Source organism: Rattus norvegicus, chromosome 4, assembly GCF_036323735.1.
Source record: "Rattus norvegicus strain BN/NHsdMcwi chromosome 4, GRCr8, whole genome shotgun sequence".
Classification (NCBI taxonomy): domain Eukaryota; kingdom Metazoa; phylum Chordata; class Mammalia; order Rodentia; family Muridae; genus Rattus; species Rattus norvegicus.
In genome coordinates this window covers 132,393,996-132,538,174 of record NC_086022.1, presented here as the reverse complement: position 1 = coordinate 132,538,174, position 144,179 = coordinate 132,393,996, and the positions used below count along the sequence as shown (strand labels likewise).

At 40.4% G+C, this 144,179-nt stretch overlaps 1 protein-coding gene across 1 annotated transcript; it reads left to right on the top strand.

The window, feature by feature from the left end:
- The first annotated feature begins 33,762 nt into the window (after positions 1–33,762).
- Mdfic2 (MyoD family inhibitor domain containing 2) lies at positions 33,763–136,276 on the top strand. Its single transcript, XM_017593088.3, has 4 exons — positions 33,763–33,900; positions 34,459–34,546; positions 123,776–123,997; positions 133,579–136,276. The coding sequence occupies exons 2-4, from the start codon at positions 34,459–34,461 to the stop codon at positions 133,836–133,838; spliced, it is 570 nt and encodes a 189-aa protein (XP_017448577.2). The 5' UTR covers positions 33,763–33,900; the 3' UTR covers positions 133,839–136,276.
- Positions 136,277–144,179: the final 7,903 nt, after the last annotated feature.

Sequence of the window (144,179 nt, the reverse complement as noted above, 5' to 3'; positions counted from 1 at the left end):
CAGCAGGAGATGCAAAGTTTAGAGGCAGAAACTGTATCACGGCTGTATGAGGGACTTGGGCAGCATCCGTGGATTCGGGTATCCTCAGTGGTCCTTTAACCAACCCTCTGGAGAAACTGAGAGAAATAAACATAAAAATTCTTGGTTTAGGTCAACATTAACGAATCAGTACTTTATAAGTCTCTCCATACCCAATACCCATCATGTGATAGAAGGAAACTGCGTTGCTCCACGAGGCAGTTAAGAGTGATGCTCTTATGACTATTTCACTCTTTCTACTTTGTTGGACTGTGTCTTCATGGGCTAAAATCACCATACCCAGTCATAAAACTCAGGCTTGACAGAGCAGTCAAAAGGAAAAAAGGCTTTCCTCTTGTGAAGCTTTGTCTATAGGAAGGCAAAACTCCTTTTGTCTTAGGCTTCTCTGTCATCATTTCGAGCCCTGGCAGATTGCCCACTCCTAAACCTATCAGATAAAAGAAGTCATCTGATGAGGAACTGCTTCGACAAACAAGGTTTATCCTTCTGTCTGAGGAAGAAGTATGTCCTGAGATGAAAGAATTCAGGGCTCTAATTGGGGAAATGAAGGTGTTATTGGCTGACTTTTAAGCAAGAAAAATATTTTTAAAAAATTAACAAATAAACCCAAATCAAACAACCCAAAAATCATCAACAAAACATGAAAAATCAGTGTCTGTCATACAGTTCTTCATATCTAGCAGGGAGAGGAGCAGGTGCTCTGTGTGCGAATCCCTCTGCCTCTACCATGCTCTGTGGATTGATGACACCAGATCAGAAGCAAACTAAAGAAGGCAATGACTTCCATCCCTCTTCCTGCCTTTCAGCACCAAGAAATTATATTCCAGAGCATTAGAAAAATAGTATGGTAATCGTGTTTTAAATAAAAAACAATGATGATAATTTGCATTTTTTGCCTAATACCTATAGAGCCACAGCATACCTATAAGATGGGTGTCCTAGATTTACATGTTACAAAGAAATTCATCGACTCATTCAAGGTCAAAGTGTTTGGATCTCCAAGCCACCCTAGATTTATGATTCCCCATGAACATGCTTAGCCTTTAGCAAGACAATACACAGTGCCAGTATACCAGGCAAAAACGGGGTTGGTGCATCCAGAGAAGAGATCATGCGTGGGCTCCCAAAGGATTGTCACAGGATGTGCTAATCCACCAGACAGAAGTGAGAACAGTGCATGGGAAAATGCCAGATTCCCTGAATGGCATTAAGGGCTCAGCCTGACCCATTTTATTTTTCCTAACAACTGATGCTTCAGTGGGATACTTGTTATTAGGTCTGTTCTTAGGAATCCACTCCAAGTCCAAGTTCATGTGTGCTATTCAGAGGCCAGGACATCCTAAGTATAGCAGTTTCAGACTAATTTCTCTACAACGACTTGTCGGGTGCAACCCAAAGCTTGCCCTTGACACTGGGTCTTCTGATTCCTTTAGTCTACCATCTCCTTGCCATAGACTGCAGGAAGGAGAGGAGAAAGGTTGGGCACGTGGCTACGTGGCAGAGAGCCTACTGAGCATGTGCAAGACTGGATTCCATCTTCTGTGCTCCTGCTCTCTCAGGGAAGAGGATATGGATATCAGAATGTGAGGAAAAGAAGGGGTAAACAATTTACATATCCTGCTCTAACTTGTAACTGAGATTGGCGAGGAAATTACAGGACTATAAGTCTATTACAAGCTTGCAAAAATTAAATTGCATTTTTGCTCCATTCAAAGTTACTTCTACAATAAGCATTTTAACATACATTTAAGACTTTGATCACTAAGTGATAACATATATGAAATAATCTTTATTTAGTAAGAAATACAATATAAAGTGTTAGACAAAATCATTTCCCTTTCATCTCAATTTGTAGAAGCTACATATATTAATATATTTCATAAAAAGCAGATAAGTAACATGACTTAGGTTTAAATGAAAGCAAAGCATTTAACTTCAGTACAGAATGTGCTCTGTGGAAAAACACAACAGATATTATAAAGTGAAAAGAAAATAAATATGACTTCTTTTTATTTCATTTGTGTGAAGAAAAAAATTGGCCAACAATGTCTGATCAATAAACCCCATTAAGAGAATTGTATTTATAAGATCCACTAACAGAATACATTATCATTCTTTAAGTTTGCACACATCTCCTTATCCTAGGAAAAATACAGATATCTTCAACCATTAGTCAGGGTCTAAGATTACATCAAGTGATCCAAAATCTCCATGAAAAAAAAATTCCTGCAAAATGCCTGTCATCATCATTGCAAAAAAAAATAACAAAGTTCACGCATTCAAAATGTTGAACACTTATTTATTCATATGCTTTGCCTGCTGCATGGTCCTTGGGGAAAATGATCAGCTGAATCTGAGCTATCAAGCGGCATGGCCCCGGGGGAAAACCAAGTCCCTAGTGGGGCAGCCACTTTCCAGCTCACTCTCAGGCTTCCACCAAAGAAGACAAAGGTCTCCACTTGTGGTCTTACATCCTGGGACAATCGTCACTACATTCAATATCTAAAAGCAGGGGACAGGAAAGTCCCTGCTTAGACATTATTTCTAAATTATTCTAATTTACTGCACTGGGAGGAAGACTCTTAGTTTCACTGGTGAGGTTCTGTTATCTCTCTGTCTCTCTCTCCGACGCCCCGTTGCCACTCTTCTACATTTTGTTAAAAACACTGCATATGAAAAGTGAGGATTTATTAGGATAAACATGTATACTATTGAATGTAAATAAACTTTATTAAGAATTTAGCACCTCAGCCACCACATTCCTGGCTCTTACATTTTATAAGACTGGTGATGAGTAAATGTTACCTTATGTGCTGGAGAGACGGCCCAGTCAGTAAAGCATGTGCTATACAGAATAAAGACCCAGGGTTAGAGTACCTCACCCCCTTAACTACCAGAAGAGTCACTATGCCACCATGAGGCTGGGAAGATGGAGAAAGAAAGATTGAGAGGACTTCCTGGACAGTTAGACAAGTTAACCATTGAGTTCTGGTTTAAGGAAAGAACTTGTCTCAAAGTATCAAGGAAGAGAGAGATAAAGACATGTGACACTTAACTTTTCACATATCTTTCTGTTTCTATCTCTATCTGTCTCTCTGTCTCTCTCTGTCTCTCTGTCTCTCTCTGTCTCTCTGTCTCTCTATCTCTCTGTCCCTGTCTCTGTCTCTGTCTCTGTCTCTGTCTCTGTCTCTCTCTCTCTCTCTCTCACACACACACACACACACACACACACACACACTTTAAAACAAAAAGTTGTTCTTAAGATGAAGATCCTTACCAATCAAAAGAAAGAGAAAATGTTAGTTTCCTGGCGCTTGACTTTCTCTGCCTCCCACCAGTTTCTCCCACCACACACCCAGATTGACAGGTAGGTATTTGAGTGGGAACTTGGTATAAGAAGGAACTCACAAGGAAGAACATTCTTGTATAACTTCAGAGGAAACCACTAACACACCGACGATTCTTGCCTTGTGATTGCCAGCATAAGGGAATTCTTGTGAAACACTCAACTTCCCAGGAAACTAGCCTCCTCGTAAAACACCATCAAACTGGTCCTTGCTTTCAGAATCTCAGGATCTCCTAACTTCTTTGCTCTCATACACGCGGATGTGATGTTCTTGGTTATTCAGAACACTGCTTGCAATTTTCAGGCTAAAGTCACAATATATATTACTAAACCAAGTTGCAGGTTTGAGAGCCATCCAGGCTCAAGAGTGTATCTGGGTGATGGCCATTATATGATATGGAGATTCTTTTAAATTTAGATTTGACTTTGAATGGGAATCTCTTATAAATTGATATTTCTTTTGTGAAGAGCTTTTAGGTTTGCCAGACATGCTGAGTCGTAAGGCAGCTCGGGGTAGGTATTATACTATAGTGCACAGACTGATATCTTCTAGCTTGTGGTTTCTTTCTTATTTTTCAACATGGATATAGCGCTATAACAGGATAGTGGTAAAAGATGAGAGACAAAAAGCATATTTTAAATGCATCATACGGAGAATTGTACGAAGAACATGCCTATTTTTTTTTAATTAACTTGAGTATTTCTTATATACATTTCGAGTGTTATTCCCTTTCCCGGTTTCCGGGCAAACACCCCCCTCCCCCCTCCCCTTCCTTATGGGTATTCCCCTCCCAACCCTCCCCCCTCCCCTTCCTTATGGCTATTCCCCTCCCAACCCTCCCCCCATTGCCACCCTCCCCCCAACAGTCTAGTTCACTGGGGGTTCAGTCTTAGAAGGACCCAGGGCTTCCCCTTCCACTGGTGCTCTTACTAGGATATTCATTGCTACCTATGAGGTGACAGTCCAGGGTCAGTCCATATATAGTGTTTAGGTAGTGGCTTAGTCCCTGGAAGCTCTGGTTGCTTGGCATTGTTGTGCATATGGGGTCTCGAGCCCCTTCAAGCTCTTCCAGTTCTTTCTCTGATTCCTTCAACGGGGGTTCTATTCTCAGTTCAGTGGTTTGATGCTGGCATTCGCCTCTGTATTTGCTGTATTCTGGCTGTGTCTCTCAGGAACGATCTACATCCGGCTCCTGTCGGTCTGCACTTCTTTGCTTCATCCATCTTGTCTAATTGGGTGGCTGTATATGTATGGGCCACATGTGGGGCAGGCTCTGAATGGGTGTTACTTCAGTCTCTGTTTTAATCTTTGCCTCTCTCTTCCCTGCCAAGGGTATTCTTGTTCCCCCTTTTAAAGAAGGCATGAAACATTCACATTTTGATCATCCGTCTTGAGTTTCATTTGTTCTACGCATCTAGGGTAATTCAAGCATTTGGGCTAATAGCCATTTATCAATGAGTGCATACCATGTATGTCTTTCTGTGATTGGGTTAGCTCACTCAGAATGGTATTTTCTAGTTCCAACCATTTGCCTACGAATTTCATAAAGCCATTGTTTTTGATAGCTGAGTAATATTCCATTGTGTAGATGTACCACATTTTCTGTATCCATTCCTCTGTTGAAGGGCATCTGGGTTCTTTCCAGATTCTGGCTATTATAAATAAGGCTGCAATGAACACAGTGGAGCACGTGTCTTTTTTATATGTTGGGGCATCTTTTGGATATATGCCCAAGAGAGGTATAGCTGGATCCTCAGGCAGTTCAATGTCCAATTTTCTGAGGAACCTCCAGACTGATTTCCAGAATGGTTGTACCAGTCTGCAATCCCACCAACAATGGAGGAGTGTTCCTCTTTCTCTGCATCCTCGCCAGCATCTGCTGTCACCTGAGTTTTTGATCTTAGCCATTCTCACTGGTGTGAGGTGACATCTCAGGATTGTTTGATTTGCATTTCCCTTATGACTAAAGATGTTGAACATTTCTTTAGGTGTTTCTCAGCCATTTGGCATTCCTCAGCTGTGAATTGTTTGTTTAGCTCTGAACCCCATTTTTAATAGGGTTATTTGTCTCCCTGCGGTCTAACTTCTTGAGTTCTTTGTATATTTTGGATATAAGGCCTCTATCTGTTGTAGGATTGGTAAAGATCTTTTCCCAATGTGTTGGTTGCCGTTCTGTCCTAGCCACAGTGTCCTTTGCCTTACAGAAGCTTTGCAGTTTTATGAGATCCCATTTGTTGATTCTTGATCTTGGAATATAAGCCATTGGTGTTTTGTTCAGGAAATTTTTTCCAGTGCCCATGTGTTCCAGATGCTTCCCTAGTTTTTCTTCTATTAGTTTGAGTGTGTCTGGTTTGATGTGGAGGTCCTTGATCCACTTGGACTTAAGCTTTGTACAGGGCAATAAGCATGGATCAATCTGCATTTTTCTACATATTGACCTCCAGTTGAACCAGCACCATTTGCTGAAAATGCTATCTTTTTTCCATTGGATGGTTTTGGCTCCTTTGTCAAAAATCAAGTGACCATAGGTGTGTGGGTTCATTTCTGGGTCTTCAATTATATTCCATTGGTCTATCTGTCTGTCTCTGTACCAATACCATGCAGTTTTTATCACTATTGCTCTGTAATACTGCTTGAGTTCAGGGATAGTGATTCCCCCTGAAGTCCTTTTATTGTTGAGGATAGTTTGAGCTATCCTGGGTTTTTTGTTATTCCAGATGAGTTTGCAAATTGTTCTGTCTAACTCTTTGATGAATTGGATTGGTATTTTGATGGGGATTGCATTGAATCTGTAGATTGCTTTTGGTAAAATGGCCATTTTTACTATATTAATCCTGCCAATCCATGAGCATGGGAGATCTTTCCATCTTCTGAGGTCTTCTTCAACTTCTTTCTTCAGTGTCTTGAAGTTCTTATTGTACAGATCTTTTACTTGCTTGGTTAAAGTCACACCGAGGTACTTTATATTATTTGGGTCTATTATGAAGGGTGTCGTTTCCCTAATTTCTTTCTCGGCTTGTTTCTCTTTTGTGTAGAGGAAGGCTACTGATTTATTTGAGTTAATTTTATACCCAGCCACTTTGCTGAAGTTGTTTATCAGCTTTAGTAGTTCTCTGGTGGAACTTTTGGGATCACTTAAATATACTAGCATATCATCTGCAAATAGTGATATTTTGACTTCTTCTTTTCCGATCTGTATCCCCTTGACCTCCTTTTGTTGTCTGATTGCTCTGGCTAGAACTTCAAGAACTATATTGAATAAGTAGGGAGAGAGTGGGCAGCCTTGTCTAGTCCCTGATTTTAGTGGGATTGCTTCAAGTTTCTCTCCATTTAGTTTAATGTTAGCAACTGGTTTGCTATATATGGCTTTTACTATGTTTAGGTATGGGCCTTGAATTCCTATTCTTTCCAGGACTTTTATCATGAAGGGGTGTTGAATTATGTCAAATGCTTTCTCAGCATCTAATGAAATCATCATGTGGTTTTGTTCTTTCAGTTTGTTTATATAATGGATCACGTTGATGGTTTTCTGTATATTAAACCATCCCTGCATGCCTGGGATGAAGCCTACTTGATCATGGTGGATGATTGTTTTGATGTGCTCTTGGATTCGGTTTGCCAGAATTTTATTGAGTATTTTTGCGTCGATATTCATAAGGGAAATTGGTCTGAAGTTCTCTTTCCTTGTTGGGTCTTTGTGTGGTTTAGGTATAAGAGTAATAGTGGCTTCGTAGAAGGAATTCGGTAGGGCTCCATCTGTTTCAATTTTGTGGAATAGTTTGGATAATATTGGTATGAGGTCTTCTCTGAAGGTTTAGTAGAATTCTGCACTAAACCCGTCTGGACCTGGGCTCTTTTTGCTTGGGAGACCTATAATGACTGCTTCTATTTCCTTAGGAGTTATGGGGTTGTTTAACTGGTTTATCTGTTCCTGATTTAACTTCGGTACCTGGTATCTGTCTAGCAAATTGTCCATTTCCTGCAGATTTTCAAGTTTTGTTGAATATAGGCTTTTGTAGTAAGATCTGATGATTTTTTGAATTTCCTCTGAATCTGTAGTTATGTCTCCCTTTTCATTTCTGATTTTGTTAATTTGGACACACTCTCTGTGTCCTCTCATTAGTCTGGCTAAGGGTTTATCTATCTTGTTGATTTTCTCAAAGAACCAACTTTTGGTTCTGTTGATTCTTTCTATGGTCCTTTTTGTTTCTACTTGGTTGATTTCAGCTCTGAGTTTGATCATTTCCTGCCTTCTACTCCTCCTGGGTGTATTTGCTTCTTTTTGTTCTAGAGCTTTTAGGTGTGCTGTCAAGCTGCTGACATATGCTCTTTCCTGTTTCTTTCTGCAGGCACTCAGCGCTATGAATTTTCCTCTTAGCACAGCTTTCATTGTGTCCCATAAGTTTGGGTATGTTGTACCTTCATTTTCATTAAATTCTAAAAAGTCTTTAATTTCTTTCTTTATTTCTTCCTTGACCAGGTTATCATTGAGTAGAGCATTGTTCAATTTCCACGTATATGTGGGCATTCTTCCCTTATTGTTATTGAAGACCAGTTTTAGGCCGTGGTGGTCTGATAGCACGCATGGGATTATTTCTATCTTTCTGTACCTGTTGAGGCTCGTTTTTTGACCAATTATATGGTCAATTTTGGAGAAAGTACCATGAGGAGCTGAGAAGAAGGTATATCCTTTTGCTTTAGGATAGAATGTTCTATAAATATCCGTTAAGTCCATTTGGCTCATGACTTCTCTTAGTCTGTCTACGTCTCTGTTTAATTTCTGTTTCCATGATCTGTCCATTGATGAGAGTGGGGTGTTGAAATCTCCTACTATTATTGTGTGAGGTGCAATGTGTGTTTTGAGCTTTAGTAAGGTTTCTTTTACGTATGTAGGTACCCTTGTATTTGGGGCATAGATATTTAGGATTGAGAGTTCATCTTGGTGGATTTTTCCTTCGATGAATATGAAGTGTCCAGGGTCCTCGTTGCATATCCAGTTTGTTAATCTATGTCTTTTTATTGGGGAGTTGAGGCCATTGATGTTGAGAGATATTAAGGAATAGTGATTATTGCTTCCTGTTATATTCATATTTGGATGTGAGATTATGTTTGTGTGCTTTTCTTCTCTTTGTTTTGTTGCCAAGACGATTAGTTTCTTGCTTCTTCTATGGTATAGCTTGCCTCTTTATGTTGGGCTTTACCATTAATTATCCTTTGTAGTGCTGGATTTGTAGAGAGATATTGTGTAAATTTGGTTTTGTCATGGAATATCTTGGTTTCTCCATCTACGTTAATTGAGAGTTTTGCAGGATACAGTAAGCTGAGTTGGCATTTGTGTTCTCTTAGGGTCTGTATGACATCAGTCCAGGATCTTCTGGCCTTCATAGTTTCTGGCGAAAAGTCTGGTGTGATTCTGATAGGTCTGCCTTTATATGTTACTTGACCTTTTTCCCTTACTGCTTTTAATATTCTTTCTTTATTTTGTGTGTTTGGTGTTTTGACTATTATGTGACGGGAGGTGTTTCTTTTCTGGTCCAATCTATTTGGAGTTCTGTCGGCTTCTTGTATGTCTATGGGTATCTCTGTTTTTAGGTTAGGGAAATTTTCTTCTATGATTTTGTTGAAGATATTTACTGGTCCTTTGAGCTGGGAGTCTTCACTCTCTTCTATACCTATTATCCTTAGGTTTGATCTTCTCACTGAGTCCTGGATTTCCTGTATGTTTTGGACCAGTAGCTTTTTCAGCTTTACATTATCTTTGACAGTTGAGTCAATGATTTCTATGGAATCTTCTGCTCCTGAGATTCTCTCTTCCATCTCCTGTATTCTGTTGGTGAAGCTTGTATCTACAGCTCCTTGTCTCTTCTTTTGGTTTTCTATATCCAGGGTTGTTTCCATGTGTTCTTTCTTGATTGCTTCTATTTCCATTTTTAATTCCTTCAACTGTTTGATTGTGTTTTCCTGGAATTCTTTCCGGGATTTTTGTGACTCCTCTCTATGGGCTTCTACTTGTTTATTTATTATTTCCTGGAATTCTTTCAGGGATTTTTGTGACTCCTCTCTATGGGCTTCTACTTGTTTAATTATGTTTTCCTGGAATTCTTTCAGGCATTTGTGTGATTCCTCTCTGTAGGCTTCTACTTGTTCTCTAAGGGAGTTCTTCACGTCTTTCTTGAAGTCCTCCAGCATCATGATCAAATATGATTTTGAAACTAGATCTTGCTTTTCTGGTGTGTTTGGATATTCCATGTTTGTTTTGGTGGGAGAATTGGGCTCCAATGATGCCATGTAGTCTTGGTTTCTGTTGCTTGGTTCCTGTGCTTGCCTCTCGCCATCAGATTATCTCTAGTGTTACTTTGTTCTGCTATTTCTGACAGTGGCTAGACTGCCCTATAAGCCTGTGTGTCAGGAGTGCTGTAGACCTGTTTTCCTGTTTTTTTTTCAGCCTGTTATGGCGACAGAGTGTTCTGCTTTCGGGCGTGTAGTTTTTCCTCTCTACAGGTCTTCAGCTGTTCCTGTGGGCCTGTGTCTTGAGTTCACCAGACAGGTCACTTGCAGCAAAAAAGTTGGTCTTACCTGTGGTCCCGAGGCTCAAGTTCACTCGTGGGGTGCTGCCCTCGAGCTCTCTGTGGTGGCAGCAACCAGGAAGATCTGCGCCGCCGTTTCCGGGAGCTTCAGTGCACCAGGGTTCCAGATGGCGTTTGGTGTTTTCCTCTGGCGTCCGAGATGTGTGTGCAGAGTGCAGTCTCTTCTGGTTTCCCAGGCGTGTCTGCCTCTCTGAGGGCTTAGCTCTCCCTCCCACGGGATTTGGGTGCAGAGAACTGTTTATCTGGTCTGTTTCCTTCAGGTTCTGGCGGTGTCTCAGACGCAGCGGTCCTGCTGCTCCTGGGCCCTCCCTCACGGGAACCCAGAGGCCTTATACATTTTCCTCTTGGGCCAGGGATGTGGGCAGGGGTGGGTAGTGTTTGTGGTCTCTTCCGCTCTGCAGCCTCAGGAGTGCCCACCTGACCAGGCGGTGGGGTCTCTCTCCCACGGTGTCTGGGAGCAGAGAGCTGCTGCGGGCCGGGATCCGCGGGTGTGGGACTCCCGGTAAACACAGGAGGTGCTCGGTCCTAGAGGAATTCTGCCTCTGTGTGTCCCGAGATCACCAGGCAGGTCTCTTGCAGCAGAAAAGTTGGTCTTACCTGTGGTTCCGAGGCTCAAGTTTGCTAGCAGGGTGCTGCCCAAGCAGACATGCCTATTTTTAAGAAATGAATAACTTTGCCTTTTGCCAATGCCACAACGAAATTCTGTTTTTGCTGACCCAATGACTGGATCTTCTGCATTTCTTAGTTATGGTGCACACACAAAATATTGATTAAAGTTTCTCCAGATAATGGTGGGATCGAGTTCAAGACACCTATCATGTATCAGCGCCACTCACAAATAAAGCACAAACTGTGGCTGGGTAAAGTGGCTATGTGTTCTTCTTTCAAGCTACCCAGCCTCAATTTGGTTAATTCTAAATAAATTATTTCACATTTATACACAGTATTAAAATATTTCTTTTTTATTTTTATTTTAAATATGTTAAAATCATGATGATGTACTATTAAAATGAGAAAATAACTAAACACATTTTTTAGGACTTGGGGTATATTCTTGGGAGCTTACCACAACCCCAAACAAAAGCTCAATACCAGATACCAGAGAGAGAGTCAGGAAGCCATCGTCAGTTAGCATAATCCAGAGCCCATCCTAAGGGGAGCAAGCAATTCATTAAGCATCTACGCTTTCCTCTCAGGACCTCAGGAGTCTACTGCAGATGAGATACACCAAACATGGTCAATGGGTCTCTCACTAACCCTCTACAAGGTGCTGACTCATTTGGACAACATCTTTTCTATCATTTTAAGATAAACGGACTGACAAATATGTACCCAATGGTTAGTTCGCAGGTGAGTCACCACAATTAGATTCCAGATCAGTCTCTTGCTGCATTATACTACACTGGCTGTGATGTGCAAAACGACCAATGTGTTCTGAAGAAGGAACAATTATGAGAAGAGGCATTACACTTTCTTTTGGTCTTTTTAATTTTTTTTTCTTTTTCGAGACAGGGTTTTTCTGTGTTGCCCTGGCTATCCTGTAACTCATTCTGTAGACCAGGCTGGCCTTGAACCCAGAGATCCACCTAGCCTCTGTCTCCCAGGGGCTGGGATTAAAGGCCTGTACCACCACCACCTGGTTCATTGAACATTCTTAATCCAGAATAAGTAGGAGAGAATGGCAGCTGAGAATCTATGCTTCCAGAATCCTGGCAGTCTACTTGAAGAGGAGCTACCACAACTTTTAGTGTAAAAAAATGTTTAATGTTTCTGTTACATAGTTTATGCCTCCTTTAAAAGAATGAATACTTTTATTTTGTTTTAATTTAAAAAACTGCCTTTGGATATATCATTGAGCACACTGTGGTGATGCGTATTTTAGTGCAAGTTTATATTATATGTTGAACATATTCTCCTCATCTCCTCTACCGTCCTGTTCTATTCTAAACTTCAAAATGAATATATTGATTATGACACAGAGAATGAGTAAAGAAAGTGGAAAAGTGTTTAAGGGGGAAATGTCACATACAGACCCAGCTATTTAGCTGTGCAGTACACCAGCTCTGAGAGGCTTAACTGAGTCTTGTGGTCTTTATTCCTGGGAAAAAGACAAATGATTCAGCTTACATGCTTACAAAACAGCAGACCCTGACACGGGATGCTTCAAATTATGACATTATAATAATTATTACAGCATTGAACAAGGGACAAAATTTAGCTGGCTATCAGAAAGGAAAGCATCCCTTATCAAGGGCCCATTGTTTTAAATCCCTATCACTGAATCACAGTCTTGAGCTGTCCTCCTAATATTTGTATTTATGCACAGTTGCACATATATACTTCTATCAGAGTTAAGGGAAAAAAAACCTCCTGGCTTTCTATTCTCCAGGGACATTTTCACTGATAATAGTGGTGGACAAATTTCGCTTTTAAAATTATCTAAACTATAATTCTGATTTTTAGCCTGATCCAAATACAGTTAAATTATTGTTTTGATGGTTTGTAATGACACTGACAGAGAGCTCATCCCCCACATAGAAGATGGGTGCTTGGGCAATTACGTAATCTGTCATTACAATTCTCCTATAGCATCTCTGCGTGCCTCTGTTGGAGAGGGGAGAGAATACCTAAGTTACATAAGCCGTAAGTCATCTTAAGCAACCACACAAACCTTTCAATGTGTCAAACAGTGATGAGGGTGGATCCTGCAAGCCACGCCGACGCTGCGTAAGTCACAGTCTAGTGCATGAAGGTAACCAGAGAGGAATGGTGTATGGACACACAACATATCATGACATTAAATTCGGTTTCTTAACGTTTCTTCTCATCCTCCTCTGAGTTACAGTCATCAAGTCCTCTTGGGGAGCACTCCATGGGAAACTAAGAAAGTCCTAGATGTTTATTCAAGGCTGACCAAAGAGGAGACTGAGAAATTCTCTCTGGCAACATGTGCAGGGTAATTTATAAAAGTGGAGGACAAAGATGAGCAGATTAGTTAGAAGAAACTAATCTAAGTGGTACTTAGATTCGAAGTTCTAAATAAAAGTTGGAAGTGAATAAAAAAAAGCCGTAGTTCGTCTTGGCCTTTCTCTCCAAGTCACCTTGTACAAAGACTGTTTTCTTATGTAAACATGAGGGTAAATTTAAGAATTTCAGACATGTGGAAATGTCTACAGCACTATCCAGTGTGGGGCGGGGGGGTGATACAAGTCTCCTCTTATGAATCTCTTTCAAAGTTATATTCCATTTTTCAATGCTTGGTAACAGAGACAGGTTATAAGCAGTGCATCATTTGGTCAGTTTTGTTCATAGAGTACACACACAAACTAAGACATCATTGGTGGGAGTGTAATCATGCAGGATGTCATGCTACCTGTTGTGTTTTGCATAGAAAACCATGATTCTATTTTTTTTTCTTTTCTGTTTTTCGGAGCTGGGGACCGAACCCAGGGCTTTGCACTTGCTAAGCAAGCGCTCTACCACTGAGCTAAATCCCCAACCCCGATTCTATTTTTTTTATAATCCCAGCACTTATTTTTACTTTTTAACAGGAAGAACACCTTTTTCTAGCAATCCTCCTGTCTTTCTGGTAGAACTGTGTATCCTGCCTACCTGCTCTGTAAACAGAAGGATACAATGTATTAGATAATCCAGCCTTTAAAGTAGAGAACTGAGTGATAGTGAGGAAGAAGGGGCCCAGGATGGCGATTAGACAATATCTAAAATGAGAGTTCATGGGATGGTAACCATAGGAACATGGGACCATGAAATCCCATGAAGAAGGAATCTAGAGGCTTGGATTCTGTGAACATGAAGACATAGACTGATGATGATAGGCAAATAAAACAGACGCCAGTTCTTCAGGCTGATTGGCCACATAGAGATTATAATGTTAACAAAAGCAAAACATGAAGGCCCAGTTCTAGTCAAGGACTTTAGTTCATGATCTCAATGGAAACAACTCACCAAGTGCCAGGCACCGAGCCAAGTGCATCCTGTATCATTCAATTCGTACATGGCACTCTCAACAAGGATCCATGAACTTGGTCTGAGGACACTGGGTGGGAAGTCTGATAACCCACAAGGAAAGCGAACAGGGGCTGCTGGTTGGAGTCCTGAAAATGAAGGAGGAGCCTCCGAGTCATTGAGGGAGGGGCTTATACCTAAGAATGGCCTCCTAGCTGTGGGTAGCTGGAGGGACAAGGACTTACTTGAACACTTGAACAGCAGATGAATGCAGCAAGTTAACCTGAGTGAGAGTTTAGTTTTTATGAAAGAAGAGAGAAATTACAAATTACAAATCTGCAATGACGTTGTAGTCATAGTGCCTTATCCTTGAACATTTGGTCTTGTCTTTTTAATACTGTTTAAAGCTACAAAAACTCGTCCTAAAATGCTTACTGGGCTGACTTACGTTGCAGCGAGTGTCCTGCACTTTGAACTTTTGGTGTGGTGGTGGTGGCGGCGGCGGCGGCAGCGGTGGTGTGTGTGTGTGTGTGTGTGTGTGTGTGTGTGAGAGAGAGAGAGAGAGAGAGAGAGAGAGAGAGAGAGAGAGAGAGAGAGAGAGAGCGTCTCCCTCTGAATCTGGAGCTCACCAGGTCTGTTAGACTCTCTGGCCAGGGAGCGTCAGGGATCTTCCCGTCTCCCCGGACTCATGCTCCGCTCACAGGCCACCATACTCAGCTTTTCAAGTGAGAACTGGGGACCTGAACCCATGGCCCTCGTGCTTATGGATCATGTACTGTCTCAACTGAGCCATCGCCCCTACCTCACTCTGAATGGTTTCTATAGCAAAAGAAAAAAAGCAACGCTCTATAAAATTTCACACTTATCTAAACAATGGAGGTTTCGGGTTTCTTGATCATTCATAGGGCCCATTACTACTAAATTCATAAGTGTCAAACTCCCCTATGTCTTTCCACACAGTAACGACATACTGGTTTAATTGTGAACTTACTGTATCAAATCTCATGGGATTCCCCCAAATCCCACTCTAATGCCATTTTGTTCCATTAACTTTGATCATCCCCTGGTATTTGATAAATTTTACATCATGCCATTATCTGAATATGACAGTCTTGGTGAACAGAAGAAAATGGGACTTTATCTCTCTAATGTTACAGTAATGGGAGAAAGGGCAAGAGGGCTCATTAGCTGACAATTCTGAGAAACAAATACAGCCACACTTTCGTCTATCATTTAAATAAACAAGGCGTTTAGGAAAGTTTAAGTAGGCAAATTATCAATTTCCACATGTTAAATGTGCTTCTCCGGCAAGATCTTTGTGTGCAGACATTTGTTGTTGCATTTCTATCCTCAGTGTCTTGGATTTTTCTACCTTATCTTTCCCGAAGTACAGTGAGGTATCGAGAGTGATGTGGGATGCTTAAGTCGAAAATAGAATAAATTGGATTTGTGAGAGTGCTAAAATCTGCGGTCTCGTATCAGGGACCCCCAAGTCTGTCCTGATAAGACAGGGACAGGAAACGCACATCTCTCCCTGGGATGCCACCAGCACGCGATAAGCTTCGACTGACCCAAGTAGGAGGGTGGACAAGAAATCACACATTAGAGAGAAAAAAAGCGAAAGCATACAGAGAAGCGGTGGAAATAAACAGCGCTATAGACGCTCCTTGAGATTTGGGGCGAAATTCACTGGGCATGCCGAAAGAACCCCGCTTTTTACTAATCAACATTTGTCAAAGAAGCTTGGATTTGAGGATCTTAGTTTTCTCGTTTCAACCATCACAATATGCTTGTGCACATTGTTAGCAGAAAGAAAGCAAAATTAATGGCAATTTGCAAAATTTCAACTCACGCTAATTTAAAAGTGATTATGTTCTGTTTTCTCTTCCTGGCACATGAATTATGAATGGTGAATGGTACCTCCTCCTTTTTCATTTACTTCGATCCTTTATATCCTTATGGAAAATATATTTTCTGTATATGGATTTCACAGACGTATGGATTCTGTTTGGGATGTTTCCTGGTGACCCGAGGAAAACATTTCATGATTTAACTACTCAGTATTAATTATTACTCTTTTATGCCTAAATAAAAACGCTACTCTTCTTCCTCCTTGTGACCAACTTTGTTACTTTCAAACAAACAATGCTGACTCAAATAAGCTATCAGAGTACATGATTACCATGCGCAGCACCTAAATTCAGTTTTGGGTAGTATGAAATAAAGGAACACTCCAAATAAAAAATAATTTAATTCTGTAATAACGAATGAGGCTTTCTTTAGTTATTTTCCACCATTCTCTCTTACCCATAAAATATCCCAGGAATAGCAAATGTTAAATATTAAATGGTTGTATTTGTAAAGACAAATATAGATTCATGATGAAGACAGCTTGTCTATGACATGTAATGTTAATAGTTAATTTCACTTTTCATATACATCAGATTCCTGATGTGTTCTCAAAGTTTTGTAACTAATTATAGAAAAAAATCTGTGGGTTATGAAAGCTCTAGATCGACTGTTAGTTCGCTGTGATTTTGATATATGACTTTTAAAATAAAATATATACATTTATACATTGGTATTAAGTACTTCCTTATTCTGGAAGGTTCTTTTGACATTTCTATTATTTCTGATTTAGGCGTGGTGATCAGTTAATATTAATTACAGCATGTATTTGCTTATTTATATTATTCATTCTGTTGCCTGAGACAGAGTCAACATCCCTGCTTTAAAATGGAATCAAGTTTTACAGCTGTTTTGTTTTACATAGACTTACATTTCGTCCTGAATTTTTTGCTCACAAATACCTAGAATCTATCTTCTGCATGTAAATTTATCTTTGATTCTCATAGTGCTGCTTGGAAGAATTTGTATTTTGTCCCTTCTTTATGCACATGGTAATTTCTGACGGATTCTAAACCTATCAGTCTATACCATTGCGAAGTCTTTACTCTAATTCTCACTAAATACATGCTATATTCTGACCAGTTCCTTCTTGCCTGTGTGAGCCCTGGGTACCGTACTTCCTGTCCCGTTCTGGAAGTCTCCCATGGACTATGCGGCTTCCTAACATGTTGGTAGTTTTATTCAGAAGAAGACCTGAACACTTGCTTGCAATGCAGCCACTCGTCCAGTGTTCTGGAATGTGGATTTTTTTCTGTTTTAAATTACTGAACTATGTGTTCTATCCTCACCTCTGGGAGACTGCCAAGCCCTGCTCAGAGTTTTCTAGCTTGGAGAGATCTCTTGAGATAGCAAAGTTAAGATAGGTCTCAACACAATTTACTTCTGGCCTTTGCCAGGCTCTTCTTGGTACTCAATGATTGTTCTTGTCATCTTGGTGGGTTTTAGTGGCTTAAGACGGGATCATAATGGTGACTTGTCTAGTTGTTACCAGAGAGGTTTCCTATGGCAGCAGATGAGAGTGGGTGCAGAGACTCACCACAGACACTATACTGAGAGTCTAATTGGAGGTCTCCCTTGGATCTCAGGGAGCCCAGTGGAAGAGTGGGAGGAAAGGTTGTGGGAGTCAGGAGTTATGGAGGACTCCAGGACAACATGACCTACTGAAGAAACTAAGCAGGGTTGATATGCGCTCACAGAGACTGAAGCAGCAAGCTTGGAGTCTGCCTGGGTCTGCACCAGGTCCCCTCTATATACGCTGTGGTTGTTAGCTTGGTGTTTTCCTGGGATTCCTAACAGTGAGAACAGTCGTGTCTCTGACTCTTATGCCTTATCTTGGGACTTGTTTGAATTGCATAGTCCAGCCTCAATATGAGGGTGTTTGTCTTGACTTACTGTACCTGGTTTTGTCCTGTTTGATTGTTGTTACTTTTCTGAAGGGAAATAGAGGGGGTGTGCATCTGGGGTTGAGGGGATGTGGATGAGAGGTGGGGGGAGAGGAGGGAGAGGAAACTGGTCAGGATATATTGTAAGAGAAGAATCGTTTTCAATAAAAAAGGGGAAAGGGAAGATAGGGTGCTAAATCGGGTTCTTTGTATTTAATGGCAGCCTGAAAACAAGATTTCCATATAACGTACTCACTAGATAGAAATATTAGCATTGCTGTTTTCCGTTGTCCTCATCAAATATGCAAATATGTACAGTTATTCCCAGCAACTGTAGGGATTCATAGGGGTACAAGGGCTGCCCCAGAAAACTGAACAACCTCCCAAGGAAGCAAATGCTTAATGTTCTTGATTCCTGTCTGACGCTGTGCTGGCATAGCATCTGCACATAGCCCATGAGCACCCTGCGGTAATGCAAATTGTGCAATATACATTCTAGGGAAATATCATTATACTTTACTTTTGAGTGATAGGGAAGAGGAAGTTCCTATACATGCTCAGTAATGTTGTTTACAAATATAAATACACATACAAACACACACACACAGACACACAGAAGGAAAGGGAGAGGGAGAGAGGGAGAGAGGGAGAGAATATTTCTGATCAGATCTTGTTTGGATCCATGGTCTAGATCATGGTATGTAGCAGGTGAATAGACAGGCAGTCCCATGAATTTTGGAAAGCTGAAAGCAATTTGCAGCCATGATTCTTTGGTTATGGCATAGCATAAGTGGTCATGAAATCAGACGTACAACTTCTTAGCCATCGAGCTTCATAATGATGGGAAAGCAATATATGTTTTATCGAAACTTCATCTCAATTTCTGCTTCAAATTCTGATGCTTTTGTGGGCTAGCAGGTTTGGCATGATCACCCGTTTAGATTCTGTAATGCAGCCCACAGTCATTAGGGGACCACTCATGGTTTGCAGCTTACTGTACCACAATTATATTTTATATGTGTTTTATTAATTCTTTTAAACCTTACTCCATCAAAACCAAACAAGCCAATCCGTGTCTCCTCCTCCCTCTGCAAATAAGAAGAGCCAAATCCCCACTACAGATAAAACTCAAGAAAATTGCCCAGCTAAGCCATTCATGATGAAGAACTTCTGCAGGACATTATTCTGGCCATCTAAAAGGATAAAGAGCAGCCCAGTGATGCTGTGAAATTGTCACCATTGCTTAAAATCACCGCTATCAGAAAGAAAAGAGCTAGGCTACCGCTGATGAAGAAAAACAACTAGTGATACAGAAGGAGTCCAGACACAGATCCCAGCACTGCCTACTGGCACGGGCACTGCCAATCGTTTCAGCATGGAAAGAGAGCCCACGGGTAACTCCATAGCCATGCAAATGTCTCCTGCAATGCCTCAATAGGTGTTATAATTGTTATGAAGTGGATGCGAAGGATGATGCTACGAATACCGATACCAAAGATACAGAGAGAATCCTTTGAAAAAGAACATCACAGAGTAATTGAAGATGTGAACTGTTTGTCCCACCAAATGGCAGGTGTGAAGGGAAAGAGCTTATTCTAGAGGACTGTGCCACAGTGCACATAGACTGCTTCCTCTTCAGTATGTTTTACGGTGTCAGGTCAAAACGGACGTCTGCTATCCTCCAGAAAGGAAGAGAAAGTCGCATAAAAACAAATTACAGCTTGAGGTACCTACCAGGTTTTCTTAAGCATTACTCTCGTGTTTATAAAAGCTCCTTAACAGATTTACAAAGTAGTGCTTGTCAGTGTGATATTAGGATACAAGCCACACACTTTGCATTCTTTTTGAGAGGAGGCACAGTGGATGGAGTGACTGAAAAGGGCCGCTTCAGAATCTGAAGGATGAAAACCACAAAAGAAGGATCCGCCTCAAAATTTCCTTCCTTAAAGGGGACTATGCCATTATTCTGATAAAATATTTGAATATATTTTCCTGTCTGGCAACATCGATTAGTTAGAGCCTCCATCGAGTTGATTATTCTCTCTTTTGAAATGTAAATGAACACGGGAAAGTTGAGCTTTATTCAATCTTCCAGCAATAACTTTTATCAGCTAATCAGATCCACACCTAGTTGACACGCACAGCTCCTAGGGGTGAGTGATTGGAATGGAAAAAGGAAACCCATGGTGCCTACTGGAATACTTAAGTGCATCTCAGCAGAGAGGGACCACATTAGGACAGGCCTGCTCTTTACAGTACGGGAGCTTCCTCCCACAGCCAGATGTTCAGTACCCTGGGTTCATCTTCAATATTGTATGGGACATCCTACTCGCTGTCTATAGGGTTACATTCTAAAACCCTCAGTGGTTTCCTCATATGTTAAATGGTGTATAGAGACTGCAAACTTGTCAGATCTCCAAAGTTCCTAGACAAGCCTCTGAGCGTGCCTGTCAGGGAGTTTCTAGAGGGGTTCAAGAGAGCATGAGTGGCACCATTTCATGGGCTGGGATCCAGGAGTAGATAAAACGGAGGAGAGCTGAGTGTCAGCATTCTTCACGGCTTTCTGACTGTTGCTAGACTGTGACAGGCTGCCTTACATCCCTGCTGCCCTTGGACAGTGAAGTCAAAACGGCCTTTCCTTCATTAAGTTGCTTTTTTAAATATATTTTTGTCTCATCACCCAGCAGAGTAATTGATATACATACACACTCATGATGAAAGTCAATTTGCAAATGCAACTAAGATGTGAACAAAAAAGTAGTACGCTAGGACAACGAGAATGACTTACTGCAGGTTTTAGTTGTTGTTTTCTTTCTCTCTCAAAAGTATAAAGTATCTCATTCACTTCCTTCCAAAAAAGATACGTAAGAATACAGTGTTTCAGTGTTGCAAACAAGTAAGCTCAGTGGTGCCGGCAACCAGGGAGCAGAGGCTATGAGGGAAGGGTTACTTGAACATAAACTTTGGGATACTATGACACTTGGCCACCCAGTTGTCACCCACAAGTGAGAAGCATGCTCAGATTCACCTGGTAGGGTTTTGATTTGTGACCAAGGGTGGGAAAAGTAAGACGGTGTCTGATCTTATTGTTAATCCTTCATTATCCCTGGAATTGTCTATTGAAGAATTTGAACTGTGGGTCATTGAACCCGCAGGTCAATCAACACGGAGAGCTACACTGAAGACAGGTGGGCTATTGTCAGGGATCTGAGGTACTATGACAGCCCAAGGAGCTTTCTATGTGAACCACTGCTTGCTTGGCCAAGATCAAAGACACATCTCAATTCATCTTCGTCTGTTTTACAGGTTAGCCTAAGATAGCACTGGAACAATGATTATCCCACCGAAATTTCTCACTGACTTGTAAATGCTACTTATGATGTAATGACATGTGTAACTTACTCTGATGCCCAGCATAACTCCCATGTTACTCCTAGCTAACAATCCAGCTTTCGGTAGCCTGCACCACCTCTTCATGGTCTATCACCTTCTGTTTCTTTGACATGTTCATCTTTCTACTCTTCACTAAAATGAGAGAGGAATGGAAAGAGTAGGAGGGATGTTACCTCTATGGCTTCCTTAGATGGTCATGGTACAGGACACCATGCCTACATACACGTTATTGGCCGCTAGTCCTCATCATATGGTTCAATGTCTTAAGGGGGCTAGCGCTATTCTTTTTTTTTTTGTATTTTACATTTTTATTTTATTATTTTTTTAATTTATTTAATACTTAATAATAATTCTTTGGTTTCCGGGCAAACATCCCCCTCCCCCCTCCCCTTCCTTATGGGTGTTCCCCTCCCAACCCTCCCCCCATTGCCGCCCTCCCCCCATAGTCTAGTTCACTGGGGGTTCAGTCTTAGCAGGACCCAGGGCTTCCCCTTCCACTGGTGCTCTTACTAGGATATTCATTGCTACCTATGAGGTCAGAGTCCAGGGTCAGTCCATGTATAGTCTTTAGGTAGTGGCTTAGTCCCTGGAAGCTCTGGTTGCTTGGCATTGTTGTTCATATGGGGTCTCGAGCCCCTTCAAGCTCTTTCAGTTCTTTACTATGTTCTAACACATTCCATGACTGTACTTAGCTTTGGCTCCCTCAATGGAACTTGAGATGAACTCTTTTGACCACGGAGAAACGATGAGAATCAGATAAAAAAATGACTGAGCTTCTCAGGACCAGTTTCAGAATTTTAGGTGCATTTTGTAGACCACTAGTTCTAGTGCCATCCTTTTGGGGTATTGCCAGACAATAATCCCATAGATAGGGACATTTGGAAAAGGGTGAGCTGGGCAATTGGCAGACCTTCAGGTGTGACTGCTGTGAAGCTATGCTGGAGTAGTGGCACAGAGGTGGGGAGGACATCAGTATACCCCACATTCTATCCTATGATAGAGTCTAAGTGCCTCGTACAAGCAGTAACTCCCTAGACTTCATGCTACTTCAGCTATGGAAACAGATCTTTGAGGCTGCTGATCTGACACCCTATGCAGAGCACAGCAAATCTACAGAGATGTGTGTTTGAATATATTTTAATATGTGTAGTGTGCTCCTCTGATCAGGGTTCCATCCCATAAGTGGAAACACCAGAACATATGTATTTTAAGGGCTCTGTTACAGAGACACGCATATTTGGGACCTCGTTAGCCCATTCTCTGTAAAACTCTTAACATACAAGGTGTGTGGGTGTCTGTACAAAAGTATATATGCTCTTCATCCCGGAGCTAAATATACCATCATCCGGGGGGTGGGAAAGAGGGGTGGGTGGCAGTATGGTGCTGGAAAGCTTCCCAAGCAAGGTGAGCCCGTCTATAAGATGGGGCTTCTTCAATCTCCCTATATAAAAAGCAATACACACATTCTAGCACATATGTCTTTCCTATTTTCCCCATGGTGATCTTGCATTGTTCTTCTAAACTGTAAATGTATAAGGGATGGAATTGTGGGAAGCACGGTCACCACATTATGAATTTATTCATGCACCCTGTTTTATGGTGTGCAGCCCGCACTGTGGTGTGTGGCAGCCTGAAGACAGCAATTAGCCAAGGCTCCCAAGTTGGGGAAGGGTGGCAGAGGGAAGGGCCATGGAGACTGTCCTGCTGTGTACATATCCGTTCACAGCAGTCGATCCCTGGGAGAAGTAAGCTGGCAATACAGACATTTCCCTCGTCAGTGTTACATGCTCAGCATCCCAACAGCAGTGTGGAAATGGTGAGGCCGGTTTTTATTAGTGTAACACAGGCACTTTTAGTTCTTCTCTCACGACGACAAAACAGTTTACACCAAACTCAACATTTTTCCAAACTGCAAACTCGATTTGGGAGAAAAACAGCCTCTCTCTCTCTCTCTCTCTCTCTCTCTCTCTCTCTCTCTCTCTCTCTCTCTCTCTCTCTTTCCTCCTTTCATGTCCTATACAGCTTAGAGGAAATTCGTAATTCAAGAAAAAGAATCTCGCACTTTGTTGTTTTTCTCAGAAGAAAAGAAATTCTGCTTTAAATCTAATTCGTAAGAAAGAATGGCTTTCCCTTTAGTCATCACTGCTGTCTCGCATCCCTGTATCCAATTGTTGTGGGTTTTTTAAAATCTTTGCCTGTTAAGTGTTCTCATGTCAATAAGTCTCATTTTCCCTTGTAATCTGTACGACGTCCACAGCTGTATATTCTTTCAGGGCCGTGGCATTACCTATACAAGTCCTGTGTGGTTTCAGCTTTATTAAATTAATAATTTAGAAACATGGTGATATTCTTTTCCAATTAGTCTTGAAGCTCTTCAAAGAATTATTTTATCTCTGATAACATCAAACAAAACTGCTTACATTTTTTTATTTGCTTTATAGTTCTTTAAAGGACAAAAAGAGATCATTTGTGAATAGCTGATCAAATGTTAGAATTTCCTTTTGGATCCAAAAGTCCTGTTAAACTGAGATTGTATTTGAAGTTCAATATATTTAAATATCCTGCTTTGTGGCTGACCCATGAGAGGTGGTCTAGAGAAAAGGCTGATCAAGATAACATGTCCCCTTTTTTCCCTTTCTTCCCTTCTTGGTTTAAAAAAAAAATGAAGGAAAAAAAAGGTACGTTTCACTGATGTCAGTAGAAGATCAAGTATTCTCTAAGAAAAAATTTGGTTATCTGTCCTGTGTGGCTAAGAAAATCTGGAGTTATAAATGCAAAGACAGTCAAGGAGATGAGAAAGAACCTGACAGAGGATGACAGGCAAACAAGAGATGTGACCCCAGACACCTGCAGCTCCAGATGGTAACAGTAGGGTAAGCTGTTCAGACAGGTCACCCTGCCTAAGTAGCCCGTTGCTCCAAGCATCTTCATACCTGTCAATGATACCTATTAGTTTACATAATTAAGTAATTACTGAAATTTTAGCAGAAGACGCTGCAGAGTAACAAGCTTGTAAATCAATACACCCTTATTAATAAGTAATTGTGAAGTGATTTGGAACACCAACTCAGGAAAGCACATTTTCAAAGAGTGTACAATGTTCTGTACTGCTCAATCCTAATTACTCAACTCTTTCAAAGGGCTTACTTAGATTTTATGTTTTTAAAAGTTTTAATGCATCCTAGACTTATACAGAACACACATATAATATTACTGAGTCTCTATAACTGATAATTGAACATCTCAGCTCTTATTTCTAGGGATGACCAAAACTATGCCTTTCCTATTAAAGTTGTCAGCTAAAAAGAACCCTTTGAGGCTCGTAGCATTCTGCACTGCTCAGCCCTTTACCCTGCATAGCTCAGGAAGGTCATTGTCATCCGTAGTCTTCATATGCACAGTGATTCCTGCTAAGTTCTGAAGTAATCTTTCCACACTTCTTCCCTCAGCGTCAGAAACCCTGAATTGGTCGCTATGGCCTCTAGTTGAGTCCACACATTCTATCTTTCTCCATCCCCTATTTTTTGGTTCGTTTGCTGTGATAAAACATTAATTAAATGCAGCTTGTGAGAAGGAAATGATTTGCTTCATCTCATACTTCCAGATAAGAGTCTATCACTGAGGAAAGTCAGGGCAGAAACTCAACGCAGGAACCAAAACGGAGACCTTGGAGGATTTTTGCTTAGTGACTTGTTCTTTGGGCTACTGCTCAGCTATCCTCCATACATAGCTGAGACCCACCAACTAGAGATTATGGCCCATAGAGTGAGCAGGGACATCTTATGTCAGTTAACAATGAAGAAAAGGTCTCACAGAAATATGCGCAGGCCAATGCAATAGAGGCCATGCATCAGGTGCAGGTCAATCTTTCCTGATCTAGATTGTTTTGAATTCCCCCAGGTGTCTTGTCCTTACCGTGCTTTGACTTCACCTTTTTATGTAAACAATTTTATCTATCACTGATACTTCAGTAACAGTTGGTGTGCAGAAAATTTCTGTAGGTTTTATTGAACTGAGGTTGTGGTTCAGTGGCAGAGTATGCACTTTACATGTGTAAGGCTCTAGGTTTAATACCTACCAACACACACACACACACACACACACACACACACACAGAGAGAGAGAGAGAGAGAGAGAGAGAGAGAGAGAGAGAGAGAGAGAGACAGAGACAGAGACAGAGACAGAGACAGAGACAGAAACACAGACACACACAGAGAGAGACAGACAGAGACAGACAGACAGATAGAGACAGAGAGCGGAAAGGAAGGATTACTTTATAAACCTTGAAATCCGTTAAAGCCCTTCTAGGAAATAGTGTAAAGACTATCTTGGGATCTTATTATCCTAATATTTCAGGATTAAGGATAAGATAATAACACAGTAAGTCCCCTTTAAATGTGCATTTGATATTTAAGCCATACTGACACATCTTTTTCTTGAATTCCATTCCTACTCAGATACTTCTTTCTCAGAATTTAATTTGGTCGGATGAAAAGCTTAAATGCTACTATTAAGCAAAAATTTATTCTTATTTAATGTATAATTTATGGTTAAATTGGGAACTCGCCTCTTTGGTATTTATTATAAGAGAGGCTCATTTTCAAAATGACTGATTCTTTGATAAACTAAAGGTAGAGTTGGCATCCCAAAGTTGTGGCACACCTTGCTTGATGTCTCATTTAATTACAAAACCATATCCTCCAGTTGGTTATGCTAGAGTAAATGGTTCTGGGCTTCTATGTTTAATTATAGAATGGCACCAAACATACTAAGAAACAATTTTTTTTTGAAAAACAGAAAATATACGCTATAATTTGAGTCAAGCTCTTAACCTGGTATCATTTTCTTTAATTATAGGGAAGTAAAGCATGAATGGAGGCATAGGACTGCTGGAGAAAGAATAAAGTGACTTGGATACAGATTATGACTTGTCTATAGTTTGGATCTAGGGTTTGGAACTTGAGGAAGACAGGAGACAGATTTTCCACATAAAAGCATGAAATATTCATGCAAATGATAAAACCTTTAGAAAAACATTACAAAATGTAGCATCTTTGAGAGCAGATGTCATGACTAATATGTCATGGGAAGGTTTTCTTGATCCAGTAAAGCACTAGGCTTTGGGGGCTTTAGTTGACATCCAAAGAAGGACACGTCTTTGCCACAGTAAACAGGTCACAGAGCATGCGCTGAACCCACACCAAGAAAATAAGTAAGACAACTTAGCATATGAAGTCTTAGAGCAAAGCTTGAAATAATTGAAATATGATGTCATCAATTCACCTTGCTAGGACAAGTTCAATATTTGTCAAAAGTGTACAACACAGTTCAGATTAGATATCAACAATTTTTTGCATGCAAATAAAAAAAACTGATGTTTTAACATGAAGAAAATGCATCATATTTTTTAAAAGTAAACAAATAACATCAATAAAAGCTGTTAATTGAATTGCAGACCAGAATATTAGAGGCCTTGGACAATGACTTTAAATGAGAAGTCAAATAAAAAAGAAAAAGGAAAAGGTTGTGATAATAAATGACAGTGAAAAAAACACCAAAAAAAGTAGAAACTATACCAAAGACTAGGTAGAAATTCTAAAACAAAACATAAAAAGGAAAAAATGATACTTTTGGTCTTAATGGTAGGTGGGGGTCCTCAGAAAGAAGGTTTATGAGCCTCAGAGGCAAATCAGAGAGTTTAGTCCAAGAAATAAAGAGAAAAGTGTGAAAATATCAGGTAGTCTAACTTGTAAAGAATTAGAATCCCAAAGGACAAACAATAAAATATTATTTGGAAAAATAATTAGCCAAATGCCCTGAATTTGTTGAAATGGATTGCTACCATACAGGAAAACCCAATATCTCAGCTGAGTGCAGCACCATAAAAACATAACGAAAAATAAAAGGCACCCCTGCACTGTGCATGCTAATGCTATAGAAAACAACAATTAAAGAATGCACAGAGAACAACAACAAAAACAAAAACAAAAGGAGCAGGGAGAAAGAGCGAGGAGATTTGAGAGGGAAAAGAATGGGGGCACAATGAAGAGAATGATGTAACAAAGAAACGAGAATGAAGAAATACTGAAAAGGAATAGGAAACCAGAAAAATAAAAATACCTGGCAACCAAGAATTAAGTATCTCAACCAGGCCTGGTGCCAAAGGCCTGTGACCCCAGCTACCTAAGAGGCTGAAGCAGGACACCAGGCATTCTAAGAGAGTGTGGTGTAGACCAGCACCGATAATTTAGTGAGACTCTGTCTCAAAACTGACAAAGAAAGACTGGGACAGTGCTCAGAGCCAAGTGTTTGCTTAGTACTCACAGGGCCCTAAATTCAGTTCCCAGGACTACAAAAAAAAAATCAATTTCCAGAATAAATGTTCTTCATGAAGGAGAGCAAACCAAAGACATCTTTGGGCAAGTAAAATCTAAGGGAATTTCTTGGATCTCAAGAAATTCAGGAGAGAAAAAATTCTTTGGGGTAAAGAAAAATGGCATCAGATGAAAGTTCCTGTCTAGAGAGAAGAGAACCAGAAGTAATAACCATGCAAACATTTCTAAAAAGCTGTTTTTCTTTTAGCTTTCTGTGAGAAAATGGGTTGTATACATATATCCTGTATGTGGTTATGATGTTTGCAAGTATGAGACATCTCAGCATGGTAGAATACAACAGATAAGGTATGAAGGCAAGTACGGATTGGCTACCTGTGTCTTGCACATGATTTGATTTCCACTAAGGGAGCGCAGTAAGTCAAGAATGCATGCTACAAGCCCTAGAGAAACCATGCCCTTCATAGTAAACCTTCAGACAAGTGTCAAGTTCAGTCACTTCTACATCATTGTTGTCATCAACAATGGTTGTAAGGTAAGGAAAATAACCATAGTGCGCAAAAGTAATTTGGTCAAGGTAAGCATCTTTGTTTAGTGGGCTGGCATGAAAAAATGATAAAATGTGGCATTTTATACCCTTAACCTCTTGCTCTGTTTTGCTTCGTGATGTTAACCCTCTCTGTCCCTTAAATGTCTGAAGTAAATAGGGGATTTTATTCATCCATGAGTCATTTTCTCTCCTCTTTGAAACTTTGGACCCTTTAACTGCTTCGTGTAAATTCTCATACCAAGGACACAAAAGACCAAAGAGGATTGTTAAATATTCATTGTTTGGTGGATGTATTGGATATCTGATTGGCTATTGGACATTTTAAAATTATTCCCAATACTAGCATTTTTAATCTGTAGTGGAAAGCATGTTCTCAAAGAAGTATACCTTTCTATATCATCTTGTTTGGGTTTGAGCCCAACCTACAAATCCCTCCAAGGACTCTGACTCATCAGGGAGCTTTAGAGAAACAGAACTGACAGGATGGCTATGTAGTCTTAGAAATAAAAATATATATTATATATCCACATGCATATAATACGTATTCATATGACTTATTGGAGAGGCTTACAGACTGTGGTCTGGATGGTCCAATAATGGCTGTCTCCCAATGGAAATGGAAAAAAAAAATCCGGTAGTTGTTTGGCCTGAGAACGGATGTCACAGTCCATATCCAGTTGGAATGTTGAAGAGGTGCACACTAACACCAGTGAGAGAATGTCTCAGTAGCAGGGTTGATCAACTTGTTAGTGATGGTGAAGGCAAGCTGTCAAAAAGTGAAGGCCTTCTTCTGCGTCCTTTCATGTGAGTTGCCAGCAGAAAGTTTGCCAGCAGAAAATTTAGGATGGGTCTTCTGACCTCCAGTAGTCTGGATTCAAATGGACCTTCCCACCTGAAATGGTCCAAACAAGAGAACCCTCCATAGGTATGCCCAGCTGCTTGGGTTTTAGTTGATTTTAGATGTAGTCAAGTTGACAGCCTAGGTTAGCCATCACAGGCTCTCTTCTCCAGATGGGAGTCCTCAAGTCATATAATTGGACGTTGGTGACACAGCTACACACAGACTGATATTCATGTATTACATGTGCAATGTTGTTGCTTTATTAGCAATACTAAATTATAACGTGGGGGTATATATTAAAGAGTCAAAAAGAGTCACAGGTGATTTTGGTGGTGGTGGTGGTGGTGGTGGTGGTGGTGGTGGGTTTGCTTGTTAAAAATGGCGCTTTGTGCATGCATCCAATTCTATTTTAACCAGAACTGGAGCTTGAAATGTGATCACCTTGCATGCTTTGTTCTTGGCAAAACCTGCCTTCTGATGGACAGCTTGTCCTCAAGGATTCTATTTACAGATCAGATTTTGATCAGGAAGTAGTACTTGGAGGCCTGGTTCTAAACAAAGTAACTGTTATAGGAGAAGGTTCATGTTATCTCCATCTAAAGGGAAAGGAAAAAGTAATTTGGGAAGGAAAGGAAGACTTGGGAAAGAATCCCTGGGATACAATTTAAGTCACGATTCAAAATGGACACAATAACCATCATTTGAACAGAGGACTCTTATTTATTTTTTTTTGTTTGTTTGTTTTACACTCCATATTTTATTCTCCTCCCTTCCATGCTCTGACTGTTCCACATCCCATATTTCCTCCCTGCCCTCACTGTCTCTATGAGGATGTCTCCACCCCACCTACCCAACCCACTCCACCAAAACTCTAAACTCCCTGGGGCCTCCAGTCTCTTGAAAGTTAGGTGTATTTTTCTCTGACTGAACCCTCGGCTGTGTATATGTTTGGGGCCTCATATCAGCTGGTGAATGCTGACTGGTTAGTGATTTAGTGTCTGAGATCTCGGTGGGGGTGGGTTGGGGGATCAGGGTTAATTGAGACTGCTGGTCCTCCTGCAGGGTCACTCTCCTCAGTTTCCTCCAGCTTTTCCCTAATTGAACCAGAGCAGTCAGCAGCTTCTGTTCATTGGTTAGGTGCACATATCTGCATCTGACTTTTTTAGCTGCTTGTTCAGTCTTTAGGAGGGCAGTCATGATAAGTCCCTTTTTGTGAATGCCCTGTAGTCTCAGTAATGGTGTCAGGTCTTAGGGCCTCCTCTTGGGCTGGTTCCCACTTTGGGCCTGTTGCTGAACCTCCTTTTCCTCAGACTCTTCTCCATTTCCATCCCTGCAGTTCTTTCAGACAGGAATAATTATGGGTCAGAGTTTTGACTGTGGGATGGCAACCCCATCTCTCACTTGATGCCCTGTCTTTCTGCTAGAGGTGGGCTCAACAAGTTCCCTCTCCCTATTGTAGGGCATTTTATCTAGCCCCACACTCACTTTGAGTCCTGAGAGTCTCTCACCTCCTAGGCCTCTGGTATATTCTGGAGTGTCTTCCCAACTTCCTTCCTCCTGAGGTCATCTGTTTCCATTCTTTCTGCCAGACCTCAGGGCATCAGTCCTTTTCCCCCTCTCAATATCAGATCATGTTCCTCTTTCCTCCCTACCCAGTCCCCTTTTGCTCGCAGGACCCTCCCTCCCTCCCCACTTGTGGTTGCTTCCTTTTCCTTCCCAAGTGAGATTGAGGCTTCCTCACTTGAGCCCTTCAGCTTGTTGACCTTTTTGAGTTCTGTGGCCTGTATCTTGGATATTCTGTACTTTTTTTATTTTTTCCTTTTTTTGCTGATATCCACTTATTAATGAAAACATACCATGCACGTCCTTTTTGGTCTGAGTTAGAAAATACCATCCTGAGTGAGGTAACTCAGAACAGAGGACTCTTAAAAATATGTTCAGACTCTGGATGTAGCATTGTTGGTACAGTGCTTATGCAATATCCATGAGGACCTGAGTTTGACTCCCAGCACAGCATAAACCAGTGGCAGTGGCAGTGCACACCTCTAATCCTAGCACCAAACAGGAAAATAAAGATGTTCAATTAAGCTTCAGCTACATAGTAACTTGGAGGCCAGACCGGGCCACACAGGCATTGCCAAAAGATATAGATAGATAGATAGATAGATAGATAGATAGATAGATAGATAATAGATAGATACATAGGTAGATAGATGATAGATAGATAGTAGATGATAGATAGATAGATAGATAGATAGATAGATAGATAGATAGATAGATAGATAGATAGACAGACAGATTTGTTTACCTGCCCTGGACTCTGAATAGTTCCCAGGCTCCAATGACATCTGAGGTTGGCCTCTCACTTTTAGCTTCCAGATTGGATTACTGGCTTTCAGTCTATCCCGACTGCTTCAGAAACATGTTTTGTTTTATTCACAGGCATGGATCTGTCAATCTCAGTTTATTCATTCTAAGGTCAAGCCCAGCTCAAGAGGCTAAAATCACAGTCCAAATCAGACTCCATTCCCAGGCAGAGAATTATGTGGTTCATTTGTGGTATCTTTGTAAGTCAGGGTTTAATAAGAAATAGAACTAATAGATTATCTATCTCTCTACCTATGTATCTTCATCTATCTACATAATGTAGCTATTTAGCATATATATACATATATACACACATATATATGCATGTATATATACATATAGTATATATGTACATATATACATATATATCATCCATTGGTTTGTGTTCATACGCACACACACACACACACACACACACACATATATATATAATATACATAAATATATACACATCCCAATGGAAAAGGAAAAAATATATTGTTGTTCAGCCTATTAGACTGGATGTGTCAGGTCAGTAGTCCCAGTGTGGTGCTAAGTGCTAGGGAATTCCAAGAAAGATACTGGCCTTCAGTCTAGATTAGAATCCCAAAGAAATAGGTCCTAGTAGGAGCCAACGAATGCCTAAACAATGGGACAAACCAAATTGCCAGTGAGAATGAGGTCAAACAAAAGCAAAAAAGAAAAAAGCTTTTTTCTTTCAGGTTCTTTTATGTGGGTTGCCACCAGAAGACGTTGCCAGGTTGGCTCTTCCCACCTTAAATGATCTGATCAAAAATCACCTCTTAGGTGTGCCCAGCTGCCTAGGTTTTAGTTGATTCTACAAGTACTCAAGTTGACAACCAAGATTCATCAGCACAGTAGCCACATAGGTTCCCATGATTCTCTGCTTTCCAGAGAATGTGTAACTTACTATAGACCCACATACAACTTATTGGAGACCCAAATCCTCTTTGACAAATTAAATAAATATCTTTTAAACAGAAGAATACTACTATTAATATGGTCTGATATTAAAACAGAACTGAAAATTATCCAGAAAGAACCATATGCATAGTTATCCCACAGTCCATTGCTCCCATGACAGCTGTCCACTGCCTCTGTGTGGATGTTTTACCCTTGGATTCCTTCCCTCACTAAACTGCTCTTGTCACCGCTTTAAATTTTCTGATTATTATTTATTAAACGTTCTTCTGGTCCCAATAACATGAGAAATGGGTGGTTTGATTTTCTTAGGGAAAATGGTTTAAACTATTGAAAGTTAATATAGACAAAATAATGTCACAGATCTATAACTTTGGGACAAAGGAAAACACTATCATCAGTTTTGATAGGATTTTTATTGATCTAATAGTCATTAATTTGTGGTTGAGTTGGTCAAGTATCAAGCAAGAGCTAGAACATACTAACAAAAATGTTGATTCTATGGGAGCTTATACCATTGTTGGGAGGATAGGTCAGGGGTCTCAGAAAGACTAAAATGAAGACCAATCACATCAAGAAATCGAAGCATAATCAGACAAAGGAATAGTCATTTCCAGATGTAAAGATACCAAATTTTCTTCAAGGGAGAAGAGAGAGAAGCTCGTGAAGAAATTTTTTTTGATGAGTGTTAATGACAAAATAGTCACCACAGATTTATTGAAGTAATTGTTTGGCCTTCCTAATGAATCAGGACCTCGGGTAGAAAATCATGTCGAGAAATCTGACCTTTCAAGGTCTTGGGCTGTCTAAGCAATCTGAAATTTATCTTACTCATAATGGGAAGAACCAGAGGTAGCATTTGTGTGAAAATTGCCTGATCAAGGCAGCTTTAAAGATGGAAAGCAGAGTAGTAGAAGAAATAAAGTTTGGAGAGAGAAGAAATGACTGCTGCATAATCAGACAGCGTCTGTGTCAGGCAAACATATCAAAGGAGGCCAACCACTCGAGATACAAACCAAATACTCCCGCAAAGGGAAAGAAGTGTCATCTTTTAAGAAGGGTGAATTATTTATCATGTATACTCAAGGGCTACATGCTTAGGATTTTATATTTCATTAAAAGCAGCGTTGTCCTTACCTAAGAATATAATGACTAATGCTCTTTGGAATGTCATTCCCAATTCTTTTTAGAATATCTGCAAATGATAAAACAAAAAAATTCAATATTTTCTTATTGCTTATGAAACATTAGAAAAGAAAAAGAAGTTTTTCAAAACTGCAGCCAGGGAATGAACATCGAAGGATCTCAGCTTCAGAGGTCTCTCTTTTAATCCAAATAGTTTGTGTCTAATCGCCATGATCTTCTGGCACATTTTAATATTAATACTAAGTCACAAATGGTGGGATGGAAACGATGGAGATGGGAGTCCTTCTGTCCATTTGAAAAGCATCCACTCTTCTAAGCCTGTTTGGTAGAATGTCATTTTAAATAAGCGTTAGCTTGGAGGAGGTTTATTGTTTTAAACCACAGGCTTTATATTACCTAAAAAAAAAAAAAAAAAAAAAAACCAACAACTCTCAGCCGCAAGTTGGATGCTTCTGGCAGCCATACAAATCTAGCACCACCCAGGGAGGGAGCATGTTTGCCTCTCTGCTCACTTCTGCCAGAGTAGAGGAATGCTGGACACCCAGAGACAAGGGAGGCTGCCGCACGCCACGCCACAGCCGAGTCCCACACGTCCGGCTTCCTCCTTTTGAGACACACAGGTAAGAACTCCATAGTGCTGAACTGAAGAGAGCCTGCATAGCATGAAAGCCGCTAAAAGCCAAGTGTCCTGCTCTAAAGGTGTGTGAAAGGCCTCTTGGAGAGCATTAGGGGCTCAGGTCAGCTTAGATAATAAGGTTCTTAACGCTAGTCGATTAATTCCTGAAAAGGTCCTATCTCTCTATATCTTCGTATTTTTTAGCACACTTAACTATATGGCATTAAAAGAAACTAATCAGTAACTAAAATGTTTATTTATTTGTGACAAATCCGAGTCTAGTTAGAAGTCTGTTATTGGCTTTTGTCCAAAGCTCTAAGATCTTACATCAGGCTTTGTCACCAGAGCAATGAAGTACTGTACCATGCAAAGTTCAGTTCTCAGTGCTAGCATTTTAAAATAAAGCAAGTGGATCAAAGGTAAGGCTGCAGTAGACAGTGCTCCCAATACCACAGGCAAGAAAAATTTCCATAATATTGTGAGAGTGCCCAAATATAAAGCTATTATCACAATTTGTGGTCTCCATGCATCTTTTATATCACAAACTCTGCTTTCCCCTCAGATGTCAGAAACTGAGTTGGAAAAGATAAAAGTAAGAACAGCCGAGCATTTTGAAAATGACAAAAATAACATTCCTTGGTTAAAAGAAGGTAAGTCGTCTTCTTCTGGACTTTGTTTCTACTGCATTAAAAATGGTGCTTTTGCTTACAGTCAGAAAATGGCTTTGGCAGGGCTTGGGGAGAGGCAAACCCCTACGGTTCAAATGAGTCCAGCATTCGAACTTTCTGTTGTTATTCACATGTGGCCCAAGCTGGAGAATAAGGATCTCCGGTGTTGGAATTCTGTAGTCTTTGGGTTGCAGCAAACAGATGTCATGATTTTTGAAAGACTTAACATGATATATAGACATTAAAGCAGTGGTTCTCAACCTATGGGTTGCGACCCCATTGTGGGGGTCACATATTAGGTATAATTTGCAACAGTAGCAAAATCACAATAATGAAGTGGCAACAAAAATAATTATTTGGTTGGGGATCACAACATGATGAGCTGGGGAAGGTTGCAGCCTTAGGTAGGTTGAGAATCACTGCTCTGTAGGGTCTGAAGGGTCTAGAGATGCATTTTCCTTAGCTCCAAAAAGATGATGTAATTTGAGGATTAAATAATCATCACAGAAAGGAGGGGGTGTGCTGTCTGCAAGAATGTCTACAAATAGAATCACCATTCAGTGCAGTTAAAGAAGCTACCTTCCCCAGAGGAGGATGCTGCGACCACAGGCCCAGCATGCGTAAGGGCGCTGCTTGAAATACACAAATCAATATGTTCTCCTTTGATGAGTACGAATTAGTGTTACTTCTGAAAATATGCCTAGGCTCATGATTATTTACTAGAAGTCTTGTCTTTATAGCTTTTTTATTTTTATGGACATCGTTATGCCTCTTAAAGGAAACCAATTTGAAATTTTATCTAAATAGGCACGTGCGTCTTTTTCAAGACACACTTCTGTCACAAAGGAACAGCTCTTGTTTTATAAGGTCAAGGGAGAGTCTAAGGAATGCCATGAGAAGGTGATACAAACTCCAGACAATTCCGATGGCGTTAAGCACCTGACGTGTTTATTGGCATTTACCGGTTATTTATGCTGAATCACCCTGACCAACCTATGAAGCAGTTATTATCAATAATTCACCAATGAGAAAACTGATCCTTGAAGAGTCCAAGGAACTTGCCTAAACTTGCAAGATCAGGAGGTGTGAGAGCTGGGACAGGATCCAAGACTATGGAACTTGACAGTACATGGGCTTAACCATCACCTGACCAGGCTAAGGGGAAAAGATGGTTCAGTCTTCCGTCAGCACAAAATCTATGCTCAAAAGAACACTTTCGTACAGTGCTTAAATTAATGGTAACAAGCAATGTTTCCATGCTCTCAAATCCTTAATCCCATCCTACCTCCATCCACATTTTGAAAGCATTCTCTCTAAAATAATAATAATTATTTCTTTTGTCCAATTGGGCAATAGTTAATTAATGGTTATGGCTCCTCCTTTTAAGAGACTTTATTTCAGGGGGCTAAGAAGTGTTTGCCATGCAAGCATCAGAGCCTGAGTTTAGATCTCCGATACCTATATAAGGATTCAGTCATGGCAGCAAATGCCTACAATCTCAGAACTCAGGCGGCAGAAAGGGGTGGATCCCTGAGGGCTGTTTGCCACAGCCAGATGAACTGAACCAGTGAGCTAGCTCCAGGTTCCATGAGAGTCTCAAAAATTAAGGCACAGAGCAATTAAAGAAGACACCCAGTGTCAACTTTTGGCTGTCCCCTCTTTCTCATTCTCTCTCTCGTTCTCTCTCCCTCTCCCTTTCCCTTTCTCCCCATCTCCCCTCTCTTCTCCCTCTTTCTCCTCATTCCCTCTTTCTTCTCTCTGTCCCTACCTTCTCCTTCTTCTCCCCCACTCTTCTTTTCCTTCCTCCTTTCCTACATCTCTCTCTCTTAATACCTCTTTTATTTCTCCCTCTTCTTCCTCTCCCCATCTCTGTCACATACATTTACCCCATCTCTCTCTCTCTCTCTCTCTCTCTCTCTCTCTCTCTCTCTCTCTCACACACACACACACACACACACACACACATCTCTAGAATACCCCTATAAAATATATTTGAAATCATTTCCCCAAAAAGTTACAGAACTAGAAAATTATCTGATTTATAGTTATCCAAATATCTCTTATATGGAATTTTTAAAGGTAAAGGGGAAAATATGAACTTGGGTCAAAGACTCCAGGTTTTTCTTGCAAATCTCAAGTCTATTAACAGAATCTTTGCTACTGCATACCATGAAGTTCATATTATTTATTTAGAATTTAATTGCACCATGCTGTAGATGTATATAGAAAAAAACGATGAAACCGATAGACCAATCGTTTCCAAAGAATTTTCTTTTAAAAAAATTATGCCCATTAAGTAGAACTTAGGCATTCAATTCTTGTAATCTATAAAATCTAATTTCCCAGGTGACCTGTTTTTATCCCATTTGGACACTTCATTTAAGCTATACTCAAATTATGTTTACAATATTTCATAAAAGGAAATGGAGCCAGATGCTCGATGACAACATCTTAATTGGGAATTATCAGGATGAGTTAGTTTCAAACATAAATGTCTCTCATTTTTTGTGGCTAAAAAAAAGTGTATGGGTTGTGGGGGGAGGGGAAGGAGGGAGACTAATAGGATCAGCAGAAAGAAGACAGGCATCCTTGGCCTTAAATCTCAGTTCAGCTGCTACCCAACTGTGGCTGTATCTTGTTGATTTATCATCATTGGCCTTAGTTTCCTTGTTGGGGTTAGACTGTGTACACTGTATGAAGAATGGGGGGCCTATGATTTGTATGTTTCTTGCTCTCTTGAAACATGACTGAGAAATAGTATTTTTGAGAGCTTAACTTACTCTTGGAAATGCCTGTATTCATAAGTACTACGTATCTTTTATCTTTTATCAGATTATTTGTGATATTGTATTTGTTCCCTTACACGACCTACTGTGCAATAGAGTTGTCCCCATCTTACAGCTTGAGGAACTGAGGTTAAGAGAGATCTGGGTCATGCTCAAACTTGTAAGACTGATGAATTACAAACATAATTTCAAACGCTTGCCTTCTACTTTTAAATTCTTTTGCTGTTGTTGTTGTTAAGGTACTTTGTCATAATAACTTCCCCAAATCCTTTCAATCAAAATCCATTTTTTCTCTACCACACTACTTAAAAAAAAATTGAAAACCATGCTTCAAGTTGCTCAGCAAATATTTTTTTCTTTGAACGAACAGCATGAAAACTTCTGGAACAGTGAGTGCCTCTCTCTGTTTCCCAACTCAATAGCTCTAGGTCAAAACATCCCATGATGTGAGCAGGCCTAAAGCAAGTTCTCACTGGGATAGTCAATACAGGATGCCCAGAGAGTACTTAACTTCTGTGAGCATGTACCCAGGACCAGACACCATGACCACCCTGATGCAGACTGGCACTGTTCTCAGTTCTCGTTCTCAGACCTGTGTGCACTCAGTGCACTGTCAGCAAACATCTACGCACTGCACTGTTATGGGAGAGAAGGTATGGAGATGGTAAAGGCCAATAAAGGAAACACACCGCATCCAAGGAGCTGAGGACTTGATCATCTTGACTTTGATGAAAAGCTCTTGCTTGACCCTCTCTTATGTAGGCAGGCCATAGGCCTGACAGCTTCCATGGTGACCTCAAGTAGCAGACGAAAGCTACACTCGAGACTATCAGCAATAAACAGTGTTTGCATGACACTGCTAGAAATGCACTAATTTAACATGAACTGAATTTTATTTCCTCCTCTCTCAAACAACCTACAAATCTACAAGCATCAGTGCTACCTACGAATTCTGGACTTGCCAATGCTCAGTCTGAGATGGCTGTGTATCTATGAATCAATACCTATGAACTTATCATCTACCTACCTACCTACCTACCTATCTACCTACCTACCTATCTATCTACCTACCTACCTACCTACCTACCTACCTACCTACCTACCTATCTACCTACCTATCCATCTACCTACCTATCTATCTACTACCTACCTATCTATCTACCTACCTACCTACCTATCTACCTACCTACCTACCTACCCACCCACCCACCCACCCACCCATCCATCCATCCATCTATCTATCTATCTATCTATCTATCTATCTATCTATCTATCTATCTATCTACTTGTCTAACTAGTAATCATCTATCTATATATAGACCTTCTATTATTTATCTATATCTGTCTATGTACCTGTTGAGCTAACTATATATCTATCAACTCACATGCATACTTTATCTATCTATCTATCTATCTATCTATCTATCTATCTATCTATCATCTATTTGTCATCTCTCTACCTACCTATCTATCATCTATCTATTTTGTATCATTCATACTTTCTATAATATACCTATGGCTGTCTATATACTTACATACCTATGCATATAGCTATTTATTTACTTAAGCATACTGTCTGTCTATCAGTTCATCAATCTAACTCTCTATCTGCCCATATACCTATGTATCATCTCTCATCTCTCTGATCTCTGCATCCAAAAAATGTAATTAATGGTACAGGTAGATCCATAGAAATCATCCCAAAGAATAGGGCTGCTTACATTGCAATACGACTTCCAGGTACTACCCTTTGGGAATCCTTGTTCTGAGATAATGAGAGAGCAGGGCAATGTTGTAAAATAAGCAGCAGAAAAGATCAGATGCTTCCCAGAGGAGTAGATTCAGGGAGGCTGAAGGGACTACTGGGAGCCACCTTACCAGGGAGGATGGAAGGGAATACTTTGGTACACAGTACCTTGCTCTTTGCTTGTGCATTAGCCAAATGAAGAGGGAAGTTATTTCAGTTCCAACCTGCTTTCATCAAGATAGGCCTTGACTCCATAGTGCCCTCCACATCTGAGAATAAGAACCAGTACATTGAAACATGGGGCACAAAATGGGGTAGGAGAAGGGGGAAGGGGGAAGGATTAATTCTTTCAGCAGCCCCAAGTAAGGAAAGCAAGATCTGGATAAAACTCATAACAAGGGCAGAGAGAAAATAGGTCCCAATGTGAAAAACTATATGGAGGAGAAATTGATATAACATAGAAATTGGGGTGGAAATTACAGGTGGAATAGGATGGTGTGCAATACCCCATTAAGTCAGGGAGCATTCTGGGTAAGCATTTCAGTGCTTCTACCTTACGCCATTTGATACAGACGAGAAACATCCAGATAGAGGGATAGGAGCTTGAAATTGTGGCCATTTACAGTTTAAAATCACAGTACCACCAGTGTTTGAATTGCACACAATTTCTTAGAGTGTCTCGGGGGACACTGGAAATCTTGATTTTGATGGGAAACTTCCTGATGGCTAAGGATTAAGTAATAATAGCAACAATAATAACAACAACAGTCAAATACCATGTAGGACAAATGAAACCAGGCTGTGTGGCTCCATTTCAAGGGGCAGGTTGCCCATTTGTGAGTTCTGTTTTCAGAGTTTATACCTCTAAATATCTTCTAACATAATTTTCTAGTATTTTGTAACTATTGCTCTATGGGCAGAGATATCTAGTTATCCACCCACCACTATTCACAGAGATGTGCATATTAATTCAAGAGCAAAGTCTTGATAGAAGTCAGGATGTAAACTGAGGAATAGAGAAGAAATGTAATAGTCCTTAGAGAGAACCGTTGCCAGAAGTTGTGTTAGTGGAGCTGGCTCTGTCTGGCTGTCACAAGCAGAGGGAAGAAACAGAAACAACAACAACGACGACGATGACAAAAACAGCAGCAACAACAACAACAACAAAGAATAAAGTCTCAGCCCAGCGTTCTCTCAGCATACAACGGCAGTGACTTGGACTTTTGAAAACATATGTTATCTTTCAGTCAAATCTAGAAGCTAGTAATTTTAACTACTGTAAGACAACATAGAGGCCACCATATCTACATTTCCAGAGTTCTCCTGTTCAAGCAATGCCTCAACTCTCTTTACTTGCAACGACATTGGGAAAGTAACAGACTTACATTTATCAACACTCATTGAAAGAAAGTTGTTCATCAATTTTAGGTTATGAACATGATATGATTCCAAAATAATGATTGTATTCAATTAGGAACCATTTGATGGGAGTCCTCTTGACTATATACACAACATGGAAAGTGAGGAAACACTGCAAAAAAAGAAGTTTCTGCTTCTGAGAAAAATTCCTGTCTAGCTGCTCTATTACAGGGCCCAAAGAGTAATCCAGGCAAATTCTGCCACTTGGATAATACCCATTTCAAAAGACTGATTTCTTTTTTAACAGCTAGCTTAAAAATTAAGCCACAGTATTGTGCGTTTTAAATTGTTGGTTCATTTGAATAGCCTATGCTGAGACATTTTACTTTAGATACATTTTATTCTTTTCTTTTTGTTACTTTTTAATTGGATATATTTCTTTATTTACATTTTAAATGTCATCTCCTTTCCTGGTTTCCTGTCCATAAGCCTCCTATCCCCTCCCGCTCCCTCATAAGGGTGTCCCCCCATCCACCCCCCTTCCCACCTGCACTGGGGGTCCAACTTTGGCAGGACCAAGGGCTTCCCCTTCCACTGGTGCCCAACAAGGCCAACAGTTGGAGCCCTGGGTCAGTCCATGTACGGTCTTTGGGTAGTGGTTTAGACCCTGGAAGCTCTGGTTGGTTGGCATTGTTGTTTTTCTGGTGTTGCAAGCTCTTTCAATCCTTTCTCTAATTCCTCCAACAGGGGTCTGGTTCTCAGTTCAGTGGTTTGCTAATAATATTTGCCTCTGTATTTGACATGCTCTGGTTGTACCTCTCAGGAGAGATCAATATCCAGTTCCTGTCAGCATGCACTTCTTAGCTTCATCAATCTTATCTAGTTTTGGTGACTGTATATATATATATATGGGCTATATGCAGGGCACGCTCTAAATGGCTGTTCCTTCAGTCTCTGCTCTAAACTTTGCCTCTATATACCCGCCTATGGATATTTTTATTCCCCCTTTTAAGAAGGAGTGAAGCATCCACATTTTGATCATCCTTCTTCTTGAGCTTCATGTGGTCTGTGGATTGCATCTTGGGTAATTCACGCTTTTGGGCTAATATCCACTTATCCATGAGTGCATACCATGTATGTTTTACTGTGATTGGGTTACCTCACTCAGGATGATATTTTCTATTTCAATGCATTTGCCTATGATTTTCCTGAAGTCATTGTTTTTGATCACTGATTAGTATTCCACTGTGTAGATGTACCACATTTTCTGAATCCATTCCTCTGTTGAAGGGCATCTGGGATTTTTCCAGCTTCTGGCTATTATAAATAGGGCTGCTATGAACATAGTGGAGCATTTGTCTTTGTTTTATGTTGGAGCATCTTTTGGAAGTCAAAATATCACTATTTGCAGATGATATGATAGTATACTTAAGTGACCTCAAAAGTTCCACCAGAGAACTACTATACCTGATAAACAACTTTAGCAAAGTGTCGGGGTATAAAATTAACTCAAACAAATCTGTAACCTTCCTCTACTCAAAGGATAAACAGGCTGAGAAAGAAATTAGGGAAATTAAACCCTTCACAATAATCACAAATAATAAAAAATACGTCGGTGTGACTTTAACCAAGCAAGTGAAAGAACTGTATGACAAGAACGTCAAGTCTCTGAAGAAAGAAATTGAAGAAGATCCCAGAAGATGGACAGACCTCCTATGCTCATGGATTGGCAGGACTAATATAGTAAAAATGACCATTTTGCCAAAATCGATCTACAGATTCAATGCAATTCCCATCAAAATTACAATTAAATTCTTCATTGAGTTAGAAAGAACAATTTACAAATTCCTTTGGAATAAAAATTAAAACCAGGATAACGAAACTATACTCAACAGTAAAAGAACTTCTAGGGGAATCACCATCCCTGACCTCAAGCAGTATTACAGAGCAATAGTGGTAAAAACTGTATGGTATTGGTACAGAGACAGGCAGGTAGATCAGTGGAACAGAATTGAAGACCCAGAAATGAACCCACACACCTATGGTCACTTGATCTTTGACAAAGGAGCTAAAACCATCCAAAGGAAAAAAGATAGCATTTTCAACAAATGGTGCTGGTTCAACTGGAGGTCAGCATGTAGAAGAATGCAAATCAATTCATTCTTATCACCCTGTACAAAGCTTAGATCCAAGTGGATCAAGGGCCTCCACATCAAACCAGATACACTCAAACTAATAAAAGAAAAAGTGGGCAAGAGTCTCAAACACAAGGGCACTGGGGAAATTTTCCTGAACAAAACACCAATGGCTTATACTCTAAAATCAAGAATCAATGAGTGAGACCTCATAAAAGTGCAAAGCTTCTGTAAGGCGAAGGATACTGTCATTAGGAGAAAATGGCAACCAACAGATTAGGAAAAGATCTTTACCAACCCTACATCCAATGGAGGACTAATATCCAAAATATACAAAGAACTCAAGAAGTTAAACTCCAGAGAGCAAAAAAAACCAATTAAAAATGGGGTACAGAGCTAAACAAAGAATTCTCAGCTGAGGAATATCAAATGACTGGGAAGCACCTAAAGAAATGTTCAACATCATTAGTCCATTGTTGGTGGGATTGCAAACTGCTACAACCACTCTGGAAATCAGTCTGGAGTTTCCTCATAAAATTGGACATTGCACTACCTGAGGACCCAGCTATACCTCTCCTGGGCATATATCCTAAAGATCCTCTAACATACAACAAAGACACATTACAGGATAGAATAATTAGCTTTTATTGTGTTATAATAATATGTAATAATATGGCTAAAGAAAAGATAACAACAATATTGGTTTGTTTTCAAGTGGAGCTGACAGGAAAAAATACACATGAAAACATTTCCTGGGAGGTCACATAAATACAAACAACAGGATTGTCTTAGTCTCCCTCCATTTTATTCTAGGATAACAGAATGCTGAAGAATGTCAAAGACATTTAGTTTTTGAGAATTCTGGTTTCTGAGATTGAGAAGGCCATGGCTAAAATCTTTCTAGTTGCCCAGCACCTTTGTGTTATGTCTTTTCACCCCAACAAGCTTTTGAAGGTAATATATCCAAAGTCTGGCAGATGGTATAAAGAAACGTCTACACAGATAATTACGCAGAACCTCATCTAGCAAAATATGGTAACAGGAGAAGCATATAACATTGGAGATGGGGAAAAAAGAAGGGGATGAAGATGTGAGGAATCTGGTGTCTCTACCTCTGTGTGAGGCACCAGAAAGAAAGGAGTGGAATGCTGGCTCCTGGTGTGTGATGACACCATAGTAATGCTTAGAGAATGAGAGACATGACTGTGAAAGGAAATGACTAGAGGAAGGAGAGTGGATGATGTGGGTAGAACAACTCGGGTGTAAACTGCCTCACAGCCCAGAAGGGAGGCTGAGATCCATGAACAACAAGAACCCATCTGTCTCTTTAGGAGCTTGAGAGTGAGACCACATAGCCAGGATGCCACTCCTCAAATAAACAAGCTCTCTATCAAGGTCTGTCTCTTCAGTCCCCATCCTTCAGACTCCAAGTCCCCAGAAAGAACGGTCAACATCTTCAGCCAAAAGTTTCCCTTCTGATTAGTAAAGACTCAATAGACAGCATCTGGTAAATGATTTGTCAGAGTGAAATGGGTTGTCGAATCAAAAGAAAGGTTAAGGGATCTGTGCTGCCTCCAAACATTACTACCCTAAGAGTCTCTCCTGTAGTATGTGGATTCCCAGCATCTCTCTCCTTGAGGAGGAAGATTTTCTCAAGAACCTGACATGGTAGCAATAAAACTCTCAACATTTCACAAAAGACGACTTACTTTAAGTGAATCAGCCCTTCTACTAAACCTCAAATATCAGATTATTTTATATTTAAAAAGTTCAGGGAAAGATGAGGTTTTTTGTGTTTAAGAGATCAAGGAATTAAATTCCAGAGGCACAGCTGCAGCTGGTAGTCGAAGTTTTGTTCTCATTAAGCCTAGAAGGGAGTGAATTCATTTGGTGGAAAACGATGACGTGGATCCCAATGGACGGCTGAGAAGATGTCATGTCAGCCTCGAGACTCTGACAAGATGAATTAATCAGTGTGAAGACCCATAAGTTGTTCAGTCGCAGATTTAAAGACTCTCTTTCGATGAGGATGGGACAGTACATCAAATCCAGAGTGATCTCAGTTCGTCGTTATTAATTGCAGTTTTATGAACTAGGAGTGAAACAATCCATGCTGACCAGGAGCCAATCCATTTTACCTCACCAGGAAGGAGAAAAATGATAGACAAGAAGAACCTGGGCAGTTTCTACCTTCTAACAGAGAGTGCCCAAGCACCCCTCAATTTTGAGTGTGTCACAACAATTGCTGATGTGATATATCTAATCAATGTTGGTAGAAAGAGTGATCTTACTGTCAGAGGGGGAAAAGTATCTTCCATTCGATGCCTCAGGGATAAGGACATTACATTTTCTGGTAAATTCTCAAAGACACTTTACATTTATATGATTATGGCTCATTTCTTTTAGCTTCTGAGCTACATTTAGAGGAAATACTTCCTAATAAAATGTACCTACATGAGGTGATCACCAGACCATTAGTTTCAAAAAAAAAAAAAGAGGGAGGAGGAATATAAGTAGAGAAAACGAAGATATCATCCTGTAGATGGCATCAACGGTTTCTGACATTATTTAAGTCTGCCAGAAAATAAATGCACAGCAGAGACAAGAATCAAGGGCAATGACTGTAGTTTTGCTAGTGTGTAACCTCTAGGAAGCAGAAGAGACAGTTCATGGAAGCACAGTATCACCATCAGGCAGCAACAGACTTCCTCCTTTACCATCTTCCCATGCCAGTATGGCTGGAGAAGCAGCACTGTAGAAGTTGAGAGTGATATTTCCTAAATTCTAGTCTCCAATTACAGGCAACATGGCCTGTACTGTATGTCCTTGTTTAATTAACATTTATCATCATCATCATCATCATCATCATCATCATCATCATCATTATTTTGCTGCTGCTTCTGAAAGTTTTTGTACCTTATACTGACTTTGGACTCATTCTCTTCCCCCCTCTGGTGCTGAGCTGCTGACTATGTACCACGATGCTTGACTCCGTACTTTCCCATGTAGTAGGATATACGAGGTAGGAGGCATACTGCTTTAGTAGGAATGACAGGAAACCAGATTTTAACCAGACATACAAAGAGATACATGAAAACATCTTCTCATGTTTAAATTTCATGAAATGTATACAGTCTACAGCTGGGGAAACCATTTCAGTCATAAAAGAGTCTGCTTGTGTGAAAGCTTGATTCAGATCCCCAGAACTCACAAGAAGAACCAGTTAGAGCAGTGCAATTCAGTACTAGTACTGCATGGTAGGAGGCGGAGGTAGAGGCGGGAGGATCCCTGGAATCTCAGGGCCAGCTAGATCATTCTTCATGGTACAGCCCAGTGAGGGATCTGGTCTCAAAGGATCAGTGGAAGGTTCCTGAAGACCAATGCTTCCGACCTCCACATATACACACATGCAAATGCTTCTGCATGTGTAATGGTGAACACAAAAACAACTAACATACGAAATAGATGGAAATAAATAAGATCTATGTAAATAAATCCCTGTAGACAATGAAAACTGTAGCACATTCTGTATTCATTCCACATACTAATAAAAGTAAAAGGCACCTCCTTCCCACGTATCTGAAAGCTATTTTCTCACTTCAGTGTGTATATGTCTAGACTGATAGGATAACTTATTCCTACTGTAGAAGCAGAATTTAGTTGATAAAATATATGAAATCACATAAATCAAATCAGCAAATGTTTTCATCACAGAATTACACCAGGAAGACTCAACAGTTCCGATGCTCAAAGAACTTAGAATGCAGCTCGGGAAGGAAATGCTGGCATCATGGCCCAGTTGCCAGGCATTGGGCAAGCACAGGTTTATTAGCTGTACTTGAAATACAGTGGCATTGCAAAACTAATTGGGAAGAATCTTTTTCAGAGTGAAGTCTCACTCACTAAGCTGTAGGAGTATGCCCAGCTCCTTAGACAGACACAGATGTCTCTCTGAACACTGAAAAGGTGATGTGTCCTTGTTTGCTTTACTAATGGACTTAGCAGATCTGGATGAAAATAGCTACAATAAGGAGATGCTGCAAAACAACAAAAGTGTTGTGAAAATTAAGAGATTTCTTTTTCTCGTAAAAGAAATTTTAATGTCCTTTATCATCTAGTCATTAGAAAATAACAGTTAATCGTTTCTTTTAAAGTGATAGAATTTGGTGAAAGATAAACATAAAGGTAATAATGAAGAGCTCATTCATGTTCCTAAATAAATGCATATTGTTTAGTAATGGAGGCAGTAACACTGGGGTTGTTGGCTTTTCTTTTCTTTTTCCTTAAATAACACAATTTGAAGACACGGTGTATTTATAGGACAGAATCCATTAGCGCTATCAAAGTCAGCATGGTCTTAATGTTCTGAGATCCATAGGCCAGCCCTTGTAAATTAAAAAGCAACTGTTCAGCTTCTGGGTTCTAAGCCAAGGCAGCAAATGAAACTTCTATGATAAAACTGATTCCTTGACTTCAGGAACCAAGTGTGGTCCTCATCGCTGCCACACACAACTGTGAGAAGTCAATAATTCTTGTGACTTTAGAGATTAACTAATACTAATTGGGAATCAAGTTTAACCTTCAAAAACTCACAATAATAAAAGTTTCATGTTGGAAGACTAACAGGTACATGGCCACATCAATAGAATAAAATAATTTTATATACATTGAATAAAATCTAAATATACATCCCGTAGGTATGTTTATTTAACATCTTCTCTTTTTAAGAAAACACAGTCTTCTTTTATGGGATGAGCAAGTACAAATATCATACACAATGTCTATAACTGATGCCGGTGTGGTTTTCAGGAAGAGGGTGTGTAAGAAAGTTCACTCCTAAGTCAATGGATTTAAGCAAAAGAGAACTAATAAGAGATTGATAATTACTCAAAAGCATGGGTATGATTTTGTTTATTTATCTCTTTGTTAAAGCTACCTGACTACACTGGACTCAAAAATACACAAGTGCTCAAAAATAGTATAGATAAAGAAAAGAATCAGCTAATTCAGTCAAAGTAATTGCAGGTATATAAAAGAAAGGTCAAAGTGAGAAACATGAGGCGTTAAGCTGGGATGGAAGCCACAAGTAGAGTGTCACTAGCTGGTAATATTCTAAACTAGTGGAATGGAATGGCTGAGAGAGCACATGTGACAGAAGTCTGGGATGTGCCTTTTCTAAAACACAGTAGTCATGTTTGACTTGGTACATGCAATCCATGAATAGAAACAGACTCTGGCCATGCGATGACATGCTCTCAGTACCAGGCAGGCTATAGATACAAACTGAATGTTACAGAAGCTATAGTCTCTGCTTGGGCATAGAGGCAGGAATGCATGGAGGTCCTACAGAGAGGAAAATCTGTTCTGTGCTTTAGAAACAACATGTAATTTGCCAGACTTTATGGGCATGGGTTGGAAGAGGTTGGACACATGACTGTTCAGAAGTGCACTGAATCCATGAATGAGGGGGAATAATTTCCCAGTCGGGAGTGGCTGTGGGAACAGCAGTGATCGAAAGGGACTCAGAAGAGATTGCCAGCCCCAAAACTTTGCTCAGAGACTAGAGAAGAAGAACTGAAGGGGAGATGCATTGTCAAGACTCTATTCTGGACTTGGGTGGAATTTCTAATATGTATCTATTGCTACATATATGTCTCATATAAATCATGTATATTTAATTCATAAAGAATGATAAGATGCAAATGGCAAAAATCATTGCAAATTGGAACACATCTACCACATGTCATAACTTCTCCATAAAAAAGCCATACCATGCATCTCGTACATGCTTCAAATATTGTAAAGTGTACACACACATAAGTATATCATTTTAAAGTCAGACTAAGCAATGTATGAATAATATGATTTCCTGACTCATAAATTACCATGAATAACTTCCTCCATCAATAAATGCGGAATTGCATCATTATTTCAGTAGCTAAATGCACAGCGTTGCCTTAAGTAACAAAATTACACATCCCAGTTGCTTATTGTACGAATCTTCACATTATTTTATTTTTGCTCTTAATCTCAAAGAATTATGGTACTATACACTTTGAATTTTGTTATAGATGGGCTGAGCTACAAAGTCATGCACCTAATAAAGTTCCGTGGGATGAAGAATAAAAGGCGTTCTTATCATCATCAACCAAAACTTGACTTGTCCTATGCTCTGTAGATGTGTTGAAGATGAATGAATGAATGAGTGAATGAATGAATAAAATCTGGATTTTTAACAAAGAAAAAAAGGCGTTCTTATAAGTATTGTTGAGTTGTTTAGCCAACCCTTGATCCATGCTGCTGCTTAATACTAATTATTTGGTGATAAACGATTTTATGCTTAAGCTTATTTGAGTTCAGTTGTTCTGTTAGTTGAAATCTGTCTGATCCGGGTATCAGGCAGACTAGGTAGTTATGAATGGGTAGTAACTACTTACAACTTTTTCTAAGTTATTTTTGGCTCCATTCTCCTTCTTCCACGAGGACCTGTGTGGTTTCTTCATCTATTTCCATATCACCGAGAGCACAGGCATTGCAGTGTTTGTCAGTGGTGAGTTGTGTAATTATCATTAAATGAACTTGAACAGGGACTTCCTGTTCTTTCATATAGTGCAGTCAGTTAAGGAGCACAGGTAGAGAGATGACATCAGGGGGAGGAGGGAAGCAAAGGGGATTAAGGAAGTCAATGAAACCTTCATTCAAGAAAATTACAAAGCCTCATAAACTGAGTCTTTGAATGGTGGACGGTATTCTTTTGGAATAACTGGCATTTCTGAAGAGCTGAGAGACTGAGAAAAAAAGCCAGAAGACTGAGTACATAAGAATATCTTCCCAGAGCCAGATGGGATTCTAGATAAAAATAGGCAAGAAGTCAAAGGTCATCCACTTATTTCCTAAAGGGCCTTCTTGTTCTTATGTTAATATTCTGAGTAATCCTGCAAGGTTGTTTGTGGAATCCTTCTTCCCTGGGCTAACTCTGTTCTTACTCCTGCCCTGAGACACTCATTGGAATTCAGTGTGTGTCATAAGAATATTTGAAGTGAGGAAACAAAACTGAAATGGTTCCATTAATTTTACCACTGAGTAATCATGGCCAGGTATAGAAGATACATCTCTCTTTTCGGTACTTAGTCACTATCTTTTATTCCCTGATGATTGCAGATATGTCAAAGTTTTACAAATGCCATTGCTTTCAGAGAAATAGATTGCTATGTGAAAAAGAGAAAATGACATAGACACTCTTACTTGTAAGCAAAGCCAAACTAACACCATCGTATTGTTCTGCCACACCCAAGGAAAGCACAGATGTTACAGGTTACAATTTCTAGCTAAAGTTAATAATATTCCTCAATCAGAAAGACAAGCAAGAAAGACACTGTTGCAGGAAGATCATCATGATATTAAATTTTATTGTCAATAGGATATGTAGCTATTTTTCCTATCAATTTATATAACTTTTCTCTGTTACCATAAAATATAGTTCTGTATCATTCCAATGGAATTGTTTACACTTTATAGTAAACGTGTGCACAAATGCTTATTAATGACTTGATAGTAAGTACACATATTTACATACGGTCATATAAAATATTACTGATGTAATTGTTTACTTTATAACACAATGTTGTTTACTGTACTTTTTGTATATAAGTGTGGCATGCATGCAAGTTCACAGGTGGATGCAAGCATGTGAGTATATGTGTTTTGGTGTGTGTGTGTGTGTGTGTGTGTGTGTGTGTGTGTGTGTGTGTATGTGTGTATAGAAGCCCAAGGTTGATATTGGTTCTATGGTTCAACGGTGGTTCTATGGGTCTCTATCTTATTCCCTGAGGCAGGTTCTCTTGGTTGAATTAAGAGTTTGCCAGAATGGCAAATCTAGTTAGGCAACATGCTCTGGTGAAACCCTTTCTCTGTCTCCCTAGAATTACATTCAGACCTCATCCTTATGTTGCTCAGTGGAGACTGAAGCATCTCTCAGACCTTACTCTATTCTTCTAAGTAGACTCTTTTTGATGACACCCAAAGGTTTTTATCATATTTCTATGGTACAAATCTGTTAAGGACATGTGAATCAAAGGGAAGTAATGAGCTAAAAAGCTGTTTAGTGTGCATGACAAACATCTTCTTGTGTTCTTCTATTTGGTCTAAAAGAACAAAAAGCAGTCTTTCGGTTGCACAGCCTGCACAAGGGATTTACTTCTTTCAAGAAGATAAAACCATTATAATTTTGGTAATTAGCTGCAAACATATTTCTTTTATTAGGTAATTTTGAATCATAAATACTCCAAGCTTTTTGAAAAGACCGATTACATTGGATTTCTATCAAAGTGACTCTAACTTCAGAGGAACAAAAAAAAATCCCTTGAAGACTATTTTTTTAAGTCTAAATTCCATTGTGTAAGGGAGGAAGAGATTTCTTTGAAGCCATATATATGACTGACAAATCTGAATGAATTCTCAGAAATGAAGCACGGCCACTGTGAGCCATTACACAAAATTGATGTGAGAGCTGAAGAATGAGAGAACAGAAAATATTAGATACATTTTTCATACTTTTTCTTTTCAGGAAACCAAAAGACAAGATACCTGAACTACAGTAGAACAGGTTATATTTTACTCAAAACTCAGTAAGTATTACTGCACAGAGACAAATGCAGCTCATCTTGAGCTGTTTCTAGCCTATTGCCAGAGAGCGTGAGAAGCATCGGGGTAAAGAGGATCCTGAATGGGCTAAGGGCAGCAAGTGTGTCAGGGTAGCAGGGAGACAAAGCATAGCCCTTTTGCAAGGGATTTGCCCTTCCAGGCTACTTATAGCAACAGTACAGTGCTAAGGGGATGTCTCAGAAACCCTAACAGTAGAAAGGGAGTGAGGTTGAAGAAATAGCAAAAGTATAATACATAATAAAAAGTACAAGGCTAGAGCCCTGTGGATGTTAGATCATTCAGAGCAGCAATGTGTGTGTGTGTGTGTGTGTGTGTGTGTGTGTGTGTGTGTGTTTAGCCTAATCTTGTCTTAAGAATTTATGTGTTGCAATTCATTTAGCTGTTTAAAGCGATTCATTCAGGGTGGCTGTTGCTATTCTATCCAGCCTAAGAACAGAAGGAAGAGCAGGCCACAATACACTTACCCCTTTATCAATATGGGCTATCTGGGGAGCTGGTTTTAAGTCACTGATACCCTGACTCCAGAGATTTTTATGTAAGCCATCAAAACATATGAAAATACTCTGTAATGATAAAAGTTGTTTCGAGACTATTCTTTTTCTTTGAAAGACTCAAGTAATGGAGAACCGTATTGATTTCAGTTTAACCCATGTAACATTGGCAGTGAAACTTCAAACAGGAATGGATCAGTTGTAGGAATCCCATCGACTCCTGATGTTTGCTGTTCTTCAAAGACAAGAGCTTGTCCTCCTTGTCAGCTTTTGCTTTTGTTTTCAGGAAGGTTAATGCAGTTTTGATGGAAACAAGAACCAAATGCAAATCTTTCCGGTAAAGAATTTGGATTGGGGAAATTTCCACTTGAAAATTGTAGGGGGGGATTATGAAAATGAATCACGAGGATTAACAGATTCAAATATACTGGCTTTATCAAAATCACAGTGAATGTTTGTTCAAAGTTCATGAAGTCTTTCTAATGAGATAAATATTTCCCAAGAGACAAACATGACTTCTTTTTTTCATGCAAATTTGGGATGAGGTAATTGTTACTAAAAGTCATTCTCTCTCCCTTTCCTTCTCTCCCTTTCTACCTCCCTTCCTCCTGTACCCCCAAACACATCTAAGCTTCAAAACCATTAATAATCAGTGTCTTTGCCACCCAAAAACATGTAATAAAACCCCTCTTGGAACGACAAGAGATCGAACACGAAAGTGAAATGGATAATTGTGAGAGATTACTAACAGAACATACAGTAGCTGTCAATTTTTTGACATTTTAAGTTTTTCTTTGGAAATACATAGCCACCATGCAGATTTCACAGATGTTAACATTTTCCAACAGCTGCCTTCCCTTTATTCTTTTTGAGAAAACAAGAGTCACATATTCCTTTTCCTCTTTTATGCTGCAGAGTATCTGATTCTATCTTGAAATTCTCTGAACTAGACACTGAGACATCAGCTTTTATGGTAATAGCCACAACAAGCCCAAATCCAATATGTATCCAGTTACTATCCATCTCCCAGGTAGTGGGGTGACAAAGGAAATCCGCTCTGCAGCTGCATAACAGAATATGGAAGATGCTGGGACAAGTGGAATTTCAATTCAGCTCTGTCCTGTTCTGGGTCTGACCAATATAGAGCAAGTGTTATCCTACTTAAGATTCAAATCCTTCAGGGTTCTTCCTTTATATATTAGACTATGGCTTCTAAGAAGAAGGAAAATGTCTAGCAGTCTAGGTTCCAGTTGTACAGTCATTATGAGCGCTTACTCTCTGCTAGGCACAGAATATCAAAGACAGAAGGAAAGCTGAGGATGCAGCTCAGTCGAATCCCCAGAATGCCTGTTAAAAGGCAGATGAGGTAGAGAATGCCTGTTATTCCAGTGCTAAGAAGGCAAAGAGGGGCAGATCCCTAGATTCACTGGCCATTCAGTTTAGTCAAATGGTGGGTCTAAGCAAAATAATGATTTCAGATTCAATGAGAGACTTTCTCTCAAGATAAAGAAGATAGCAATTAGATGTTGACATCCAGTAACCATATTTACACAGGGACACATAGGCATTCATATATACAATTCACATTCATACACGGATACGTCCATACACCACAAAAATAATAAAGAACACACATAGACCTTACCACCACCACCACCACCACCACCACCACCACCACCACCACCACCACCACCAACACCACCAACACCACCAACAACAACAACACACAGAACAACCCAAGTCACCCAGCAGCTGACTAGATGTTTTCATTAGGCCTCTACACATGAATTCCATGCCTTCTACCCTAATAACAGAAGGACTCACAGTCTTTTCCTACCTTACCACATTAATATGTAATACTGATGTGGGGCTTGGATTAATTCATTCTATTTGCTGTCTCCTGGTCAGTCACAAGACTATTACCTGAGGCAGTTGAGGGCCTTATAGTATGGAAGCCTGAAAACCAAACTACAGCAACTGTCTCTTTAGTTTAATGCTCTGTTCTTCTGTTTATCTACATGGCAGGTCCAGTGAATAGATGGCTATAAGACTCATCTTGACTTCCTCTTTCCTGTTTCATGCTGGTGGGAGAATGGCATCAGGCATCCATTCTATAAACACTACATACCTCTATCTTCTAGACATTTTTCTGGGCTTACTCTAGAAATAATTAACATAATACTCATGATACCTGTAGTTCAATGGGAAACAGGAGGCACTTAATAAGTAAATATAAAGTATGTCTGGTGATGATTAGTGCCAGGAAGGAAAAGAAGAGAAAGGATAAAGAGGAATGGCAAGGAAGTCCACTCCAATTGAGTATGATACAGGAAGGCCCAAAAGGAAATAAGGTCAAGGTTTCCAGGGTAGAAAATAGCAATTACTATACGAAGTCTCAGTGCCCAGTGTGCTTAAGGCCGATGAAGCAGAATGAGCTGGCAGACTTCTAACTCTGGGTCAATGCAGGATCTGACAGAAGGCTTCGCAGATAATGATAAAACTATCGTTTTAATTCAGGAAGAATGGGAAGGTCTACGTGTAATAAAATGATTCAAAACATCGTTTTGAGAGATAAGAGATGAACAATTAAGGATTTTTATGAGAAGGGGAAAATGAGATTTTATGTGGAATCTGATGGGATAACTCGTACATGTCTGTTCAGGAAGCTTCCATCCCAAAGATAAACCATCCGCAGTGCTGTGGAACATTAAATTATAATCATGAGGTCACCCCTATTAGAATCATGCCAAATGTTCAACTAAAGTTATCACAGACTCAATCCAAAATACAATTAGGGTTAAAGAAGGATTTTAAACCTACCTAATGATTGACATCTATGAGTATTTTGAAGTATAATAGCCACCAATGAAACCGCAAGGGGGGATGTCCCAAACTGTGTTCATAGCCAAGTAAGAGTGGACATGAGAAAATGGTGAGGTGCAACATTGGTGAAGAGCTTTAAAGAATAGACGTTTATTTTGGAGCCATAATGGCATTTAGATATTTATATGAGTTGCAGTACTAAAGCAATGAGGATTTTCTGAGTTTCTACCAAGCATTTGTCATATATGTGAGTTCATTCTATTACCTCAAGCCATAAAAGGATCTTTAAAGTAGGGATGGGTCAGGGAAATCAAAGAACTAAATGGCCTGTCCAAGAATATTGAACTGATCAATGGCAAAGGCGGCATTCAAGCCAGTGTGGTTTAATTCACAAGCCTACAGTCATAACTATTAGACCAAGGAAGGTCAGATAATGAAATATGAGAAGGAATGGATAAGATCAAAAAGGTCCTTAAATGCCTTCCTTTAAGCCAAGGAGTTTGAAAGCAATGGAGTTGCCTTAAAGAAATTTATGGAAATGAATTACATGATCAGATGTGGTTTCTAGCAAATTCTTCTAGCGGGAGCAATACAGGCAAGAAGTGATAGATGGAATTCAGATAATGGCAAAGATAATGCCTAGGCTTGGCTCTTCTAGAAAGGAGGGCTTGAGACAGCGGTGAGCCTATTGTCTTATTTGGGCGTTTGCTTCTTTAGGGTAGTGTGTTGGTTACTTTTCTCATTTCTATTTCAAAATGGAATCAAAACAATTTAAGAGAAGGCATATTTATTTTGGGTCATGATTTCGTAAAGATTTCACTCCATCACAGTTTTGAAGGCACGAGCATGGAACAGGTGTGTCTAGAGGAATGTGAGGTGGGAGCTACTCACACAGGACAAAACAGAGAACAGAGGCCAAAACCAGAGTAAATGCAAGCCTCAAAGACCCATCTCCAGGCACCCATGTTTGTGAGCTAAGTACTATTTACTAAAGGTTCCTGAGCCTTAATAAAATATGCCATAAGTTGGGGACCAAGTATCCAAAATATGAACCTGGGGAAACATTTCAGATTGAACCCATAACATTCAATATCTGGCCTTCAAGGACTTATAGCTACCTCATGATGTCACCTCCCATTAATTCAACATCAAACTTCCCAAAGTCTCTACTGATACTCCAAGAAAACTCTGAGATGTAGGTTTGTAATTTAAAAAAATCAGGTTACATAAGTCCAATATACAGCACAGGGAAAGCATCTCCAATGCAAAGGGGAAGAATTGGGCATAGCAAGTGAATATTGCACCAATTTAGGGCAAACATGAGCTCCAGAAGATGGACGCCCAATATCTGAAAGATTGGATATCATGACAGGTTGTGCTGAGCTTGCTAACCTGTCCTCAGAGCCTTGATATTTGTAATATGGGTAGCCTCTCTCCTACCACCTCCACTTGGCACCTTAAGCTTTCTCAGGATATGATCCAATTTGCTGGCATCTTCAACCTGGAATCTTTACTGTCTCTTAGAATTCACCTGTAGAACTTCATGCATTTCATCCTGAAGAAAATTTGACTTCACGACACATTGTATAGCTCAGAGTTTTTTCTCTGAACTTTTATACAAATCCCCTGTGCCCCAATAATTCTTGATTTCAGGAGGACTGCAAATTAAAGATCATATGAACAATGCAAAGATTTGTATGTATCTTGGGAAGCAGCTGCCCTTTACCACCTCCCCTCATGGCTGCTCTTAGGTGGCTAAAGCAACAGGAAAAGGCTTCCTACATGGCTTTTTCTAGTAGAGGATTCTGGAATCTCTTTTTAGGTACTCTTTATTCAGGCACTTTTACGTCAAATTAAAGCATTTCAGATAAATTTTCATTCTTTGGTACCTTTGATAGGTCCCAAAAGATCACTCCCAAAAGATCTTCCAATTAATCACAAGCAAAGTAAGTGGTTCCATTTTCACAGCACTACTTTATTATGCATTTGTTTTAATTGAAAGTTACATATATGCATATAAGTTATTGTGATCAAATGCATTCCCCATTCACTTCCTTCCTATTCCTCCTCTATCCCATGAGCACTTCCCCCTTTAATTTTCATATGTTATTTATTTTACCCACTGAGTTCATTTATGTACATGAACATATATGTACATGAATATAGGATTATCTGCTAGAGCATGCTCAGGCTCTTTGGGTCTGTGTCCCTAAAGAAAACTGACACTTTCTCTCCCAGTGTCCATTAATTGTTGATAGCTCACTGGCTAGGATTGAGAGTTTATGATCCTCTCCCACATCCATGCTGGCATTTTTGGATGGCTTGATATTGCACAGATCTTATGAACAGAGTCACAGCCACTGTGGATTCACGTGTACAACAGCCTTGTCATTTTCAATAAACACCATTTGACCTGTCCAGCGGGTCCAGTTATTCAGGGTCCCAAAGAGGCTTTCTACCTGTGGGTCAATGGGGGTGAAGAGAAGAAGGAGACCAAGCAAAAGTTCCATTGTCAAGGTCTCATTTATTGAGAGAAATGTACAGCATTTAAAGCTCTGAGGCAGGAATAGAAGCGGGAACTGAAGCTTGGGGTGGGGGAGTATTGGGAAGTGCCCAAGGATATAGGGTGAATCACTAAACTGCAAGATATCCTCCTTAAACAAAGAGGCAACAGTCTTCCGGGGACATGTTCTTTGAAAAGTTCGAACCCTTCTCAGGAATCTGCTCAGGGACATCCGGTGTTTTGCTCAGGCTGAAACATCCTGTGATTGCTCCCGGGGTCTTCCTGGGAGAGGCTTTTGTCCAACAATCTCATAATCTTACAGCAGCCACCTAGGGGTGAGCATCTGTGGCCATACAGCCCAGAGTCACGTAGCCACCTTGAGCTATGCAGTCACAAAGCGGCCAGGCCCAAATCCAATACGAATCCCTACAACCATTTTGCAATAAACACCTGGCTCTATCTGACCCTTACAAATTTTCTACTCTCCATTCTGTAATAATCTGAGCTATGGGAGGGAAAGTAATATATACCTGTTCTACATAGAGCTGAGATCCTATACTCTTATTTTCTGCACATTTGCCAGTTTGGAGCCTCTGAATTAATTGCCATTTACTCTTTGTCTTTGCTTTTTTTTTTTAAAGAAAGGTTTCTTTGATGATAGTTGAGAGATATTTTATCCCCAAGATAAAAACTTGGGGTCAGCATAATACTATGTCTTTTTAGAAGAATAGCATTAGGGTTTTTACCAAGGCTTTTGATCTAGTAAACTGTGGATTTGTAGCCCAATTAATGGCATCATAATGTGATATAATAGCATAACAAAGCTTGAGTGCTCTCTTCTGCAGTAAGTAGGCTTGAACCCCATGGAGAATGTGGTTGGTTACTCCAAAAACATTTGTACCACTACTGCCCCAGATAGTGTGGGAATATCATACCAAACTAGTAATCTTGTAGCTCTCAGGGTTCATGGATAGGTAAAATGGTATTTACTTTTTCTCTAGGTAGCTTGAGTAGAAACTTCCAGATAGACTAGACAGTAGGGATGAAATGTCCAGTTCAGTACCAGCATGATGTCTCTATCTCTTATGACCTCAAACACATGTCCAGCAATAGGGTCCTGATTCCCAGTTCTGGAGGGTAACCAAAGCAATGGCAATATTCATGACACTCATTTAAAAAAAAAAAACTACCAGCACTTTGGCACAACGTCTTTTGTTCATGTTAAATACATTCATGCTCTTTTTCTGGCCAACTGTTCAATTTTCAAACCATTCTGCAAAAATTTTTACTCATGGTTTGTCTACAAAACTTGCTTAAAACATGGAGCAAAAACTTTTTCATAGCCTGAAAACTTTTCCTGTTTTATGTATTTGCCAAATAAATTAAGCCATTCCTTTTAAATCTAAATTCACTTAAGTCTTTTAGAACATCTTCAAAATATAACCATATATCCTCCCCCTCTTTAGAGTCTTTTGGGTTTTTTGTTTGTTTATTTTTCAATTTGAAACCTCATGACCACTGTAACTACTGTTTGTATTTTTATTGTCGTTCTTGCCCTCTGAACTACTACCAGAGTCAAACGTTGAATTCAGCTTACATGTTCTAGGGTTTCCTTAGCCTGCATCTTCAAAATCCCACACATTCTTCCCACCAACCAGTTCTGAAATCCTGCAAGGTCAGAATTATCACAATACTGATTCTAAGACTCACTACTAATTTTCAGTATTCATTATTGAGAGTCTCATTGGTATGACCTGACAGAAACAACTTAAGGGAAGAAAGGGTTGCTTTGACTCACAATTGCAGAAAAACTTCAGTTCTTCCTGTCAGAGGAGGCAAGGCAGCACTTGTGGTTTGTCTTTAGCCATTGAAATGTTAGTTGGCATGCTGTGGCTTGGAACCAGAAAAACTAGGCAGATCCAGTGACGAGTATAACATGTAAAGGCACAGTCAATGAACTACCGGTCAGACTCCACCTCCTAAAGGCTCCATTGCTTTCAAAACAGTGCCACTGTCTGGAAACCATAGATTCAAACCATGGCAGATATTGAAAGTAAGGAATTGAGGTAAATATTTTCAGGCTTGAGAGATCGCCCTCTAATTCACACAAACAGTGAATGGGAAAATGTCTGTGAAAGGGACTTTTGTTGCTATTGTGATGGACAGATTATCTAAAGTGGTAGCAGCTTGATACAGCTAGCTTTGAACTGCTTGGAAGGTCATGGAGGAGGATCACATAAGCCCAAGAGTTCAAGACAAGCCACAACAACACAGAGAGATACATCTCCGAAGGAGAAAATGATAGGCCTAGGGAAGAGGAAAGGGAGAGAGTACTCAAAAGGGTTCATGTCATCTACAGAAGGAGAGATGGCACAACCACCATGATGGAGCTTGAAATGAAGCTATCATAGGCCACGTGTCAGCAGCTCTTGGTAACGGGAATAGGCAAGAAATGAATCCAGTTCTAGACTTCCAGGGGCGGATATAGATTTGACGGTGTCGTGAGTTTCAGTCTAAGACACCCAGCCTTCAGAGATGAAATCCTTGTGTCTTAAGCCAACAGAACAGTAGTTTGTTGCGGCTACCCAAAGAAGCAAACATAATGAAGGAGGAAAGAGAACATGCACACAGTATGACATCATACTTAGTTGGCCAGCATTATACAAGGAGAAAACCAGGACGTAGCTCAGCAACATATATTGGCAAATGTAATTGTGTTATGATGATACTCATTATGAAAATATGAAAGGAGACACTATACCCCACTATAGAGAAAGTAAAAATGTAGGATTTATTTGAATGGTTATATTGTTTGGCTCCCAGCAGCTATTCAAGAAGACCTGTTCTGACATCCCAGGTCACTGGCAAATACAGAAATGGAGGAGTTACTCCTGGGGAAAGCAGGACTTGACAAAGTCTCCCCATAGGTCTGAGTGTCTGGCATCGATTCTAGATGGTGGAAGCACACCAAGAGAACAAGCAAAGGGGGATGGCAGACCGATGTCTTCATCAAGAGCAAGACTCAAGAAAAAGAAAGGACACAGGAAGCTGATCTGTGACATGGGGATGGAGATGGAGTGATTCAGGGAGCAGAAGTGAACCTGGAGAACTCTCAGACTAGACTGATGTGCAAACCTGTAGCCCATCCCATGGGTATCAGATTTGGGTTGAAATCTTTGCTTTCCTATATGCATGCTCTCTATATGACCAAGAACTATCTGTTTGATCATCTGGAATCTTGGTCTTGTACCATAGCGAAATAGAGTTAATAATAAGCACGTCAGTAGGTTGCCTATCGGATGCTAAGTTTAAAACATTGCCTGCAGTATTTGTATATCTAAATGTAAATATATAGTGGTGCTTAGTGCAGTTTCCCATGGGGCAGTGAAGCAGAGGAAAGACTCTAGGACGCTGTTTGGGAGTCTAGGTTAGGCAAGGAAAGGACATTAAAGAAGGCAAAGCTGGACAGAGCTGAATGTGATGTGTTGGTAGGCCTTTATAGAGACAATCCTCTCACAGTGGCTTTCCTGGTTAGCGGAACCAGGCACGCTGAAGTCTGTTTGTCTTCACTATAAGCCTACCAGTAGAGGTGCTTTGTTCTGCTTGACGGAAGAGAGGTGTGGGAAACGTAACTGGCTCTGTTTAGGCTACTCTGTTATTAATAGGTAGTGGCGCAATGCCAGCTTAGAGCTAATTCCAACCTCTAGTTTCCTATCACTCCCCTAGGGCCAAGAGATTCATATTGTGAGTTGGAATGGACATAGAAAGAACATTCAAAAGCCAACTGTATTTTCCTGGACTTTATGTGCATGTAGCTTATAAAGGCATTGAAGTCTGCTAGAATGATTGTACAATGTAGAGTACTGAGTTCTGGTAACACTAAACATGAACTGTGATTTCCACACTCTGTTGGTGGATATTAAACTTAGAACCTCTTGGAAAATGCCCAGATAAAATCAACCTATCACTAAAATTCTGGCCATTTGTAACCCATTATTCTACCCAGGTTTATCCCTAACAGAAATACATATGTATATCCATAAAAACACATATGTAAGAATGCTCAAATCAGCATGACTTACCATAGACAACTGTGGAGAACCGACTATGTGTCCTTTAACAGTAGAATGGATGCTTTGCTGTGTGGTTCTACGGTGGAATATTATAAAGCAATACAAATAATGAAATATGGATTCAGCAGAAGCCTTGGTTCTGAAAAAATGGAATCAGGCATGAAAGTATATAATGTTATCTATAGGGAGAAGAGAGGGAAATAATACTAACAATAAGATATGCATGAGGCAGAGATTGTGACTGGAGGTAGCATGATAGAGCATCTAGGATTCTGAAATGTTTGGTATCTTTTTTTCCATTTATTTATTCATTCATTCACTTTGCATCGCAATTGCAGCCTGTCCTTTCCTGTCAGTCCCCCCTCACACAGAACCTTCTGCATCCCCCTTGCGTCTTAATGGTTGATGATTATACAGATACACACATATGTAAAATATGGTCATGTTGGTGCTAACCGTATGTCTCACTGGTAAAGTCACCCACTGCCAGGGCTGAGAACCTGAGCTCAACGTCCAGGAGCCTCATGGTAGAAGTAGAAAAACAACTCCTGAAAGTTACACTCTGACCTGCACGCATGTGCACACACACACATAAGTATAATTAAAAAAAGAAAAGTCATTCAATCTCTAGGCTCAAGACTTTTATGCTTAACATACATTATGCCTCAAAAAAGTTCATTTAAAACCCAAAGGGGGTACTAAGCTCTTACCTATAGACATAGAATGATAGATCTGTGGACATATCTATCCATCTTAATCAGACCTGCCTCAGCCTTTCATCCCCTTTTCTGGGCACTTGGTAGGACTCAGTAAGCATTTCTAGATTGAGTGTACATAGGGCTGTGGTATTTGATAAACCCTGTGCTCCTTTGAGCAGATCAGTCCCTGCCTCTTAGATGAACCACAGACCTCAGTGGACATTACATCCCACAGCTTGAGGGCTACTGGACTCTCCCTGGACGTGGCCATCCTTTCATTAGGAGAAACATAAAGCCAGGCTGTTGTAGTGCAGTGCGACACAGCAGTGCTGCTTGCATTAGGCCAATTTTCCACTTATGACAGCAGTAATAGCACTAAAAGCCAATAAAAGCGGTCCGTTCGTTCAAAGATCAGCTTTTACGGCTTATTCTAAATATTATCAAGTGAATCAAGAGCCGTCATTAGTGTCTAAAAAGCCTCCGTACCTTGTAAGCAAACAGTGGGGCTTTGACAAATAATCATTACTGTGCCCATGTGAAGCAGGTGCTGGGGGGAAAAAAGTCAAATAACAGATATTTCCGTTTACAAAAGTCATTAAAGTCATGTTGGTGAGTTTCAGAATAAACAAGATGAATTTCATATGTAAAATGATATAGTATCGATTTCAATAATTCCAGCAGTTTGGGAGATTTTATTTCCAGGAAGCTAAAGGCTTGGGCCGCTGTATGGGTTCTAAGCTTCTTCAATCCGTTGGAAAAAGTAAGGAAGCTTTGATAGACTGATGAGGGTTCAGCCAGCGTTGGGGATGACTCACGGGAAGGAAATGTCAGTAACTGATTGTATTAATTTCCAATGGGGTTGTTCAAGCATTCCCTACTAAAAATGACTTGTTTTAAAGAGGGTTCTGGAGAAACAGAAGAATAAAGGTAGTAAAACCTAGCTGATGTGAGAGTCTCTCCTTGAAGACAGCTATAAGGAGTGTAATGTAATTAGGCCAAATTATAAGCTATCAACCCAAGGGGTTGGCCATTGTTTTTCTGAAATTGGCCAGGTAGTAATATTTTTAGCCCTGCAGGGCCTCTGGCCTCTGTTCCAACTTTACAACTCTGCCTTACAATATAAGGACACAGACAATACATAGCAAGCATGCCTGTGCACTGGCAAAATTTGATCTAGGAAAACAATGTGCTAAGCTGCACTTGGCCCATGAGCCATAGCTTTCCAACATCTGCATTAGATTATTATAAAATCCATGGGGCCAGAACTCTATCTACTTTATTTCCCATGGCATCCTCAGACAGCTGTCTAGCATGGAGCTCAGATTAGATTATTTGGTAAATATTGACTCAACAATAATAGAAGAATTATAATTGTTAAAATCCCATATAATTCAGTGACCAGGCACATCTAGACATGATCCTAAGAAAATAATCAGAGGTGTGTGCAAAGGGTTTACTGTGTGGACTTGTCACAATGTTTATTTATAATAGGAAGATAATATAACTAACGTTACTATCCAAGGATTGGGAAGTATGTAGGGAAAACATAGTCATTGAATGTTATTCAACCATTTAAAGAGATGACACATGATATTTGAAAAATGATATTTAATACCCTAAAATATTTTCAAATATTTAAGTGAAAAATTATATTAACCCAAGTAATGTTCATTGAACAAATATCTACTGAATACTCATCACATATTAAACACTAATGCAGATATTGAGATGCTGTCTTAAATGGAGAGGATCAAAACCAACAATGAAAATCCATTTCATGAGCCATTTTATTATGTCACTATTTAATTAAGCAGAGTAGCATTTTTGTTGGGACACACATACATAGTATTTTTATTTAAAACATTCACCAAAAATGTTCTCTTTCAAGTTCATTGTCAAGGCAGGAGTGACAACTCTTGCATAGGACTGGAGTTTAGTTCTTGATAGACACCCAGGTTGGACAGCTCATAAATGTTCATAACTCTAGCACCAGCAAATCTGGCACCATTAAACCTGACATCTTTGTCTTGCCTCTGTACTCTAAACACAACCCTCCCACCGGCCCCACCCAAATACATACAATATTTTGATTAAAAATTAAAGTAGTAAATAAAAATAAAGCCTTTATCTTTCAATGGTTTGATGTAGAAAGTAAAGAGTCACAAGGCCCCTTCCCTCCTTGAGGAGCTATCCATAGCCAATGACTGCTGGGGTATGGGGGAGTTTTCTTTAGTGGTCTAGCCAGTGGTTAGTTACCAGTGATCCAGTAAATAACTTCACGCCCATGTTTATGCAAGCAATGGTGATGAAATCCACGGGCCACTAAATATACTACATAAAGGTAGGAGAGATTTGGGGGAAAAGAAAGGGTCCCTTGGGAGGGGCAGGTGTCTAAGGAAGATGACTGGGTGAATATTGTCAAAATACAGTGTATACACAGATGAAAGTGTCAAAGATAATTTTTAAAAGGTAGAAAAAAATAGCTGAAAGTGGTTGCCCAAGGAAAGTTGAAGATGATTATTATTAAACTGAGAGAATCTAGAAGTATCTAGGAGGCAAGCCTCTGAGTATGTCTGTGCGAGAGTTTCTTCTCTGAGTTAACTGAGGTGGGAAATGTCACCCTAACTTGCACGGATTGGAGTCTGGAGTCTGGATGGATCAGAGGGTAGAGTGAGTGGGGAACCAAACGTTCTTCTTTCTCGGCTTTCTGACACTGGAATCAATGAGACCAAATGGTTTCTGCCACCATGCCTTCTGTGCACAGAGGAATATGCCCTCAAATTCTGAGCCAAAATAAACCCGTCTTTTCTTAAAATAAAGTTCATTGTGAGCAAATAAAAAGGGGTGATTTTATTTACCTCATTTTGATGTGATTAGTCACTTTCCTTATCGTTGTGCCAAAAGAGCACTTAAGGAAGCGGGGTGTGCGTTTCAGTCACGATGTAAGAACAAGCTAGTTCATAATAGCATTGAAGGCACGGTGTCAGGATCCTAAGGTGGCTGGCCACATGGCACCCACAGTGAGGAAGTAGAGAGCTACCAGGAGCTGGACAGACTGTAAAACCTCTGATCCTGGCTCAGTGACTCACAGCCCCCACCAGGACCCTGAAGTTCTCCAACCTTCCAAACCAGTGCCGCGAGCTGAGGCCAGTGTTCAAATGCATGCGTGTATGGGGTGTTCATTGACGCTCATACTCAAACACAACTTGACAAGACTTTCACCAACTACGGAACAGTTTGATGCTAAGAAACTATTATCTAATGACTCACTAGGAAAGACTTTTAAGTTTTAGAAATTTTAGCCAAAAAAAAAAAAAAGCCTTCGTTTCAAATGAAATGTACTTTTCAACTCCCATGCAGCATTCTGATTTGATGGCTTCGTAAGTACTTAAACAAAAATAAGTTTATTACATCTTCTTGACAACCATATTTTAGCAAGTGTTTTTCTTATTGTCCTTAAATAAGTGAGGAATGGGACCAGGTCAATGGCTATAGTCAAGCAGAAGCAAGAACAGAGCTTCAATTGAGCCAATGCAGTCTCAAGACCTGTATTTCTTAAACATCAAGTTTTATTCTGAAACCTGGACTCTAAATCAAAGAAAAGTTCATTCACAGAAGCTTTTTTTGATAAGGTGGCATTTTACCATTAATCTGAGGTATGGGCGAGCCCTGATGAGGCATCCGTGGTCACCAGAGTGAGGTGCGACAGTTGTAGAGCACGGCTTCGGGCTTACATCACCCTGAAGCCTGACATCATTTCTCTCATCTTCCCACATAAAAATGATACCAACTGACAGTAGATTTTATTAGCCCTTTTCACAGAACATGCACTACCAAATTGGAGGAGGAAGACTGAATAGAACTAATGCAGAGTTTATAGAAAGAATATTAGTTGGAATGTTTGGGGATTGAAAGTTATACCACTTGCAATAACTAATAACATTTGCAACATTCCTTAATGCAGATTCAATTTGAAGGCTTTTTACTAGGTTCAGCTGGTTTTACATTAATTATTTAGAGGAAAATACGTTTCAAATGTGTCTTGTGATCCCAAGTTGACGAACAATGTCATTAAAAATTACATATCATACCTCGTCTTTGTCAATTGCGCTCTCCATATTTCAAAGGAGTTAAGTTTATTTTGTTGAGAATGACGACTCCTATCTTGTCTCGCTTTTATAAGTGACAATTTATCTGCAGTCAAAGCAGCAAAATATCACATTCAGAGTTGCTTAGATGAACTCCCTGCAATTCTTTTTAAAAGGATCTCCCCCCTCTTCCTCTCTACCCCACTCCCTCACTCTCCTTCCCTCCCTCCTTCTCTCTCCATCTCTCCCTGCCTCTCTACCCACAAATATCCACATCCATAAAGAAGTGTTCCACAGTTCGAGTGAGGTGCTTTTAGTTACATGTGCATAAATGCTTACACATTCTGAAGAGGTGTCTTACGCTTTGATTTATACCATCAGTTTCTGACTGGCCTCAAAATTTGAAATCAAAAGGCAAATTCTAAATGGCAGTGTGAATTTAACTACTAAAGAAGTCAGCAAGGTCTACTTTTTTTAAAAAAAAATCCTGGTTGATTAGTAATGCCTGCAGCTGGCAGAGCCTCTGAGGAGTGGTAACACACATGGGCCAAGCACATCTGTGTCTTGGCTGTTTCTCCTCTGAAGCAATCAAAACACCATTATAAGCCAAAAATAAGAACCACGTCTCTCTTTCGAGATGGCCTCATAACTCAGACTTTTCACCAGGATTGACCTTTTCCCAATTAGAGGATATTACTGCATTATCTGGATTTTACTGGTTTAGGGAGGATTTTTCTGGACCATCTCCCGGGTGATGGCAATGATCCCAAAGTCCTCCTGGAGAGAGACAATTCTGTGATCTCATCCTGGAGCCTTTAAGACTTTCTTTTGGATTAAGGGTCTTAGCATCTCATCTTTAAGGAAAAAGAAGAGGCGCTAAGTACTATATAAACACGTATTTTCTTAAGAGCATCTTCCGAGAATTGGTTGAGTCAAGTCAGTTTTAATGAACTAGCCAGGCTTAGTGCACTTGTTATTCAACCTCTGGGGACAAACATTCCCATCTGCATGAAATCTGCTGATCACGGGCGGGTCTTAGCTGTGGCAGTCAGTTCAGGACTGTGTTCATCTTCTCTGTATGGACTGCCTAAGTCATTGGCTGGATTCCTTTGGCAATCAGTGAGTATGGTGAAGTGAATACCTGCGGGTCAATGGATGTTTGAACTGGCCTGTGGCCACCACCGTGCTCATTGCAAAGCATACAGCAGTTGAACGATTCTTCACAGAATTTTTGCAGAATAGTCATGGCTCCCGTCTCCTTTTCTTCCCTTTTGTTGGTTTTTCTCTGATCTCTTTTTCTTCTCCTTTCCTGGTCTAGAGAAAACTTTGTAACTCAGCGACACTGGAAATACTCATTCTTGCTCTCCAGTTGGAGAGTTTACCAAAGCATGTATGCTAGTAGAATTAGAGCGGACAGGGTTTGTCTATTCTGGCAACACATATGTCCTATCTAGGGTCAAATTTCAAAATTTGCTACAAGGATCATTGTTTGTTATAAAGTTAAACACACACTTACTATTCAATCTAGAAATTCAAATACAGACATGTATCCACATAAAAACATGTAAGTTGTGTCCAGGCCAGCTTTATTCTTGTTAGCTAAAGCCAGGAAATTTCATCTTCCTGAGAGGAATGGATTAAAAAATATGATTTATTTGTAAAATGGACCCTTCCTCAGTAAGATAAAGAAATGACAACATGGGCAAATAACAAACCATGATGCTGAGCAGAGGTCGGACAGGGCGGAGAGATGCTCTGTGGTTAAGAGCACTTGCTACCCTTGCAGAAGACACAGGTCCAGTTTCCAGGAACCATACTGGGTAGATCACAACCGCATGTAATTCCAGCTCCAAGGGAGCCCACACCTTCTTCTGGCCTCACATCACCGTAATTATGGTTTCCAAGCAGAAAAATTTCAGAGCTATTCCATAAGGGCTCACTTTGAGAAACCACCATCTGCTAATGGTCAACCTGCCTGAATGAGGCACTCTGTGAATCCTAGCTCAATAGGATGAGCCGCACTTCCGCTCTGCCACAAATAACACCCTGTAGTTTGTCTGGTTTCAACCAAGATCCTTGTGTGTCTGCCCAGACACGGTTCATATTTAGCTGGCAAAGCATCAACCAACCCAGGGATGAGTAGCCAGGCCACAAGAAGTGAATTACTCCCAGGTTTTCCCAAATGACCTATGGCATTATTTTAGTAGTAAAGTTCTCTAACACAATAGAAAAACCATTTCTCGAAGTCATTTACTCAAGAGTGTCCATAGAGAAATCATGGTTAAGCCCTGACATTTGAGTTCACCTTCTGGGAACACTGAACAAGAAGGAATGGGATGGCCACAGACATAGGATAGAAAGTTCCAGTAACTGAACTTGGCCAGGACGTTCAGTACAACACCCACCGCTCTCAGCAAGTGAATTTAACACAAACTACCCCCAAACAGATCCTGCAGTTCTATGAGGCCTGGCCTGAGCTTTCCTTTCTGTCCATTTTCTCTAATTTAATATTAGTTCAGGGAGCAAGGTTACATATTCTGGACATAGTTGTTTGGAAACTGTTCTTGTTTATTTCCAATGCCGTGTGATACTTAGTAGCAGGGTGGAGTTTGCAAGGGCCCCATCTCTAAAATAACTGGCCATTGAGTCTTCACCAGAGTCTCTGGTCTACCTACTCTACTCCATTTACATAAATATTCTAAATTGAAAAATACTCTAAATTCTGTGATTTGCGTTATTAGGTTCTGAGTTCTGTTGGCGTTCTGGTTCCCTCCTTCCCTGAGGAAAAATAAACTCGTGGGTTTATTATAATTGTACTTTTATCTGAGACTTTAATTTCTTCTTTAACCTAATTCACTTTATTGTCTTTGGCTTAGGATAATTTTAAAGGGTTTTTTATTGTTATTGTATAGTTATGTCAGTATCTTTTACTTAAGAGAAGTAATTTTTCAGTTTTCTTTGGATTTGGGTCTTATGTCTACATATTTATTACTTTCCTGACTTTTGGGAGTGGATGCAGGAGAAGTGAGCCCTGCCCCTCCAAGGCACAAGTGTAAGATAAGTTTATGGTCCTACCTATTGCCTACCTCCATGCCTTTTGCGTGTAGGCTAAAAAAATGTGGTATGGAACTTCCCACCACTTCAGTAAGGATCTATAAGAGACAGAAACCACCTTTGAAAGATTTAAAAGATCACTTCTACTGGGGACTGGGGGAATCAAACCCAAATTCATGCAGGCTAAAGAAACAAGAGCTTTCCCACTCACTACACCCCAGATCTTTTCATGCCCCATGCTCAGGAGAGAAAGGAAAGAAAGAGGAGGGGTGCAAAGAGAGATATACGCAGAAACAGAGAGAATAGACTCCACAATTCTGTAAAATTTTACTTGCAGGAAACTTAATTCCTAGACTATGTTAATTTAGAAATAGCTTCACCATAGTGAGATCCATCCCGCTCTTCCTGTTCCTGCTTTTCCTTCTGTCTGGTAGGAAAGAAGCCTTTTCCATTTGCTATCTAAGAAAGTGTCTGTGTAGTGGAGGGGTTAAATATAACACAATTGCATAAATTATCAGAGAAAAATGTATTAAAGGGGAAGTTTGACATTCTAGCCCCCTTCACTTTTACATAGTAACAGCATTTTTCCCCTTAAGGCAATTGATCCAATTTAATCCACTGTCATATCATTGCTCAGAAGGAAAGTGGAAAAGGTCACTCGTATTCTGGGTAGAGGGGTTAAGTCAGAGTTCCTCTCTATGGCCTTGTACTGGCTGGAACTCACTGTGAAGACCATATTGGTGTGGAACTTGTAACGACCCCCTTGCCTCCTGTCATTACAGGCATGCACCATCATGCCCAACTATAACAGTCGTTCTTGAGAGTGAGTATAAAAACTATGAGAGGGGAGCATTGGCGGGATTCATGCTCATATATAAATTTGGGAGGACTCCTCAGACAATATAACTTTTGTCTTATCCCACTGCTAAGCCTTGCCTCTAGTGAGCCTGAATCCTTGAAGCAATCCTCTCTTTCTGCTTTGCTCGCTTTTCCCCTGCACCTACCACCATCTGTGCAGATAGTCACTAATTTGCCTCCAAGCTAATTCACGTTTCAAAAATTAAACATATTTATAAGTTAAAAGCTGTCTCTCATGGTACATAGAAAAGCAAAGTGATCCTGTTTACCATAAAACTCTCATTTAAATAACAACTATAGTTTAATCAAATATAACTTAACTGCAGACGTTAAAAATTTGAAATTAGATATAAACAAATATGAATAATAATAGTACATCTAGTCAATACATAAAAGTGCATAGGCTAAAAATGGTTTCACTGCAGAGGAAGAAATGTTTGTAAGTGGTTTCTAATAAAATGACACTGTTTTTTAAAGCTGCTAGGTTGAAGACTAGGATAAAAATCAAACAAACTTAAGAGGCAACTGTTTAATAAACTTTTTGTCTCAAAAGAAGCCAAAGCGACTTTATATCCTATCCGGATATATTGCACAGTTATGCTTACCTGTCTGTATATGCTCACATGCATGTGACTGCATTCATGCACATTGTTTGCACATATACCCAGCATACTTGTCTGTGTATAAACATGTGTAGAGCAGAGGTTGCCATCGTGTGTCTTTCTCTGGCTCTGTCCACCATATTTGTTGAGATAGGATTTCTCACAAAACCTGGAGTTCACTGTTTCTGTTATACTGGCTAGACACTCAGTCGTTGGGGCATGCCTCTCTCAGCACCCCACCCCCACACCCCCAGTACTGGAATTACAGACATATGCTACCGTGTCCAGGCTTTATATGGGTGCTGATGATCTGAACTCTGGTCCTCACATAGGCACAGCAAGCCCTTCACCCACTCACCTACCTCCCATGTTCCTCACACATAGGTCTTTTGCACATCCCTCCTGACATGGTAATGCCCAAGTGACATGGTAGATGACACTCTTAGCCACTGGTTGTTGTCACTAGATATAGGAAAATGTTAAGGAAGTACCTGTGTCATATTTCCCTATGTTAATAAGTAACATATCTTCATGGTACCCTTCCTAACATAAACAGATTCAGAGACAGAAAAATGTTTTAGCTCTCTGTGGATCTGTTCATACATAAATGAGTTCAGTAGATTTTCTTTCAAGTCCTTTTGGGAGTATCATTTCTAATACAAAATAAAACATCATTTCTAATGCATCCATCAGACGGAGGCACTGTATTTGTATGAGCCTTGTTTTCATTTCATACATACCGCCTCGCCATAATTGCAGAAGGTAGGTCCCAGGGTTGCCCCTACCATAAATCTCTAAGTAAACTGTGTTTCCCAAGACCATGGACTACATGCAGATTACTGCCATCTCTAGTCCAGTTAGCTAACTTCTTCCTTCAGCAAAATCACACATCCAAGTTCTACTGCTTCTGAGCCTTGTCCCAAGGTACCTATAAACATTCTGTACTGGCTAGTCTTATGTTGACACAAGATAGAGTTATCTGAGAGGAGGGGAACCCAATGAAGAAAATGTATCCATAAGATTCAACTGTAGGGCATTATCTTTATTAGTTCATGTGGGAGGGCCCAGCTCATTATGGGTGGTGCCATCCCTGGTTGGGTAGTCTTGAGTTCATTAAAAAAAAAAAAAAAAGCAGACTCAGCAAGACAAGGAGAGTAAGCCAGTAGGCAGTATCCTCTATGGCCTTTGTGACAGCTCCATACTCAAGGTTCCTGTCTTGTTTGAGTTCCTGTCCTGAATTCCTTAGATGATGAACAGTGTATGGAAATGTAAGCCAAATAATCCCTTTTCTCACCAACTTCCTGTTTGGCCATGGTGTTTCATTACAGCAATAGTAACCTAACTAAGTCGCATGGTTTGTCCCCACAGAAGCTCTTTCTAAGTCTTACTTCATTGGTGTATCAATGTTTGAGGGCAGGGCCTAGTAAGATTTGATTACAGAAGAGCGCTCTTATTAACAGACGAATGCTCTGTAGAACAGAAGTGAACTCTTTCTTTCACGGCTTCATTGGTTAAGAACCAACTGGTAAGGGACAAGGATGCGTCGAAGTTCCATCTCATCCATATATTCCTATTTTGTCTTTCTATCTCCCTCCATGAGGCCTCATCAAAACCCAAGCAGGTGCTTATAAAATACTCCTGAATTACCAAAATCATGAGCCAAAATAGAGCCATATTCTTTGTAAACTATACAGTGTGAAGCGTTCTGTTATAGCAACAGAAAATGACTAAGATAGTCCCATTACCTGAACCAAAGGATAGATAAAGTGAAGCCACCACCTCTTCGCCAGTGCCTAACTGCAAGACTCCAAGAACAGTTGTTTCTGAGCATCTGTTCTCACAAGCTTAACCCCAACTCCTAAGAGACTTAGGAATTTCATCCATGAACCATACTCAAAAAATTGATTTATGATCCCATAACCAAATGTTTGGTTTACTTCATTTATATATGCCATCTTCGAATCCAGGCTGAGCAGACAGGTTCAGTATGACTCCTATTGAGGGCAGGAGAGAGTACGTTGGCTGTGTAGATTAAGGCACATTCTTGTGGTAATTGCTCTGGAAATTAGAAATTTGATAATCTATATTCAGGCATCAATTCAATGACCACCCTTATAAAATTAATTCAAGTATATACTTTCATATATGAAGATGAAGTCCTCCACTGTGGAAATTTATCTAAGTTCTACAAGTAGATGGCCAATGGCAACTAGGTGAGTCAATGATCAAGGTGATTGAGAGATATTCAACTCCTGGCCATTACCATTATTTCTTAGACAAGTATTTACAAAACAAGAGGGAAAAATGCAAGTTCTATGCTGCATTTGAAATATTTACATATTAATTATCCATAACTAGTACTTTTTGCAAATATATAAGGTAAAAAGGCTAGCCACAGTATCTTTCACAAAATTGAAAAGCAAAACAAAACAAACAAACAAGAAATAAAACAGGAGTTCATGGTGAACTCATTGTTTCCAGTCCTGAGCGAGAGAGACTGAATCATCTTGATACTGTTTAACAACTCCCAAACTGAACACAATATATTAAACAATCAGCCCAAACTGACATTGGAAGATAAGAAATAGAAGTATGACTCCCAAGACAAAGAAAACAAGAACGGTCATTCCTTGCCTGAGGGTAATCTCTGGGTTGTGCCATAGCAATGGCAACCATAAAAGGAGGCTTCTTATCCTGGCAGAGACCTTGAGCAGAAAGTCCATGTCCATCTGTATGACCTTGAGAGGCCCACTCTAACGATCTACTTCCACAACAGGCCCAACTTTTTAAAGGTTTCACAACTTCCTAAAACAGTGCCAGAAGAATTATGAAAAAGATTAGACATAGGGAAAGGACCACATGGGATAAAAGGTTCTGCCGTCCAAAGAAACACACAATATGAATGAAAAACTGAGGCAAAGCCACTGAGGGATTTTAAGTGGCAAACAGACCTGATAACACTTCTTTGACCTAGCAAGGGCACAAAAACTCCAATACCTTTCTCTACCGTGTCTGATCCAATTTTCTTTTTTAGCAATTTCACAAAGTCATGGTTGAATTCTAATTATGAAAATCAAAGTTTCACTGTTGGGGAATGTTCCTACAATTAAAGAAAAGACTGATAATTAACAGCGGAGACAGCCCCTGCTGTCAGCATTCTGCATACATCCAGTTTTATATTTTATTAGTTAAATAAGCGTCCGTCCCTATTGTCAGCTCACTCTATAAAGATTCTGCCTTGCCCAACATATTTCAATTCATAAGTGATATGTAAAGCTTTGACTACATAGCATCTCACTCTTTAAAAAATAAATTTTCAGGATATCGGGGGATGAGTTACAACATAAACTCTTTTAAAATATTATTATGATCTGTGTTTTTCATTTGAAATAAACTAATGTTCTCCTCATCCAACAGATTTGACCAGTAGGAATTTTTTTTAATGTTAAAGTTGAGGCTTACTTAATTGTTCTTTATAGCTATTTGTATATTTTAGTAGCATCTAAAAGACTACATACCCCCTTGTCAACTGCCAGTGGTACCTTTGACTCCTGGATCATGAACTTTAACAAAGGTCAGGGGTCATCAAAAGACATGACAGTATAGATGACCAGGTCTGCAGCAGAGAATAAGGTAATAGCAGAGGGATGGATATGAAGAAGTGGGAGATAGAATTGGAGAATAAATTAAGACATAACAGAGTCCTAGAAACCCAAATCCTCATGAATAGATGTAATCAACTGTGTGTGTGTGCGCGCGTGTTTATGTGTTTGTGTGTGTATGCATTTATTTCTCATCTCCTAGTTGTAATCTTGATGTCTTCTTTCCACCTATTCCACAAGCTGGGTGTGGTACCAGTCTACTAATTCCAGCACTGTGGAGATCAAGAGAGAATCATTATACTATGGGTTATTGCAAACCTTAAAATCAGGTAATGTTGCTAAAATTCCTTCCTTGTGGGTGACACAAAAAATTCCTATTCCTATGCTCAAGGTTCCAACAACAAACAGCAGCACAATTTCACCAAAGTTCACTCCCGGAATCCAGCGAGTTGATTAGATTTCCTTACAAAGCAGAGGTGAATGGCTATAGGCAGGAGTGTGGGCAAACTTAAAGCAGGAGGGTAACCTCCATGGCTATGCAGATGGATCCCCTCTCCTCATCCTTCCCCACCTATATACCCCAGTGTCTCTCTGAGTCCACGTATAATTAGGACAAAATCTCATACAACTAACTGGCTGGGAAGAGTGGGGGACACTTGGCTGAAGGTCCCATGACCCTCCTATCTTTTCTTCTACAAAGGAAAATTACCAATTATAGTATTCTGTAAGCAGGCACAGCTGAGCTGACAAAAATTTGTCTGGGGGAATAGTCCTGTACAAGTTGTAAAATACTTTTTGATGTACTATGTCAGTGTAGTGAGGTCCACTGTTGGTTTTATAAAGCGGTCTCACTGAATCTAGGTCACTTGAATAGGAATGCCATCTTACTCATGTGATAGTTTCCAATCTATGAACATAGCATATATCTTTATTCACTTATTTTAAATCCATGAAAAAATATATATGTGTCCATTCATTTATATAGTTTTTAATTTCTCTTTTCAGTACTTTGTGTGGTTTTGTTCATGGGTCATATGCATACCTTAGTAAATCTATTCAGAAGTACTTTGCATTTTCTATGACTTTGTGCTAGGTCCTTTTTACTTGCCCATCTCCCTGGTACTCAGAAGGATCCTGGGGCAGTTGTCAGGCAATAAAATAAAACACCAACTCCTCCTGGCAATGTCATGGTATATGTTGTGAAATTACATTTGGGGGAATTGGGCCGGCTTACTCTGCCATGAAGCCCATGCACTGATTCTGATGTGCATCGTGACACCCATCCTGTTTTGCTTTATAAAACCATCCTGACTGTCGTTTATACTATACCTCTTCCCTTCTTCCTCTCTTTTGCACAGACCATGCTCTGCCTTCTCCTTGAACTAAAAATGCATGTGCAAATTCTAAAGTATCATTTTCTACAGTTTATGTGAGTTCCCACTTACAGACCTAAGAAGAATAGCCCACCTACATCAACTTACATTAATGTGCTAAATAAGCATGTTCTAAAAGCTCTTATCTCATAAATAAATATGCGTTAGAAGAATTTCTCACAGAAAAAAATGTGGAAGGCAAACACCCTTGACTCTTGTTTCTCTATGTAGCTAGAAAAGAGACGTGGATGTATGCTTTTCTATAGAATACATTGTTGAGTCCATTGATGGAGCAAAAAGTTTTGTGTTTCCAGATATTCAATAATATAGTCACAAATTTTTCTGGATGTTGGTTAACAAATTTTGAAGATCTTAATGACCAATTGACTCCTGAGATCCAAAGAGCTACTATATATTCCTAATTTAGAATTTAGAGAACACACTTTATTAACTTCAGTTTACAGTATGCATGGTTTAAAGGACCCCCCCCCATCCCACAAAGCTTATGAAGCAGATCCTCAGACTGAGGGTTGATTTAAAAAATGCAATCCCATGCCTTTCAAATAAGAACTCTATATATCTCCATATAACTCAGAAAACATGGAGCATAAATATATGTTCTTATGATTCAGAGAACATGACTCTAATTTTACTATCACAAACACTCTACAATATAACTAACACTTTAGCATTTCTGTCCAAACTAAAGAGATGTCACCTAAAAGAAGCATTCCTACCCATGAGGAAAAACAAAGTAAATTGTTTCACTTTCTGGAGTTTTTACTCCTAAAACCTTGAATTTTCTCAAATTATTTCTAAGTGTATTAAAATAACTTCAGGGACCATAATTTATATTTTGCTTTGATTATAGAAAAGGAGAGAAGCAGTGGGCTCTGAGTTTTAATTATATGTTGCAAAACATTTCCAAGTTTCCTATACGGCTACAATTTTTTCATAAAGTATCCAAAATCCTCAGGTTATATATAACCACTATGTCTAGATTAAAATATATCTCACATAATGGAAGCTTCCTTCAAATAGTGTGCTTCGATTGTTCCCAACTCCCAAGATTTAGTGAATCCATATTGTCAAAGTACTAATCTCCTTTTAGACGGCTGAACGAAGGACAAATACGCTTACTCCACATCTGCTTATTGAGGCCCAAATGTCAGGCACACCCCAAGGATTATCCTTAGACCTTTTCTATGTGTGCTTGTAATGCATCTCAACTCCCAAATGTTTCTTCATAAAAACTGTTTGACAACAACAACAACAACAAACAACAAAGAGACAAACCACAAAAACCTGCCAAGAGTTCAATCTCCTTTTATCCTGCAGTTCTCTAGTCATGTATCTTTGATTTGGGCTGGGAACTTCAGTGCACAATGTAGCTCAACTTTCTTTTATTTATTTATTTTTTCGGAGCTGGGGACCAAATCCAGGGCCTTGCGCTTGCTAGGCAAGCGCTCTACCACTGAGCTAAATCCCCAACCCCAGTAGCTCAACTTTCTTGATCCCAAAAAACCAGACAAGTTTTAGGATTAATTTGCTAATTTCACTAATTAAATTTCATACCTTTTACACAATCATAACTTTCACCTATGTGCCAACTTTCAAACCTGTTAATATTACTTCTTAATATTACTTCACCTTCTTAATATTACTCTTATCAAATTATATGAAATGATCAAAATGATCATTCACTTTCTGTAGGTTTAGCACATGGTTACCTAGCCATGAGAACATGAAGAAGCCATTAAGGCAAGAATTCAGGTGGAGAAAGGAATATTACAAGCAAGATGCTCCCCACTCTGTTACATAAAAATTAGAGATGCTCTGTGTGCAAAAGCCATGGCTGGAGGAATGTACAACAAACCACCAGGAACTGAACTGCCCTGGGGAGATGGTTGAGTACTGCTAAAGAGTGAGTCTAGCTGTTCCTGTGTTCTTTCTTTCTATTGCAGAAAGTGGAGAAAATCTTGCTCTTTCTTCTACCCCGTGATAAAGTTCAGCAGTAAGAATCTTGTTCGTCCTTAATTGCCAAGACGGAAGCTGTCTTTTTTATTTCACCATTTTAATATCTATCACAATTACTTCTGCAATCTCACTGTTAACTAGATGTGGATTTGTTGTTCCAAAGGCTTTCTAAGTGAAAACTAATTTTGCCAAAATTTTAGTGTAAGGAAAGCCGATTTGTATCTAAAATGAATTACGTTATTTAGCTCCTGCTCACATCTATTTATAACAATGGATAACTTGCACAAAAACAAAATAATAATTGAGAATAATTACACAGATCAAATAAAAATAAGCAATTTTAGAATACTTGGGGTTGAACACATTTTAAAGATTCTTTTAAGTAGTCTTAAAGTATGACTTTAATTTATCCATTAAATTCAAGAGCATTTAAACATAGACTTTCTAGCTGTTAAAAATACACAATTGACACTAATGTTTTATCAGTACTAGTTAGCATACATTTTTTAAGTAATTGGAACTGAATTTTGTTGTGTACATTTACTCAGAAATGTTGATGTTCTGAAAACAGTAATAAAAATATGAATATGACTACTAAATGACTCCTATTTGAGTCAAACTGTACAGATTCATCATTAATTTATCCCTGAATCTGTTAACCCCTCACTTCTATTCTGATGGCCTCTCGATATGAAGCTAATGTCTAAAGTAGAACATCTTCAGGATTTTGTTAGGCTTGTAGAAATGGCTAGCAATCTTTAACATATTTAAAGATTTCTATTTTCTGGAGTAGATTTTTAACTTTGGTTCATGTGATATAAGGAGCTCAAAGGCAACAAGAAGCTCAGTGTAGTCTTTGCAGGTAGAGGTTACCTCACCTTTAAAGCGTAGATCTGAAGGAGGCACCCTGAGTGTGTCCCACTAAGGCCTCTGAGGCTCTGGGTATTCTCACACTCCTCAGGTCTTACCACCCTTCACCCCATTCAGTCCCTCCTCCAGGCTTCCCCACACCACTCTTATATCAGATTTCCTGCTCTTGAAGCTCCACAGGAATGCAAAGGTCTTTCCTGTCTGCATGGCTCACTCTGTAAATTTATTATCTTGGTACAGACTGGGCCTGTCACCCTCTAAAACATCGCTTCTCACTTCTGCTCTGGGTTGGTGGTAGCCTTTCCTTCTTAGCACTTATCTCACTGTAAATACTTTCCTTTCTTTCTATTTTTTTTTAAATATGGTTTCTTTGAGATTTTCCTTTGTTTTATGATACGGCTGGTTCCAGTGAACATAAAAAGGCTCCTGACAACTAGTAGGGGTTCAGGAATTAGTTTTCTTTTTCTTTAATAAGCAAGAGGCAATATAGCTTATATAGAAAGACTATATGGAGCCAAAGAGCTCCCTGTTAGAACTGGAACTTTTGTTCCCCACTTATCCCAGCCATTCCATCCCTAGTGCTTGCTGTCTTTGGCTTTCATTGGCTGAGATGAACAAAACATCATGACCAAAAAGCAAGTTGGGGAGGAAAGGGTTTATTCAGTGTAAACTTTCATGTTGCTATTTATCATCAATGGGAGTCAGGACAAGGCAGAAACCTGGAAGCAGGAACTGATGCAGAGGCCATGGAGGGATGCTGCTGACTGGCTTATTTCCCTTGACTTGTTCAGCCTGTTTTCTTACAGAACCCAGGACCACCAGCCCAGGGTTGGTCCCACCCTCAATGGGCTGGGCCCTCCCCCATTGATCACTAGTTGAGAAAATACCCTACAGCTGAATCTTAGGGAGGCATTTTCTCAGCTGAGTGTCCCTCCTTTGGGGTACCTCTAGGTTGTGCGAGGCTCACATCAAACTAGTTAGCACACTTGCCCAACTTTATTCACTGATGTTGTTTGGATACCCTTAGCTTTGACACTGTAAACCTAAGTTGAACTAAGTCTCTAACCTACTGCCCTCTCAAACTTAGCTACATAGATCAATACTCTATAGACAGCTATTTCCGCGATAGCTTTTACTCCCCAGGGAAATCCCTCCCCTTAACCTCCAACCTTCAAAAATTAATTTGCAGTCATACATCACAACACATGAAGTGACATGAATGATAGGCTTGTGGGACATGGTTATGCCTTTCTAGAAAAGAACAACGCACAGTAGTTACACATAGACAACACATGCAAAAAGAGAACACATAGTAAATGTGAACATAACAATATATATATATATAAATTATTATATAAAAGTTTAGGGCTGGGGATTTAGCTCAGTGGTAGAGCGCTTACCTAGGAAGCGCAAGGCCCTGGGTTCGGTCCCCAGCTCCGAAAAAAAGAACCAAAAAAAAAAAGTTTATATAAAAAGTAAAGTTAAACACGTATTACACTTCTCACACTCTGTGCGATGTGTATTTTCTGAGACCACACATAAAAAAAACACCATTATGTTAAATTCACCAATGAATATGATTTTATTAATTATTTATTAATTTATTACTTTAGCGAAGGCTCTCAGTTATATATGAGGCAAACTCAAACAGCAACTTCAGAGCTAGTATAAGGTTTGCTTTAGTTAACTTTTCAATAGCTGTGGCTAAACACTGTGACTGTGGCAACTTACAAAAGAAAGCATCTAATTTGGGGCTCACAGTTCCAAAGGGTTGGAGTTCGTGGCCACCATGGGGGGAACCTGATAGCAAGGCAGTGGATAGGTAGCAATGGCACTGAAGTAGTATTTGAGAATTTTGTGTCTTCATCTACAATATGAGGCAAAGAACGTTAACTGGCAATGGTGTGGGTTTTCAGAAACTTCAAAGCCCATTCCCACATCTCTCTAAGACCACACCTCTTAATCCTTCCCAAATAATCCTACCAACCTGGGACCAAGCATTCATACACACGAGCCCAAGGGAGCCATTCTTGTACAGACCACTGCAGTCTTGAGAGACAATTAATAATCTATAATTCCCTTCACTTCCTTACTCTGTCCACTCCAGCTTTCAGATAACTGAAATTCTAGCAGAGACACCCCCCATCTTCAGAGACAAAGCTCCAAATGCGGTGAGATAAGGAACTAAGACTGAGTAACCTGTGTCAGTTAGAGAATGCCTACACATCAATGAGAAGTAATATTTCTCTGCTTCTTGATTGCATATCTGTGGATTAGCTACAGTTTGGCTGGTGTGAGCCATGCACGATAGGATTTAGAACAGTACCATATTTATGGTGCCTTTAGACGTCCATCTCTCTTGGACCAATATCTACTCAGATATGTTACTCTCAGTGCAAGATGCAGAAGCATCCATCCGTTCTTGTCCCTATCTCTGCCAAGTCTATCTAGACCTTATCCCTCCAAAACCATGGACATACATTCTCTGCCACCACCACGAGGCCAGAGCAAGGATATGCATGGATGCTACTAGTTAAAAAGGGAAAAGTTTAGGCTGATAAATCCGATCCTGGGTAAATAGAAGAAGACCTTGCACACCCATAATCTTATATCTTCCCATTTCTCGTCGGACGAGATACAAGACAGACATAAATCCTTACCACTATGGCAGAGATGAACAATCAAAGCAGACCATGAAAACTGACGACCATGTTCAATCACTTCACCTTGTAGACCGTAAGTTCCCAGAATTAAGATGTCAGGAATGAAATCCCTACAACATCCTGCCGTCTGAAAAGGCAGAGACAGCCATAAGCACAGAGCATGAGGAGTCACGTTGTCTCCAGTGATGTGAGGAGAAACCACCTTTCTGCAATCTGTCTAATGGAATAACAATTAACTACAAGCTTGTTGTAGAGAAGGACTCGACTGGGCATTGCAGGTTTGGCCTAACTAATACAATTTCCCAGTGCACAGCACATCCTTGAAGTCCCTCTGGACAGGCATTTCAATGATGATTTCACAGGATATTACTTTTAATCAAATCACACTGGCATGCCATTGTTTCATAACCCATCTTTGGGTACGCAGATTAAGTTTTATTGAGGACTCCTTTTTTTTTTTTTTGTTTCTAAGCAGAATATCCTACCTCCTTTGGATGGAACCTTATTTGAAAATCTGCCCATTAAACCTGTCTTTCCCTGAAAAGAACTGTGTGCTGAGGAGGAAATACATATGTTTATGTCTATAAATCCAAAGGGAACACAGGATTTTCTTGGTCCCAAATTGTAAGATGCTTCCAGGACAAACAAAGGATTCGCCAGTGGAAAGTCTGGGTATTAGTACTTGAAGTGTTGTGGGGAAGTGGGAATTTTTTTTTGTGAAATAAAAACATACAGTAATTTGAAATTACACACGTTCACTGAAGAGGTTGATGCCAAGCTGGCTGCTCAGGAACTATTTTCCTACCCAAATCATGTAATGGTTTTTCTTTTAAGTAGTACTTAAAAAATATTTACTTACAAGCTCAAAGAAATGTCCTGGAGTTTATTAAAATTTGGTTTGCAAAGAATTTTGAGTTTTTAGAATATGATTTATTATGAAGAAAAATAAAATTGGTGAAAATAATAAAGCTAAAACACTGGTATGGCTTCTTTTCAATGATCTAAAAATGCCACTAACGATAGTGGAGTTAGAATTAATTTACCAATTGTGGACAGACAGGAGAATGAATAGAACTACACAGATTTAGAACTTTACATGTGGATGATTAGGAGAACTGAGGGTTCCAACTCACGTAAATGGAAGAGAACATTAAATATCCAAATCATTCAGCAAAATGTTTATTCAATGTGGAAAAAATAGCAAAGACTAGATCAAAAAAGAGAAAGAGAGAGAGAAAGAAAGAAAAGAAACAACCACTAAATACAAGAGGAGACATAAAAATTATACAACCTGATCATTCCTTTTGTTTAAAACCAGTAAGTTCATAAACAGCCCAAACTCAGAACATTTCTCTAGATTTTTAAGCAAAATAACAGTATCAACTAGATGTGTGGACTTAATTATGTGCTCTATAGCATAGTAGCATAGACCACTTTGGTGTGCTTTTCTTTCTTTCTTTCTCTCTTTCTTTCTTTCTTTCTTTCTTTCTTTCTTTCTTTCTTTCTTTCTTCAGAAAACTCCTTCACCCCCTCAAGAATTTTTTATTTGCCTTTGCGAATAAAGGAATTTTAGTACTTTGTTTTATGACCACTGGCATTTGTGGCTACAATTTGGAATAACTACCGTAACTTAGCAACTCTAATCATAACAAAATAAATACAGCGAAGAGCAAACAGGCTCCATGCCATTCTAATATCTCACCAACATCCAAAAAGGAAAGGGGAAGGAGGGAGTTCATGGAGGAGTGCTGCCAGTCAAGGGCTTCCATTGATTGGCAGCTCTGCTCTGACCAAGCACAGCACATTTCTTTTCATTTGCACAGCAGGGGCACCTGGGATATGTTGACAAAAGAAAATATACTTAGAACCATGGGGAATGATGAAGGAAGGAGAGAAGAGGAGGATTGGAATTAGGAAGATGTGTGGAGAGGTAGGGCATTAAATTCTGTTCTTCTCCGCTGTAGCATTAACAGCGATGGCTACAACATCTGTCTGTTGTTTCTTTAGTTGCATCCAAACCTACACTCTTATTTTCATGGGATCCACCTCACACACTGCCCCTTTTATAGCTCCATATTATAACTGCAAGGAAGGTGGTACTAAGGTTAGAAGCAAAACTGTTTATCCAATTTTGGTTTCATTAGAAATTATTAAAGACACAAGGCTCTTGATGTACCATATGACACATCTCACATATGACAATAACTCCTTGTTCATGTTGATTCAAATAGACAGACAGACAAACAGACACACACACAAACACACACACACTCACATACACACACACACACACACACACACACACACACACACACGCTATGAAGTCAGTTATGGGCTGTGCAACATGAAGCACTTTGTGGTTAGTGAGACTTGATTAAGGACTTCCTCCACTCGATCATTTCCTAGCTCCATGAAATGCAATGTCTCAAAGCTTGCGACCTTCTTCTTCAGAACAAAATAGATTAAGTGGAAAGGTGAAATGAGCCTGCCACTTGCAATGATTCCTGTAAAGGTATCTGGACCATTTCCTGGCCATCAATTCACTTCTCTCATGTCCTTTCCCTTGAGTCACGTGGGTGACCCTCAGCAAGCATCTTGCTGTATTGAATAGGCTGACCTCCTACTCAGTAGTACCTTTTGGTTTGCCTTGCCATTGCATGATGTTTTCATTGTACAGGTCTTGTACACATAAGCGCTCTGCCATCAAACATCAGTCCCAGCCTCTGTCTTATTTCAACTACCAAATTGACTGATATTTCCCAGTGTCAAGCCACTGAGTTCTTTACTCTTGAAAATCTTATATTCCACACATTTCTAATTAGTAAGTAACACCTTCTTTATGCTCCTTGGCTATCTTTTGGTGGAATGATGGGTTCCACGATTTCCAACAGTGACCTCCCATTCTATTACAGTGATTTCAATCTTCTGCTAGCACTCTCATGGTTAATTTGAGCAAGTATTTTCCTGCTTAGAATTCCCCTCCCAAGGGGTTGGGGATTTAGCTCAGTGGTAGAGCGCTTGCCTAGCAAGCGCAAGGCTCTGGGTTCGGTCCCTAGCTCCGAAAAAAAGAAAAAAGAAAAAAAAAACATTTAGAGTTCCCCTCCCAGTGACTTACAACTCTCTCAGTGTTAAGATGCACTGATTTCTCAATTTGTATTTCCTGGAATTTCCTACAACTGTAGTCTTATACTCTAGCCAAGCCAATCTGTTCTCACTAACCCTTCCGATGCACCATGTCAGTGCATGATACTGTTTTACACTACGGAATCATATGATGCTTTTATTATACCGTTGCACAATTATTTGCTTGTCTGTATGTCTCATCAGACTCCACACTGAAGACTGTAAGTCACAACCCATGGCTTAGTGTTTTTTATATTGTGCTTCAGTGTAATAGGTCCTTGCATATCAGCTCATTTCCTGCACCATTTAATGCCCTAGCTTTTGAATGATAAAAGCACAGACTACACTGTCTTGCTTTAGACCCTCATTTTGATCATTTTAGAAGCAAGTTCTACAAGGCACAAACACAGACTGACTAAAGCCAATGACAATAACTAGGGGAGGGGGACACTGGTAAGTGGGCAGATCATAAGTTCTGAGTTTTAAAAGACATATACTGTCATATATTATTTTATATTACAATGGAATTATAGCTTGGGTTTATGATGCAAAAGTTAATATGAAACCCAGGGTAAAAGATTCTATACTTTTAGACAATGTGTAACTCGTATAATAGAGCATATATATCCCATGACAAAGAGGACATATGGAATATCCAAGAATATTTAATATTTAAATTTCTTTTTTATTGGGTTTTTTTAAATTTACATTTCAATTGTTATTCCCATTCCCGGTTTCCTGGACATAGGCCTCCTATCCCATCCTACTCCCCTTTTTCTACAAGGGTGTTCCTCTCCCCATCCACTCCCCCATCTGCTCCCCCAACATTCCCCTACACTAGAGGTCCAACCTTGGCAGGACCAAGGGCTTCTCCTTCCATTGGTGTCCAACAGGGTCATCCTCTGCTACATATGCAGTTGGAGCTATGGTCAGTCCATGTATAGTCTTTGGGTAGTGGTTTTGTCCCTGGGAGCTCTGATTGGTTGTCATTGTTGTTCTTATGGGGTTGCAAGCCCCTTCGGCTCTTTCAATCCTTTCTCTAATTCCTCCAACGGGGGTCCCATTCTCTGTTCAGTGGTAACATTTAAATTTCTTGAATATAACTTTTAGAGTGGACCTAACAAGGACACTTCTCTAATTTTCCACATGGGACACAATTGCAACTGTTCCTTTCATGTTAAGAACACTTACCTAATAAATGTCAGCTCTATCTTACTGGTAACATAGTGCTAAATGCTGACTGTGAACATGCCGAAATGGACATTAAATCACAGAGGGAGCATTGGCCTGTCTGGAGAAGAGAAGAGTAGTAGACCTTAGAAGGAAGGAGAGAAAAGGAAGAGAACAGCAACCAGGATTAGTTTCCCTCTATAAGCAAGCTCGCCACAGGTACAGTGCCATGGTTTCTCAGGTTGGTTCACCAGTTTCAACACAAAATATGTAGGTTTATGTAAATTTTTAAAACCAATGCACACATTTTTAGTGTTGAGTATGCTTCAGATACGGTTATATAAACCTAGATTGTTATTAAATATAGTATTCAGCCTTATACATGGCACCAGGCAGCTTTATACTAAAAACCTACTTGCCTTTAAGAAAAAGTTCAAATTTAGTGGTGTTTCCTGTACTCTTATTTGATGACCCTCCCATCCTGAGACTTCACTTTGCCTTCATAATACGCTGTTGTAAGAAACACAGCAAATTGAACAGTTAATGGGACACCAAGAAACAGGAGAGCCTCGTCTACGTACAACATCTCTGCTTTACTGCATAAGCAAGAATAGGTCCTTCATTCCTTTTTTTTTTTTGGAAAGGTTTTAAAGTATCAGAATGTGAAGTGATGATGACTTTTTAAGACTCTTGACACTCTCAATACTTTTAATAGTTTCTGTGTTCCCCCAGAACCATCTTCATAGGCTCCCAGTGTTAATAGTGTACAGTGAACTTTGCTATCTCTCAGGATAAAAGAGCTCCCTCTCTGCCTATCTACACATATGTATTTAACAATGCATCTCATTGTTACGTAAATGGAGGCTGTTGTCAACCTCGGCATGCTGCCACATCAAAAGAACAAAGCAGGCAGGAGGATCAAGAGGATGATCTAACCTACCCACTCTAATAACAAAGTCAGTGTCCTCAGTGGTGGTTGGCAGCCCTCTCCAGCAGAGGTTGTTTAAAACATTGTCAGTCGACAGAGTGGTGCAAACACACTGGCTGGTGACAGGGAGAACACATTTTAAACTGTCAACCTTTCTGCTGTCCTTTGAATGAATAGCAATTACATAACCGGAGGAACCTTATTTTGCATTTGAAAAAATATATATAAAGCAGTTTGCAAAACGTTATGCAAGACTCTGTCTTCTAAATTCTTTGCAGAAAGTCAGTGCTTATTTTTAACTGTCATCTTTCTTTTCCCCTGTGGTTACCTTTTCTCTTGGTAAGGTCAGCATCAGTATTAAGTAGTTCAGAATTTAAACTGTTTTCTATTTAAACTATTAACAAATTCATTTATAGAGACCACTGGTATTTAATCGCACTCAAAGTCCAGTTTAGATTTTTCTCAGGACCCTTGTGCATTTTCATCCATCAGAATTAAAACCTTAAAAGTACTTAGCTAATTTTCAACTACTTTGTTAAAGTTTCAATCTATTTTGTCTTAGAAGACGAAGGAAGAAAGTACTAGCCAAAATAATTTCATATGAACAAAATTTTATTTGGTCTTCCTCTCCCAAAACTCCATCTTCTTTGCAAATAATTTTGGAAGAAAGAAAGAAAGAAAGAAAAAACTCTTTAAAAAATGCAGACTTGACGCCAAGAGAAATACATTGCTGGTACCCTAAATAGTTAATGTATTTTCTAAATGAATGATTTAAAATAGCTATTAAAGGAGAGGAAATGAGCTTAGGTTTCTAGTAATGACTTCTCCTCTTCAGAACGAAATCTGTAAATCCCTGATTGCAATGCCAAATCCCCCAAGGACCAGCAGTGCTGGGATGGAGGCTCACTGGCTCTGTGTTTAATAGCTCCAGATAAGTAGCATGATTTTTATATATGTAATTTGGGAGAATATTCAGAATTTATAGTCCTGGAGACAATTTATGAATGAATTCCCTTTTGAAAGTACATTACTCTAAAAATCAACTATTCCACCCAAATTGTAAGCAGAGCACATAGGAATGTGAGAAACCTGGGTATAAATGTGGGAACATATGTGTGTGTGTTCATATATGCACACACACACACACACACACACACACACACACACACACTTGCACACGCACAAAATGTAAGGACCATTTTATCTACAAGAGCATAATGATTCAGTCTGGGATTGTTAATAAAAACGCATTTCTAACCATCACATTTGAGTCTATTATTCTAAGTTAATTGCATTTGCCCTAAAGAGACTTACAGCTGGCTGTCAGCCTGTTTGTGTCATTTCTGTTTCACTCATCAGTCAATCTTGTCTCCTCTCCCTTTTTTACATCCCATGTATTGATCAGATAGATTTGTTAGCATATTTCCCTGGCTTTCATATTACTGAAAAAAGTAATCATCTTGATGTTATTGAATGCATTACGTTACCTCATTTGTTTGCATGTTACATTAATTACTATTTCAGTAGCAAACAGGATGCCCTTTTGACAGGCTCATGGGACTGCCATTAAACATAATAAATGGAACTCACTCAAAGAAGCACCAAGAAAGAACTAACCATGAACAACAAGTCCACACTACAGTGGTTGCGTACATCTGGGCTTACCAGCCTGGAAGCCCAAATATTCATCATCATCAACATGAACTCTTCCCCGTAGTGCATTCCAGAGGAGGGATGGATACGTTCTGTTCAAACTGGTCCTCAGAAGAGAATGGGCCACTCCTACTTGGTGGTGAAGGGGATTAAAGAAATAAGTGGACATCTTGCCTCTATTCAAGCCAGTGACAACCACAAGAGCACAGAGTGGGGACGTAAGAGCATAGAGTGTTGGGGAGATTGTGTTCTGAGAAGAACTGGACTCTTCCTCCTGTGAGTCATGGTTCAGAGATGAGAGACAAAAGGCGTCTCAAGGTAAGGAGATAATTGACAGAGCAGAAGCAGGGCAATTAAAAGGTGACCCTAACCTTCTCTGTTACTCAGTCTAAGAAAGCATAGACTTTTATCACAGTGTTTGCTCCTGGGTCTGTGATACAGAGCCTCCATGCATCCTGCAAGACACAAAGCCCTCTCAGCACTGTCAAGCAGCAGTGCCTGACTTCCGTGTTTTTATGTAAATTTCTGTCCAGCTGTGCCTTTCAACCTGGCTTTAGGTCAGTGATTTCCTTTGGGGGTGGGGGAATGGGATTCGAACACACAAGCACACAGATGCACATATACATCACACCACACCACACCATACATGAGGGGATGCTAGGTATATCTGAGAACATTGGAAAAAGTACTATTGGAATCTAGTAAGTAGAGAGAGGCTATAGAAACTGATACCTAACCCATGACCAAATTCTCCAGACCCAAATGTTGACAGTGACCATGTTAAAGAAACCTTCCTTAGTAGGTGTTGGACTATACCTAGAGCAAGACCAAAACAGGACATCACAGGTCACTGGGCAACAGTTCTGCCCAGTAAGCAGAACTTGAAGAACTTTGAGAGACAGAGACCAAGGCACAGCATCTTCCTCTTACCTGTTAAGAATACAATTTATTGTCTAGATCCCTAGAACCACTGAGCCAAATGCAGCCCCAGTTTCAAAGTGAACAAAGAAAAATGAAGCCTGTGGCTTGATGGGTGATATTTCAAAGATCTTTAAGACAAAGCAACAGAAAAATTCTCAATGAAAAGACTCAGCGAGAAAATTATGTCAAAGTCCCTGATCCTCTAGGGACCTTAACAAGACCTTCATGAGCCAAAGGCTGGTGCCAGGAGAAAACAAAGGAGGGAGGGAATCATACAGTCTAGAGAAGGATTATGGGTAAAAGACAAGAGAATGCTAAAGCAGAATCATGTAATCAAAACAAAACAAACAGAAAACAATGTCATAATAACTGTTATATCTTCATGCTCTTGAGAAATTAATATTTAGGGTAAGCCTGGGGCAATATTTTTCCAATCTGTTATTTTGATGGTTATTTTTTTTACCTACCTGACTAGATACTCTACCAGCCATCCCTTTCCTGGCACAGATGGCCAAGACATTTGTTATGTCAAATACTCCATATTTCCACAGCCACCCACCCACCAGACAAAAATTAGATTACCAATGCTTGTGTAAACTTTCCAAGCCCTGACACAATAAGATTCCAGGAAATGTACATGCATGGCTAAAAGCAGCATTATACATAATGCACTGTAATTCCAACAGACAAGTTGCTATCCTCGATAGATATACACAGTTCCCATGCCAAACCCATGAACGTCAATACATTTTTCTCGAGTTAAAATGGAAACCATTTAACAGATATAATGGGCACAATGAATTTCATTTTGCATTACTAATGCAGCAGAGAAGGAGGCAAGTTTTGGCAAGGATTGCAATGAGGCCAAGAAAAACAGGAAACAACTTAGAAGCTAGCATGCTTTTCTAAGCTTCTGCCTCCAAACCTGGTCATGTGGCACTGAGATTTCAAATCCCTTCCTCCCTCCGCCCCCAAACAAAACAACTGTCCTACAAATGAGGGGAACGGCTTAAAAGTAGACAAAAATCACAGATGCATTTTAGCAAAATGATCAGTGATGTCACTGTAGTGTTGTTTCCACCATTTCTGAAAAATTATCCTAGTCACATTAACCTTAGTAATCAATTAGAGACCAATATCTTGATGTATTGTCTTTAAAAAGGGAGGAAAGGAGTTGTCTTAGGAACCAAGGTCCCACCATCCACCTGTCCATTGGGAACCATATCCTTTCCCTTGCTATTGTAAACATGTCAAGAATCATGAGATGCATCATTAACCACAAAATTGTCTTAACTTTCTCCACTAGCAAAGACGGTACATCCAGTCACTCCACACTAAGGAACAGTATTGGTATCAACCAATAGGTCTAGATATTAACTCTCAGCTCTGAATGAATGTTCTTATGGAATGTGTAATAAATGCTACAAGGACCAAGTTATTGGAATCAGATCTTGTTCCTAAAACCATCTCAATGACTTCTGAATTCTACGAGGAGAAAATTACATGCAATTTTTTTTATGTCTATAAAATGAGTACAATGCTTTCAATACGAGTAGGTGTTAGGAAGGCTTAAATGCAAAGAGCCAATACAACAGAACCAACATATGAAGGAACGAGGAGAACAGGACTGAACTTCTACTCTTCCTGGTTTAAACTCTTCCTCTTCACCCTTTTACTCTGACTTTATATAAGTTACTTAACACCATTAATCCTCACTTTCCTACTCTCAAAAATGGAAAGATCCAATTACAAAACATTTGTGATTACAATGAAGAAAACAGCTTAAAATTGCTGCCCTACAACTGCAGCCTTTTTGCACCTTCAATCATATTTACAAATGAGACATAAACATTTTAGAGTTTGGCACCAAAATAATTTATAAAAGCCCTTTGAAACAGTAAGTGCATAGACAGGTATATCTAAGGAAAAACCCCTGGAGAAGCATGAAACAGTGTTAATTATGGTTTGTTTTGTTTTTTAGTGATCTCTGGGAATCATTTGCCTGTCATCAATTTTAATTTTCCCTCCCTGAAAAACAAAGCTAAACCTTTCCACGGGGAAGTGTGCAAAGCAAAAGTAACATGTACAGTGTACATGCATCACCCACACTAGCTCTTCCACACTCCCAGGTACTGACATCATCAGTGCTTGACTAATGTGGCATGCGTACTACCTCATCCAAGTAGACATCATGATGACCAAAGACACACCACAGGCTAGAAACATGTCAGTCAATGGTCTAGTGTCTGTAATAAACAATGACTAACCCTTCAAAAATGGAAGAAATCTTATTTGACTGTGAAAAGTTATGATGAGTTAGTGAGTTATTAACTTGGACCATATATCAAATGGTTCAAGCTTTCTAGAGAATAAGTCAGTGCTTTCCAACCATTTCTCGAAGATCCATAGTGTGTCATCTGATAGCCTGTATTATTGAAATTTTGGAACACTGCTTAATATCTTAATTGTCGCGACACAGTGATGAGTGCTGGCACGTGACAGTAATTCTTACTTAAAGTTTGTTTCATTTGCTATGAACGAAGTAAACTTTTCAAAACAAGGAGCTTCTGAAACTACCATGCTTTGGCCAGATGAAAAATAAAACAGATTGGGACTCTAGTCAGCAGTAGAAAGAGAAACAAATTAAGTACTTATAATTGAAGCTTGAGGAACGAAAGAATTCACACTTCCTTCCAGCCATTATTTCAGACAGTCTGGTGTCAGAATGAAAATCCAACCCATGCATCTGTTTATATTGCCAAGGATTTTCACAGTAAGAAGGGCTAGGAAACACATATTTTTTAATTAGCGTCCAAATTCCAAAGAACTCCAAAAAATAGGAAGTCAAAAATATACGTTCTCCTGATTCTTATTGTCCAACGTCTACACAAAGACAAAAATCTGCCTTGCTTACTTCTCTCTAACAAATACCAGTGAAGGACTGAAAAAAAATTAAAAGTAATTCTGTTGCTTTGGCCACAGACTTGGTGTTTTTCCACCCTGTTTCCTTGCTTGCTTCTGGCTTAGTTACTGCTTGTCACTTTCCCAGGATGACATAAGATAGGAAAATCTGATTAAGTAAGGCTTCATTCATAGGAAATGCTCACCAAGATGGCTCCCTCATCAAGCCTTGGAGGCTGAAGACCAGTGGCCATCTAGAATGACCAACTTCCACATGAAAATAAAGACGCTGCTTTCTGAGAATTTGTACCAAAGGTACATATCCTGAGCCTCCTCTTTGAATCCAAACCAATGGCTAGAACATTGTAACTAAAGCCTATCACTGCCTTATTTTTACACCTCATCAGAGAAAACAGAGCTGTCTCCTGTCACCTGCTGTCACTCAGAGAGCTCATTTGCTCATTGGGGAAAAAAAAAGAAAAGAGGAAGAAAAAACATAATATCCTAATATAATAGTAAATTGATTTCATTGCTTCATTTATTAGTAAAAATGCATCTACAGATCATTGGCTATTTCCCAGGCATTGAACTTGTATAGGGAGAGGGAGCTGAAGAGAAGGTTAACATATGATACATATCTATATTAGAAGGTTATAGATCTCTGCTAAGGGGAGGTCGGAATACTGGGGGAGCCATGAACAACATGAGAGTGCTTGATCCCTGGCAGATTTGAGTCTCATTGATCTTCAGACATGGCCGGCCCTCACACCTTTTACTAAGGAGGAAATTAGAGCAAATAAAATAAAAATAAATAAATAGAATCATGCTTTACAGTTACTGAGCCCTTGGATGAGAAATAAGAGGAGGAGAGCTTGAGTCTGGTACCTGAACCTCGAGTTCTCTGTAATGGAAGGCGCTTCTCTTAAAACAATAATCACTTTGGAAGTGGTGGTGTGAATATGAAATGTCTCCAGCAGGAGAATGTATTTGGACATGTGCACCACAGCTGCTGGTGCTCTGTGAAGGTTTGGGTTCCTTTTAGAGGAAGGATCACAATGTAAGTAATGGTTCTCCAGAGATGGGACTTGAGGTTTTAGATTACAGTCCCACTTCATGTTCACACCCTTCTCCTTCCTGACTGTATGTGATTGTCAGGTATTTGATTACAGTCTGAAGAAAATAGTAAGCATTATAGTCTCCTCAGACATACATGATGAAGACGGAAACTTTTCAGTTGTGAAATAAGGTTGGACTTGCCACTTTGAGAAGAGATTCAAGTTGACATCCAAACTATGCACACAGCATTCTGGATGGGGGAGAAAAAGCAATGAGTGGTCACGCCAGGGTCCTTAGATTGCTCTCACGATACTAATATTTGAAGGAAGCTGGGCAATACCAGACCAACAGACTCATGTGACTACTCCCCAGATTGAGACAAGGATGGGTACAAGATATGAGTGAGATGACATACTTAGCAGGACTCAACATATACTTTCTTCTCCCTAAGGCAAACTGAAGAGAACTACTCCAAGTCAACGGAGAGGCCAGCACAGGCCACATGAGCCAATTTAGTCCTCTCCGTGCACTCTGTGCTAAGATTCAGCTTCTAATTTTGAACCATCTTTGCAGTTTGTTTCTGGCATACCTTCACAAAACTAAACATTTCTACTCGGGATATTTTAGGAGTTATAAAGCAAAAGCTAAATAATTAAATTTACAGAATTCAATAAGCATAAAAAAAGTCAGGAAGAAAATGGAGGAGGAAAAACTAATTAAGATTAAACCTTCTATACAGTTTTTTTTCTTTTTTCCTTGGGAAATCATCAATGCTCACCCTGTTTAAATAAAGGGGTAATTTTTATACTCCAGAACCAGACAAGATTCTACTTCAAATAAGAAACAATGAAATAACAAACAAGAAGGGACAATCACTCAATTTTCCCCATTGTTTCAGGATTATGTTGCTCCATTTAAACCCTCCTATAGACCCTGCTGAGTTCATCCAGTTTTTCTGACCAAAGGGCATATCCTGGTAAGAGAGGGACTCTCTCTCTACAGCCATGTCTAAGAAAGAGGCTGCAATCACACCAGCATACAAATCATCAATAGATAAGACTCAAAACATTCCAGGGTATATTTTTACCTTTCAGGCACTTCCAGTCTACAAAAGACTGTCTCACTTATTTTTGCAATACATGGAAACGCATACGATATTAGGCTTAGTTCAGTGGGTATAATTATCCTCAGCGTCTGTCCTCTATGGATGGAGGAGGAAGAAGGATGAATGATCAAGGTAGCACAGCAGAGGGCTCCACAGGGAAGGAGACATTAGAACAGGACACCATGATCATAGCAAGACATAAGAGACCAAGAAGTCTCACTAAAACAGAATGAAAAGAATAGCTTGCACAGAGAGACCATGTCAGAAAATTTTGAAGTATGATTTTAGTTTGGTTCCAATGTTGCATTTGAGAGAGGGGGTCATGAGCATAGGTAGGACACACACACACACACACACACACACACACACACACACACACACACACATAATTGAGGGACTTATTATGTGGGAAAAATCCAGTTTCTCAAGATTAAGTATAGCATGGCTTCATTTAGAGAAAACAGTAAAAACATGTATGCATTCATGTATGCCTGTAGAAGCCTGGGAAGATGTGGCCCAAACTAATACCAAAGCTATCTTTCAGCCAGAGGGTTCCAAAGGAGAAGCAGAGTAAAGTAGAGTTATTGTTGACACACACTAAAAAAATGCATCTGCCTGCTGCCTACTTGACGTGTGTGTGTGTGTGTGTGTGTGTGTGTGTGTGTGTGTGTGTGTGTGTGTGTGTGTGAAAGTTGTCTCTTTAGGCAATGGTATATGACTGGAAGGGCAAACATGGGCCTGCTAATATTAAAATCATATTGCTTTTGTCAACGCAGCAGGTAGCTAATACATTAAGCTATGCATTGAAAAGAACAGCTTGCAAATGGTGTTATCTTAGCACCAATAAATGAACATGCAGAGGGAGCTCCTTCAAGGCTAGTCAACAGATGAATATAATTAACTAATTCATATGCAAACTCCACATATGAATGATAAGGATCAAGGGAAGATTATAGTCGCGTTTCATGTACAAGGAGTTTAGCTCATTGAGTATCTGTCTTTAGAGGTACTATCTTGGGAATCATCTGGAAGACAATACTTAGGCCTGGAGATGACAAGTGTGAGTCTATTTCCAGTTAAGGCTTGGCAGTCATTGCCACAGAGAAGCCTGTGGATGAGTGGGTGAAGACAATGGGCCATTGGGGGTGGGGAGGTAGAAAGGCAAGATGCTTCCAGAGCTGAAGCCAAAGAAAGCTATGGAAAAGTATGTCTTCTAGGGGTTGGCGGACAATGCATTGCTAATTCATTCACAATCAATATTTTCAAGACCCCTGAGCTAAATACATACTGTATGGTTTTGGGGTCAGAACAGCGAAATTGTTTCTAAAAACAAACAAACAAACAAATAAAAATATGCAGGAGGAATGGAAAGGGCGACACAGCAAATTCTCATGGAGACCTGACTTATTTTGGGGGCAAGTGGTTCATATTTACTGAGCAACCATTGACTTGGCAAGTAATACACAACCTTTAAAATGATACTTTTCTCTTTGTGTGGCTCGAGATAGCTAAGAACATCAAGTTGGCAGGATCTAGACTCACCTATGAGATGAACCTCTGAGCATTCTTGGGAGGGATTTAGCTGTTGAGCTTTGAGAATTAGACTGAGTTAATCAAAGCAATGTGACCATCCATAACTTTGAGTGGCCTGCAGTCACATGCTGGTGTCCCAGCCTGAATAAGGAGAAGAAAGTTGAGCACTAACTTTGCCACCTGCTTCATCACCATGGATACAATGTGACTCAATGCTTCAAGATCCTGCTGCCATGACTTTTTTCTTCTTTTTTACTGTGCCTGAGAGCTGTGAGCCAAAATAAATCCTTTGCCCCTTACATCGCTTTGTCAGGCAGCCTATCATCGCAGCAGAAAGGTAGCTAATATGTGAATGAATAAACGAGTCTCAATACCAGGTCAAGGGTCATATGTGGGTGCCAATGTGGTCCCTATAAAGTAGCCAAAGAAGTGTCTAGAAGGGAAGACAGGCCTTCCGTATTACAGACAAGGATAGACAGGGGATTCACTACCATGTCATAGAAAAGAAAAAATGGTTAAAAAAAGAAAAGAAAAATGAAAGAAAAGGAAAGAAAAAAAGAAATCTACTGTTTTGGGTGATCAGAGCTACATAGTCATTAATTTATATCTTCAATATTTGTTCAATAACAGCCATAGCTTCAAAGTTTTGAAAGATCAACTTCATTTGGACTGGAGGGAAGGTAGTTGTGAAGGCTCAAGAACTAAGAGGATTCTGAAAGAACATGTGCTAAGGTTTCCCCCGAGGAGGACATAGTAAAAATTTAGTCCAATAATGAGAGTCTATACATCTAGAGAAAGGAGGGAGTCAAGAGAGAAACTGCAGGATTGGGCTGGGTAAACATTGGCTGATGAAAACATCTTATCGTATACCAAAGAGATGGTGAGTAAACTCTAGTGGAAGGTGTACCTTTAAGGAAGAGGCTCTGCTCTTCTGAAAGGAATAAAGGAAGCAGGAAGGAATTCAACTCTAAGAATCATGGAGGGGACAATGGCTCTCAATCCCAACTCTGCATCAGAGGCACCCCCACATTTCTAAATCATGATGCCCTCTCTGTGTAACCTGACAAAAGAAAGGAGCAAACCTGAAGGTTTCTTCAATATGAAGATTTGATCTCAAGATATGATACCCTTCTCCCAGTGGTTCTTAACCTATGAATTGTGACCCCTTTGGGGATCACATGACCATCTCACAGGGGTCACCTAAAACGATCTGCATATAAGATACATCAAAATTCATAACAGTAACAGAATTGCAGTTATAAAGTAGCAATGGAACAATTTTATGGTTGGGGGTCACCACAACACGAAGAACTCTATTAAAGGACCAAGGGATTATCAAGGTTGACAACCACTGCCTTATACCCCCATCTAGAAACTATTTGGCCAAAGTGAAAGACAGATACTAAACCCTCTTAAGATTGCAAACTTTCACGATCAATGATGATCTCAAATTAAATTGATTAATCTATGTGTATATGGTATGTGTATGTGGTGTTCTTGTATGTGTCTGTATGCCTAAATAAAGCCTGTTGGGTTTGTATAATGTTACATGTGTGTTTCCACAACTTAACATTTTTTATGTATATAAATGTTGTATGTATGTATGTATGCATGCATGTATGTATGTAGACTTCATGCTGCCTGGTGGAGGCCAGAAACAGGCATCAGATCTCCTGAAACTGGAGGTACAGATGATTTTGTGCTGCCCAATGAACTTGGGCATCTGGGAGCATAGTCAGTGCTCTAAACCACTTAGCCATCTCTACAGCCCCTAAAACATTTTATACCAAAGAATAAATCACACTAGAAAGATAAGTAGAAATTTTCTAACCCACTAGCAAGAGGAGAGGTCATGAGCTAGACTGGCAGTCTTCAGTAGTTTTTGTGACAGCGTCTCTCATAAATTCAACAGTAGCTTCAAACTCACTATGGAGTCAAGAATGACCTTGAACTACTGTTCCTCCTGACTTTACCTCCCAAGTGCTGTAATTATAGCTGTGTTCAGTTTATGCAGCGCTCAGGGTTTCACTCATGCTAGGCAAGTGCTCTACCCCACTGAGCAAATCCCCAGCCTCAAGATACCAGGAGCTTGATGTCTTGATATTATTTTCTTCTTCTCCTTTGTGGGTAGTCTCAAGATCAATGCTTTTGGCCTAGTTCCTCAGCAAGGTTCCCAGTCTCATGAATAGTGGTTCACACACAGTGGCAAGCAACATGTGGGGGTAATCATGATGATAGGGGTACAGACAAGACACTGGCTGCGATTTTATACCTTATAATAACAGTCATAATAATAGCTATGTTGCACATCCGACGCCCTTTAAAAGCATTAACATTTCACACTGTGCACATCTGCCCAGAGCAGATCAATATTTATTCTTGCAAGTGTGTCGAGTATACAATTGGGGCACTTCAGGGTGAAAAAAACGTCACCCTGCCAGTGTCACTGCGTTAGCCTCAGCACTTGGAAATCACATCTCCCAATTCATTATGTCACAATAGTAAAGTGACCCTTGCCTGTCAAACACATTCATTAGTAGGAAGGCAGGAGTCGGGCGGAAGGAGTAGACAACACTGCTCTGGGGAGTTGCAACACTAAGTAGCCGTCATGAACCCATGACTGCAGTAGACGCCGCATCAGTGCTGGAAGGAAAAAGTCACATGGGCACCCATAAAATACACATGCACACGGGTATATGGGCACATTCATGCTCACACACAGAATAGCATGAGAACTTGTGCTTGTGTCTTCCTGCCCAAGTTATTCCATCGCTACTACTTCTCTCCCTCCCTCTCACCATAGTGTGTGTAAAGTGAGCTGAATTAGCAATGGAGAAGGCAAGGGCTCTACACAAGATTGGGTCAGGAGCGCCCAAGCAGGACCAGAGAGCCCTTCAATCCATGAAGACAGAGTCTTTAAAGACAACTCAGAAGTCATTCACAGCACACTTGAGAGTTTTGCCTCTGCCATTGCACGTTTTGAAGACTATAACAATACTCCTGTGGTGGAATACACCTGGGGTACAGTTTAGTTGGGGGGCTCCCTCCCACCCTTGACTTTGGCTGGTTTGTGGAGCTCAAAGATCGATGCTCAACTCAGAGAGAGGGAGGAAGAATCCCAGTTGGCACTGACTGAAGGAAGGAGACGAGGGAGATTGGCTTCCTGAATAACTAGGTCCTCTGGGTGTAAACCCCACCGAATCAGCAGCTCACATCTTAGGAGAACATGGACCCCCACACACACACCACCGTTACTGTTTGTAGGTCCCGTTTCCTTCGAGAGCACCTCTTCCTCCTTGCCAGTTGGTGCCTTGCGTGCCATCTTATGTCTACTGCATGGCACACACTAAAAGCTCTGCTGTGTTTACAGACTTTTGAAGTTGCTAGCAATAGGCCTGTTTGGTCCGGAAAGCAGCGTCCGCGAATGTAGAACAGAGATGAGACCCCATAACGCTTTTGCGTTCAGAGCTGTGCGGCTCAACCCGGTGTCAGTCGGATGAAATGTGAGTGGGTTTGGATCTTTAGACTCAAGTTCAAGTTTATATTTTTAGTAAACTGCTAGTAAGAGGAAGCTGCGAGAGGTCAGGAGGGCATGCAACTTCCATTCATATTTGGCCCTTGGTCTTACTGTGGAGTGTGGGCCCCCAAACTCTCCAAGAAATGATATAAGGGTGCAGTATTGCATAGACCAAACACCATTTTTAAGAGATCTGAAGAGCTTGCACTGAACATCCTGGGTATTGAATAGCAAGCAATAATACACAGTTTCCACCCACTGACTTCCAGAGCAATCTCTGTTATTCAGACCTCCGATCGGCTAAGGTTGTAGTAAGTATATAATATATCTGACTCTTGCACCATTTACCTAATACAAACTGTAAGTTACCACAGGTTTGGGGAACCATGGTGTAGTATTTGCTGTCAACAAGGTGGGCGTGACATCCGTCTAGACATAGCAGATTATTTTTTTAGAGCATTCTTTATTCCTATGCTAGGAGTGCCAAGGGTCTCTCACTTTAGCCTGTAGAACGGAAAGGTCCATGTTGTGTGCTGTGGACCTATGTTGACTTCCTTAAAAGGAGTGGGATAATCTTCTCCCAACACAGTCCATGGTACCCTTGAACGGAAGCCAAAGTGCAGTCTAGCGAGTGGCTTTGTGTCTAACCATACATGTCCCAAACCAAGCCTCATCATTTTTAATTCTATCCTGAAAAGATGTCACCAAGTCCAAGAGGTTCAACTTCTTAAACAGTGGATAACATCCATTAAAAACTTAATGACAGTGATAGAATTTAGCACAAATCACTTCCTCTGGTATAAAATACATCATGTAAGTATTAAACATCTCACAGTTCTATTATGAGTATCCAATATATATGTCCTTGATAAATGCATAATGAAAGATTGACCAAATAAACATTTGATCAGATTGACAGTGGCTATAATAGATAATGACTCCTGAATTTTACAAATCTTTAAAAAATGTACATAATATCTAACTACTGAAAACTCCATGCTATTAGAATCCCTAAGTGGCTGCCGACACCCAGTGACACTGGCTTTTGTCTCCTGTGGCCCTGACATCTCTAGGCTCCTCCTTAGTTTTTTCTGTACTTTCTGCCTTCCTCTGACCATCAAATACTGTAAGAAACCTGTGGCACTGCGTAGGACCCACATGGAATGAGATATATTATGTCCAACACATCTTTTGGGCAAGAACAACTTATACATCTCAGTGTTGTACAGAAGGCTGAAACCCGTTGCTCAATTACATGGCTAGAGGGGAAACAGCTAGATACATATACAGTCAGTCTGCCACTGACCTCAATCATGAGCAATGCATAACAGAGTTCTGGGGACTTTCTCTATGTTTATTTGATACATTGGAAAGATTAATGTACTCAGGGCATTTTTCTGCACATACATTAGTCTTAACACTGAGCATTAAATTCAGAAGTCACTTACCTTCTTGGGTTTCATACAACCATTCGAGAAGGGTGATAATTACATTAAAATAAAAGTAACAAAACATCTGGGTGCTCTCTGGGAGACTCCACAACCTCAGCCCTCAAATTTATTACCCAGAATTCCCAGTATCTTTCCACTAGATTTCCCTACTTACTGCATGCTTTTTAAAAATTGACTCGTCTTACATTTGTGCTTGTCCTTACACAGAATAATTTCTGCTAGATGGAATAGTAGACACTCAATACCATGGGCCAAAATTATGGAAGCATTTCAAGATAAAATCCAAATTGTCCACTTTAGACTCTAGAGAAAGCCCAAACATCAACGAAACTTTTACTTAAGCAAATAAAAGTAATATGCAAGAAATTAGTGTTTTCCTTTGCAATAACTCCTGCTTTTATTTTTTCTTATTGTGTTCGATTTGTTTTAAATTTTTAATGTTTAGCATCATACATAGAAAACTAAGGTCAAGGAGACTTAAACAGTTTATTGAGTTTCAGTAACAAGAGATTGGAAAGGTTTTTTGTTTGTTTGTTTGTTTGTTTGTTTATATTTTCTAGAAGGCAAAAAAGGATCAAGAACTTCCCACAACTGTGTCAGGAGTCCTTCCCATAACTTTTTGTGCCATATTTAAAAACCTGTCTAGGCTGGAGAGGCGGCTCAGGAGTTAAGAGTCAGGAGTTAAGGAGTTGCTCTTGCAGAAGACCCGAGTTCCATTCCCAACCTCCACACTGTGGCTCATAACTTTTTGTAACTCCAGCTCCAAAGGAATCTGGGGCCCTCTCCTGGTCATCACGGGTATTGCACACACATGGTAAACATTTATGTAACTAAAAGACACAAATACAGAAGATAAAATTAAGTAAATAAAATAAGTTAAAAAAATCCTAAAATTCTATGCATGAAGGAGAATCTTTCAGTAGCTTATAGTCATGGCACATGCAATTTTTTTTGAGTGTTAGGAAAGAATATTTTTGATGAAGAGGTTAGTGTAGTTTACTTTCCAAATTAACCTTTGATTTTCTTGCTCAGGGGTTTTCCATTTACAATGAAATACAAAATATCTTAATTGTATTATTTCCTCCTGCTTTGGACATTGTCACATTATTCGTCTTTGTTGCTATTGAGGCATCTTACTTAAGAGTCATGTAGACCAGAGCACGGTTAACCCCTTTCTCAGTACTAAACACTGAAATCTTCAGCACATGGTGTTCATGGCTAGCCCATGGCTGTCTAATGGTAACAGTGACCTACTCAAATCTGAAATTACTAAAGCTTCTCATCTGTATATTATTAACTACATTACTCTTTTAGCGCTGATGTTGACAGTCACTCCTTGGCAGCTCAGATTTCCTTTCTACGGCATTTCTAAAGTGAGGGTAACAATTGCATGCAGTCTGCAGGTTTCGTGTGAAGTTTAGAAAGCTGCAGCACAGAGCTACCATGACACACTGGAAGGACACCGATGCTCACAGTTGCTGCCCCCTCCTGTCTGCATCCCCCCCGCCCCATCGTTTCACTCTGACTTCTAGCCTTGCGTTCTACGGAAACCATTGCGACAAAGGCCCATAGCAATATCTCCCCATTGCTACATTCAAGGGCTTAGTTCGCATCCCCAAAGACACTCAGTTCTTTGGGTAAGGAGAGGCAAGAAACAAAGATGAGGAAAGAAAGAGACAGCCTGAATCACAGCAGCGTGCGAGGGTGGAAATAGTGTCAGGAAAGCCTGTAACTGCCTTACAGGTCAATTTGGAAATAAGGACAGTTAAGTAAAATGACAATTCCCACTGCACTTTGCTCTCTAACCCATGCCCCAAGGTGGCTTTCTCAGGACCCTGTTCTACTGCTGCTTACAACCTCTGTTTGGGCTTCTAAATAGGAAGCGGAGAACTTGGATATGTTAAGTCTGCAAATATTTCATGAGTTAGTAGGTGAACTATTGACAGCTGTCTTCCTTCAACTGGTCTGTTAGGTGTGGGACTTCAACTAATGCGTGGGAGCATCTAGGGAGGGGGGAGAGAAGAGGAGAGAGAGGCAGAGACACAGAGAGAACTTTGTGTAAGTTGGAGTGAGCATACACGAGTGTCACCATGTGTGTGTGAGTGTGTGTGTGTGTGTGTGTGTGTGTGTGTGTGTTCAATCCTTGCCACACTTCACGCTCTCAGAGTAGCTGGCCTGGGACACTCCAGTCAATTCTCCTCCTTCTGCTGCCCATCTCACAATGGGAATTGTGGGATGACAGATGTACACCGTCATCACCGTCCAGTTTCTTATGTGGATCCCAGCTCTCTAGTTCCAGCCGTCAGACCCACAAACCAGGCACCTTACCCACTGAGCCATCTCCCAGCTCACAACAGTTCATGTATTTGAAAAGGGAACTTCCGTCAATCCTGAAGCACGTCTATCGTCTTCTCCAATATGGAGGCAAACTGAAGAGCAGCTTGGTAGGCTTCCCTCCCCCCAGATCCCTCTAATCATATAAGCGTCATATCCAAAGACCCACTGCTGGATGTTGAGGGATCAAAGCTTTGATACCAAGATTTTCAAGTTCTGAGAGGCCAGCACTCTTTCCACTAGCAACATTTGTCTAAATGGAGCTCATTAAAATTTATTTCAACAGTACCGGTGTCTATTTTAAGCTAAAGAATAGAACTTCTAAAGAAAATAAATCTAAAGTGCTTGTGTTCTTAAGCCCTAAAATATACTTTCTCTTCATTACTTCACCTTCTTGATTCAAGGTACATTAGGACTCTTTTGATCCAGAGGGAAAACATTTTTTTTAAATGTTGTACCGAAAGCTTAGAATGAGGGCCCATGAGATGGCTCAGCAGGGGAAAGGCACTTGCCAAGCTCGCCTTGGGCTGAGTCAAATGCACAGAACCCACATAGAGGAGGAAAAAGGGCAGTGGTTTCACAAAGTTGTCCTGTGACCTCCATAAGATCACAGGGCACAGACAGACAGACAGACAGAAAGAGACAGACACACAGAGAGAATTAAAGTTTAAAAAGACAAACTTTAGAGTTACATTTCTGTCACTGTTGTGTATTTGAAATATATATATATTTCATATATATTTGATATATATTTATATATATCACTGCTCTTACCTGTGCGTATGTATGTGCAGGCCAGAGGTGGATATGGGGTATCTTTTAATCATGCTCCACCTGGTTATTTTTGATGTATGGAGTATACACATATGCTTCTCTCTATGTGTGCACATGTGCAGGAGCATGCACCCATGTGTGCACACATGGACACCAGAGGTCACCTTTAGGATATCTTCATTAAGGTGCTCAGTCAGGATGTCAAAACTGAACATGGCCATTTTGACTAGGGTAGGTAGTTAGTCAGTAGGCTCGAGGATCTGCCTGTCTCTGTCCTCCAGTGTTACAGATGCTCAAGGCCAGGACCGATTTTCTACAAGAGTGCCAGGGACCCATACCAGGGTGACAATCTAATTGTCTCTGTCTCGTCTACCTTATTGTCTTAGTTGGGGTCTACCTCTCTCTCTCTCTTTCTGACCTAGAATTTCCTGTTTCTGCTAGACTGGCCCACTAGGGTGACACCTACCAGGAGGTATCTATGCATCTCTTTCCATCCCCCAAACCCCAGGTACTAGGATCCCAGAAACAAGCATCTGTGGCTGACCTTGATGTGGGTTCTTGGAGTCTGAACTAAGGCTCTCATACACACAGCACCCATTTTGTCCAAAGAACCATCTCTTCAGCCCTGGTGTCTTCATGTTCACAGAGAAGAGGATTTTTGAGGCAGACAGAAAGGACCAAAACAGTACACACTGACTCCAATAATAAAAATTTGCACAGGAACAAAGGGCTGGGAGGTAGATATCTGATTTACAGTGTTTGGGAGATACAGAACACGGTCAGAAGGAAGGCGTGAATAGCAAAGCAGTGTTAACTAAGTCATGACATCCCTATTCTAGTACTGCCTGGAGCTGCCGAGCTCAGCAAATGACTACCTTATAGTGCTTTCAAGGTAGGAGGAAGACATAATTATAATTCTTACACACTGATGAGAATTCAAGAGAAATCCAGGGAGAAGTTTATTGAAAAACATATTGACATATCAATATTATAAATTACCTTCTTTTATTAAACAAAAAGAAAGCCAGAATTCTTTTTTGTAGGCTAGCTCATCATTGTATAAAAAAGAAGGTGTATATTTTTAAAAGAGACATACCTCTTTGAAAATCTTTTTCTTACATTTAAAAAAAATGCCTATCATGTATTTATTCTGTAACTTTCCCAGAACCCCAGAAATATCAAAGTCAAGTTTCCAAACAGCTTTGCCCTCCATTGTCTTCAGTGATCCCGTCAGCATAGTCTGTTACCTATTGAAAAATCCTCGTGGAAACCCAATATTTAGTCAAAACACAGATCTGTTTCCCCACCCTTTGCAAAAGTAGAAGAATATATAATGCCATGTTTCTATTTCATGCATTTCAGCCAGCTCCTTTCTTCCTTGGATGGTTAGGTGTGGGCGTGGGGACAATAATTACAGCGACGTTGTCAAGAGCGTGGTTTTAATAGAGAACGGAACTGGAAGCTGAGTTCTGTAGACGGATGTGGAGATGGACAGTATACAAAGCGTGGATTTGTCTGATATTTAACTCTGCTGGTCTCAGAGGGTGGGTCCCGAGCATTGGAGAAGTGTTCTCACTGACCCCATTACTGCCTCTGGCACTCGTGGTGGCAAGAGGGCAGCAGCAGAGTGAGACACTTAGCAAGTAACGTGGAAATTATAGTGTTCTGTTAAATGCTTCTTCTGCAGGGAGCTTTCTCTTCTTCAGATAACAGTCTTAAAATGCTGCCAACAAGAGAATATAGGGCTCTCTCTCTCTCTCTCTCTCTCTCTCTCTCTCTCTCTCTCTCTCTCTCCCTCTCTCCCTCTCTCTGTGGTTCTTTTTAAAAAAATCTTGTGTGTTGTGTATGTCAGATGTGTGTGTGCATGTGTGTGTGTGTGTGTGTGTGTGTGTGTTCCTATGAATATAAGCAGGTACACACATGACATGGTACAAGATTAGAAGTCAGGACAACCATGACTGTCAGTTCTTTCTTCTCATTTAGATTTAGGCAGAGTCTCTTTGTTTTCTGTAGTCAGGAAACCAGGCACAGACTCAGAGGCTTCTGGGATACATCGGCCCCTGCATCGGTTCTCCCTGTAGGAGCACAAGGATTCCAGATGCAGGCTAAAACACCCAGCTTTATATGGGTTCTGGGGATTCCTACTCAGGATCTCACATTCACCTGGCATGGGCTTTATCCACTGGGCTACCTCCCCAGCCATTAGCAGTACCTTTACGGGAAAACGGAGGCCACTTACATCCAGATTAACAGGAGAGGTGGTGGAACACAGTGAAGGGACACAGGGGGATGGCAGCACCTTCTGGGCAAGCCCACATCTTCAGCACGCTGCTGGGCCTATGTGTCTCTGTGGTAGTGTGTGTGTGCAATCAAAATTGTGATTTGCTTTTATATTTGTCTGGTCGTCACCAGTGTCTACCATGATAATGGGGATCAATATGCAGGGAGAAGCACATAAAGGTGATATTCCTATTGTAGACAGCCCTGTCAAGCTGCAGTAAAGAGAGAAAGAGAACCCCAATTAATGGGGGAGCAGGAAGGGAACCTGGAAAGTCAGACTGACTGCACAGAGTCATTTCTGCAGACACACTTGCAAACCCAAATCTGAGGATGTTAAGCAAGGAGGATTCCACGTTTGAAGCCAGCCTAGGCAACTTAAGATGGTGTTAGAAAACAGACCTAAAAGAGCCACTGAGAGAGCCTAGTGGACAAGATTTGATGGCCTTGGATTTGATCTGCAACACTGCCTAAAGAACTTGAAAAATTAGACAGATAAAGAGCATCCAGAGGAAGAAGCTAGTTAAGCGTAGGGAGTGTGTAGGGTGCGTGTACTAAAGGGCTGACTAGAGAGAAATCCTTCCCCAAAGACGCCATCTGCCCCACAGCAATGTGTCTTAAGTGGTGTGTGAACAATCTTGCTGGCCTTTGTCCTAGGATGCACTCAAAGTCAGGTGACAGCCAAAACAACAACAACAACAACAGGTCTCTCGAGCTTCTGTTTGGAAGCTAAGTGTGGGAGAAGGCACCTAGACATTGCCTGTAAGACCACTGCAATAGTCCAAAGCAAAATACATTGTCAAGTTTCTTATACTCTAGGAGGAGGAGACCATCTTTCCAAACGGACGCACAACTCTGGCTCACTGAAAGGGAGTGAGCATTGCCATGCAGGGAGGACAGAAGCGTCCCCAAATCTTGAATCTTGGCTGTGAATCCTTAAGCAAGCTGCTTCATCTGAGTTTCAGCCTAAAAGAGGATCGCTAGGAACAGGAACTTTTAGGAGAAGGGTTGCCTCCACTTATTGACCTCCGACTGTAAACCGGTAATGCTAAAAGGGCTAAGCTATAACCATTAGCTGAAGCAGGTGGCCTAGGCTTGGCTGGAAGGCTTACCAGGTGTCCTTGTCACCTGAAGGCTGCCCCAACTTCAACATTATGGAATCAAAAAATGCCAATGGGATGACACAGCAATCTAGATGCAGCCATTCATTCCAAAAACCATGCCAGGTCATTCCAGTGGATCTTCAGTTCGAGGGGCCCTGCTGCAGGCATTGAAGAATTAAGAGCCCAATTGGCATATGCCAAAGTGATATCTAAATGCAGCTACATGCCACTGAGACTCACTGGTCAATCGTCTAGGGAGGGGGACCTCCCAGAGTGACATTAACAAGAGCAAAGGCAATTGCGTAAAAACAGCAGTGTTTTCTGACAACTTGCCTAACTCTCTTAGAGAGAGCAAAAGGGGTCCTCTCTCCATCTACTAGGATTACTAAATAAAGGTCACCTAGGGGACTCATGCTCTGTGCAACAAACTGTAGAAATGATTCTTAAAGGTATAATCTTCGTTTCTATTTCTTTGTATCAGGAAGGAACAACTTAACATACATATTGTTGGCTAGATTCAGGTTTAAAGATTCCATTTGTTAAGTGAGTTTCCTAGGCCACCAGGGAGTTTGGGTGGCCTAGGAAATCTTGCAGTATCATTCCTTTAGAGTTCCTGTTACTCCTTTCAGCCCTTTGAGCATCTGAAAGTACACTGAGTTAAAGTGAAGTCAGCTCACACTGGGCGGTTGCAAAGAACTACTGGACAGAAGGACTATACTCTCAAGTCTAAAACTAAAGCACACAGACACCAGCAATGCCATACATAGCAATTACTTAAACTGACTTAAGTGTATCATTTCCACTTAACTCATCTTAGAAAATTCTTAAAGTAAGCGACAAGTTCAACAATGAAGTCAAGGCCACCAGTTCCACCTCTAGGACAAACATTAATTTCAAAAGCAGAATACCCAGATTTCCGAAAAGTCTCCAGTTGCCAAGAGCAGATCTCATAGTTGTATCCAAACGTGCATATCTAGAGGACTTTGTTCTCCTGTATTAAATTTGCAGAGGAATCAGCAGCTGAAACTCCGTGTAGTGAGGGAGACAGAACCCATGAAGTTTAGGAGACAGAAGTCAAAAGCCAAGGGGGCAAAGCATCAGATGCTGGTAAGATCACCTGTTGTTATTTACAAAGCAGGCTCGAGCCAGAGTCCTCACCATCAGGTTCTGGAAGCTTCAGCTCAGTTCCATTGTTCCTTTTTACTTCAGCCCAATCAACTGAGTGTCTTAGGGGGGAATCAGGTGAGTCATCTATCCAGCTGATGGGATGAGGCCCGATGGCTATCATCATCTCATTTTGCAGTACCCTGAATGTAACTTTGGAAAATAGCCTTAATAAAGATATAACCATATGCATCAGATTCTGACAGAGTGGGAGCACAGCCAAAGTAACTTGATTCCCATCGTGTAAGATCTGTTTTACTGTCCCTTCTACCCTTTCAATTGAACGGGTCTCAGTAGGGAATTTGGATCAGATATTAGTCATAAAGGAAAATTATATTGGTTGACAAAAATCAGATTAGAGATAGCATAGAAGTCATGCCTGTAAGTACTCAGACCCGTGGGTGTGTTGGCCAGTTTTAAGTAGCCCACGATATCCCTTAAAGTCACAGTCATCCTTCTTTGTCACCACCTGTAGATATCCTAGCAGCTAAGAGAATGAACAGTGGCCTCCAAATGCCAAAATTCAAACTGTTACTCAAATCTGCACCAGTTTGGAGTCAGCAATGAATAAGGCTTGGTCGCCTACTCCCCACGAAGCACTTTCCTAAGGAAACGGAAGCTCACAATCACTTTCTCATTATGTTATTGTAGATTCAATGAGAAGTCACTTAACGTGCTCAGCCAAAGCCCCTCAGAGTGTGACGTGCAGGCTGGCTATCATTATTTTTATTATTATAACTGGCTTGAAGGAGTCGAATGAATGGAAAGTTAGGTGGGTGTAAGGGAGAAGAAAGCACCTGGCACTTAGAGTTCATTGTACATCTCAAATACTACAATTCTGTTCAATTTCCAAAGACTTTCATGGCTAAACACTTTACAATGGAAAGTGTTTTATTAGCAGTGCTGGATATTACCATGCCTGTGTGGGGGACAATATGATACAGGAGATAGGAGTAGAGGCCTGAGAACTGAAAATCAAAGCACTTTGTTGGTAAGCTTATAGTTATCCATTGGTATTCAACCTTGTATTGACCACTCTACCATGCTCAGACAAAAGACTCCATGGGGCAGGAGGTGGCACCCTAGTTAGTATCTGCTGTGCAAGCATAAAGACCTGAGTTTGGATCGCCGGCAACCAAGTACAAAAGCAGAGTGATAAAGCCAGTCTGACTCCAGTGTTGATGGGGCAGAGACAGGCAGATCCCCGGAAGCTTACTGGTCAGCCAACCTCATACAATCAATGAGCTCCAGGTTTAGGGAAAGACCCTGTCTTGAAAAAGAAATAGGAGAACAGTGAAGAAAGATACCCAGCATCATATAGATGCAGGCATGCACACGTACCCACACATGCATGTGTATACATGTACATACACCACACACGTGCACACATATACACAACAAATTAAAACGAATGCCACATTGTGGTTGCCTTTCTCTGCCGGTGAACAGACACACTCTTGGTCAGAAGGAGAAATGCCTTCTTTTAATAAAGAAGTTATTTTACTTTTAGTTATATGTTTGTGTATGAATATGTGATCATGTGCATGCAGTACCTGTACAGGCCAGAAGAGGGTGGTAGATCCTACCTGAAGCTGGAGTTATAGTAGGGTATGACCCTCTTTCTGTAGACATGAGAATTGGGAATCGAATTGGGTCCTCTGCAAGAGTGATATATCCACTGACCCATCTCCCTAACCCGTCTCCCTGACCCATCTCCCAGCCTTGGAATTACCTTTATTCAGCTCAAAAAAGGCCACAGAGAGGCTGAAATCACCTTGTGGGTCAGAAATACATTGCATTTATCTCACATCCCCAATGTGTGTATATATATTTGCCTGGCCTTGAACTTGAAGTGAGCCAACTGCCTCTACCTCCCAAGAGCTGGAGTTATGGGTATCCATTCCATACTGAGTTCTTTAGATACACTTGGGACTTTATTAAGATAACAAAGGAAGAGGTTGTGTAATCACAGAGAACGTAATAGAAATTGGCACTATCCGACAAGGCAAGCATATGTGATATGCTCTGTTGCTGGAATAGACTGCAGATAAACTAGACAGTGTTTATGAGAGTCAAGTGTGGATTGAACACGCTGTGATCCTGCATGGTTACTCTGCTGGATACTTCCTGCCCCGATGGCTTTGACATCTTTCGTGGCCCCCAAGTGGTCTTCTCGTCAAGTTCATGCTTCCAAAGTCTTCTCTTGAGTGCCTTAATTTTCTCCTCCTTAACTCTCATTATAAAACATTTTGCAAAGTCAACAAAGAGTAGAGATAACCAGCATTTATCTGCTTTGCATTTTGTCTAATAAAAAAAGAGAAAGAAACCTTTTAAAAAAAGTGAACTATTCAGTGTTTGTGCACTGACTACTTACCTCGGCGTTCTCACTCTCTTGTCTACACCATGCCTGTAGCACGCCTAGAACTGTTTCCAAGTGTGTATTCAGTAAACATTTCTAAATATTACTATCACAAATTATGTAAATTTTATGTCATTTTGTAACAGAATACTCAGTAAAAGAATATTTTCTCAGGTTCTATTGAGAACACTTTGCATTGAAGTGACTATTAAAATTTGAAAACATGGGGGCTGAAAAATTCCTCAGCAATTAAGAGCACTGGCTGTCTTTGCAGAGATCCTGGGTCCTGCTCCCAGCATCCATGGTGGCTCAATATGTATGCAGGCAAAACACTCATGCACATAAAATAAAATAAAAATTTTAAAGAGAAAGTTGGAAGCTTCAGAAAATCGGAAAGCTAAAAGAATATTAACCATGCCCAAGAGCATTTGAATAATGCAGGAAACATGTTTGTGGGTGGAGATCTCGCTAGGGAGCATTTCTAGATTATAGTTTCTTAACTGTTTCTACAATGAAGAATAAAAATTAATTCAAAGTTATGTTTATATGGTATGCCCACACACCATTCTAGCGCCAGACTTCTGTATACATCCAGGTTCCTGAGCTGAGGCTAATCATGGTGAGATGTATTTGTTGAGATTCACCTTGGTACCTTTAAGTTCAGCTTGTACGAATCAGTGGTTCATTTCTTTTCACATCACAACTTCTCCTTTTTAGGCATTAATATAAGTACAAAAAGTTCCCCCATTTCCTTCATATTCATATATGTATGTATGTATATATATCTTATGTGTATAAGGTATATATGCATATGTATGTTTTATATATATATATATATATATATATATATATATATATATGTTTCTCTGCTCTCCTTCAAATTCATGGCCTCTTTTTTCATTAATTGTTATTACATTCATATATGTATCTGTATATACATATATTCATAAATATAACCTTCTAGGTTTGTATAATGTTACTTGTATGTATGTTTTCAGGTGTGGCTATTTGACCCTGGCTAACCTGTTGGTATGCTCTTCCCCCGGGAAGGTTAGCCTTCCTGCTCCCAGATTTCCTCAGTGGCGTGTAGTTCTTCATGTAGGACTGAAGCCTCATGAGATTTTCTCCCTCTGCTTTGTCATGTTCATCAGTGTTGTGCTTGTTTGGTTCATGTTTGGGCAGTCATTTTGGTGAGACATTATGGCTATAGCTTCTGGTGTTACTAGGAGACATAACTTCTTAGGTTTTCTGTCAAGAAAGACAAGGATTTGAATAATTTTTTAAAGAAATTTGATTATGGGGCTGGAGGCATGGCCCAGCCATTATGATTGCTTCTTTGCTCCTGCAAAAGACCTGAATTCTGTTCCCAGCACCCATGTCTTGGGGCTCACAGCCACCGAGAACTCCAGTTCCAGGGGATCTGATGCCCTCTTCTGGCCTGCACACGCTATTGCATAGACACACAAAGAAATAAAAGTAAAAGAAACATGCTTATGATGGTGGGAAATTTTCCTCTGGCTGTATAGAGTGAAATTATTATACTCATCCGCAGAAATGGCCAATTGCTCAAGGATAGGAAGTATTAGAACGTGATCTCCTTCTATCCCGGGGTCATCTTTGAACAAAGCTCATGTTCAGCTAGCTTCAGTTCTTAAGGTCATGCTCTCCGACACCTCTGCCTAACAACATCCTTCCTGTGTCAGCCTTAATCCACGTCTTCTACTTTTACTCTATGGGGGATTTTAAAAGGCATATTTGCTCTCAATGTTATTACTTTCTACATGTTGGTCCTGGTTATGGTTTTTGTTGTTGGTGTTGGTGTTGTTTGGTTGTTGGTTTTTTGTTTTGTATTTGTTTGCTTCTAGTTTTTTGGGGGAGCGGGGCTTGATTTGATTTGGTTTGGTTTACTGACTCTAAAGCAGATTTTAATTCTGGAGTTAGACTTTTAATCTTCTTGTATCTTCCTTATTTCCAGAATGCCCCACCTGATTCGGTCATCACTTCTCGTCTCAATTGTATCATTGTTAACTTATTCTTTCTTTAAATTCTTCCTTGAAAGCCTATGCACAGTTCTTAAAGAAAAACATCCCTCTTTTAGCTACCACCAACTCTCTCCAGGTTGGTTAGGAGAACAAAACCTTTAGATTTCTCTTGAGCCTATCAAGAAGTGACGTTTCTTTTAGAAAAAAGATGGCCACCCAGCCGTCTGGCTGAGCCAAACCGTGGCTCCTGGCAGGGCGAGTTGATCAGAGGTGGTTTACCGTACTTCTACGTGAGCCAGGCTGCCAGCTTCCTTTGGCTCTGGTGGCCTGATGTTTTGTGTGAATCTTACTCTGGGTGCCCATTCCATATTTCATGTTTGTGGGTATTCTACTTTTCCCATGTTTCCACGGGTGCTTTTGAAATAAAAACAGGAGAGATCATACCAGAGACTCCTAGACAATACCTAAATGACTATGTGGGCTTTGGAAATAATTTTCCAGAGACCTTTCATTATTAATAAGTACAACAAATGAACATTGTACTTATAAAAAAAAAAGATCCTGCCTTACCCTTTGAAATGGCCCAAACACTTGATAAAATTGCCATTATTTTTAAGACCTGAAGTTTTATACTAACTTTGTGGAAGCTTTATTTTAACAGTCTAAAATCTATAGAGAAGAATTCACCTTGACGTGCTTGAATGCTGAATATTTCATGCTTGGACAAAAGGCAGACTGTAGGTCTTTCACCAAGCACACTCAATGCACTTGAGTATGGGTTACCAAAAATGCTGAAGATTTTTTCTATTTATTGTTATAGCTCAAATCCTTGTGTCTCTTGTAGGCTTTAAGTGACATAAATATGCATTTCCATCTGCACATCCTTGTCAGGAATAGTTCTACTGGGAGGTGTTATGCCACCCAAGTTCTTCCAGAATAGAGCCTGTTAATCCTGTTACCACTATAGAAACTCGCAGGAAAAGTCTACCCAGGCCACTACTGCAGCTGCTGTGGCTGTCCACGTTCCAGTAACCACACCCTGGGCACCCAAAGGAAGCACAAGAAAATTCCTTACGTAGGAGAGGATGTACAGTGTTGACCTTGGTCTTTTACTTAGGGCAGCAGTCTCCAAACTTTTTACTGGAAATCTTGTAAATCTTTACTGGAAAAATAGCTGCTAGGGTAGGGTGGATACAAACCCTAATTAATACCCAGGGAGAGAGAGAGAGAGAGAGAGAGAGAGAGAGAGAGAGAGAGAGAGAGAGATACACAGAGAAACAGAGAGGTAGAGAAAATTGGCACAGACACCATCAATATTAACTTGAATATACCATAAACTATTCAAAAGTTTACCATATATAAAGACACTTATAATATACATATATAGACAGTGATACTCTGTCTTCATTAGATAGGCTCGTGCCTCCCTGTAGGCACACTTTTGCCACTTTGGAGACTCCTGGGATAAATTTCTGCCAGGCAGATCATTAAGAATATAGGTCTTAAACTCTCAGCTGGGCTTCTTCATAGATTCTGTAAGTCGCTGGGGTGCACAGCAGGCATGAGAGCCATGGCTGAGCATGCACTGTTTTTGTTTCCTCCTCTCTTTCTCTCTAGCCAGTGAGATGTGACTTCTAGTGTCTCAAGGGCCACGATGTAGACCTTATGTCCACTCTGTGCTTGTGCAAGCCCACCATAGATGGATGATGCTTCCACAAAGACTCAGAAATCAATAAAAATGTCACCCAAATCCACCAATGTGTAGGTCTTGTCACCACCCAAGAACCAAGGTTTTTTTTTTCTTTTTAAGGACCCAATTAGCATCCATCTAATAAACACTTAAAACAAGAATTTATTGATCTATAAATACATAGTAAGTATTTTAAGTGCCCAATCCCATGTAACATGAGAGTTTTCTAAATTACCCAGAATCTATTTGGAGGAGGAAAATTCCACAGAAAAAAATGGTGGGCATTTAAAAAAAACTTCCTACCCCTTGTAGCAGTGCAAGACGTTTATTCAGCTGCTGGAATTGAGACTAGATTCCAAGTTCCCTTCAAGTTGACAAAAATAAATTATTGTAATGGTAAAGTTCAGAATTGGCTACAGAACAAGAGACAAATTCTTCCCTTTTATTCTTGATATAAGTCAAAATGGACCAATTTTTTTTTCTAGAAAGTGAGTTATATCAGTCTCTTCCAATGAACTCAAACTGTAGAAAGTGACAAATATGAGAAAAGACTGACACCCATAACACTTATTCCAAGAGTATTTGTAACCACAGAAGTAGAAGCAACCCTTATTTTATTAGATGGAGAATTGTCAGTTCCCAGGATGCCACACCCATGAGTGTTCATTCCTTGTTTACCTACCTTTTGAGAGCTCTTTGTATCTCCTATGTGCTCTTCTAGAATATAGAGATTAATTAACAGACAGCACTCTTGTAAACATCCATCTTAAGTGTAGAAGGATATGCATCCTATAATAGAGTAAACGAATAAGCAGATACAGAAAATAAACAGTAACAAAATTAAAATTGCCGGCATTGAGGTCTATTGGATTACTTCCTACAAGAGTTTCTTAGCTTGAGCACCATTGATTCTTGATGCTGCAGTGCTTATAGGTCTGAGGTGGGGAATAAAGGGAGCTCCTGTGCAAATGGCAATGTTTGACAGCCTCCCTGGCTTTTGACTATGTAATGTTAGGAAGAACCATCCAAGTCATGACAGTCAAAGCAGATGTCCTCAGGGGAGTGATGGCAAGAACTGACTCAGACTGGGCAAAATGGAAGGTCTTTTTGAGAAGGTGACTGTTGAGCAAAGAGTTGAGGAATGCTTTAGTAATTGGATATCACATTCAATGACGTCACAATGCATGTCTGTTAAACATCTGCTCAGACAGACAGTGTAGTTCATTGGTTAGGAGCCTCGATTTGAAGCCTGCCTTTCTTGCTTAAAACCCCAGCTATGTAACTGACTAGTGGTAAATTAAATAAGTTCTTTGTAGCAAAGGGCCGGTATAATCATGGGTAAACTAGGAGTGTTATTTGCAGTAAGTACCACCACAGGGCTGCCGGGAGTCTGAGATAAGATACTACAGACAAGATTCTTAGAAGAATGAGTTTTTATTTATATTCAGATGGTAGCTTATGCCATAAAGTACACTAATTGGTTCTTTCAATATACATTAATATATTAGGATTCTAACTATAATCTATTCAACATGTGATAATCTTTACCAGGTAAAAGTATAGCAAGAATGTTAATAAAAACTATATTCTTAGAGAACTATATAAACTCTGACAAGGATCAGTTTCGTTGGGCACTCAGAATGAAGACAAAGGCAAGAGAGTTGAATCCAGAATACCTCCCCAAGAGGTGAGTCCATTGTCCCCTGAAAGTTGAGAGACCCACTTTCCAATTGTCACTCAGCTTATCAATCAGCAGAAAAGCAGGGAACGCATGCTTTCCACCAGACACTGCTGGAGCGTGCATCCCTCAGGAATCACAGCAGAAAAGGAAGAAGAAAGAACCATCCAGGACAGTCACGGCAGCAGAAAGTTAAAGAGCTCTGATGAGGGTTTCCACTGGGACTGGACAGCAGGTACAGGCAGCTTCTCAACTAGGCTCGGAGTCAGTTTGTAAAAGCCAACCATTAGTTACCCAGCTCTGCCTTGAATACAGCTAAGGTGTGTCCCCTCATCACACGCCAGCAAGATCGAACCTTGAAGAAAGGCAGTCAGCAAGGAAAGAGTCTTTCTGCAAACAGCCCAAAATCTGATTGGCACATCTTACGGCTGTCGTCTGGAAAACAAGCCTGGATGACAGTGAGAACCAAGGCACAGATAGATACCTACAGCAGCTCTGCTTCTGGCATCTGTGAACCTGGGAGGACCCACTGGAACCTTCTTCACCTGCCTCCTCATCCACAGGCAGTGACAGTACTCTCTCTACCAGATCAGATCGTTGTGGGCTGGATATGCCACAGTGTGGCTAAGAAACCTTAACCCACACTCAAGGACTTGGGATAAAAACACTGACAGATACAACTTTAACCTAGTAGAGAATGTTTTCAGGAGAGCTTGATCGTCTACCATTTATATTAAACGCTAATAGTGAAAAACCCAGATGTATGTGATCCAGTGCTTATGCCTGAGTTTATAGCCTGATTGGCTTGATTCATTTTTTTCAGAGCCCTAAACTCATTAGCCACCCAGTACATGGAACCATAAAAGCCGCTTGCTATTTTTTTTCCTTGGGTAACATCATCTTTATTTCCTGAGACACTACTTTAAAACATTAAACTAGAGGTAAGTGCATAAAAATGAAATGGGGACTCATAATTGCAAACTGTTTTCATGTCGGAAGAAGATTCAAACGCCTCTTAGGTCTGCACTGCTCCTTGTTACTGGCTCACAACCTAGCTATAAAAGTATATCATGAGCCAAGGTTTGCCTACTGGGCAACATGTGGCAGTGAGCAGAAGAACGAGGGGATTACGCATGGCAGTTAAGCACAAAAGGAAGAGATCAGCCATCAACAGCAGCAAAACCAAAAGGACACAGTCCCAAAGCTGGGAAACTGTAGTTGTGGGGGTAGCCTGGAGCCATTGCAATTCTCTATGTTCCCCCCTGCTCCCTCCCTCTCTCCCCCCGCCCTCCCCTCTCTCTCTCTCTCTCTCACACACACACACACACACACACACACACACACACACACACACCTCTTAATCCTTTTCACCTTGAACAGTCACTGCTATTATTTCTGAAGAAATAATATACTTCTGGTTTTCCACTCACATTTTCAAAAAGATTCACTAAGGCTGATTGAAGGGGCTTTAAAATGTCACCTCCTCAGACCCCTGATAAACATTTCATCGTATGTCTCTGAGGCTGAAGAAGACAAACCAAACCAATGATACATAATGCCGCTGCTTTTATTGGAAAGTCTTTAAAGGCTGTGAGAGAATTAGAGAGAAAAAACCATAAGCCAGCTACACGTGTCTCATTTATTCTGTCCCGAAGTTCGATTGACTGAATCCAAGGCTTTGCCTTATCCAATCTAGCAGCCAGCAGCCATCAAATAATTAATGTCTTACTCCCATTCTCTTTAAACAGGTGGGGTGTCTGTAGGAAGTTTTTTGTCCTCAGTTCCACAATCGAAAACAAAAATTGGGTTTTTCTTGAAAATCCGCCTTCTCCGAGTATCCAGCAGCTTTTGCTGCTGGGTCAGGGTGAAATGCGACATCTTAGTTTTGCTTTGTTCTCTACTGAATTACTTTCCCAATGTTACTGAATATGAAAATAAGAACGTCCTGTGTGTCAGCACACACCTGTAATCCCAACTGCTTAAGAGGCTGGGGCTAACAGATTCCAAGTTGGAAGCCAGACTAGGTTGTGGAGTGGGATCCTGCCTCAAGTACCCAAAGAAAATGCAAATGTAAAAAAATAAAGATTCAGGTCCTAATAATTTTCACCAGGTTTGATCTTGTTCTGTGACTTCTGATGTTTTGAATAGCATGTGTTTTACTGACCAAGCTGTGGAAAATATAGACAGCCTAACAGTGAGTGCAAATGCCAAAATTAGCATGGACATTATAAAGTTCTTCATGGGCCAGAATAAAAATATATAAAATACAGAAAATATAATATATATGTTATGCACTTCTATACTGGTTGGAGACAGGGATGTGTATGTGTTCTTTAATACCTTCTCTTTTTGCATTGCCTCCCAAATTCTGTGCTTATTGGCATGCACCACCATGCCCAGCTAAATTAATTTTTCCCCTACAGGGTCACTTTGATGAACTACTCTTCCTAACCACAATAATTTGTGAACGGTTTGGTGGTTTATACCTTGAAATGTCACCTATTTACCTTGATCTGATTTCACCCACAGATAATCACACTACTAAATTCTAGGTGGTAGTTCAAGTCCAAGGGAAAATATAATTCAGTTGCAGCTTAAATAATGGCCCTTGCATTTGAAATGCACTCTCTCAGTGTATTGATGTAGAAATAAAATTAAAACTCAGTCTACCTTAAAGGGTTATCTTAAAATTTTCAGATAGGCTTCAGGAGTTGGCCTCACAGGTGAAACTGTTACCAAGGTATTGCCTGCTTCAACAAACAACTTGGTAACAGAATGGAAAAGGTATCGGGACTAAGAGACTAGAACATCTTCCAACTAACAGTGAGCCATTAGCGCGCGTGCGTGCGTGTGTGTGTGTGTGTGTGTGTGTGTGTGTGTGTGTGTGTTTGGGGGGGAGGGCTTGCCTTGATTTTGTGTCCTTCTTAAAGGAATATTTTCATCAGAAGGTGGAGTTTAGAACATTATTTTGATAATGGCGTGGAAACTTTCCACAGCGAGGCCGAGCGGTCCACACTTGAAATCTCAGTACCTGGCAAGCAGAGACGGCCGGGTGACCAGTTCAATGCCCATCTGAACTACACAGTGAGACCCCGTGCAAAGACTTAAAATGCAGCTCGATGGCAGAGCATCTGTTTAGAGGGTGCAAGGCCCCGTGTTAGATGCCCACAACCAAAGTACACAGCGATTTAAAGAGAAGGGTCCAGATCGGAAGGTGCAGGAGCAGTTATGGGAATGGAAAGAGAGATATCTTGAAAGAGGAATCAATGGGAACGTCTAAATCACCAGTGGAAGGAAGGGACCAGACAAAGACTAGTTTCAAGTCTAAATAATTGGAACAATGACCATACAAGGAAAAGAAATCAAGCCGTGGTTTCTCCAGGGATAGGTAGAGTTACCCACTTCAGTGAGATGAAGGACTTAGTAAAATAGGCTGTTAAATGGAAAAGATGTGGCTGGTGTCCTAAATAAAGGATCCAAAAGTCCGTTGCAATCATGAGACTGTGATTTGTGGTGACCACAGACCTTTAGAGAACCAATACACTGTCATTTTTTTCTCTGAATTCTCCAGTGATGAACAACAAGTGAAATGGAATTTACACTCAGCAAATGCAGTCTAGCGGGGAACTGGCTCATAGAATAGATTTAGAAGCAAACTCCGCAGAATCAACGCCTAAGTTATGAGTGTGGACAAATGCTACCTTAGATAAGGGAAAAGGAAGGAAGCAAAGGAGATAGGGAAAACGGGAGAAAAGCAAAGAGGTAGGGAAAGAGGGAGGAAGGGAAGATGGAAGGGAGGCAGGAAAAGAGGGAGGGGAGGGAGGAAGGAAACGAGGCAGGAAAAGAGGGAGGGGAGGGAGGAAGGAAACGAGGCAGGAAAAGAGGGAGGAAGGAAGGAGGGAGGGAGGGAAAGAGCAAGGGTCGTCTTAAGGAATAATAGAAGAATGGGTCTGGAAGTAACAAAATGAATAAAAGAGAAAGAGATGGTGAGTCAGAAAAATAAATGGAAAAAAAGAAGAGGTCAGGGGAAAGGGACAGGAAGGGAGGGGAAGGAAACAATAATGAAAGAAGAAAATAATATCAACAAGACTCCAGTGAGGAGCCAGGTAGAAAGAACTGCTACCCATATTTCTTGTGTTACGGGCATAGAGAATATATGGAAACAAAAATGATCAAGTCACATTCACTGAGCAAAAAGGAAAACCACTGAAATGTCTCCTTAATAACTTAAAGTAAACAAGTGAATGGCCGCTGTCACATTGATTCATCCATTGCATGTGGGTGCTCAATAAATGTTAATTGAATTAAATTAATAACATTTGCTCAGCAGTAATAAAAAATTAATTAACTGTCTGTCTTACTGTTGCCTAGTTTATGCCCACTGGTTCTTGCAATTACTTCTAACCCAAACAGGATTTTTTTTCTATTATAATGACTTTCAAGATACACTTTAAATTTTTTTCTAAGAACTATAGAGAAGCTCCTAATTTTTGTCCCAATTTTGGTTTGTATTTTAGGGGCAGAAAATTTATTTTCTCCATGTTAATGTCAGGAACTATGTATAACGGCCCAAATATAGTTTCACGGGTTCCTTATTTAATTCTAAAATACCAACTTGCGCAAAGGATATGATACCACTTTTCCTTGTGTTCCTCCTTTTAGCCCAGGCTGCTTTTTAATACTTTGGAGACAATGTCAAATAACACTGTAAAGGAAGAAATCTGGGGGAATTATTGTTAGCATTCCCGCTATAAAAAAGAAGGAAGCTGTCAGTAACATTCACCCCCCACCACCAAAAAAAAAAAAAAAAAAAAGAAATGTGACTCACTTCAGATGTCAGAATTCCGGATTGAACAGACTGGGTTCTGAATTCTGCGTGTGTCAGATGATTTTTTAATGAGCATCAGATAGTTCCCACTGGGGGATTAAAAAAATAAAAATATAAACAGAGATATAGAGTTAAAATAACTTTATGAATGGCAGTTTAAATTCTCCATAAAATCCTCTCTGCGCAAACCTGGTGTGCTCCAAATGGTTGCTTAATGTAGCAAACCACTTACATTCAAAATGCTATACTTAAAAAATGCTGTACTTAAAAAAGTTGTCGCAAAATTAAAAAGAGAATCATATACCACTTGGCTGAAAACTGTGCTCGCTGCATGTTTTTACATCCAGTAACCTCTATCCAACTTTTTTTTTTTGTTGTTGTTACAGAATTACTTTGTGCAAAGGCAATTTAAATTACATGCAGTCTGACTGTGTGTGGTAATTTGAACTGATTGTTAAGGAAGTCTGTTAGGCAAAGAGCTGCTGAAATGTCTGTAGGCACCATGGTTTGCTATCCGCTCTTTTCTGCGCTGACTTTGAATGCACAGCACACAGTGGCTAGAGCTGAACAGGTCATTATTCAAGTGCTCAAGAAATCAGCCATACTTGGCCATGCAGAAAAAGGATGTCTGTGGAGCTCAGTTATTTGCAAGACTGGCTTTAAGGTGTATTAATGCATCTCAAGTCTTTCCCCCCCTCCACCCCTTTCTTTTTTTAGGAGCTGAGGATCGAAACCAGGGCCTTGCGCTTGCTAGGCAAGCACTCTACCACTGAGCTAAATCCTAAACCCCTGCATCTCAAGTCTTAAGGTACAGAAGACATTGCCTATGTGTAGTCTCAGCCACTAAAAGACTTGAGGTAGAGGCAAAGAATACTTTAGGGACCGATATAATATTTATAAAAGACAAAAATAAGAACAAAACCTTTGCAGTCCCTAGATTCAGATCTCAGTTGACTACAGAGGAGTCCTTGGGCAACTTACTGAAGTGAAAGTTCTAAACCTTGAGACTTCTCAAGCATCTGCTTGATTCAATTTTAACTCTAAAGATTCACCTAGTAGTACTAACTTTTACTTTCCCCATGTCGTAAAAGAAGTCAACAGCAATATCGATCTCCTAGACACTTTCAAACAGGAATCTTGACATGACCTTCTATATTAACAAGAATGTAAGGCTTGGTCTACAATGGAAACGCAGACATACATGTGTATGTGTACAAAGCAGTGGTTTCAGCCTGAGCAATTTGTCCCAGGAGAGAAATCTGACAGTGCAAATGGTAATTTTTTTAATTATCGTAGCTTAGGGAGACAAAGTACAACTAAGTGTCTCCTAATAGAAGATGAGAACGTGCCCTTATGTATCCATTGTCTGACTCAAAAATCTTGACAATGCTAAGCAATTGAAGACAGTATTTAAATATTCATCTTAGTGGGAAAGTAGCTGATGGTTGAATTCCTTTATACCCAAGTAAAGAAAATAAACCTTTATTTTCACCATGACGATGGCCAATGTCATTGTGTTATTAACATGGCGAGTATTTCTTGAGTTGGAGGAATCTAGAGTTGGCCAGTGTGTAGAGCCAATTCTATTCTACATGCAGCATTCGATACCACATTAATTGCTGTCAACAATAGATGTTTTTCCTGAACCCCTACTTCTGCCAATCTTTTCTAGGGTGGATTAAACCACTACCGAGGGATTTAAAGCCAACAGCATATGGGAAAGGGAATAAAAATTAAACATTGTCAAAAACCAAGGCTGTTTGGAAAATCGGAAAGAAACAAAAATGGCCCAAGATGACTGTGTGTGGCAGACTGTTTGGTCTTCTCCCAGTTCAAGTCTTCAGAGAGAGAGACCATCTCAACCTGGATTTTGAGAATCCCTGATTGACAAGTCTGTGGGTTGTTCTTTCTCTTTCTTCCTCTTCCTAAAGCAGAACTCCTTAGAACTCCCAGACTCATCTGCAGGTTGGGGTCACCTGAAAAGTTTCAGTCAAGTCCCCAAGGGAGGGTGATTTGATTGGGCTGCTGGGGAGAGTGATATCCAAGCTTTGAACAGGTCAGCAACTTTAGATTTCTCAGCTGACTGGACACTATAGAAGTTTCAGGGAATCACATTCCTGTAAAAGAAAAGGCCAATTTGAAACAGGCCATAAACATGGACTTAGAAAAAGTGGAATTTCCACACTAAGCTGGGTGTGCTTCTCCAGTCATGTCAGCCTCACTCAAGTCCCACTGAGTCAGCCCAAGCCCTAGACTCGATAAGGAATGGGATTCCTAAACATGTCTTTTCATCTCTCAATAGCACCATCTGAGGATGTCCCTGGGACAAGCCTGGGCTGTGCTTAAGAACGTATTCTTGTGTTTGTCTTTGACTTTGTTTACAGATGTAGCTATCTATGTTCGATTTCAAGCTGCCATCCAGCTTCAGCCTCTCTCTGAAACAGCCGGATAGAATGCTCCTTGACACACCCCCAGTTGCTAAGGTTGATGCGCTTGTGATGGGCACACTGAATCCCAATGTTCAGTCCAGTTTTGACTCTACTTACAAACTTGTCTTTATTACATGGAATGAGGTCATGGCTTTTTCAACTTTCCCATTGCCTCTTTAAACTAGAGTCTTGGCTAGGATATTGCCAGGAGCTTCCTGAACCCTGGTTATCCCCATTGACTATGTACAATAAGTTATGTGCCCCCCCCCCAGACGACCCCAAAGCCAGAAAAGCCATCACATGAATAGGCCTCTATAAAATGCCAGTCGCTACATCAAAGCAACCCATGTATGAACGTGGGACAGGATGTCTGCCGGGCTTTCCCTGACAGCAGAGGAAGATCGAGTCTGTAGACTGTTCATCTGCACATGGCTTGTTTTTCTCCTACATATAAGGAAAATGAGGTTAGTGCAAATGAAAACAACACTGCAGGATGAACAGTGAACTTATTGAGACCATTGGAAGTTATCAGAATCACCTGGCTTCTCACGTCCATAGTCTACTACGGGGCTGATACCACAAAGCAGCATCTTGTTGATCTAGTGAATGAATTCTTTGAATTGCCTAACTCACCACCCTAAAAACGGATCCTAGAAAAATATGTTTCAAATTAATATGAAATTTATAGTATGAAGAAAAGTTTGTGATTGCACTTTTCAATTCTCTCTCAAAATAACCTTGCTCGGTAATGTTTCAGTCCCAGTCGAGGGACTTTATCCTCTTGAAGTGTAAAAATGTAAATTTTCCTGCAAATGTCCTTTCTTAGATCACAGTGGGTGTGTGTATGTGTGTTTTCTTTTTTCATCTAGATACGCAACTCACCAATGAAAAGCATGCCGATGAGAAACCTATTAATGCTATCGGTATAAATTCAGTATCCGAATTCAATATCACAGATGGACCAGCCCAGGAAACCCCCAACGAGAAAAACCTGTCAGGATCGAGCACTTCACTCTCTTCCCTCGAAGAATGCCAAACGAAATTTCCCTACCTCCAAACTAATACTTCAGTTCATCAGAGAGACCCTGACGGTAGGTTTCTCAGAATACATCCCGTCTCTAAATAAAGCTCCCAACCCCAGACCTTGTAAAATCACTACATATGCCGTTAGAAAGAAAATATCAGTCTTTATGAATATTAAAGAGGATGACTTTGATTTGAAACCCTGCTGAATGACATGTGTCAAGGTCACTTTGTAGCTAGGAGGTGCTTGGCAAAGTGTTTGCTCTCAGAGCTGGGAATCAGAGGCTTTGCGTTTTAAATAGCTCAGACCAGAACAGCATTCTCAGATGGGGTTGGAAAACCAGTAAAATCAAATAAAAACTTCTTTTCTCAGAAATGAGACCATTCTGCCTGTTACTTTAAGCGTATGGGGCTTAAACAGAGTGGGAAAGTAATCGATTATTAGAGATGGTACTTGCTATGTAAGAATGGGGGCCTGAGTTCAATACCCGGAACCCACATAAAGAAGTTTGCAGTTCTAGACCATCTTAATCCCATCCCTGGGAAGATTGGAGACATCCAGATCCTTGGGCCTCTCTGGCCAGCCATCCTAGCCCACTTGGTGAGGTTCAGGCCAGTGAGACACATTGTCTCAAAAATCAACGTAGGCTCCACCTGAGGAATGACTCTCAAGGTTGACCTCTGGCCTCTACACACATATACAAGTCCCCACCCCAAACACAAATAAAAAAGAGATTGCATTAAATACCCAGCTGTTTATACCAACAATCTCTGAACAAGGGTTGACTCTCATAGGTAATTCTGATACTAGGTGTTCTGATACAGTGCAGCCATAGACCAATCTACCCCACGTGCCGGTTTCACACTAATTTGGTGCCAAACAGTGAAGTTCAAGCTCATGGATCTTGTGCCATGGTAAATGAAGTTTAACTCAGAGAAATTTCACAATCGCATGAGCCACTCAAAAGTTCGGTAGTATTCCAAATCTGCCTATGGTTGCATTGAAATTAACCCTGGACATGATCTCCTCTGATGTCATAATTCATTGTTAAATGTAAAAAAAAATAGAGAAAGCTTGTAATAAAAGTCCTGTTGTCACTACGTTAACTTACCTCATGCTTCTGACGTTCATTAATTGGATAGAAGAGGGCAGTTTAGAGTTTGACCTTTATGCTGTAACCTCCTGATCTTAGTCTCTTAGTTAGACGCCAGAGTTAGTAACGAACTACTGGCCAGTGCGGGGCTCAGTTGGAGCAGTGTACATAAAGCACCTAATACAGAAGCTGCCACATAGAAATTGGACTTTAACTTTCCTTATGATTGCAGTTTTTGAGAGGAAAAAGAGAGTCTTCCACCATGTATTGCAAATGTTCTGTCTTATGCAAATGCTGATATGGATACTTAAAGCAGAGACTACAGACTTGGTTGGTTAAGGCTTGCCAGGAAAGAATGTGACTAATGAAGTAGGGTAAAGAGGGGATAGTGAGGACTGTGGGAAGCTGAGGAAGACTTCCACTAAGGATCATTAAAACATCACTTCTCAGGGGTGGCTGGGTTAGCCATAGATTTGCCTCTCAAGCACAAGGTTGTAAAGCTAGACCTCCAGAACCCACGTGAAGAAGCCAGTGTAGCGGTGAGTTTGTAATCCCAGCACTAACGAGGCAGAAGTAGTAGTCGTACCCACCTTCAGCCAATCAAGACTACTCTGTAAGCTCCAAGTCCATAGCAGAGCCTGACTCAAGGGAGGTGGGCAGTGTTCATGAGGATGACAACTGAGATATTTCTTGAGCATGGAATGTGTGTGTGTGTGAGGGGGGGGGTGGTAGAGAGGGAGACAGGAAGAGAGAGGGAGAGATAGGAAGAGAAAGGAAGAGAATCACTTCCTTCACCCAGCTCAAATCAGAAGAAACAAAGGATTTAGACTTGTCAGATTTTTCTATTCTTTTCTTTCTTCCTTTCTTTCTTCCTTTCTTTCTTCCTTCCTTCTTTTCTTTCTTTCTTTCTTTCTTCCTTCCTTTCCTTTTTTTTAAAATCAGGGTCTTTCTATGTAACTCTAGTTGACCTGGAACCCACTCACTATGCAGACCAGCGTGGCTTCAAAATTACAGAGATCTACCTGCCTCTGGAGTCCACCAAGTGCTGGGATCAAGGACGTGTGTTATTATACCCAGCTGAGATGCCCGATCTTGAAGTGTTCTAAAAATAGGTAGAAACTAAGGACGTTGCATAAAAGTTCTAAAAATTTTAATATTAGAAATGCCTTCTATTGACTTTCTGTCACACAAGGCATCTCCTTGTGTCTTTGGGCCAACTTTGACCTGTCGACCAGTGCATCAGTCTAGGACGATACTAAAGTTTAGCTTCGGCAAAGATGAAGGGCGGACATTGAAGTAAGCAAGGGAGTAGTTTTAAGCAAATCATTCTGACAGCAGAGCATTCCAGGGTTTTACCGGGGAGGCGTAGCTGTTGCGAGTTGTAAGTATCAGAGTAATGGTCCCAGAATTAGGAACCGTCTTAGTACACACACACAGACACAATGTCCCTGGCAGAGCGTCCCTCTGTCCAGTTCGGAACCCCGAGAGAAGCATAAAATCTCGTGTCTCCTATTCTCAGGGAAAGAGGGGGAAACTGTTTAAAAAGAGACTAATTCTTAAAAGCCTCATGTGAGAAAAAGTAAGATTTCTTCTGCTCAAAGGAGCGAAGGGGAACCAAAAGGATGTGTGAATAAAGATGTTTATTACCTGAGGTGACTGAGACCAGTCAGACCTAGAAGACTCAGGTTTTAAGCTGAAGATGTAGGTCATAAGCTACCCTTCCTTGCTCCCTTTGTGTGGAAAAACATCTCCTCAGGGAAGAAAGAACTTTTGGTACCTGGATAAAGCAGAAAATGAAAAGATTCACACTAAGTCTTACTAATCATGCTAAATAAAATAAAATGAACCAAAGCCAAACAAAGAACATGCATTATCCCAACCAGCAAGGAAATAAACAGTTCGGTCAGCCTCTCCTCATTTTAGGGAGTTTTGATAGTAATTCATGTAATGGTACAGAAATTGAGACATGGGGCTACTGCTCTCTCTGAGACAAATTCAGAAATGTCTATCAGGAGAACAGGGAAAACAGAAAGGGAGCAGAGAAGCCGGTGCCTTCTTTTGTGGCATTTGTAGTTAATTTATTTTCAAAACTCTAACCGAGTGCAGGGGAATATATGATTAGGTACTCATGTCTATAATGTATCACCCCCACTTAGTACAGGGTGGAAAGGCTTGCACAGGCAGATATGGTAGCATGTCTTGCATCCATTAACACAGTCCACAGGATATGCTCTGCTGGGGACTTAAAAGGGTCTTTACTGAAACTCAGTCTCCATTCCAGAAGTTTGTCCGTAGCAATGGTTTGCCATGTGTGGTCTCTTTCCAGAAGAGAATGGAAAACACACCCAGGGTACTATGCATGCATCTGCTCCTAGGTCCTTAATCCCCTACTCTCAAAAAACATCATTCGGAAAAGGAAGCCAGGGGCACACACCACCTTTGATAACAGGCTCCTGAGAAAGTAATCCTGGAAATAAGCCTAATTGATGTATAATTTTGAATTTCAGACATCTCATCCAGGTGGAAGGAGAAACTCATAAATACAAGATGCCTTCAAAGAATAGTCTTAATTACACCATGGGCTGCTGAATAAAATGACTACATTTTCTACCCTGTAAATTTCATACAATTAAGTGTAGTGGTGTCACCTTATAAAGTGTTTCAATTTTATAATTATTTCAGTTCATTTGCTCAGAAAAAAACATAAGCACAAATTTACCAAGTATCACCCAAATCTAGTCATTCTACTTCTAAAGGAGTGACGTGGATGTTAGCTGTGCTTGTCTGAGCTTAAATAGATCTTGACATATTTAAGGAGCTGTTAAAATTGATAACATCAGGGATGATAGCCCCGCTGGATGAAGGCGTTCAGTCACACTTTATTTATTCAAATTCTACATCACAGATGTGTTTATGAAGAGCTTAATGCTGGGGGGAGGGAAGCCAGTTTTTATGCTTTTGGACCTAGACCCTTCAGTGGTCAGTTGGTGCTACTGTGTTAAGAATCTGTCTGTGGCAGCATATGGATACACCGAGGCACTTCTTTGGGGCCAGGGTCATCTGGTCTCATTCTCTTTCTATGTTGTTGTAGAAGAGAAATGGGTGAGCTTGTTTGTCTGTCAGTCTCTGTAAGAACTACACTTGTGACACTTTGTTTAATGACTGCCAAGGAAGCAAGAGAGTGTTTCTGAAATTCAAAAAAAAAAAAAAAAACCCTCAGGAGCTACAATTGGCAACAGCAGAGGCCTCTGGTTCCATTCTTCCTGTGTGGGGAAATCATGTAGTGAGGCAGAAAGCTCACTCCATGAGCCTGACCCCAGGTACACATGCGGAAAGTCTTGGCTTCGTTATCATTTCCACTATAATTAAACATGAGCCTTTCTAATGAGACACATTCTCCCTCTTAATTAGCCAATCCCCAGCAGAATGCTTAGCACCTCGAAGCTGCCTTAATTCTTCTGTGTTATTAGAGTATCATCACTTAGCACATTCCAGCTTGAAAGTACCCTAGGGGAATAGAAAGGACTTGAGACAACCCTCAGAAGGGATTTGCCAAGGTTTCTTGCTCACAGCCAAATACAGCTATGGCAGTTTGGCCTGAGGGTCTTGGATCATCTCCTACTGCCTTTATTCCAGGTTTAGGAGTCAGGGCGGACGTTTTGACAGCAGTAATTAGAGATGATGCCAGGGGTGCCAGGTGGTTCAATAAAGAGGATTTCCTGTACAAGGAACTTGTTGCAAAGGTGCTAAGTGAGTTGAAAAGGTCAGTGCTGCAAACAGTGGAGTGACCCAGAAATCCACATCATGAGAAGGCTCTACCTACCCTGTGCTCCTTAGACCAGCACTGTACTGAGCTCAGAGATATCTAGCAACTAACCAGTACCAGACAGTACCTGATTCTGATTTTATTCAGAACCATGGGGAGGAGAGGGAGAGGGAGAGGGAGAGGGAGAGGGAGAGGGAGAGGGAGAGGGAGAGGGAGAGGGAGGGGGAGGGGGAGGGGGAGGGGGAGGGGGAGGGGGAGGGGGAGGGGGAGGGGGAGGGGAGAGGGAGAGGGAGAGGGAGAGGGAGAGGGCGAGAGAGATCAGTGGTGGGGTGACACATCAAACACCCATGGCAATATGCAGAGCTTGGATAAGGCAGCAGAAAGGCCCTAGGTTTCCTTCCTTCTCCCCCACCATCCTAGGTTTCTTTGGATGCCTCCCATTGGTTGAAGCTAGACAGTAGCCATGGAAATGACCTGACCACCTATTTTGCCAGCCTTGTGAATAAGAAAAGGACTTGGTTCTCCAAAGGCTCACGCCTGGCAGAAAGCGTGAGAAAGCGTAGCCAGGTCTACTTCAAAGATCCAGAAAGTCCTGAGTTTGTGTACCAACTACCCCACCACTTGCCGAGGTTCCTGGATCATGGCGCTTTAAATTCTCTGAGTCCGGGTACTACGTCTATAATCCAGTCTTGCTAAGAGCTGCCTGCGACTCACGTGAACCACGGAGGGCTGTGAATTGGCTTTAGGTGGCACATGGAACAGTGGATTCTAAGTACAGACCTTGGATCTAGAAAGAATCGGGGCTCTACCTCTACTCAGGGTGGTAGGTGACACTCTCTCAGCATCGTTCCTTTTCAACTTAGTCTCATTCACTGATTGATCCAGTGAGAGATGGCAAGCGGTCTGTGTTTGAGCATGCGGCTCATTTAGAGGGAAGGTGTTTCAAGCAAAGAATCCAAGGTTTTGAGCATGAGTTGGGTAAAGCTACCACCAAGAGAGAGCATACAACATGCAAAGGTCTCGAGCTAGGCCCCGTTCAAATGCTGGGATTCAAACACGGTGCCGATAGCACAGTCGGTAAGCAGACTGACAAGGCCACACGTGAGAGAACCAGGCAGGAAGCTGGCAGTAAGACTGATAACTGCATTCAGGGAGTAGGAGAGGCACAATGACTAGTGATGATCAAGTGACTTCATCAAGGTGCTGCCATCCACAGGAGCAAGCTGGGAGGGAGCAGCTGTGTGCCATAAAGAAGAGGGAGGTACAAAATAGGACCTGGAATTAGTAAGCAGTATGTTCAGGAGACACTGCGCATGACCTAACCATGGTCAGCTGGATTCATGGTATGCTACTCTTCTCAACTGGCCAGAAGAGGGGACATTAATCACGAGCTATGCCTCTCGATGTCATGTTTATTAAATACTACAGCCCACAAAGGTACAAGGGAAGAAAAACTATACTCAATTTGGAGAACGGGAAGACCTGGACTCTTCAAACAGTTGTAAAATTTCGTCTGAACCACTCAAATTACTTTTGTGCAAACAAAATGGCCATATGCAAAAGAGTTCAACCTGTTGATGTAGTATTTTTTAATATGCCCTCTAGGAAAGTACAGTGCACACTTGAAAGTTCAGAAAAATCTGTTTGCAATTCATTAATGTTCCCGTGGTTTTCTTGGGCAAGAGGCGCTGTCTTTTATAACCAAATAAACGGGACAGAGTTAGAAACAGGGGTGTGGGAGGCAGTTCTATTCTCACGTGTAAAATAGAAGATGGAAGGAAACAAATGCCAATTCAGCCAAAGGATTAGGACCAAACTCTTTGGGTAAATAAAATCTATGGTGTGCACCAGAAGCAGAGGCCTCCAGAGTTTGTCAGCTGCAAATGCAATTGAACCAAAAGATCATATGCCCTCCTGAAATTACAAAGCCATTTTACAAGCAGGCTTTTCCTACTCTAGTAAGAATCACCAACTTTAAATCTTACAGCCACCATGATTCATGCTCTACCCACATCCAACCCAAACTTTCAGCTTGATGTATAGAGGATACCACTCAATGGGGTAATTTTTGTAAGATCACAACCGTATGTAAGTCTCTTGAGGCTCCAGTCTGAGGAAGTGTGTCTAGAATTTGCTTGGAGTATTTTCTGCTGAGAATAACTTCTCTACCTTGACCTGATAAAGGTGGAGTTGGCATGCGTGAAATCTGATGAAGTTGTGTGCTACATATCCTCGACCTTTGACACACACTCTTCAGGAAAGGCCTGGGCAGAATAGAGTCCCTGAACTATTAACGAACTTACTCCTGAATTTTTGTGGGTGGCTGGTGGTTACTTAGGAGAGATTACTGAGTTGGCCATATGCTGGAAGCTGGTGCTAAGGGAATAAAAATATAACCAGCCTGGCAGAGAAAGGAGTACGCGTGCCACAGAGGTATTCAGGAGAGGGCTGCCTGTGCTATAAATGCTGGGGCATGGCCATCGAAGTCATCATAAAAGTCATAGTGTGTGTGTGTGTGTGTGTGTGTGTGTGTGTGTGTGTGCCTGCACGAATTCGTGCATGCTGAAACCACCACATTTCTGAAAAGAAAGGCGGAGTGTTGGAGGAGCAGGAAGGAAGAGGATTGCTATGCACCTACACTCAGAATTCATGTTAGAACTTTGAACAGGGCAAAGCAGCATTCTTTAAAATATTTGCTCCTTAACTTCTAAGTTTTCCCTTCCTTTAAGATAACCCAGTTTTTGAACAATTAGAGAATAAAATTGTGCTTGGTGTTTGGGTCCCTCTATAAAGTCTTGGCAAGCAAGCGTGAGGATCTGAGTTTGGATTACCAGCACCCACATAAAAAGAAAACTCCAGGCTTAGAAGCATGTGACTGTATTCAAGGCCAGCCTTGAACTTCTGGTCCTCCTGCCTCAGCTTGTCTACTGCTAAGGGAAGTCTGTTCTGTATGTCTGTGCAGCTGTCATATACTATAGTCAGGAAACCACGAAATATTAAAATGATGATTAAAACAATGGTTTCTTATGAAAACCAAACTTTGTAGACTAGTAAATCCATCTGGAGGAGAAATTTCTCCCAAGTCCTGCTAGAATTTACATTTAACTGTCAAAAATCTTCAGGTTACTTATTAATTGGACTGTGTAAATTATTACATGCTCTTTTATTTTACCAAAAATAAAAAAACAAAAAACAAAAAATATCTACTTTTTGAGACTTCTAAAACACACAAAAGATATAATTTTAACAAGAGAACTGCCACATCATTCTAACTAACTCCCTTTATGGAGCAAAAATATATAATAATCTATAACCCATCACAGCTGTTTGGCTAGAATTACCAATTACCTTCAGTACCTCAGAGACACATTCCAGGTTTTTTTTTAACAAGTCTGCACAATAAATTTTTAACCCAATTTTCTTAAAGGCAACTGATAGGATTGAAACCTCTTTGGGAAGAGATGATGAGGTTCTCCATGTAACTTGAATACAAAATCCAGGTTTTCCATGGCTACGGCAAGATGGCGACAAGAATTAAACATAAAACACAACCCAAAAAGCTATGGTTATTTTAAACAGCATTTCAGTAAAGTTTGGAACTATGATCAGGTTTGAATATGGGTGTGATAGATTCGTGGGAGACCATGTTGAACGTGTACTGAAGCCTGGTGACAAGCAACTGAACATCTGTGATCTTCCTTGTCCAGCTCTAATGGCTTCTGATCTAATGCATATAGGAAAGGCCTGTTGTCATTCAGAGAGCTGCAAAGACGAGTAAGTCATCCAGTGCCTTCCCAGCACCTCACAGGCAAATGAAATCAAGAGGTTTAGGGCAAAAATGACAGCACTCTTGAAGTAACTTGATTAGACAGAATGAATAGAGAATGTGCTGCAAGTTAATAACATGATTCCTTAAATACTAAGAAGTGGGATGAGAGTGGAGAAGCTGGGCAGACAAGCCATCCACACCACCTTGCATGGCAGGGAAGGCAGCAGCTCAGTGGTCGAAGTACTTCCTGTGCAAGTGTAAGGACCCAGTTTGGTTCCCAGGGCCCAAGCCAAAGAAGTCAAGCCGGATACTGTATTAAAAGTGTGGATCCCAGAGGCTCACTAGCCCACCAGAATAGCAATCTCAAGGCTCAGTTAGAGTTGCTGGCTCAGAAAATGAGGTGGAGAAAGGACTGAGGAACACACTTCAGTGTCGGCCTCTGGCTTCCGTAAGAGCCTGTACCAGTAAGCACACATACATAAAAATAACACAGTGACTTTTCGGTGACCGACCACATCTCCACATCTGTCTGCATTTGACTGACACTCCCAAATGTGTTAATACTAATTCTCTTCCATCTTTATTATCGTTTCGGTGCCCTGTCACAGTAAACGTATGGTGAGCCCAAGCACGCAGAGGTGTATGTATGTGCACATCCATGGAAGCAGGTGCTGGGATGGCACTCAGAGCCTCATGTTAGTGCAGTAGCCACCTCACCAGCTGAACTGTCCATCCGGCTTGTCCACTGTGTCTCTTGTCACTTACAGTGCTCATACCTTATCATTTATAGCGTTCCTAGGTGCCCCTGAACGGTTTTATGTGCCTATGTAACATGCAGTTGCAATGGTCATGTGAGGGCAACTAGCAATGCTGTCTCCTCAAACGTTATTTGCAGTGTGTGTGTGTGTGTGTGTGTGTGTGTGAGAGAGAGAGAGAGAGAGAGACAGAGAGAGACAGAGAGAGAGAGAGAGAGAGAGAGAGAGAGATTCACACATACTGATTTTCTCTCTCTCTACACAGAGGAGTGTGCCTCCCTAATCCTCGCCTGTCTCTTCTGTCAATTCTTGGACTGCCTCTTCATGCTCCCCGATACGTGTGAGACGGTGTGCATCAACCTGTGTTGTCCCTCACACAGGTACTACTCTGCCTCAGATGAGAACCATCCACGCAATGACTGCAACTTGACCTGCGACGTGGACTGCAGCCTCTTTGAATCTTGCCATGAGACCAGTGAATGCTTGGAGCTGGCCATGGAGATATCAGAAATCTGTTACCGCTAGCACAAGAGGGAATGAGCACTTGGCCAGTCCTTTTGGCTACAAGTGGGGGAATTCTATTACACTGCATCTGAGATAAGAGCTCTGTGTGCCCAAATGCAAGGACCATACATGTTTCATGGAGGCTCTAGGCCATTTTTATGCTGCACCTGCCTGGGAAAGCTACTACTGTCAATTTGTTCCAACTTTCACAGTCGCATGGCTCGCTGCAAAATAATTCTTGATGTGTGATGAACAAATCTTGAATACCTCTTACATGCCATAGGTAGAAGCTGTTTCTTGACTGTTAAATAGCATGCTGAACCATTCTGTGTGCTTGACTTGGTAACCTGCATTGTGACTTCATTCATGAACTCAGGACAAATTATGCTTCCTCATAGGCTCAACACACATTAGTTCCCTTTCTGATGGACTCATGCATAAACATTATGCATTATTGGTTATTATTAATAATGTATTACGTAACATCATTTTGTAATTAAAAATTTATTTATATAGTCTCTTAAAATTCACTTATATGTACAGTTTAGGTAGGAGAGGGAATTAAATGAATCAGAAACCGTGTTCCTATAATTAAAGCAGATGTCTTTGAAACCTCTCCAATGAATCTTGAATCTGGTAAACTTCAGGAGAGCCCTATAATTCTAGACCATTTCATTATATGTGTGTTGCTGCATCCTAAAAAGTCATGTATATTCTTAATTGGTTACATAAAGATGCTTCTTTATTACAATAGGCAAAAATGGGAGCCACGTGCATGTTTCGGGAATTTGATCTACGATAATCACATCTTCGCCTGCCTCACTTCTCTCTGTCAGGTACAATAAGCAACAGGGTATTAAAAAGAAGTCAGTTCACTTCACTAAACTCTTACATATACAGGCACCTGAAATAAATACACATTCAGGGACTTGCTCAACACATTTCCCAATATGGCCTGTGTGCTTTGGAAACTATAATTCATCATTTTATTTTTCCGCTAATAAAGTGACTGATGAACGCCCTGAAAATGTCTTCCCCCTTACACTGCTGCAAAAGGCATGGTGTATGCTACAAAGTTACCTTTATATCAAGCAAATCAAAACACACACCTAGCAGGAAAGGAGCATCAAGCTTGGTGTAAGTTGGGAATCTCTACATTCGATAGGTGTGAAGCATCGAGGAAAATGCTTTATATAGGCATGCATGTATGTATTCCTGTGTATGGAACATAATGTGTTTCACATAAACTACAAAGCACAAATACCAACCACATAGAGCAGGCAGCTGAAAGTAGGGCTAGGAGATGCTTACGTGGGCTGAAAGAAGAACCAACATGGCAGTCCCCAAAATAATTGTTTGGTTTTTTGAATTGTTGTATTCTCCTGCTTCGGGGTGATGTTAGAGAAAAGCAATGTTTGTATAGTAAACTAGCAAAACTTTTTTTAATCTGTAATAAAATTTCCAACATTGAGCAGAATTGATCTTAAAAACTACTGCTGAGTTGCCTCGAGACTATACTTAGCCTCTCTTAACTTGCTCCTGGAAGCAGGTTATATCACGGTTAGTGCCAGCCTTCTTCTCGTGTGACCTTTGTGTTATCTGCAGACAACAGAGCGTATATGCCATCCTCAACCTAAAACATTTCTCTCTTTCTACCTTTTCATAAGCTCAAAGGCACAACTCTAGTCTCTATGCACAGAACTCACAGACCATTAAAAAAATAATGGGGAAGGGAACAGTGGTACCCATCTCTAGTCACAAGACATGGGAAATCCTATCAGCAGTATCAGCAGTTCAAGGTCTCATCAGATACATAGCAAGTTAGAGGCCAACATGAGCTATGGTAGATGTGTTATTACCATCATAAACACACCAGGGAAGCCCTAAGAATACATGGCTACATGATGAGATCCTGACTCAGGGTCTAACTGCTTTCTTACCCAATAATTCTTTGCTTGTTGACATCACGAACCCAAAAACACTACCACCCTGATGACTCATTGTGGCAACCTTGTAGCCCTTATACTTCCAACTCACCCCACCACCCCAGCTCCTCTCTGAGCACCCATATCTTGACTCATATCCTAGCCACTGAAGAAAGACCCATAGAGGTCTCTGGAATCCCATCCCAACAGTACTTAGATGCCTGGTCTCATCGTTCTATCTGTTCCATTCATGTTTTATCACCAATATTTCTCAACAATATGCCTTCAATTTATGTAAAGATTATACACTTCAAATATGAATCCGATGCTTGTTGTTTAGAGACATAAAAATCAGTAGCTCTTATTTGACAGCATTTCCGGACCCTCGAAAAGTCTCCCATGGCCTTGCTTTCCACAGCTCGTTAATTTGTTTCTCACTCTGAGAATTCATCATGCTCTACCAGAGAGGGCTGGTTATACAAAGTGTGAAATTTCTTTTCTTTCTAGCCAATAATAAAATAGTGTCCTCTTTGCAAACATGAATGGTGTTTTCAATTGAATTCCTACACAATAAAACACGTAGAGCTGGGAAAACACAATTGCAGCGGTAAGTCAGATCAAAGCTGAACATAGGTATTGATTAAACACAAACATCAGGATCTGAGAAGGCCTGGGTATTCTACAGCAATGATGAAGGCCTGTGATTACAAATTGAGATAATGATGTACTTCAAGGTACGTCTTCTTAGGGAATGGAGCATTCTGGTGTAAAGAAGCCCAAAATCAAAGAGATTAGTGAATACGCAGGCTTTTCAAAGATGAAGAAAAGTGATGCCCCCACCCAGGCCCATAACCACATAGTTATATTGTCTTTGCTTTGCCCCATGAATTTTTATAAAACCATTGCTCTATTAAAAGCCACCAAAATATGGAAAGCAATGAAGAAGTCACATTTAACCTGCTAATGAAACTGTCCCACTACATGAGCTGAGAGGCCTACAAAATTAATTTTCAATGCTGGACAATCAAAGTTAATAGAGTGAAAGGCACTTTAGGGATTTTTTTTCCAAGATGATCAGAAAAACATATCCAGGCAGGAAAACTTTAACGATAGAAAGCCTAAAGGAAATCACTCAGATTTGCTTTCAAGAGTAAACACACAGGTAGAAGGTGTTTGAAGAAGAGATTTCATCACTCAAGTGGGTTATGTCTTCCTCCATACTTTGTGGACGGAGAATAATGTGTCCTGTGACAGCTTCTTTCCCTGTGAAGCACAAGACAACTGATTTATTAGCATAAGAAAGGCTTATTATGGTTCACAGGTTTGCAGGCTCTGCTCCATAGTTGAGTAGTTTTGTTGCTAGGGGGTTCAGGGTTCTTCACCACAGCACAAATCTGTTCAGAGCATGACCTGGAATTGAATCAAAGGGGAACCATGGGTCCTACGATATCTTTTAAGAGTGTGCCTCAAAGACCAGGAAGAATTTCACTTGATACCACTTCCTAAAGGCAGCCACAATAGGGACAAAGGGATTCATAGCTGAAGCTCTAGGGTGCACATCCCCAAGGATAGCACTTAATTGGGGGTCACTCAAGATCCCAAGGACAGCACTTAAGGGAATCTTCTAAGGTTCACCACTCAACTGTATGTTTCCTCAGACTGTATGAACTATTGGCCACCAGAAAAACAAGCACATTTGATGTAAGGATTTGTTGGGTACTTTGTGAAGAATAGATCTGAACAATGGTCTGGCATTTGGACTTACAGCTTCAGGTGGTGTAGACAGAAGATAAAGGGGGTTAAGAATTGGAGGCAATCCTAGCAATTACAAAGTACACAAAAATGAAATTTGTACTAATCGCCATTACAGCCTGTGTTTTTAGGATGTAGGTGTGACCTTTGGTCTACCATCTCAATTCACTGCAAGCTTTCACTTGGGGCACTGTCTGAATCTATGTTCACCAACTGAGAGTGGTTTGGCCTCCTCTTCCCATGTGGCAATGCTTGGAACTATAACTTATTGTCACAACATAGAGACAAAGGTTATAAGAGCAGTACTTAATGGGTAGAAGCTAGGAACACTGCTGAAGATCAATGATAGTTCCTAGTATGCCGGACTGGGGAATGTCTCCCACAGTTAGTGACATGGTATCTTGGGTGGAGGCGAGTGAGGTTGTGAAACCATTAGGAAAGAAGGCACAGGAGGGCAGGCTTCTGAGGCTTCTAGACTAATCCTACTTGTCTGCTTCCTCACAGAAGTAAGGAGCTACAACATGCCCTCATTACAATGGATTGAGTCTGATACCAAGCCTACTCTCCCATGGTGGACTAAAACACCATGAGCCAAGCTGAGCATTTGTTTTAGGCCCATATTTGATATGGCAGCTAGAAAAGTAGTTAATACTGCCCCCTCACGATAAGCATCAATGTATAGTTTAAGACACCTTGCTGAGGGGGTTTTAGTCATTCAACTAATAACCATTCATACCATTCACCTAAAACACTGTTAAAAATCAGACTTGCCAGATAAAACACAGGATGTCTTGCTAAATTTTAACTTCAGAACAATAGCAAATATCTTCAAATGAATATGTCCAAACTATTACCTGTAACCTCTATACTATAAAATATGATGTTTCAAAAGTCCTTCACTCTAGGGCAAGACCTGTGTAGTTACCCTTTTCCAGATCTTCCCCAGTGTCCAGAATAAGAAATGATCATTCTTTGGTCACATCCCAAGGTCATTCCCAGAATTATAGTTTATAGTTGATATAATTAAGAGTGGTTGGGGACTAAAGCTTAAAGATGTTCTAGGTTTTAATCCCTGCTCCAAAAGGGTCACTATCCTAGAGGAAAACCACTAAGCTGTGGTCTCTGTTCCTCATCTCAATCATCAACATAGGAGGACTTCAGCTTAAGGATTTCACTCAAGGGGTAGGAAACTCGTGTAGCTTGGATGCTATGTGTCCTCTAGAGGACCACATGTTAGAGTCATGCTCCTCAGCTTGATACTCGTGAAGGTGGTAGAGTCTAACAGGTGGCGCACAGTTGGAGATCTTGAATCATTAAGGAGCTCTCAAAAGGGAACTAGGGCAAGGTGTCCAGTAGATAGGTCATTCAGTAGAGTGTTTGCTTGTAAGCATGACCGGAATTTGATCTCAAGAATACATTTCTTTTTATAAAAAGCAACTTGGTTGTTGTGGACACAAACTGGTATAGAAGTAGAGACAGGCAACCTGGCCTACCCAATGAGATTCAGTCACTGAGAAACGTTGTCCTACAAACTGACTCTGCCTGAGGAATAATAACACCTCAGGTTGTATTCTTGATTCTACATGCACACCAACATATGTACACTAATACACACACACACACACACACACACACACACACACACATACACACATTGTGTGTTCGAGAGTAACTAGACTCTAGTCTGTTTCCCTTCCTCAGGTGAGAGGCTTTGTTCTGCCTCATGGTACACCTGAGAATGACATATGTGTCTGTCCACAGTCTCTAAAAAACTGGGCTCAATCAAGCATGGGCAAGGGACCTTCAAGCCTGAATCAGTATAAATCTTTCCTTTTCATAAAATGAGTATTTCCAGTATTAGAATGATGCAAAGCTGACAAATGCAAAACTGGAATTCTCACTTAAGTCTTAAGGTCTGACAGTAGCTTTGTGTGCCGGTCTTGAAACAGAAGGACCTATTCTGAGAGCTGAAGCACAGCTATGAGAGATATTCTTCCTCTCTCTCTGCCTCTCTCTCTCTCTCTCTCTCTCTCTCTCTCTCTCTCTCTCTCTCTCTCTTTCTCCCCCCCCCCCACATATCTCGGTCAAAAGGAGTGAGTGAAAAGGTAAGGTGGAAACACTTCTTGGTTATGGATTCAGTTCATATCTTACTTCTTGGATAACACTAGGGTTCACTTGTTCTCTATTTTATTAGTATTCACTTCCCATAAGAAACTGTAGCATAGAAACTAAGTGTTTTCTCAATGCTAACAAATTCTTTGACTAGCCCCTGTGAAACACTTTCTAATCTTAAAAAATCTTCCATGTTTTTAGGAAGACTTAAAAGAAATTCAGCGACTTCCAAAAAAGCAATTGTTATAGTTTCAACACAGATCTATTCATTCCAAAGCCCATGATTATGATTATGCAACCTAGAAGTTATATGTAATTTAAAAGGAAAAAAAGATAAAACTGAGTCAAAGTTTACATATTTGCTTTGTAAGCAATCAGATAATTATAATGACTGGTCTGTATTCAAAGCAGGGGGAAAAACACTCCTTGATAATAAATGTCTTAAAAGTTGTTATGTTATGCAAAGATTAGGGCTTAGAGCATCTAACAAAATGCTTTTCCTATATGAATCCAATAAGTAACAAATGTAAAGTCAATGTATTCCAATTTAATACTCATGTCATAACTTTACTTCATTGCCCTAGGGTTAGAGAGACTTACCTTTTAGTGAGCCATTTTAGCAAAGCAACTTTGAACCCTGCTTCAAGAGAATCCATTCTGCACACTACACTGCATCCAGGCCAACCCCTCATCAGCATTCTGCCGGAGGGTTCCAGGAGCATGCATAGATTTTAATCAGTCAACAACACTATGGCCAACCAAATGCATTCTGATACTTAGACCTTTTATCTCCAAAGTTGTGCAGAATCCAAGGTCATGGTAACCTCTTTTATAGCTTATTGTTCCTCAAATGTACTTAAAGTGAATTTACAAAGCCACAACTTATTTTGTGGATACAAAGCTTTCATTAGGTCCAGCTCCTCCTAAGTCCCCTTTGTTTCTTCTTTCAGCGCTTTCTCCCAGTGGAGCCTCACTTAATATCAAGTTCCCGTAATTTAAAAATAAAATAAAATAAAATAAGGATTGAGTAAGGTACAGTAGCTAAGCTACTCATCATTTGACGCTGAGACTCTTCAGAAATATACTTTAATGCTTCAGATGACTGCACAGCTATGCAATAGATGATATCAGTTCCTGCAATGGAGGAAGGCAAGAACCCTGGACAATACTAGGGCCACCAATCTGGTTTTGTCATGGTTGAATGGTTGCCCATGTGGGCATGAGAGAAACATAATTGTCTTATAATATGAGTTTGTGGAATTGACCCCTAGATAGGAAGAGAAAATTGGGTTCTAATGTTATAGAAAGTCTTCTACAGAACCACATACCCTACAAAGTTATCACTTAATGCATTTCTTTGATAACCCTCATTTAAACAATAGTACATATCAACTATTTGCTTTGAGGACTCTTGCTTAATCCCCAAGTTGCACATAAAACAAAATGAAACAAAACAAAGCAAGCATAGTAGAGGGGCTTGAAATGTCAGAGCTGGGAGGGACAGAAAGGTGGGTCCCTGGGGCTCAATGGTCTGGCAAGCTAGATGAATTGGGGAGTTCCGGACCAGGGAAGATAGCTGAGTTTGGCCTCTGGCCTCCACAAGCACTTGGACATACAACTGCCCAGACTAAAGCAAATGTAAAACGTAGACATGTACACACTACTAAACAAGGCATGTACGTATACACTCACTCACGTGCGCGCACACACAGACACACAGAGAGAGACAGACAGAGACAAAGAGACAGAGAGACAGAGAGGGAAGGAGGGAGAGGCCAATTAAGCAATCTTTTAAAGAAATCTGCTGCCCAATTCTAGGCAAAATGTTGTAGATGATGGTTATACACTGAGTTTACAATGCATTGGGGAGCCAATGAAAGACAGGGACAGTGTAAATTGGTAGAGAAGAAAGGTTAGTTATGCAGATGTGTGCAAAGCAAGGGGAACTGAAAGACTGAGAAAGGAGCCATTACCATAAGGCACTGGGTGCTGAAAGCTTGAAATAGGAAGCTGACAAGGAAAACAGGAGGGAAGAGATGGATGGGAAAGAAATTAGAAAAGGACCATTAGGCCTTTCTCAAAGTTCTTATTTTAAGACTCAAATATTCCCTACTGTCTATCACATATATGAGTCATGAAGGCATTATTTTCATTAGGGGAGAAACGGGTTGGGGAGGGTAGAAGGGGGACTCTATTCCAAGTGGAAAGCCAAGGTATATTTTTAGCTACATTAAGCCAGCCTTCTGCTGCTCTGAGCTCTGATGTAATTCCAACATAAAACATAATCTATAATATTCCAGGGGAACAAATCCAATTCTTGGTCATATAAATTTTCATATAAGTCCATCACAATTCATTCCCAAAACATCTCATTCTCTTTGAAAGCTGGGGCTGCAGCTAGTGATCAAAAAGAGGATTTTTAAAATTGCTCTGGAATTTCCAGAGATGTTAAATCTAACCTGCCTACAGAGCAGGACCAATCCCCCAAACTTTAAATCAGAGGTAAAGCATTTTATGTTTTAAAAGATATATTCCTCAAAGTTTATCATGGTGTATTAAAGTCAGATGTGAGTTATTACTTACCAAATCCAGAGCTGATGTCTCCCCTTGATTACCCTAGGTAGGTGAGGATAAGTGTCTTCCAACCAACATATTTTTTTACCTTTTCATCTGCCTCTTGCTATTTACAACAGAGTGAAAAATAATAGCCGAGGAGTGACCCTGCTGGGTTGGACTGAGTGCAAATCCCATCTGACCATGCTCTAAATTGTGTTCTGGTCCCCTAGCAACCTCGGCTGCATGAGGAAGAATGAGGAGTACCTTCTCCGAAGCTAGACACATCCCAGAGGATGATCAGTGGATGTCCAGCTAATGAGCCTTAGAAATTATCCCAGCATAGAATCCTGTGTCTGCTTCTGTCCGGGCTTTATCTTTCTGCCTTTGTTGAGGCTTTCTGCAAGATGGACAGCTACCCTATGATTGGGATGCCTGTGAAAATGAAAAGAAGCAGAACTCCTGTGATGAGTACTATGATGCAGAACTGTGCCTTCTACTCTTCGGGTTTTATGTAGACACAGTCATTGTTAGCAACTCGATTCCTCCTAAGAGCTGACGGAACTAGAGAAATGGAGGGCACCCTGAATAATACCACTCTCTGGTATTATTTAGATGTTAGGAAATTACTGCTCTAGAATTTTCTCTTATTCTGAGGACAGTTCCAACAAATAGTTTTCAGTTAACAGAACGGAAAGTAGAGAAGGAAGGATAAATGTACGTATGTATACACACACACACACACACACACACACACACACACACATTCTCTCTCTCTCACACACACACACACATACACACACACATTCTCTCTCTCTCACACACACACACATTCTCTCTCTCTCACACACACACATACACACACACACACATTCTCTCTCTCTCTCTCACACACACACACACACACACACACATACACACACACACACACACACGTTCTTGAATCCTGACACCACCATTTAATAAGGAAGAGCACCCAGCACACGGCCAGTAAGTGAACCTCCTTTGGGTTCCTAGTCATGAATTGTGCTTTCTTCCATCCAACTCAACTATGTGTCTCTTAGAAGCTTAGTAGAGGGTCACTTTTCAAACACAGGTCATTTAGGAAGTTTGGTTCCAACCGATTCCTTATCTCCTTAACAGCAACCTCAACTCTCCTAACAATTAAAAACAAGTGTTTCCTTGAAAACAAAAGTTCCATGATTGAAAAGGAAGAGAATATTTTTAGGATTTAGTTTTTGACAACAGACGAATACATTCTTGGTCATACAATGTTTAAAGAGCTGTCATGTTAATAAATCTGGTTGTTAGAGCAGGCAGCATTTTAAATAAATTTCATGGGAATAAGGACAGGGTCTCTGAGCCCCAGGTCACGATGTGGTAGCTGGTAAGCAGGCTTGTGTGGAACACACTATAAATCCCTGGCAACCCTGGGGCATGATTAGAGAACCATCATTTTAAATATCCTGTGAGGACTCTAAGAACAAGCTGGGAGATAACTTGAGGGTAGACCTGTCATGCCTGGAAGAATTATTTGTTTGTTTATTTATTTGTTTGTTTGTTTATTTATTTTGATTGTTTCATCATAAGAAGAGAGTTTCCAGAAAGCAAGAGACTGTGACAACCCAAGCTTGACTTCTTGTTGTCATGTATGGTCCTAGCAACATTCACATAGTCTAGTGCAAGGTTTGCAAACATCTTCCTAAAGGCTCATGGGAAACTTTAATCACTGAGTAGTTTTTAACTCCAGAGACATTATGTGTTGAGAAGATACAATGGCTACTCCCACAGTGCTGAGCTTTTCAGGTGAACAGTGTTCTGGGCTTTCTTCATGAGTAAGGTATGTGCCTTGAATTAAGTTTAAATGGCTTCCCCTTCTGTAGAAAAAAAAATACAATTACGAGTTTCTTGGAGATTTTGGTATATACTTAAATATACATATATACATATAGCCAAAGTGAAGAAAACCATACGTTAAAATTGACTGGTTTCATACCAACACTAGAAATTGAGAGACTCT

Excerpts from the sequence above, each read along its gene's own strand:
- Mdfic2 (XM_017593088.3), top strand. The coding sequence starts at position 34,459 with ATGTCAGAAACTGAGTTGGAAAAGATAAAAGTAAGAACAGCCGAGCAT. Across the intron at positions 34,547-123,775 it reads CATTCCTTGGTTAAAAGAAG|ATACGCAACTCACCAATGAA; the intron begins GTAAGTCGTCTT and ends TTTTTCATCTAG. Across the intron at positions 123,998-133,578 it reads TCATCAGAGAGACCCTGACG|AGGAGTGTGCCTCCCTAATC; the intron begins GTAGGTTTCTCA and ends CTCTCTACACAG.